The sequence below is a fragment of the Mytilus galloprovincialis genome, chromosome 6 (assembly GCF_965363235.1).
Source record: "Mytilus galloprovincialis chromosome 6, xbMytGall1.hap1.1, whole genome shotgun sequence".
Lineage (NCBI taxonomy): Eukaryota > Metazoa > Mollusca > Bivalvia > Mytilida > Mytilidae > Mytilus > Mytilus galloprovincialis.
The window spans coordinates 25,824,611-25,968,789 of NC_134843.1; the positions used below are offsets into that span (position 1 = coordinate 25,824,611).

General features: G+C 32.7%; 5 protein-coding genes and 1 long non-coding RNA gene across 9 annotated transcripts in view; 3 read left to right on the forward strand and 3 right to left on the reverse strand.

Moving 5' to 3' along the window:
* Positions 1 to 5,021, forward strand: part of LOC143079256 (uncharacterized) — a 16,121-nt gene extending 11,100 nt beyond the window's left edge. The window contains exons 2-3 of the mRNA XM_076254492.1: positions 1,470 to 1,654; positions 3,950 to 5,021. Coding sequence (XP_076110607.1) covers positions 1,470 to 1,654; positions 3,950 to 4,775 — 1,011 coding nt within the window. The 3' untranslated portion in view covers positions 4,776 to 5,021. The remainder of the gene's footprint in view (positions 1 to 1,469; positions 1,655 to 3,949) is intronic.
* Positions 1 to 16,098, reverse strand: part of LOC143079255 (dipeptidyl peptidase 9-like) — a 71,298-nt gene extending 55,200 nt beyond the window's left edge. Inside the window, exons 1-9 of the mRNA XM_076254491.1 lie at positions 16,017 to 16,098; positions 13,612 to 14,002; positions 12,568 to 12,726; positions 11,819 to 11,990; positions 11,124 to 11,348; positions 10,575 to 10,636; positions 9,244 to 9,347; positions 8,565 to 8,742; positions 6,968 to 7,066 (exon numbers count right to left, since the gene is read on the reverse strand). Coding sequence (XP_076110606.1) covers positions 6,968 to 7,066; positions 8,565 to 8,742; positions 9,244 to 9,347; positions 10,575 to 10,636; positions 11,124 to 11,348; positions 11,819 to 11,990; positions 12,568 to 12,726; positions 13,612 to 13,938 — 1,326 coding nt within the window. The 5' untranslated portion in view covers positions 13,939 to 14,002; positions 16,017 to 16,098. The remainder of the gene's footprint in view (positions 1 to 6,967; positions 7,067 to 8,564; positions 8,743 to 9,243; positions 9,348 to 10,574; positions 10,637 to 11,123; positions 11,349 to 11,818; positions 11,991 to 12,567; positions 12,727 to 13,611; positions 14,003 to 16,016) is intronic.
* A 3,831-nt stretch (positions 16,099 to 19,929) lies between these two features.
* LOC143079257 (beta-parvin-like) lies at positions 19,930 to 23,742 on the forward strand. The gene is made up of 2 exons (XM_076254493.1): positions 19,930 to 20,363; positions 22,956 to 23,742. The coding sequence occupies exons 1-2, from the start codon at positions 19,968 to 19,970 to the stop codon at positions 23,649 to 23,651; spliced, it is 1,092 nt and encodes a 363-aa protein (XP_076110608.1). The 5' UTR covers positions 19,930 to 19,967; the 3' UTR covers positions 23,652 to 23,742.
* Positions 23,743 to 31,465: 7,723 nt separating this feature from the next.
* Positions 31,466 to 45,803, reverse strand: LOC143079258 (tetraspanin-18B-like). 4 transcript variants are annotated; one of them, XM_076254495.1, is made up of 7 exons: positions 45,734 to 45,803; positions 38,109 to 38,193; positions 36,788 to 37,126; positions 35,807 to 35,914; positions 34,871 to 35,047; positions 33,904 to 33,987; positions 31,466 to 32,288 (listed from the first exon to the last, which is right to left on the reverse strand). In XM_076254495.1, the coding sequence occupies exons 2-7, from the start codon at positions 38,166 to 38,168 to the stop codon at positions 32,217 to 32,219; spliced, it is 840 nt and encodes a 279-aa protein (XP_076110610.1). In that variant the 5' UTR covers positions 38,169 to 38,193; positions 45,734 to 45,803; the 3' UTR covers positions 31,466 to 32,216. The 4 variants fall into 4 exon arrangements, with proteins under 4 accessions (XP_076110610.1, XP_076110611.1, XP_076110612.1 ...); XM_076254496.1 differs by lacking the exon at positions 45,734 to 45,803 and adding an exon at positions 44,855 to 44,906; XM_076254497.1 differs by lacking the exon at positions 45,734 to 45,803 and adding an exon at positions 44,466 to 44,484.
* Positions 45,804 to 48,770: 2,967 nt separating this feature from the next.
* Positions 48,771 to 53,897, reverse strand: LOC143079259 (tetraspanin-9-like). Its single transcript, XM_076254498.1, has 6 exons — positions 53,733 to 53,897; positions 52,321 to 52,656; positions 51,717 to 51,824; positions 51,022 to 51,204; positions 49,815 to 49,898; positions 48,771 to 49,041 (listed from the first exon to the last, which is right to left on the reverse strand). Exons 1-6 carry the CDS (start codon positions 53,790 to 53,792, stop codon positions 48,907 to 48,909), a joined length of 906 nt encoding a protein of 301 aa, XP_076110613.1. The 5' UTR covers positions 53,793 to 53,897; the 3' UTR covers positions 48,771 to 48,906.
* Positions 53,898 to 69,521: 15,624 nt separating this feature from the next.
* On the forward strand, positions 69,522 to 81,125 carry LOC143078060 (uncharacterized). Its single transcript, XR_012979026.1, has 3 exons — positions 69,522 to 69,948; positions 72,678 to 72,796; positions 81,021 to 81,125. It is a non-coding gene; the product is annotated as an uncharacterized LOC143078060 (long non-coding RNA).
* The last annotated feature ends 63,054 nt before the right edge of the window (positions 81,126 to 144,179 follow it).

A 144,179-nucleotide genomic window follows, 5' to 3' on the forward strand; every position in this document is an offset into this window, starting at 1 on the left:
TTTGTCCTGTAATGGTTATTCTTTTACAAATTGTGACTTGAATGGGGAGTAACTGACTTGTGTCATTGGTACCAATACCACATCTTGTTATATTTATATATATGTTAAAACAGGCGATCTTTAAAGGTTTTCATAGAAGGTTATTATTCTATAAATATGTCTTTGTGCATTCATAGCAGAGGTGGATTTAGGGGGGGGCCCAGGGGTCCCGGGGCCCTCCTTTTTGGGAACAAATTTGGTTGCTTATACAGGGAATGACTAAAGCGTGACTGGAGCGGGGCCCCCTCTTAGGTCAGTCAGTGGGCCCCCACTTATGAAAATTTCTGGATCCGCCACTGCATAGTTATTGATTCATAAATGATTCTTAGCAGCTGAGTTCTAATAGTATATGATATCATCTAATTAAAACAGTGCTAATGCTACATCATATCTAGTTGATTGATAGTTGTGAAATGCGACCTTAGCAGGCTTCATCACATTAAAATTTATGCTCTTGTTATAAATTATTGCAATAAGAAAAAGATGTGTATTTAAGTTTAAGAGGGATGCTTTCTATTAAAAATCAGTATTGTAAATACATGTACATTTTTATGTCCACCTTATGATAGTAGAGGTGCATTCTGTTTTTTGGTCTGTGGGTTCATTCGTTCACTCATCCCTTCGTTCGTCCTGCTTCAGGTTTAAGTTTTTAGTCAAAAGGTATTTTTTGATGAAGTTGAAGTCTAATCCACATGAAACTTTTTTGTTTTGTATTCTACATGTTCCCTATGGTAGGAACTTTCTAATTTTAATGCCAAATTAGATTTTTATGACCCACCTACGATAGAAGTCTAATCAACTCCAAACTTAGTACACATGTTCCTTATGATATGATCTTTCTAATTTTAAAGCCAAATAAGACTTTTGACCCCAAGTTCAAAGTCAACTGAACAAAGAAAATGAAAGTGGAAGTTTCAGGTTAACCCTTTTTGGTCAAGGTTGTTTTTGATTAAGTTGAAGTTCATTCAACTTTAAACTTAGTACACATGTTCCATATGGTATGATCTTTCTAATTTTAATGACAAATTAGATTTTTTACCCAATTTCACAGTCCATTAAAAATGGAAAATGATAGTGTGAGTGGGGCATCTGTGAACTATGGACTCATTCTTGTTTACCCCAATTTTACAGCCCACTGAACATAGAAAATGATTTTGAAAGTTTCAGGTTAGAATATTTGGTCAATAAAGTTTTTGATGAAGTTGAAGTTCAATCCACTTGACACTTAGTACACATGTTCCTTAATGCCAAATTAGAGTTTTTAACCTAATTTCACAGTCCACTGAACATAGAAAATGATAGTGCCAGTGGGGATTCCATGTACTTGGGACCCATTCTTATTTATTTTAATTAATACAAAATATGGATTGATTTTCATGAATTTAAATAATTTCCAAATTAAACAATCTTTTCTAAATTTCATTTCACAGGCAGAAATTAACAGAGTAGTTAAAGATAACAAGTTCAACAGCACATCAGATAAAGGGTTTGAATCTGCCGTTACCTGCATTGTTAGCTTTTTAAGTGGCCTCCAACATACTCCAACAACAAGAGATAAGGTGAAACAAAGAGTAAAGAAAAGAATTTATAACCAACAAAGTTACCAGAAAACCAAGTAAGTATTATATACATGTACTGAATTCAAATTAACCAAGCTGAAGGTAGATGGGGTGTCTAAATTTTAATCCATAGAATTTTTTAATACTTTGCCACAATCATGACAATGTAGTTTATATTATATAATGGTTTTTTTTTCAAAAATAAAAAAAAAATATGAAGCTGACAGATTTTGTATAGATTATGCATGGAAAACCCAATTTTCCGCAATGAAGCATAAACTACACCATAGAATTTTGAGATATATATCTTATGAAAAGATAGCTAAAATAAAATGCTTTCAGTTAAGAAAAGAAAAAGTGGGGCCACCGGACCCGTTTTCTTGCTACTTTATAAAATAGGTAAATTCCTAACACATTCTATTGTAAAGTTACCTTAATCTGAATTATCTACCCTTGAATTTGCGGTACCTCCCCTTAAGTGGAAAAGTTGGAAAAAATTTATTCAAACAAAAGTGTTCTTTTTTTTGTAAAATACAACCATAAGTATAATAAAACATGTCATTTTCTATATTGAAATGAAAGTTCTTACACCTGAATTATCTACTTCTCTAAAAATTTGCACATTTTATTAAAGATCTAGACTTTGTTTTCTTGAATTTCCATATCCAAGATGGAGGAAGACACCCTATCTACCTTAAAAGAGAAACTGATAAATCTTTCCATTTTTTGGACCACATAAAAATTTCTGTCATATTAAGAAAAGTTTTTAAGTAAATGGATCATTATGAAATTGTACCACAAGGTTCCATACTACAAAGGAAGGTTGCATTTGATTTGGGGGGTTATGATCCTAACTATTTAGAAAGAAGGGAATAAAAAAAACAAGCATTTTATAAAACTTTTAGATAAAATGTTTGTCTTGACCAATTTAATGTGATGAATCTGAATTGTGTACCTTAACTTTTTATATTTTTTTAACTTGTTTTCAAGTGGGTTCAAAATTGAACTGTGTTCGCTTAAATTAATAATCAAATTCTCCAGGTCTCTGTTATGTGCCTAATCTTAATTATTTATTAGTACTGTGAGTTGTAATGTCCTTGTACATGTATATCAATCTGATTTAAATGTGTTTATTAGCTATAGGTCTTGGTAGGCATTGGTCTGCACTGTTTTCACTTTTAATATTCATGAGTTATGGTCCTTGACTGTCAGAAAAATTAAAATAAATATAACTTTTCTTGCTTTTTTTTTTATAAATTACATAATTTCTATAAAGAAATATAAATATTGTTATTTCAAGGCAATTTTTCCTTTTGGGTATTCATGCTACCAATGTTAAATTCTACAGTACATAGAAAATACATGTTGTAAGTGTAACAATGTAATCATTTACTGCTCAAATATAAAAAAGGAGATGTGGTATGCTTGCCAATAATAAAATTTTTCACTAAGTTAATATAGACAACTGTATGGCGATCAACAATGTGAAAACAAACCTTTTAGTTGGCATTAAAAGGCCCAGACTTGAAATTATGAACCAATTCAATTCATGGTCTACTTTCTAAAATTATAATTCATGTAAAAGAACTATAACAGACATGATTCATTGACACCATTGTTTTACAGAAATTGTGTACTGGACTAATTTTAACCTGGGGAGGGGGGCATTCACTTTGGCTGTTCGGATATTTAAAAGTCCTTGATTGATTGAAAAAGTAGTACTTTTTTTTAGATTTTTTGTGAGATAATTTGAGAAACACCAATCAAACCCATTCTGAAATTTTAAAATGTTTTTACTGTTATTAGAGTTCAATCTTTTTCTGACAATTCTCACTTATGCTGTTGGTGACAGTCCATGATTAGTAGTTTTTGGCGCTTTTCTGTCTTCACTTGGAACTTTACAACAAAAAGATTTTAATTTGGAAATCTGTCCTCCAATTGGACGTTTATGTTTAAAAAAAAAATGTGGTATGACTGCCAATGAGACAACTCTCCACAAGAGACACAGAAATTGACAACTATAGGTCGACGTACAGTCCCATATTGCACATTAGTATACTTTTGAGAACATTTCAACTACAAATTCAAACATATTATTCTTTATATGAAAACAGATGTAAATATTAATTTTAAAGATTTTCTTGTGCTGTAATGGAATTATTGGCCCGAATAAGTACAAACAATGGATTGATGTCACCTGTAAAATCTTTTTCTGTATTTAAAAATAAGACTTACCAATGAGTTTTCAACTTGAGTTAAGAAAATTATACATGAATATTGAACTGAAATACAAAAATGATATTAATGAACTGAAATGCAAAACTTTACTTATGAACTTAACTTTTATTTAGACAGATTGCTGAAGCCAATGGTGTCAGTGTTAAAAAATGCCAATCTATAGCTGTAAAAAGAAACTTAACTTACCCAATTGAAACACCACCAACAAATACCAAGCAACCAAGAAAATCTTCTCCAGTCCATTCATCTCCAGTCCTTTCATCTCCAGACCGTTCTTCTCCAGTCCGCTCATCTCCAGTTCGTTCATCTCCAGACCGTTCTTCTCCAGTCCGTTCATCTCCAGTTCGTTCATCTCCAGACCGTGCATCTCCAGTCCGTTCATCTCCAGACCCTGCATCTCCAGTCAGTCCCTCTGCAGTCCGTTCATCACCAGTCCATTCATCTTCAGTCAATCTGTCTGCAGTCCGTTCGTCTCCAGTAAATTCATCTCCAGTGAATTCTTCTTCAAGTAGATCTTCTCCAGGTCAACCCGTCACGTTGAGCTCACCTGAAGCTGTTGGGTCACCAGAAACAACTAAGTCATTAAATCCACAAGATATCATATCATCACCAGCATCAACTTCATCTTCTGTCACAACAAGGGTTAAAGTCTTCAAGAATTCTTCTGGTGTAACATTTCATATTCAGGACACTGTTTGTATTGCCCGTGGTAAAAACAGTTGCGATTATGCAAAGGTAACAAGTGTTTGGAACACAAAGGTGGACATAACTTACTTAAAGAAGACAGCTAAGGGCTTGAAAACATGGATCGTTTCCCATGACAAGCCATATACAGACAGCGTTCACATCAACACAATCTTTTTTTCATTTGGGAAAGCAGAATGGTCGTCCGACATTCATTGTACAATTAAAGACAAGCTAGCCAAGTTGTTTGAATAGGTGAACCAAATATGAATCAAAATTGTTATATTGTGTGAAATGCTATCAAAAGGCACATGTAGCTTTGAATTGAACAATGCCATGCTCTTATTATATAAACTGCAAAATATTTCACAAGTGTACATGTTTGCTAACTTGTAATGGAGTTATGTTTATATATATATATATGTAGGATCATTTCTCAGTATTGTCAAAAATGTTTACATGAATCATGATAATGTTTTTAATAAATAATCAGTGCTTTTTATTCCTGTACTTTTTTTGTGGTCATTTTGAAGAGAATAATCTATGCATCCTGAAATGAATCTTAAAACCCTAGAAAAAAAACCAAGTGATGGTTTTGAGTACATATTTTTGAAAACACACTGTGTTGCTATTATACATTAAAATAGAACATAAGAAGACACATGATACATGTAAACAACACTTGCTATTTTTCATCAGAAAGTATAAAAAAGACACATTGAATCCTCCATACATTGTCTATGAGCTTCATACTTTTATCTCTATGAACACCACTGAACAGAATTAAATCAAACTATGCAAATATGTTTCTGTCTCTTAGGGCTGTAACTTTGTTGTTTAGTCTTGTTATATTTAGAAGGTCTTCTCAGACCTCAATTGGTCAATTTGGTCAAATTTCAAAGATGTATATTTAATTTTTTATACTTGTTTAAACTTTGGTGTCTGTTGTTATATCAAAATGTCTAATTGTGAATTTCGAAGCCTACATTCAAACCTCTGTAGAATTTGTTACTTCTTTCTTATTGCGCATATTTGATGTTGATTACAGAAAAACAATCTCAGAAGTATAGATCATGAAAAGGTGTCTACACATTTTTGGTTTTTGGACATGCAAGACCATTTGATAAGACCTAAAACAATTGTGTAGGTAATTTTTCTCGCTTTTTTTTATTGATAGATATATATGTGCAATAAAAGCAGATTGGGTGATTAATGCTCCTAGAAGCCTCAATATAATTTATTATAAAATACTTGTATTTAAATGATATTTTGAAAATATAAATTCACAACTTATTAAAATAATATAAATGGTCAGGGAATTCGACATTTAATGGAAAATAAGGAAATGAAAATCTAATTACACATGAAGTAATGATCACAACACAATAATTTTCATTTTAAATATATTCAATTTATTGTTATTTTTTTTATAAGAAAATTCATATAACAAATACAAAAATATAGCAGGGACAGTTAATATTTTTGTTATTTTAAATCAATCGATCATACGTTTTAAGGTGTAATGTTATTTTTGTAAATAGATTGAAGAAATAATGCAATGAAATAGAAAATCACAAATTTCGATCTAGGGAAGGGAAGCAACTCTTTTATATAAACAAATACAAAAATATAGTCATGATAGTAAGGAAAGTGATTATTTTAAATATTTTAAATCAATCATACTATTCAAGTTGTAGTTCTTTTTGTAAATAGATTGTTGAAATAATGCAATGGAATAGAAAATCTAATGTTGATGATTAAGGGAAGGGAAGCAACTCTCTTGTATAAACAAATACAAAAATATAGTAAGGAATGTTAATATCTTAAATATTTTAAATCAATCATACTATTAAGGTTGTAATGTTCTTTGTTGAAATATTCGCAAAAAGTAAACATATTTAATCTGATTAGAATATTTTGTGCATAGCTACTTTTTTGATTGTAATTATGTTCAAATGCAATGAAATAGAAAAATTAACTTTTAATCAAGGGAAGGGAAGCAACTCTATTATAAATTTTTCCCTGTATGGTCAAGACTAATTCAGACTATGTCGAGACTAATTCATACTATGTCGAGACTAATTCAGACCATGTCGAGACCAGTCGAGACTAAATTTAAAAGTCGAGACAGGTCGAGACTGAGTCGAGACTGATCAAGCCTGGTCGAGACCAGTCGAGACTGTTCAAGAATTGGTCGAGACTGGTCGAGCATTGGTCGAGACTGGTTGAGCATTGGTCAAGACTGGTCGAGCATTGGTCGAGACCAAATTTAGACTTTAAAATACTCAATCAGACTTAATAAGTAAAGTCGAGACCTTAGTCGAGTACAAATCAGTACAGTTCAGTACTGTCGAGACAAGGTCGAGCCAGGTCGAGTAAAATGTGTGCTCGATTTTACTGGTCGAGCACAAAAACTGGTCAATTCAGACTCTGAGGAGTTTGTAGTGTACTTTGTACAAATGTCTGTACCCTGATTTTTCAGTGGACCAAACAAAGACTACTTCTGAACTACTTTGGGTTGGTAAAAAGTGAAGATTATCATGGACCTGAAAGACAAAAAAGATTTTAGAATTAGGTCATCACAGTCATGGGAAATATTTGTGTAGAATCACATCCACCTTCAAACAAAATATGAGTTCCTGAAGAAAATTTGAAAATTTATAGAAAATAGTAATAAATGAAAATTATATTTAACGCATAAGTACAAATGTATGTGTCTTTTTGTCTATTTCTTGCATGAATAGATATTTCTCGTACCACGCTTAACTGAGTGTGATAAGAAAGAAGTGATACGAACATCAGCATTAATTTGATTGGTTATCCAATATCCGACATAAGACAATATTACGGCATTTTCATTAGCTATTTGTAAGGTCATTGATGACTTTCAAAGGTGAAGATGAAGTACATTATGTCCATTGCAACTGACATAAATGATTTTTTTCAATAATTTATATACAAAACAAGCATACTTTTCACCTGACAATTTTCTTTTTGTCAAATTTTATTACATTCTGAAGTGTACAAAAAGTCTTTTAAAAAATGTCTGATGTTAAAGTTTCACACAGGAAAAGAACATATGACATCATATTGGAATGTGCAAAAGAGTAGATCAACGATTCACAGAATGTTTGGTTTAACACAATGAGAGTGTTGACCATAACAGAAATAGGTTTGACAACTTGTGAGAATGGGATACTATCAGATTATATGTTATGATCCTTTTATCATATGCTTCAACAATGGAGAAAAATAACAGTTTAATAAATTGATCCTTTTTAGTCGTTCTCAAATAGAAGTTCAAAAAGTGAAAAGTTTAATTAAGTCGGAAGCCAAATGTAGTACATCCGATATGAAATCTTTTTAACATATGCCTCAACAAAGTGGAAAAACAACAGCACGATATATTTTTATATTGACGATAAAAAAAATCAACAAAACATAATGATTAGTTTGGAAAAATTTGGAAAATCCCTCGTAAAGTTTCTTTCTAAATTATGCTAGAAACTTTTAAAAATGCATTTTTTTTAACCTTTTTTTTTTTCTTCTTTACGTAATATATTATCCTGTATCATAACAATTGATTAGGACTCTACTTTAATTGTAATGTTTTTCACTGAAAACGTACCATAGAGGTGTATGTTCCGGAATTTACGGAGTATTGAAAGAATGCCATGCAATAATGTTACAGAAAGGCATGTGATAACAATCGAAGCATGTGTTAATTTTTCATATCAGCCCGTTAAACACAATTTTGGAAAAATATGAAATTCACGTAAATACAATGCTATTATCATTCTGTAAAAATTATATGTTATTTGCTATAAGTATATGATAAAGCTTGATATCAACTCTCATTATTAAGTTTAAATAGTAATAATCAACCGCTAAAGGCTGGTTTATTATTATATTGAAGTTAAATAACTCAAGTTGATATCAAGCGATATCCCATTTTCACTCATTATGAAACCTTTAATTATCAATCACCCATTATTAAGAAGTAGGTTAATATCATAAGTCATAAGTACTGTCATAAAAACTTACATTAACCCAAACATCTGAAAAATCTTCATATATCACTTGTAAAGGGGGATAATTCATGTTGTAGTCATAATCTGACATCTCAACATCTGTATCCATGGCAACAGGAATAAAACATTCCATAGGAATGAGAATTAAGGAAAGACGCATCTGCGGACGATTCATCAACTGTGCATACACACTGAAAAAAGATGAATATCTCAATAACTAAAATGATTATCAGGGAATGTTTTACAAAACTATAATTTCAAAACATATAACAAAGTGTCAAGTGCATTTCAAAATTTGGTGGAGACATTATCAAATTGCCAAGACTGCAGATATCATGAAAGTAGCTACTACTAATCAAGTGTCTTACCTCATAATCCAGTGTGCAGCCTTTGGAGTAGGATCTGCTTACCCTTCAAAGCACCTAAGATAGACCCCATATTACGGTGGGGTTCCTGTTGCTCAGTCTTTAATTTTCAATGTTCTGTTTTGTGTTCTGTTGTTTGTCTGTTTATTTTGTTCTTAGCCATAGCATTTTTAGTTTATTTTCAACAGGTTAGTTTGGATGTCCCTTTAGTATATTTGGCTCTCTTCCCTGTCTATGAACTGTTTATTAAGTTACCATCAAGTATCTAGTCTGGCCTAACTTTGTATTGACTAACAGTCAAGCCTGCCCAACTATGTACTAACTTACTATTTACAATCAGGTGTCCAGCCTGCCCTAACAATGTATTCCATCCATGGGAAGAATGTACATAACGGTTCGTATAACTGTTTTTCTATGATATTATCCTGTATCTGAATTTAAAAAAAAGTCATACAGAGGTATTGAAAGGTTTAATACATTGAAAACAAGGGAAACTGTGAGCTACTGCTCATTGATGATACCCCTGCCAAAATAATTCTGTAAAAAGGAAGTTGTAGAGTGATGAATCTGATAACACATCACACTGTATTGCTGACTCATATAAACCCTGAAACCAAATTTCAGAAATCCTTTGAATGTAGTTTCTGAGAATGATGCGACGAAAAATTTACCTTGGACGGACGGACAGACCAACAGATGGACGAATGGACAAACACTTGTTATAAGGAGGCTCGCGGGTACAAAATTTCGGCAAAAAATTAAACATTTGTTTTTTCATAACAAATTTTATTTATTACACTATTAGTCATTACTTTATGATATGGTACAAAAATCAACCACAAAAATCGATTCGGTTTGGCCCCAGATGACTTTTAAAATGTTTATATCATTGAAAAAGCTCCAAATTATCTCCCTTTGGTCCAAAAATGCCATTTTTTGGCATTAGAATTGAAACATCTTTTTTAATACATCGGTGACCTACGTATTTTATTATTGTTTTCAAATAAGCTGTACATATACTAGGTAATTGTTAAATTTAAGTGATTTCTGTAATTAGGTTATTTTTTTATTTCGATTTTACCTCAATTTCTCTTATTAGTTCAACAGAAAAAAAGGACATTAACAAAAATGTTTGCTTCTGTCGGAGGCAGATTGTGAGCTTAAACGGACGGTGACCCCATTTTTAAATTTCATTTTCTATTAAGTATCGGTTAAAGATCATTTATAAAAAAATATAGCGAAATCCTATATTAGAAAGAAAAAAATGATTTATACCCACGAGCCACCTTAAAGCAAGAGAATAAATATATTAGCATAAAATGTTCTGTTCACTAACACATACCAAAAACATGAAAAGAAAATGTGAAATTTTTTAAATGTTAATACACTGGATATATAATTAGTGCTATCCCATTTAAACTCATATACTACACATGGATTGCACCCAAGTAGAGAATGGTGGGGTCATCTACGTTATATCTTGATGACAATCATCACATCTCTTTGTTTCCACCAAAATTGCAATGCAAAAATGGGAGAATGCAAAAAAAACAATGAGAAAAAAAACTTCAATAGTTCATAGATACCTGTATTTTTACTTTTTCATCAAGATTTAATGATTAAAATATTGATTTTACAAAAGTGTCACATTAAATTACCTGATCATCTTCTCCAACTACAAACTCCACCAGTTTTAATGAACTTCTGGCATTAACAGTACCTATGAAAACATAACCAAACAAATTAAACACAGACACATACTAGTATCGATTCTTTAATTTTCTAAGAAAAAATGTATTCTCTAGATATTTGATTTGTGCTTTTGCCAAAGTCTACATACAAGTGTATAGTAAATGTGTACCTTTTTTAATCTTTCTTCAGTGTTATAAGAGTGTTGAATGCAAAATAAATAAGACATTGTTTAAATATTTTTCAGATTAATAACTAGGATTTTATATTGTATACCGCATATTTCCACTGAAAGAGTCCGAGAATGAAGCAACTAATAGTTATTGGTTCAAATTTTCGTTATCTACAACTCTGATACATTAATAAATAATACTAGAGCACACTCATGATATTAAAGGTCTATAAGTGAATTTAAGTACTTACACCTTATTTTTAGCCAGGATTTTTAGTATTCCTTATCATTTTGATGTTTTATATTTGTTTTATTATAAAAACAGTTTCTGCCTTAAAAAACATACCTGCCCTGGGATACCTGTATTCATCAACACCTTTGACATCAGATGGAGAGAAAATACTAAGAATTTCTACTTCTGATTCATCAACTTCCTCATATAAAATTCTATAATGGTTTGATTTTTTAGTATCTGGTTCCCACCAATAACCTGTATACCTGTCAAACTCTTCCTGCACAACAAAGGATGGAACTCCTGCTGTCATAGGGTCAGCAGCCAGACTACTTAACCCTAAATGTAATAAAAAAAATCTTGAACAGCTGAGTCTTTTTTGCTATGAAGGTTTTTGGTGTTTTTTTTTATTATCGTAAACTGCAAGTAGCCACTTTTTGTTTGATTGCAATAATAATGTATATGGATCCCAAGCATATAGTCTACTTTCATTCAACAATACAATAGTGTGCTAATAGTTGACAGATATCAAATCCATTGCTTGCTCTGTATTCCTAGTTAATCAATGTTCTAAAGACTAGAAATGAATGGATTTAAACATTATGTCCCTGGTGTACAAGCATATTTTATATACATTTGTACTATGTAAGTGATTAAAAGTCTATAAGAACAATCAACTCTTTATTGTTCATTTTCTATTTCAAATGTTTGCATTCTCTACAGGAATTTCAATAACATTGTATGATAGTACTTTTGTTTTTCTTTATATTCATTTATACATATAATGCAGAAGAAACAACAACATTTACCTTTGTGTGCAAATGTAAGTCTGCATTCCTGGTGTGTAACTGTGTTAGTCACCCAAATATCATTACAATGTACAAAAGCGACTAAGTCAGTATTCTTAGGACAAAGTTTAGGGTCTAGCCTGGCTCCTGTAGTACTGGTATTGATAAATAATGGTAATATGGTTTCTTCTGACTATAAAAAAATATATATATCAAATATGAATTATGGAAGATAGGTGTGACATCAATAAGAGAGGAACCAAAAACCACATTTTCATAAAGCCTTCAATAATTTGTGAGCAAATATCATATAGTCAGCTTAAAACTATTTTGAATCAGACAATATGTCAATGAATGAAACGCAGACATTGCAAAATAAATTTATACAAATTTTTTATTGTTTTTATACATCACAGGAAAAATATAATCTTGCACTCTAATACAATATTCGTGATATTACACAAATTTTTGTTAACTATTTTTTCTTTCACTTCTTTTTTACTGGAAATTTGTGAACCAAATTGAGACTTAATTGCTAAATATCACTACCAGCAGTTATAGATGAATTTCACCCAGAATTTGAATTCAAACTTTTTGGCACATACTTTTTTTTAACTTCTTGACAGAGAAAAAAATAATGGTAAAATTCTGTATTATTTGACTCTTTTTAATACAGGTCAAGGAAATGCTGATTTTTTAGATTTAAAAAAGTGACTCAGGTAAATATGGAATATATAAATTGCTCTTCAAAGGTTTGGAGTAAAACTCACCAATACATTTGAATCTATACATGAAAACAAACTATTGCATGCGGGGAAAACAAATTTTCCATCAGACATATCGTACGATGTGACACCATACGTTCCTAGTCTTTTTCTTTCACGTAACAACTGCTCTTCTCTGGAAAGCTGACCATTACTTAATGATGCCTATTTAAATAAACAACACATGAAACATTAAATAATTGTTTGAGCGTATGGTACTTATTTCAAAAGTTATCTTAAATACCATGTACAATGATGATTTTCATTTTGCATAATTAGTTAACAAATAATATATTTGCAGCTGCCAGGTTAATGTGTTCTTTTACAAAGTGAAAAACAAAAACAAGTGTTCTTTGAATAACTAAGTGTTTGAAAGCACATTCAATGAACCATGTGTTATTCTGATGTTTCAAACAGAACTTTGGATAAGTTAACTGCACCATATCAGGGTATTTCAATGTGCCTGTCCAAAGCAATAACCCAAATTGGATGGCAATTAGTGGCAATCTGTGTAAACATGTAGCTATTACCTAACGTGTTTAACTGATATGTGTCTTTTAAAAATAATTTATTTTAGTACAACTTGTAAATTTATGGTATACAAACTATTCTTGAACTGTATGCTGTCCTCAAGATGTCTTCAGGGTTTCATTATCTTTCATGTTGACTGGTACTTTCCACGTTTCTAGGTGGTACTTTTTAATTAATTCCATGAATATCTTATATAAAAATTCCTACATTTTGGCGGTACTTGTCAATAGCATAGGAGGGTAAAAGTATCGGGTACCGCCTCATAATGAATGGCCTGTGTCTTTGTCTGGTGTTTTTTTGTTTGTGTGTTTTAGAGTTGAGGTCTCAATTTTAAACACAATATATCTCTTTTTCTTCATAACTGATTCAATTTGATTGCAAGATAGTATTTCAGAAATTGGACTGTAAAAATGTGACTGGTGAAAGTTCTAAAAATCTGTTCATTTCTTTTAACAGACATGACAGATGTAAGTATAATAGAAAGGTGTATGGATTGATAAATTTTACATATTAGAATACCTGGAAAGAATCTAAAAGATTTTTCCACTGCAATCCTGGAACAATTTCTGTTGTTGCCTTTGGTATATCTACGTATAAAAGTGTGTTCTCTCTACAATTCTGTGGAATTCCCAGGAAATAAAGTCGTGTATGGGGTCCATGTTGAGTTTCTACAGTTCTAAAGGTGAAACTACTGGGAACTCTACTGGCTAGTGTCAATAAAAGTTTTCTTTTCTGTTTGATATCATGGCGTAGCATGTCCCAGGATCTAGGTGCTGATGGTTGTTTATGTTTTGGCGAATCAGAAGTGGCTAAATCACTAGAGTCCATCATCATTTCTGTTGCCATGGCAAGAAGTATGTGTAAGTATAAACTCTACTGGTGGATTTCTGGCATATTCAATTAAAACTCTCTACAAATAGATAAAAAGACATTAATTCTGACCTCTCCAAATAAGATTTATATGGTATTCACATACATCATGTACATTTGTTTGTTTGTTGTAATCAAATGTCTGAAATTGATGAATTGAGTTTACATACTTGTCTAATTTCCAAATTTTTATGTACAATGTTATATCTAAAGCAAGTCATTCAATCATAAAAATGTAGGTTACATTGTACATTGTTGTATATCTATAATACCTCAACTATAATATTCCAAAACTTGTAGTACTACAAGGTATATTCTGTTACATTGTATGTTATAAATATTTTTTTTCCAATTTGTGAAGGGACATAACTACATGTATCAGTCAGGGGTACTACTTATACAAGTAATTTTTATTTACTTCAAGAAGTAAAAATAAATATACACATACAAGTTAATTTGTAGAATACTTGTACAAGTCAATTTTATTGACTTGTATACATCATCATGATCATGTAGGTAAACAAAAAATTGGCTTAGTTATGTCCCTTAGACATTCAGATTTTTTTTACTTGTATGAATGTAAAAAAGTCATCCTATCTTCTTTTCATGAATACATAGGATTTCTTTGCTTTAATAGAATTTTAAATTGTCTGTCTAGTATAAATAATAGACATAAGATAACAGTAGCCTGGGTTCCTGGCTCACTGATTCCTAAACGCTTTACAGTACCTATGGACGAAGTATGATTGGGACAGGATGCCTATTGACCAAGTATGATACACCTTATCGCTAATCCCAGCTGACCTGGCTGCTTGAACTTTTGACGCATACAACACTCTTTTCCATTGTGGTGTCAAATATTTCGTTTTATGACGTCAAAATTTTACGTGAACCTGTGTGATATCCAGTAATGGCAGACAAATAGCTATACACCTTATTGCTATTTAGTCCAATCTGGGAAAAACAGTCGTTTATACAACTTCCTGTTTGGGTCAGGCTTCCGAAAATTAGAGGTCATCAGTAGTGAGATGAGGGAAGAAAAACTTTAGAAAGCGATCATTAGTAAACTTAAATAGATTAGATCTGTTTAGATTAGATAAATTTCTTTAAATTTTTTTTATTTTTTAACTTTTCATGTCATTTTGATTACCTGATTAACCAATTACATTCTATACATTGATTCTTTAATATTTTTAAAGCGCCACCTACAATATCTAAGTACAATGGAGAAACTACATTAGTGATAATAATTTTACAAGAGAGGATAATTTACAAGAGAGATTACCCTGTCATCACAACAAAGATTGAAGATAAGTCCACTTTTAAAAAAATTTAAATTGAAGTAAAAATTTATTTTCTTAGAAGTAAAAATAAATGTGCTAAAGTCGTTTGAATGCCTTGTTTGAGGTGTTAAGTGTATTGTTTTATGGAGGATTTCAAAAGACTGATATAAACATTTCTCATTAAAAAGTATCATGCATGATGCATTGTTCAAACAGGGTCCCAGATAGCTTCAACTGGATGAAAAAGTTGTGTAATTTTAGAACTTATCTGGAATGGAATAAATACATGTAGCGATAAGTGTATTGGGTCAGGATGCCCATCAACCAAGTATGATTGGGTCAGGATGTCATGCTGAAGATAACAGCTCTTATGAAAACATCAATTAGTGATGGTGCAGCAGTTACTGTTACACTAGCTGACATTTAACAGTGTTTAAGAAGCAAACTTTAAAATTTTAAAAGTAATTTTATCAACATTTTTTCATTTCAAGAAAGATGTTTAGGTTTAAAAGCTGCATGTCTATAGCACACAAAATTATAATTATATCATGGCATACCCTTCAAGTATGAATCATTTTTTATAAATACGTATATTTATATGCGTTCTTAGAATTTTTTCTCATGACTTGAAGTTGAACTGTTGAAAAATTATAACGATTAGACAGAGATAATTTTAACAGATTCATGTGTGATGTTGTTATTTGAATTAATCTTCCCGTTGACATTTGAGAATTAAAAAAATAAATGCATCATAGACGGTAAATTTCTAACTTTGTACGATTTTCAGGACAAACTGTTCTGTTGACAAAAGAGATAAAACTTTGGAGTGACCAACTACAATAAAATACAAAACATACACGGACTGAAAAATGTTTCCGGGTTTACATCCTTTTTTCACAACATGGCTATTTACACACATATGTAAAGACTATAACAACTATCTTCGATTTTAATAAGTTATCTTTCAGAAAATCTTTTTAAAAAAACCTTCCTGATGCATTTGTTTCTATATACTATATTTGGGCACACGTCTTGATGTATAAGGTGTGTTTGAATAAACATCTTTAGGTACTTGTCCATACCTGTCACCCTATGAAAATGCATCGAAAAATTAAACAGTTTCCAAAACATGTTCCAATGGTTAAGTATTAACTTAATTAGAATTACGAATTTGACGGTATTTCAAAGAAAAATCACGTATGAAATCAGTCTGAAGGCTTAGGAATCCTTGAAAAAAGGGGTCATTTTCGGAATTCCCGGATTATTTAACGACACAGCGGGTATCCCGGGTGACCTCTCAACCAGTTCTGGAAACTTATCAAATAACCCCGGGTGGTTTGATTAGTAGTTTGGTTTAAAAAAGTAAAATGGTGACCATGTAAGAGTATCTCATATATTTCTACAGCTATAAATTATGAAACTGGTCATCTACACAATGCTCTGGCAAGTATCCAGACTTCTGCAAAAGACATCCAACGTCTCCCCATCAAACTACGACTCCTTACTGGTACATATATTCTCCAATGTAATAGGGCAGCTTTTAACTAGATTGACATCAACTCAACATGTCTTTTGTGTGAGGAGGAGTCTGGAATCTGAAACATTATACCATTTCATTCATTCATGTCCTGTTTTAGCTTCTGCTAGAAATCATCACATGCTTGAACTTTTACACATTTTCAATAATAGCGAGCTCTGCGCGAAGTGTAGAAAATTAGAAAAGCTAGAAATTCATACACAACTAATATTGGATGCTTGTGCCTTGCTCTGTAATTGTCAATGTAAATGTGGATGTACTGACTTTCTTCATCTTGTAGAGTACATTAGTAGAAAACTTTGCTTTGCGTTGCATATTAGACGTAATACACTATTATTAACATTACCGGTGAATAAAAAGAAAGGGTTGCTTGCAACCACTCAGTCAAAGGCGTGAATATTTAAAATCTAAATTGTTTTTTGTTTTAGATTTTAAAGTGTGAGAAATATTTAATATGTGTTATATACACCAATATATTTATTCTACTCTGAAACCAGAGGTGTGCCTTTCAAAGGCAGGATATTCATACAAGACAAGATAATAGCGGAAAAAGGTTTAAAAAAAGGCAGTGTCTGCGCGTACCCGCATGTGGGTACGAATAGTCAAATTTACTTTCTAGGCTGCACGTACCCACATCCGGTTTTATAATAAAATGCCGTCGGATCGGGAATGAAACGTGAAATATATACAGAATTTGTTGCAATTAGTGAATAAATTGGTTAAAACTACTCAGAATTTTATAAATATACACATATATATATAGGCAAGTGAACAGTTTTTTCTCAGTTAGTAAATATTCTTAAAATGGAAGAGAGTGATATTATAACTGTGGGGAAGACATTTCAGACTTATAATGAATTAGAAAGATTTGTACAGAACTAACAGGCGTTAAATTTCATACAATTGTATAAAAGAAATTCGCAGTCTATAGCAGCCGCAGAGAAAAGAAGAACCGGGAGAACAAAAATTAAAGAAGATTTAAAGTATAACAGAATAAATTTTTCCTGCATTCATGGTGGGAAAAAATTCCAAACAAATTCGACAGGAAAAAGGCCGAATACAAGGTATTTGTTTTAAATTGTAGTTCAGTTTAATCGAATTTGCCGCGTTTCTTTTCAGTTTTTTTTTTTATGTCGATTATTTTTAGGTTTTGTATTGTAAATCGTTCTTGATATTAAGGATATGTCTAATTTCAGTACTTTCCAAATGGAATGTCCTTTCCACATTAAACTTGGTGTAACTAAAGATGGGCAAAACCTGATTGTGAGGGAATCACACTGTTCTCACAATCATGAGATCAATAATTGTCTATTTGAGCATCTGCCTAGACAAAGGAAACTAGATGACCATACACTAGAAGGTGTCAAAAACATGCTTAAAATGAAGGCAAATAAAAAACTCCTCCAATATGATCTATCGTCAACTGGGAAAGTAGTGACACTAAAAGACCTGCACAATATACACAAGCCTAAGACGCATCAATCAAATGTAGGCACATTAGCAACATTAAAAAATATTTTACCACTGAAGCTTGGAAACAACTAAAAGTTAAGATCACGGAAAGAAGGGAAACATGCGACTGGATATGTATAAAGTGTAAAAAAAACCTACACGATCAGGACTCGTTGCCTTGTGATTGCTGTTTAGACTGGCAACATTTGAAATGTGCAGGGTTGAAATCTGTGCCAAAACAATCATATTGGATATGTAAAATTTGTTCGAAATCTTAACTAGTCAGTTACATGAATCTTTTATAATTGGTTTAAATTGATTTATTACTTGCTTCTTTAATTTTTATAAACTCAAGCTTTAATTTTAGTAGTTTTATATATTTTAAAATTTCAGTTTCTGTTTTACATTTTACTAAAAGATTATTTTAAAATATCATATGGGTATATTTTTAAATTATTAAAATGTTATTCTTTAAATTTTCATTAAATTTTATAATAATATTAATTTCTATCATGTTTTTCTTTTACAGGGACTGTACAGTTTCATTTTACATCATTGTGCATTTAATTTTGCAATGTTTATTATGTATCATTATTTAATAAATACAATTTGAAAATATTATTTTTCATACTCTTCACTCTTTCTACACGAAATCCCCATATTATCGATAATTTCCGTATATATTTCGTTTCATTCCCGATCCGATGGCATTTTAATAGAAAACCTGATGTGGGTACGTGCAGCCTAGAACGGCAATTTGACTATTCGTACCCACATGCGGGTACGCGCAGACACTGCAAGCTTTATTTTTTTTTAATGTTTTGAGAGATCATGAATGAGGAGTTTAAAGAAGAACAGAAGGGGTTGCTGTCAGAAATCAAGGCACAACATTAGACAAAAATGGAGAAAGAAGACGAAAAATTCAGCTCATGTTACAGAAAATTGAACATGAAGAAAAAGATTGTACAATAGTTGGATAGTTTTTTTCTCTTTGACTTTGTTATGTTTTTCTGAGTCGCAGCAGTGTTAGAGTGACATATTACTGTTGTGTTTGACTTACTTTTATTGTTAAAAATACAAATTTCATTGTATGAGTTAAAAATAAAAATAAACATAAACTTTATATATAAATGTTTTCCATCCAAGGAACAAAAATTAGCAGGGGCCTAGAAATCCATAATCCCTAAAATTTGGCCTAAAAATGAACATTTCTGGGTTTTTGGTCGGTCCCATACCGTGCATGCATATTCAACTGAAGGTGCTACGATTGTTGAATATGCCAGTCTTTAATTCTTTCAGGACCATTGAATCAATTTATAGTTTATGTCTCTAAGTAGTTACTATTTCAGAGATATATGATACAATTATTCGTCTCTGGTTATAGCAAGGATATCAATCTTTTAGTTCAGGAACATATATCATTTATTGACATACTAGTATATATATATAGTCCCAGCTCATGCATTTGGTTATAGTAATCATTTGAGCATAGGTTTTTGAAATATAATTTTATTATTTGATTTTGTTTACGGTAACACTCTGATCAAAGTAATATTTCTTGTTTGTTTATGTTATTCTAGTAATATTTCGTATTTGTTTATGTTATTCTAGCGATCAGTTTTAATATTAATCAATGGCATAGACTTGCCCAAATGCTTAAACATTAAAGATGATTCTTTAAACGCACCTATCACAGGAATGCGAGTACTTCCGGTTGGATTTTTGTTGTGAAAATGGCAACCTCGCCCAATCCTGCGACCGTTGGAACGCCAAAGAAAAAGGATGAATCGTTCCTTGATAAAATTGGGACAATTGGTCGCAAGAAGAAAGCTAAAGAAGTAAACATTCTTGAAGAAGAAGGCAAAATGGCAATTGAATCTCCTACAAGTCCTACAATTCCAGACGTTGGTCCAGAGGGTTATTTACTAGATGAGTTAGAGGAAAGGTCTATGATTGAACCAACATCCAAAGAAGACCCTAAAGTACAAGAATTAATAAAGATATTGCTTGATTGGATAAATGACGTACTGGCAGATGACAGAATCATAGTGAAAGACATTCTGGAAGATTTATTTGATGGTCAAATTCTGCAAAAATTGATAGAAAAATTGGCTGATATAAGAGTTCAGGTACACCACTTCAAAATACAAATACAATATGTTTAGTGTTTCCAGTAGGATGATTTTTGGCATGATTTGACGCCTTACTGTGTTTTGTTGTCACCCTGTCCTGTTTAGAAAAAAAATGGCGGTTGATTTACATGATTTAGTGGAATAATAGAATTACATGTAGTAAATAGGCCAAATAATTATGCTGTCTAATCCTGATCCTGATACCCATATGGCATTAAGGTCTAATTTTACTATCTAGAAAGGCTTTTTTGATTTTTTCAAATAAGTCTTTCTAAGACGGAAGGTGTCTTTTTTTAATTATTTCATGTATTTTATCAAAAAGCTGTATTAAACATACGAATGTAAATGAGTGATCATGACATTATTTACCTGCCATTATTACGTGTATTAGATATCATAGACATTCTCATATATCATGTATATCATGTACATGTATACAATAATGTTAACGTCGCAAAGGAAAGGGGATGTGTATATTTACAATTTGTATGACGTCAAGAGTTAAAGTGTCTCTAATTCTCAGGTCGAGTGTCACAGATACCCATATGGCGTTAAGGTCTACATCATGTATTTAACTGTATTCATGGTATTGTCTGCAAATGACCCCTCCCTCCCTGTCTCAAAATACACTTCTAAGTGACCTAATGCAATTTGAAGTTATGACCTCAAAGGCTCAAACATTTGAACTTTAAAGATAAATTTGCATGTATACAAGTGTAAATATGTGTTTATTCTGAATCTCAATGATCATGACTCTTTTAACGCTACCCCTAACCTGTGAGAGTGGTAAAACAGCATAGCACAAGAAGATCCTGTAAATTATAGAAAATGATTTAAATGGCTTGAAACACTTTTGATTTAGTCTGGTTGCAACTTTCTACTTGTAATATAATTGTTGTTGCAGAAGGCAAGACATTAATATAATCTTTATTAATATTGTCATACATGTATAAACAATTGAAAACATGTTTATGAAAAACTGAAAAAAACCCAACATACAGTCAGGGGACTTACTTAAATAAGTGATTTTCTAAATCACTGATTCAAGTACATGTAACATTATTTCCATAAAGGTTGGAAATTAGAGTTGTCTTTCTTTAATAATCACCTATTTAAGTAGTACAAATTAATTAACAGTGAAATTTTTATCGCGAACAGTAGAATTTTATTACATAATCTGAAAGATAAAACCTTGAACTTCACAGGAAAAATACTCCCACTGCTGGGAAAAATCTTTTGAAAAAAGTATCAGTTCATTATGTAAAGCCATTATTATAGCATTTTTAATTTTTTTTTTTGTGACAAAAATGTCGGTTATTGATTTGGGGATGTACGGCGGGCGGGCGGTCGGTCGGGTGGGCGGGCGGGCGGCAATCAAATGTTGTCCGTTCATTAACTCATGAACCGTTCAACCAAAGCTTTTAAAATTGTAATATGTTGTTACTGACAACTAAATGAAGGTCAAGTTCAATAATGGCGATTTTGACTTTTACCGTTCAGGAGTTATGGTTCTTGAAAGATTGAAAAATGGAGTTTCCAGTCGTGTCCGTGCATTTACGCATGAACTGTTCTACCTAAGCTTCCCAAATTTTAATATGTTGTTACTGATGACAAAATGGAAGTCAAGTTCAATAATGGCGATTTTGACTTTTACCGTTCAGGAGTTATGGTTCTTGAAAGATTGAAAAATGGAGTTTCCAGTCGTGTCCGTGCATTTACGCATGAACTGTTCTACCTAAGCTTCCCAAATTTTAATATGTTGTTACTGATGACAAAATGGAGGTCAAGTTCAATAATGACGATTTTGACTTTTACCGTTCAGGAGTTATAATTCTTGAAAGATTGAAAAATGGTGTTTCCAGTCGTGTCCGTGCATTTACGCATGAACTGTTTTACCAAAGCTTCCCAAACTTTAATATGTGGTTACTGATGACAAAATAGAGGTCAAGTTCAATAATGACGATTTTGACTTTTACCGTTCAGGAGTTATGGTTCTTGAAAAATTGTGAAATGGCGTTTCCATTCACGTTGTTGCATTTACTCATGAACCATTCAATCTAAGCTTTTCAAATTTTAAGATGTTGATACTGATGACAAAATGGAGGACAAATTTGATATTGATGATTTTCACTTTCACCATTCATCAGTAATGGTTCTTGTGATATTGCCAGGACACAAATAAATGTTAATAAATCCGATTTGCTGTCGTTGTGACAGCCTCTTGTTTCAACTAAAATAGAATTTTCAGCTAAATGATAACATCAAAGGCATAAACCTTGCTACTTAAAAGAAGCAAAAAGTTCATTTTTTTTATAATTTTACTAATTAAAAGATATTATTTAAACCTATGTGTTTAAAATTCTGAAAAAACTACATAATCCCAATTTGTGACAAAACCTCGAATTTGCTACTCAAATAAGTGATTTAAAAATCACTTATTTCAGTAAGTCCCCTGACTGACATACACTCAATCATACAATTATACTAGTACAAACATACTTTACTGTTATGTCATTTATAGTACAAAAAATTAGCTGTATATCAATGTACATGTATATCTTCATAAGTATATTCTTGCTTTTATTTTAGGTACCAGAAGTAACCCAGTCAGAACAGGGACAAAAACAGAAGTTACAGATAATACTCTCAGTAATAAACAGGTTGTTACAGTTACAATGGAATCAAGTCAGATGGTCTGTTGATAAAGTTCATTCAAAGAATCTCGTTGCCATTCTTCATTTGTTAGTTACATTAGCAAGACATTATAGAGCACCAATCAGAATGCCTGATAATGTGTCCGTCAACTTAATCGTTGTAACAAAGAGGGACGGCATACTCCAGACCAAGAAAGTAGTAGAAGATATCACAACAATAAATGACGATATCGGAGCAAGATTTGAGCGTGATGCCTTTGATACATTATTCGATCATGCACCCGACAAACTTAATCTTGTAAAGAAAACATTGGTTACGTTTGTCAACAAACAGTTACTCAAGATAAACTTTGAAGTGGCTGATTTAGAAGCACAATTTCACGATGGAGTTTACCTGGTTTTATTGATGGGTTTATTAGAAGGATATTTTGTTCCTTTATATGACTATCACCAAACCGCCTCTACGTTCGATCAAAAGGTGCATAATGTACAGTTTGCGTTTGATTTAATGCAGGATGCAGGACTTCCGAGGCCAAAGGCCAGACCAGAAGATGTGGTCAATCAAGATCTGAAATCAACCCTCCGAGTATTGTACAATATATTCACAAAGTACAAAGGCCAAGGTGCATAAGCATACATTGAATGCTGGGAGAAGAATCAGTATATCCACCGTGCTAAAAGCTTAGTTATAATATGTGCAATAAAATCATCAAACTTGTTCATTTAAAGATGTAGATTTTTATAATGTATTTATAGATATATGGCAGGTCATAGTAAGCAGTATGATATATTACAAAGTTATATCCCTTTGCATGTTTTGTTTATCATTATTGATGTTTTTCTCTTTTTAATGTTTTTAGATACCACAAACATTATCATGATCATGATGATTATTTTGTTTTGAATTTGAAGCATTCTATCAAAATTAATATGGGAAGTAAAAACTATTGCAATTGGTATGATCAGTTATAATCATGTTTATAAAATTACTTATGGTGCTCATAACAATGAAAACACATTAAGACATAATATTGTATAGTAAACAAATGTGAAAATATACATATTCAGTGGCCGATCCAGAATTTTTCATAAGGGGTGGGGGGCCACTCCAGTCATGCTACAGTGATTCCCTATATAATCAACCAAATTTTCTCATGAAAAGGGGGGGGGCAGGGCCCCCTTTGATCTGCCTATGATATTGAGTTATCCAGGAATGAATTCTTTCATTGAAATTCTTCTGGCTTTTTGAACTTTATAAATTTAAATGAAAAAATATGTTTTTTTTCTTGTGTGTTAAAAATGTTTCATAACTTGGAAGTAGCAGAAGAGATCAAAATGTGGCAAATTAGTTTTAAGAGATACCATGAAGTATGAGAGAAAGTTAAATAAGATGGTAACTGGCCTAGATTGTATTGGACCATAGAAAGAATTGTGAAAAATATTTTTTGAAATATCTTTTTTAATGTCAATTTGTATTAGTTCTCAGATGACAATCATCCATGCATTGATATTTACTAGTGTGACATTGTGAATGTAAAACTTATGAGTTAGTTTATTTTAGGTTTTAATTCTGATACTGTACATGTATTGTATACAATGTACATATACATGTACTTACTTTGTTATACATTACTGTTTAGAATATGTTTATCATATAAAGGAATTTTAAATAAAATGTATTTAAAATAACATAAAATGGTGTTTCATGTACATGTACCAAGACAATAAACGACCATGTGCAAACTAATAGCACATCTAAATACAGATACATAAAAGGGTTTTGAATATAAACATATAAAATAAGAAAATTTGGTAGGATTGCCAATGAGACAACTCTCCACTTGTGTCAACAAGACAGTAGCGTAGTAAAATGTATTACTATTAAATAAACATCTAGCCATGTAAAATTTCATATTTGTAAGCAAGTACTAACTGTACTTTTAATTTGTAATTCTCTGCTTTCAGCTACCAATGCAAACTGGTCTATTGATAATGATAAAAATGTTCCAGGCAGAGGTAGAAATTGCTGTTAAGAACGTGATTTACCATGTTTACTAGTTTTTATCATATATGTAAATTAATTAGGAACATTATTGAAATATTGTTTTTGTATTGTTTCCTCTATAAAAATACATTCAGTATAGGTTTAGGAATATCAAATTAAGGTAAAACCATATTGTAGAAATGGCTGGCAGATGCTTATGGAAGATTTTTGTTATGTTCATACATGTATGTTTTATAGAGTCATTTGAAGTCATTTCATTGCCTTGTATTAAATGTCCATCTATCAGTTCTGTGGTTGTTTATACCTATAGCTAGCCTTGTATATATTCGTTTTCTGTGGTACAAACTTTTACATCTTTGAAGAATAACGCATAAAATATACAGTATGTGACTGTCATACAAGTGAGAGGTGTAGCAATATAAAACCAGGTTCAATCCACCATTTTCTATATTTGAAAATGCCAGGACCAAGTCAGGAATATGACAGTTGTTGTCCCTTCGTTTGATGTGTTTTATCATATGATTTTGCCATTTTATGAGGGACTTTCCATTTAAATTTTCCTCGGAGTTCAGTATTTTTGTGATTTTACTTTTCTCTTCATTGGGCTATGTCAAACTCATTGCTGCCATAGAAGGTTTGCCTCACATAGTGCCAGGTGAGCAAAAGCCTTCACTTTGAACTTGTCGCTGTCTTTCATCCTTTTAGGATATCCTCTTCCAAAGAAGGAAAAAAAAATCTTCTCCATGTGAAGTGAAGTGAATGATCCAAAAGATATCTTGTTTAAAAGTTATGTTTATTGTTCTTTTAAATCAACCAAAATCGCTGCTATGGCTTAAATAGAACATACTATTGAGGTTAAAATATGCATTACTGGACCATGATCTTGAAAACTATTGTAGATAGAGAAAATCTGAAAGTTTAAAAGATCTAAATACTCCCATGGTCTCTATCTATTATGGTAACAGCTACTTCCCAGATGACTACTTGTCCTTGAATGTTGAAGTTTTGTCTTCTTTTGTCTGTTATAATGAAATTTTTTAACAGAAAGCTAGAAGTTGTTCGCTGACAAAATGTATCAGCAATCAAGCTTTACAAAGATGCTAACATGACTAAAACTGTTGGATGTCTGTGATGGCAAATATAAACGATACAAGATTTACTTTTAAGGGTTAGCGTATTCCTTTGTTATGCCTTGTTAGATACCTTCAATGCTTCATACCAGTATCATACTGTCTGAATATGCTAGAAATACTTGCCACTGGGCATTCAGTTACCAACAATCAAGCATTCGTACTAGTGTATTATAGAGTCGCACTCGAAAGACAATATACCACAAATAAAAACAGAAATCACAAGTTGAAGAAATAGACAAACGGCCATGGTATAACAAAAAGACGGAAACACAACAATTCACTTAACAGAAAACGAACCACACATGTACAGAACACATACAGAAATGCCAAGATATGAACAGTTTCTGCCCGCACTGTCGGCACCCTTGCAGCATGGCCAAAAACAATTATATTGCAAAACACATTTTGGTTTACTGGAAAGGAAGACATGATTGTGGCTATGACAAATGGAATTCGAATGGCTGTATGGTGGTTATTACTCTCTATATCTCTCTTTGGCTGTATGGTGGTTATTACTCTCTATCTCTCTCTTTAGCTGTATGGTGGTTATTACTCTCTATCTCTCTCTTTGGCTGTGTGGTGGTTATTACTCTCTATCTCTCTCTTTGGCTGTATGGTGGTTATTACTCTCTATCTCTCTCTTTGGCTGTGTGGTGGTTATTACTCTCTATCTCTCTCTTTGGCTGTGTGGTGGTTATTACTCTCTATCTCTCTCTTCGGCTGTATGGTGGTTATTACTCTCTATCTCTCTCTTTGGCTGTGTGGTGGTTATTATTCTCTATCTCTCTCTTTGGCTGTGTGGTGGTTATTACTCTCTATCTCTCTCTTTGGCTGTATGGTGGTTATTACTCTCTATCTCTCTCTTCGGCTGTGTGGTGGTTATTACTCTCTATCTCTCTCTTTGGCTGTATGGTGGTTATTACTCTCTATCTCTCTCTTTGGCTGTGTGGTGGTTATCACTCTCTATCTCTCTCTTCGGCTGTATGGTGGTTATTACTCTCTATCTCTCTCTTTGGCTGTATGGTGGTTATTACTCTCTATCTCTCTTTGGCTGTGTGGTGGTTATTACTCTCTATCTCTCTCTTTGGCTGTATGGTGGTTATTACTCCCTATCTCTCTCTTCGGCTGTATGGTGGTTATTACTCTCTTTCTCTCTCTTTGGCTGTATGGTGGTTATTACTCTCTATCTATCTCTTTGGCTGTATGGTGGTTATTACTCTCTGTCTCTCTCTTTGGCTGTGTGGTGGTTATTACTCTCTATCTCTCTCTTTGGCTGTGTGGTGGTTATTACTCTTTATCTCTCTCTTCGGCTGTATGGTGGTTATTACTCTTTATCTCTCTCTTCGGCTGTGTGGTGGTTATTACTCTCTATCTCTCTCTTTGGCTGTGTGGTGGTTATTACTCTATCTCTCTCTTTGGCTGTGTGGTGGTTATTACTCTCTATCTCTCTCTTTGGCTGTATGGTGGTTATTACTCTCTATCTCTCTCTTTGGCTGTATGGTGGTTATTACTCTCTATCTCTCTCTTTGGCTGTGTGGTGGTTATTACTCTCTATCTCTCTCTTCGGCTGTATGGTGGTTATTACTCTCTATCTCTCTCTTTGGCTGTGTGGTGGTTATTACTCTCTATCTCTCTCTTTGGCTGTATGATGGTTATTACTCCCTATCTCTCTCTTCGGCTGTATGGTGGTTATTACTCTCTTTCTCTCTCTTTGGCTGTATGGTGGTTATTACTCTCTATCTCTCTCTTTGGCTGTGTGGTGGTTATTACTCTCTATCTCTCTTTGGCTGTGTGGTGGTTATTACTCTCTATCTCTCTCTTTGGCTGTATGGTTGTTATTACTCTCTATCTCTCTCTTTGGCTGTATGGTGGTTATTACTCTCTATCTCTCTCTGGCTGTGTTGTGGTTATTACTCTCTATCTCTCTTTGGCTGTATGGTGGTTATAACTCTCTATCTCTCTCTTCGGCTGTATGGTGGTTATTACTCTCTATCTCTCTCTTTGGCTGTATGGTGGTTATTACTCTCTATCTCTCTCTTTGGATGTGTGGTGGTTATTACTCTCTATCTCTCTTTGGCTGTGTGGTGGTTATTACTCTCTATCTCTCTCTTCGGCTGTATGGTGGTTATTACTCTCTATCTCTCTCTTTGGCTGTATGGTGGTTATTACTCTCTATCTCTCTCTTTGGCTGTGTGGTGGTTATTACTCTCTATCTCTCTCTTTGGCTGTATGGTGGTTATTACTCTCTATCTCTCTCTTTGGCTGTATGGTGGTTATTACTCTCTATCTCTCTCTTCGGCTGTATGGTGGTTATTACTCTCTATCTCTCTCTTCGGCTGTATGGTGGTTATTACTCTCTATCTCTCTCTTTGGCTGTATGGTGGTTATTACTCTCTATCTCTCTCTTTGGCTGTGTGGTGGTTATTACTCTCTATCTCTCTCTTTGGCTGTATGGTGGTTATTACTCTCTATCTCTCTCTTTGGCTGTATGGTGGTTATTACTTTATCTCTCTCTTCGGCTGTGTGGTGGTTATTACTCCCTATCTCTCTCTTTGGCTGTATGGTGGTTATTACTCTCTATCTCTCTCTTTGGCTGTATGGTGGTCATTACTCTCTATCTCTCTCTTTGGCTGTGTGGTGGTTATAACTCTCTATCTCTCTCTTTGGCTGTGTGGTGGTTATAACTCTCTATCTCTCTCTTTGGCTGTATGGTGGTTATTACTCTCTATCTCTCTCTTTGGCTGTATGGTGGTTATTACTCTCTATCTCTCTCTTTGGCTGTATGGTGGTTATTACTCTCTATCTCTCTCTTTGGCTGTGTGGTGGTTATTACTCTATCTCTCTCTTTGGCTGTATGGTGGTTATTACTCTCTATCTCTCTCTTTGGCTGTGTGGTGGTTATTACTCTCTATCTCTCTCTTTGGCTGTATGGTGGTTATTACTCTCTATCTCTCTCTTTGGTTGTATGGTGGTTATTACTCTCTATCTCTCTCTTTGGCTGTGTGGTGGTTATTACTCTCTATCTCTCTCTTCGGCTGTATGGTGGTTATTACTCTCTATCTCTCTCTTTGGCTGTATGGTGGTTATTACTCTCTATCTCTCTCTTTGGCTGTATGGTGGTTATTACTCTCTATCTCTCTCTTTGGCTGTAGGGTGGTTATTACTCTCTATCCCTCTCTTTGGCTGTATGGTGGTTATTACTCTCTATCTCTCTCTTTGGCTGTATGGTGGTTATTACTCTCTATCTCTCTCTTTGGCTGTATGGTGGTTATTACTTTATCTCTCTCTTTGGCTGTGTGGTGGTTATTACTCCCTATCTCTCTCTTTGGCTGTATGGTGGTTATTACTCTCTATCTCTCTCTTTGGCTGTTAGTGGTCATTACTCTCTATCTCTCTCTTTGGCTGTGTGGTGGTTATAACTCTCTATCTCTCTTTGGCTGTGTGGTGGTTATAACTCTCTATCTCTCTCTTTGGCTGTATGGTGGTTATTACTCTCTATCTCTCTCTTTGGCTGTATGGTGGTTATTACTCTCTATCTCTCTCTTTGGCTGTATGGTGGTTATTACTCTCTATCTCTCTCTTTGGCTGTGTGATGGTTATTACTCTATCTCTCTCTTTGGCTGTATGGTGGTTATTACTCTCTATCTCTCTCTTTGGCTGTGTGGTGGTTATTACTCTCTATCGCTCTCTTTAGTTTTATGGTGGTTATTACTCTCTATCTCTCTCTTTGGCTATGTGGTGGTTATTACTCTCTATCCCTCTCTGGCTGTATGGTGGTTATTACTCTCTCTTTGGCTGTATGGTGGTTATTACTCTATCTCTCTCTTCGGCTGTATGGTGGTTATTACTCTCTATCTCTCTCTTTGGCTGTGTGGTGGTTATTACTCTCTATCTCTCTCTTTGGCTGTATGGTGGTTATTACTCTCTATCTCTCTCTTCGGCTGTATGGTGGTTATTACTCTCTATCTCTCTCTTCGGCTGTATGGTGGTTATTACTCTCTATCTCTCTCTTCGGCTGTATGGTGGTTATTACTCTCTATCTCTCTCTTTGGCTGTGTGGTGGTTATTACTCTCTATCTCTCTCTTTGGCTGTATGGTGGTTATTACTCTCTATCTCTCTCTTTGGCTGTGTGGTGGTTATTACTCTCTATCTCTCTCTTCAGCTGTATGGTGGTTATTACTCTCTATCTCTCTCTTTGGCTGTGTGGTGGTTATTACTCTCTATCTCTCTCTTCAGCTGTATGGTGGTTATTACTCTCTTTCTCTCTCTTTGGCTGTATGGTGGTTATTACTCTCTATCTCTCTCTTCGGCTGTATGGTGGTTATTACTCTCTATCTCTCTCTTTGGCTGTATGGTGGTTATTACTCTCTATCTCTCTCTCTTTGGCTGTGTGGTGGTTATTACTATCTATCTCTCTCTTTGGCTGTATGGTGGTTATTACTATCTATCTCTCTCTTTGGCTGTGTGGTGGTTATTACTCTCTATCGCTCTCTTTAGTTTTATGGTGATTATTACTCTCTATCTCTCTCTTTGGCTATGTGGTGGTTATTACTCTCTATCCCTCTCTGGCTGTATGGTGGTTATTACTCTCTCTTTGGCTGTATGGTGGTTATTACTCTATCTCTCTCTTCGGCTGTATGGTGGTTATTACTCTCTATCTCTCTCTTTGGCTGTGTGGTGGTTATTACTCTCTATCTCTCTCTTTGGCTGTATGGTGGTTATTACTCTCTATCTCTCTCTTCGGCTGTATGGTGGTTATTACTCTCTATCTCTCTCTTCGGCTGTATGGTGGTTATTACTCTCTATCTCTCTCTTCGGCTGTATGGTGGTTATTACTCTCTATCTCTCTCTTTGGCTGTGTGGTGGTTATTACTCTCTATCTCTCTCTTTGGCTGTATGGTGGTTATTACTCTCTATCTCTCTCTTTGGCTGTGTGGTGGTTATTACTCTCCATCTCTCTCTTCAGCTGTATGGTGGTTATTACTCTCTATCTCTCTCTTTGGCTGTGTGGTGGTTATTACTCTCTATCTCTCTCTTCAGCTGTATGGTGGTTATTACTCTCTTTCTCTCTCTTTGGCTGTATGGTGGTTATTACTCTCTATCTCTCTCTTTGGCTGTATGGTGGTTATTACTATCTATCTCTCTCTTTGGCTGTGTGGTGGTTATTACTATCTATCTCTCTCTTTGGCTGTGTGGTGGTTATTACTCTCTATCTCTCTCTTTGGCTGTATGGTGGTTATTATTAGAGTTTACATAATCTAACCAAAAGTTCACATTGAGTAGTAGTATACAAAAATTAGCATGTATATATTAACAATTTTTATTATTCTCATATAAAGTAACAAACAGACACAAATTTTTACTCAATGTAAATACTTGTCTGCCAGCAGACAACATTACAGTTGGTTGAGGACTAAATACATAATTACATACAATTATAATTAACGACTTTGTAATTTAATCAAACAAAACGGACCACACATACTAACAGAATGTATTTTAAGCTTTTCATGAAAAATGAAGAAAACAGTTAAAAGATTAAATTTGACTGTATGAAATAAAAAAAAAAAACGTTGCAGTTATTCATTTGTGAAAAAAGTTTTTATAATAATTAGTCACAACATTTGCTTTCCAAACATATAATAAATACGACCATTTTTGACATGATACTATTAGAAAAGTTTCATAATCTTTAACAGAACAGTCAAAAAAGTGACCTCATTTTCGTTGATTCATTAAATTATACTTTGCACTCCGAAATGGTTTTTATATTTTTTCTTATTTAGTTGCAGTTTGCAGGGGCGGATCCATGAAGTATGTTGAGTGGATCAAGATGGATGATATTGCTGTTTTTTAAGCTTTTATTATTATTTTTTTTTCCGAATGCCTCTTCTTGAATCCATCTCTTTTTTTCCCGTCCTAAACGTACATTAATGAAATTCTACAAATAAAGTGCAGAACCCAGTTTTTATCCGCTGCATATAGTGCTTTGGCATAAGTCAATAATATATTATAATGAGCAAATCCATTGCTGCTATGTCAGTTCGAATCAAAGTATCATCCTTTCGGTTTGACTTTGTTTTGGCTGTTGTCTGAATACATACATAATGCAACAAGAAAAAATATAATCTGAAAAAGAAAAACACGTAGATATTAATAAAAAAGAGAGGAAAAATGAAATAAGCAGCTGTGAATAGATCTGAATACTATAAACACAATTGTGGAGTCAATTTTTAAGGCAAATATACAGGATTAATTTAAAGGTATAAAAGTCATTTTTTATTTTTACATTTTAGACTGAAACGTTTAGTACAAAAAACTATTTTTCCCGCATTTGCAAGGCTTCAACATCCGAAAGTAAACACAAACTAGTGGAATTGAATTTATAAAGCCTCGGTCACACCTTACCGGACAGCTCGAACGGACGCCTAACGGATAACTTTTTTCAATCCGTTCATGTCCGTTAGACGTCCGTTCTTATCCGTTAGACGTCCGTCCATATCCGTTGCATGTCTGTTAAGCGTACGTTTTATCCGTCGACGTCCGTTCTGTCTGGCAGAAAATTTTGAACATGTTCAAAACTTTCAACGGACGTCCAACGGATAAAATGTCCGTTGAACGCCCGTTAGGCGTCCGTTTTGTACGGTACTCGTCCGTTTCGTTTCCGTTTTGTATACGTTACGTGTCAGTTATACTTCCGTTGGAGGTCTGGAAGATAAATTCACCAACGGACCTCTACCGGACGTTTAACAAATATTTTTGGATGTTGAACGGATGAGAAACAGACTTCTACCGGACGTATAATGGATAAAATGGATGATGAACGGATCTGAAACGGATCATGAAATGCCCATAGAAAATTTCGCGTCAGAAATGCCAATTATTGGTATGTCAGATTTCTTAAGGTCTATGAATTCTTATTATTCATAATCGATCTTAGAGTATAGGCACGTCTTCACAATCAAGCAGTTCTTATTCAGACCAGACACTGACCTTTGGCGGAATTTTGAAGAACAAACCAAAACCAACAGAAACGTTTTGAATGTTTATGCGATTGACATGTATTATTATTGTCGCCTTTGATTTTTCCGTATATCTTGTTTATCTGTTTTATCTGGTACGCTTCCGTTAGGTGTCCGTTTTATGCGGTACTCGTCCGTTGGATGTACGTTCGACATCCGTTCTGTCCGGTACGTGTCCGTTTCTCGCACGTTGCATATCCGGTGTTTGTCCGTTATGCATCTGTTACACGTCCGTTTTATTCGGTCAGTACATCAACGGACTCCCAACGGATAACAATTTTGTCAACGGACAACTTTTATTTTCATCCGTTGGGGTTCCGTTCGTGCTATCGATCCGGTAAGGTGTGACCGAGGTTTAAGCGGCTATTTTTTTTCTTTTTTAAATGTAATTGTTTGAAAGATAAATATGAAATATTGCAAACTTTTGCAACAAAAGAAGACCAATTATATAAACAACAAATGTGTACCTAAATACAATTTACATATCATAATTATGATTGAAAATGTAAAGAACATTATTTTTTTTTAAACTATAAAAAACCCGGTAAAATCTATCAAAACTGCAATTTTAATCATCATTGAGCATCCATATTAAAAGTTTGGGTTACATGTTGTGGCATAAGACAAAATGCTGTTAAACACGAAACTGTAGTATTATACATTTTAGTATAGATTTAGAAATTAATCTTTATCTTAATGTACACTTTTCCTCTCATACATACCTGCATAACTAAACATACTGATATTATTGATGCTGTGATTGCGACATTACCAACAGCAAGATCCCATATTTCATCAAAACAACCCTGAAAAAAATGTGATAAATAAATCCAGCGAACATTGAAAAAATCGTTGTGTTGAATCGATGAATCTTGTTTCTTGTTCGGCTATTTTTTTTTTTTAATAAATATCTAATTTGGAGTCAGTAAAAGTTTTGTTATCTAGCGCTGACATCCTCAAGACGATTACTGTTTTAAAAAAATACTGTTGATTCACATGAATACATCTTTGACTATGTATGAGTCTCTTCAACGCCTTCAACATTCATATTCGATTTGTGATAGTCACATGTTTTGTCACTAAAGAGTCGAAATGTGCATCGGGTGCATTGAAATTGATACCTCTTATATTTTTACTACCACTGCCAGGGTTGATATCTCTTTTGGTGGACTGTTAGTCATCGACGATATCTCCAGCCAAATAGTTAGTATTTGGGTACTGACATGAAATTACGGATACTTTTTTTTTTTATTAATCTCCCTCATGCAAAGCACCAATTCCTTTTCCGGCTCTTCAACATTTGTTTCAGATTTTGGACGGTCAAATATTTTGGCCTCGAGCAACAGTGAAGATACATTGATTGTCGAAATGCGCTTTAATTCTGGTGCATTGCATTTAGTATCGTATATGTTATCGGATTATTGATGACACAAGGCCATGCCTTTTTTGGTCATACATATTATCTTTCAACTGAGTTTTTTTTTAAACATTGTCAATTGACATATAGAAATTATGATAGTTAACCAATGTTTCAGAATCTCTGTGTTTAGGTTTTATTCTTTTATTTAATTGTTCTCTCCAATACATTGTTTGATGTGAAGACAGCACAAAAATGTGTACTCTGCTATTGTAAAACTCTGTTATTCTAAATTACTACATTTGTATTGTAATAATTCTAATGATATATACCGTATTATAATTGTTGGTGCTTGCTGATAGAGCACTCTGAGCACATGAAAGGTCACCAGAAGAAGGTAACGTTTTACAGCAGCTGATAGGAGTCAACAGGGCTCCAGTTGACAAATTTTTCACCCAATTTGTCGCTTCTGAGAAATCATAATAGTTGTCTATCCCACAGCATTTAAACTAAAATTGATATAAAATTTGTTTATTACCACTTATTTTAGTTTAATAACAACAAGAACGCCACAGCCATCATGGCGTGTGTATAAAAATACATTCCACATATATGCTAAATATACTACCATACAAATATGTACGCTTTTGAATGCAAACAATTCATTGATCATACTTCTTGTCCTCCACAATAAATGATTCCTGTTCTTATTCCAATTAAAATCATAACACCTTCCGTTAATTATTATTGTAAGAAATGATGTCCTTTTGTGTAAATTTTCTCGAGATCTCCATCAGCCTAGTAGTCAGAACTTCTTTCCTGACATGATTTATAACAAACATTTCTTTAATTGTCCGTTTATATTCATAAGTTATTAAGAAACTAAGGTTTCAAATCCCGTAGGCAAAGTTGAAATAATATGGATTTGGTTCTTATTTATTCAGTGATCCTTTTCAGTCGTATGTATATAGCTACAACATCAAATGGAGATTTTTAACGACCTTGACTGGCTATACAGCCCTTGTACGGTCGGTTGTATATATAGCTCTTCAACAGTTTTGGTTCATATACATCCATGACTTTCAGAAATTCGGCTTCCTGCGTTCCTGATGAAGGTAAATCCGGAAAAGAGCTTTAGATGCACGACATTTTTTATGTGCTGTTGTCATTTTTTTCCATGGCTTAAGACCGAATTCAAAATGAAATAACCTCATTTTGCAAATACAAATAGTTTACAATCGTACTGTAAAGCAGAGAGCAATACACACCTTTTGGTTTACAAAGTTCCATCCTATTGATACCATATTAGTTCCATTTAACCCAGCAAAATCTGACTGTATTGTAGAGTTTAACGAATCTTTGACAGGTGCTGTTATCTTAAGTTTTAAACATAATAACATACTAGTATTTAGTTTTTGACATTAAATTAAAATATACCTGCTATGAATATTAAGGTCTTACACTGTTAACCAAAATGTCTCGGTATTGAGTAGTGGAGGGATGAGATCTAAAAACACTAGTTCTATACCAGCATGTGTTAGTGCTTATTCGGTAAGAGGCGTCATACTTGGCTCGTATTTGAACTTTAACTTAAATGTTGACATTGCACGAGGTCATGCGATACTCTCAGATCTGCACTTTGTGTCTGTTGTTTTAGTTAGCATAGGGACGACATCAAAAGTTCAATGTAGGATAAAAAAAAACACCTTAATTCACATAGTTTTTTCACTGACCCACCCCCTCTTAACTTAATTCAGAAAAAATGATTGACCTATGGATATATGTAAAATCGATATCAAATAAACAAAACTTGCAGCAATTTTACCCCCTCCCCAAACTATTTGGTGTCGTCCATTAGTTGCATTTGTGCTTCGTATCTTTCAATAAGTTCAACCCTGCTCAACTTTTAATAGTTTGGGTCTAACGTTGTGCTGTAATACTATTCTTTCATGTTGGGTGCCATCACACAAGTTTAACCCCGCCACATCCTGTCTTTAGTCGGGAGCCTGTAATTTAGCTGTTGCTTTATATCAAATATTTAAGTTTATTATTTTGTACCTTAATCAGGCCGTTAGTTTTCACGCTGAAATTGTTTTACTTTCTTCATTTTGGGGCATGTTATAGCTTGCTCTGTGGTGTGGGTTTACGCTCTTCTTGGAGGTCGTACGGTGATCAAAGTTGCTAGTCTCATTGTCAATCATACGCGACATCTTCTTATTTTATAAACTTATTTCATAATATAGACTTACCATTTCAGGTTTCCAATAAAACATTCCCATAGCAAGAACCTGTGCAGCAATAATCACAAACATCACAACGCTGTAGATCAACAGAAGACATTTAGCTTTCTTAACAGCTCCAATAACTGCTACAACTGTTATGATAACGAGTATAAGTCCAGTTACTATTAAAGCTATTGGGAGACTTCCAGCAAGTTCTGATAAGCTGAAGTCCAATGTTACATCACCGTATCCAGCTTTGGACAGGGAATCTTCTAAACTTGCTATAATGCTTTCATAATAACTCTTGAACAGACTTTCACCGAACTTTGCAATAAGTCCAACGACCAGCAGCACGAGGCCTATCACCTAAAGAAGAAAAATTTACATTTTAGGTGCAAAATTTTATTAGCCCTTCATAATTGATGTTATTTCATGGATATTCGTATCATTCACACAAAGTTAACACAAGTTAGCACCAAGCAAGGGTATGCTTGGTACATTTTTATAGAAATTCACAGTTACATATTTTTCGGTTTAACCTTTTTATGCTGAATTCACACGTCAATTCTAATTCGAATTACAATGCGCGTCAAATTCGCTTTACTGTCCGAACGACGTTAACTTTTAATTCATATTAACAAAAACGCGAATTGGATAATTCGAATTGAAAAAAAAAACTGTACCAACGCGATTAGCGAATTCGATTCGCATTCGATTTCAATTCGAATTAAACTTGTGAACGAGGCATCAATGATGATGTAATACTGTAGATGTGTTAATGAAGGTAAATTATATTTCTGTAGAATGTGTGAACAAAGACATAATATAATGTATCTGGTGTGAACAAACAAATACTAAACTGGGAAGTAAACATGTGTATTGAGTTTGAAAGTAAGAACAAATAATATGTAGTTTTGCCACTTTTTTTCATATTCTGATCTTTGTGTAACATTTTAATAAAATATCCTACACATCATTATATTTTTAAGTGTTTGAAATATGATATTGTATAGGTTGTGCATAAAGACACGTTGAGATTAACATAATTAAGCAATTATACTTAAATTTCATGCAGTTTATTTAACTGAATATGCATTTATATAATCCATTGAACGATTATACAAATACAAAAATGTTTAATGCTACATATTCTGATATTTTTTCTGAATACTTTATTTGTGCACTAAAACAGAATAAAAAAAATACACCAATAAAACATGACTATATAAAAGATGATGGAGAAGTTAATTTTAAATAAAATTATCACACTTTTTAATCTAAACAAACAAGACCAACCTGTGTGATTTAAATGAAATCTATCATAATTTACCTGGAATATTTTACTTACCAAAAATATGATGTTGGTAACGATAAGAAATATCCTACCGATAGTCATAAGACATCCCATAACTTATAAATGCACCTTTTTAAAACTGCAAGTAGATAAATAAATATCGCTTTAATATCACATTTTTAATTGTTTTGAACAATATTTATTCCATGTCAATACTATGTCATAAAATGACAGCAATGTTACATTTATTTATGTAATGACACTCTTTCACCTCCGTTTAAATTCCGTGTCTATGAACAGCTCTTTATGATCCTTTGTGTTTATGCACGAACCAGTCGATAAAAATCGAGACGTCACAAGGAGCACTTCACAAAGAACATTACAGGTAACCAAAGCAAACCAAGTCAGTCGAAATATTGACTATCATTTCAAATGATTTAATCAATATATTAATTCTCACATTTTCTCTTCATAGTGTCAATAGAATTTGAGATTTAACCGAGAATCATTCACTTACTTGTAAGAAATGGTTACTTACTAATTTACACTTTTCATTTTTAGTAGTGAAACATCCTTTTGAGAGGACATACGGGAGACTGAAATAGAAATTTGAAGCAAACAAAAAAGAAAAAGTAGATATGGTTAATAAGAAATTGTAACTTCTCTAAACTATCAGTGACAGAAATTGAATGTAAACAGTCAGAGCAATGGATAGACATGACCATTAAAAAAAAACTGCTACCAATTATCTTCTTTCAGTATACAGAACAGAACAGAACAGAACAGAACATATTTTATTTCCAATTAAGGGCCCACAAGGGGCATACAAGAAGTGTGTGAAAGAAAACCTCCTGTATATATCAGCCATGGACCTTGGAATTGTACTTCGGACCATAATTTTGTCTGATTATTGAATATTGACCTATTTGGAATCGTTTGTAAAATCGATATTCCAAATACAACTACATATGTACACAGATGAGACAATGCTTACAATTGTGCTTCAAAGCAATATTTCTATATTTTTAATTTGTTTGGTTGCTGAAAATACAACTTTAAGATAACTATTTTCAAATATGACAGTCTCATTTTTTACCAGGGTCTTGGAAGATCGTGTAGCTTTTCAATTACAGAAAATAAGTGCTTGAAAAAGACATTTTGTAGGCCATATTTGTTAAAAGAATGTTGAATGTCTTTCAAGGCTAGTTGAACGATTTTCGATTTCTTTAATATTTTAAGAATAGATTGATGTCTTGATGATTATTTTTTTTCATTTTTAAACGCTCTAAAACTTAAAATAAATATTTCTTTAGCATGATGTTTAGTTTTTTGAATGCTCAGTTCTGAAATGTCATTTGCTCGTAGCCTTCAAGAAAATGTTATAACACAATTTCAAATGAATATGGGATGTAGTTTAAATAGATATAGCACAGACATCTGTGAAATAAATTATAACAAGATATATATAAAAAAAAAAAAGATAAACAGAAAGATAGCTTGTGTTTTTGAAATTTAATGAAATAAAATTAAAAAAAAACCCAGACGCAAAGCATTAAAGTTCATAGTTCTTACAGACGTCATTTATATGTTTATTTTGAATTTGTAAGTCAATAAACAACACACTTGAAAGTAATAAATCCTGGCAAATGAAACTTCAGATGATCGTGTGTTGTTAACCTTAACCGGGAAGTACGGCTTCCGTGTACAAACTGAAAAATCATAAATATAACTGAAATATAGAAATGGGAGTACTTGTACATGCCATGGAGAAGGATGTACGTTTGGTATGATTTATGGCAACTGTTATTAACTCATCGAAAAGGCATACCTAGTAACTGTTCCAATTGGTAAACGTTGAAAAATACAGTATTATGCATTCGATTTTGTTTCTAAAGAAGAGTCATTTATTTCGAACTATAAGTATTAGCAACAACTGTATATCGCAAATTTAAAATCAGGGTATCTACAATAAGAGTAGTCTCAGAGTTTAAGGCTGGAACCCAGTTTTGAGTTGACTGTGTATAGAATATTAAAATTTCTTTTTGTTTGATATTTGATGATGGTGTTGTCGGTCTTTCGGCAGAATATATGTCCATATTATCCTCCCAAATTAACCAGTGCTCTTATCCCAAACCACCAGCTTCATATTTATTTCCGTTTAAATAATACGCGTTATTGAAATAACTTTTATAAGGTAGACTAGACTCCCTCATACTAGTAAACTTTGTAGGGAAATTGTAAACTTAAATATAGATGATATATCAACACTGGTCTTTATTTTCATTATTATTATTCTATAAGTCTGTTTATGATAAAATAAGAATGTATGAGTCTCGACTAAGTAAGATACAGTTTAACAAGTTATCCATAGAAGATGGTAAAACAAGGGAGAACGGTGACTAATTTATTTTTAGTGCACAAAATAATCAAGTATTCCGAATCAGAAGAAATCGGATTTCTGTTCGAAAATAGATTCAAGGGCAGAGATTCAAGGGTCCTTGGTACAGAATTAAACAAAAATCGTAAGATTTATTTCAATTATAACATGTATAACAAGGGTACACGTATCACAAAAAAACTTAAATCAACTTAAACCTTTGTGTTTAAATGCAAATATAGAAACGAAACTACATTTTCTATCATATTTGACGTTTAACATATTGAAAAGCGTACACACATGAAATACAAAGACGCCTCTTTAGTTGTGTTTAAAAAATGTTTACCCTTAATAAAAATATAAATTCCTTAACTATATATACATTACAATTGAATATTGTTCTTTGATTTTTGTTACGTTTTCCAACCTGAATTAGAAATTTAAAACATTTGATTATATCGGATCAATCTTATTTGGAGACAATTATCTTTAAGTGGGACTTTTACTTTTAGATTGTCAATATTTAGAGAGTTTATGACCAATTGAAAAAATGTTATTTCATCATTTTTATTTTATCATATGTATGCAGTTCTATTAAACATTATCATTATATATAACATGTATAAGTTTATGCCAAAGTATGTCATGTTAAAATTTGCGTTTTTGTTTTTGTAACCAAATTTTTGGTTAAAAAAACCTTTATACTTTTCTAGTATTATGAGAACATCAGAGAAGATTAGTTATATAACAAACTGTTTAATCCTTCTTAAAATAAGAAATCGTTGTTACGAAACATTAATACAAGCTTTTTAAATATATCAAACAAAAAAGGACATTTTATATATGTCACTCACATTACATGTATAACTATTTTCGTAATGCAATTTCATAATATTAAGAAAATCATTATTTAAGGAGAGTCATTTATGAAATACTCGAGTTACATTTATGACGTAATATTAATTGTATATATAACAGTTAACATTCTTTTCGTTAGAAGGAAACTCAAATACTTTGCAGCAAGTAATACAAGATCATACACATATGAAAAATACTTTGTAAAGCTGTTAAATTTACGTATCAGTTTCATGTGTCAGTTTTACTTGACTAGAGACTATTTATTTATGAATAAATTTATAGCTGTGAGAAAATGCACTGAGCCGGGTAGACTAAAATTTAATCTGATATTACATACTGCTCTACGCAGAGTATGCTACAAATTTATCAATATATCAAGTGCTGTCAGTTATATAATAATCGCCACCAGAGGCGGATTTAGGCCGGGGGGGGGGGGGGGGGGGCAGGTTGCTCGCCCCTCCCTTTTCTGGGAAAATTATTGTTGATTATATTGGGAATCACTGAAGCATGACCGGAGCGGGTCCCCTTTTAGGCAGTCAGTGGGAGGAGATCCGTTTGCGCCAAAAATGCGTCCTTTTGCGCCACAACTTTTTTCTCCAATGCTACATTTGCGCCAACTGTTTTAAAATTATATGGTATCATTTGCGCCAAAAATAAAACACACGGTTGCGCCAATTAGAAGAAAAATGACGTTCCTCCTCCTTTATTCGCGGACTTGTAACCCGCAGTTTAAAAGGTAAATGATTCCTTTTCTGAAACATATATTCTTCTGACTGCTGCTACATGGGTACTTCCCAAGTAGCTTATAACTTGACTTTATTGTCCAAAAACACAAACATTGAAGGATGAAATTTATAAAACAGTTCATTGTGATTCCTGTGGAATGCATCTACTCATTACTAGTACGTCTTGCGGTAGAGAGTTTCAGCCCATACGCATGGTGGAAACAACATATGTGGCTGAAACAAAATCAGCAAATGTTTCTGTTTTCTTTTCTCTTTTGGCATATCTTTATTAAATATTCCCCCACTTACGAAAAAATTCTGGATCCGCCACTGGCCACTGTGCCGCAATTATATGCGAAAAGAACTTCACATTCATAACATTATATTTTTCTAGTAGCTTACAATTAACATTACAGTTACGATTCCCAATTTATTCGGTTTTCAAAGAGCTCGCAGCCCCTAATCACACTCGGTAAAACGCTAACAATGTCTGAGTAGATAGTTGATGTTGATATGTCAAAGAACGTCTCGTCCTGTTTTAAAAAATATTCATCGGATAAATATTCTGGATCAACTTCACAAAAAATACACGACGACCTTGAAGTATAGATTCTAGGTACTGACGTTGTTTATCATACTAATAACGTGTTGTAGTATTCTTTTATTTGTCTTTATGAATATTACTTTTACTGTTTAGTCTGGGTTTTTTAGGATATCCATTTGGCGCGGCTCGGTACTTATAAATACATCCAGTCACCGAATTATTGTTCTATAATAATTTTAGTATACTTGTCTCTCATTATTGCTAATGCGCTTTGTATGCCTTTGTGTGTTTCTATGATACATATGACGTGGCTCTGTACTTTTACATCCGGTCATTGTGTAATTGTGCAAATTGTAAATTTTGTATTCTTGTTTTTCATTTTTCATATTATGTCTGTTTGTATTTTCACACATCGTTGTCAATATAATGGAATTTGATGCGACTGTCATACAAGTGAGAGGTTTAGCCAATTATAAAACAAGGTTTAATCCACCATTTTCTACATAAGAAAATGCCTGTACCAAGTCAGGAATATAACAGTTGTCATCCATTCGTTGTGTTTGAGCATTTGGTTTTGCCGTTTTATTAGGGACTTTCCGGTTTGAATTTTCGTCAGTATTTTTGTGATTTTACTTTTTACCGGTGATCGTTCAATAGAATCTTTTCCAAAAGATAGAATGTTTCTTTTTCATATCTTGGTAAAATTTTATGAAAAAGAAGTACTGAAATGAAGTATTTTTGATAAAAGAAACTGTTTAGTACTTACCTAATTCAAGTTGTGTGTTATAATCCAATTAATCATATGATATGATATATATATATATATATATATATATATATATATGTCATGATATGTGTATTTGTTTGGATCGTTTAAATCACGTGTTAAACAACCGTATGTTACGGTGTGTTTGATGACTTATATTAAATTGACCTGTATATATGTTTATTTCAGTTTTGTTCTGTTATTATACCACTTCTGTCAAGCTGTATATTATGTATATCTGCCTCTTGTAACAGTGTAAACTGTCAGAGTGTACAATAAAATCTTGAATCTTGAAACCAATGTATCCGAAATGAAAACCATCATATGATCATAGTTATATATAGTTTACTTATTACCGTATCTGTGATACCCACGGTCGGTAATCAATGCTTTGGTATTAGTATGATGTCAATAAAATATGATTTGTTTTATGGATTTCAAACAGGTAATGTATGTTTTAAAAACTAATTTCTGTGATTCCAAATAAGTATCCATATATGATTCATGACCATCCTCACTTTTGAAATATGTGCAATGAGTATAAACTTAGTAAATCTAAAACAGATGATATGACGACACTCGGAATGCATTAAAGTACATCTTGCGCTCAATTTTTGCCATCAACCTACCAATTTCACAGAAAATTACAGAATGAAAGGTATACAGTTTTTATCTTATCTTCTTATAACCTGGATTGAAATTTAACTCTTGTGTTTGTTTTCATAAATCTATTTATTAAATTTAATCTCCAAATATCTTAAGTTTCAATAAATCTTGTATATATATATAATTGTCAATATTTACACAAATACCATTTAATAAGATTTCTTTACTTGTATATAAATAATATTTCGTCATTCCACACAGTCGTATACTTCAATCTTGATTTAAACAATAAAAACACGATAGAAGCAAGCTGCTTATTGGCGATGAAAAATACAGAAATGGAAAATTTAAGTACCTATTTCAGCTCTTTAAATCATCGAATAAATGAAGAGACGAGGAACAAGTCAATGAGTCCAGGTCAAATATTTTTTTATCTAGAAGCCATTGTTTTTGTCTTGGTAGGACCACGAGTTGGGGGTTGTACGATTTGCCTTGGGTCAAAAGAATAATAAGAACATAGTTTACTTTTACCTACTCTTTGGAGCGCATAGTTCTATCTGTTTTATACTGTCCCGTGATTGATAATTTCAACAGCAGATTAAATCCTTTCTTATATAAATGATTAATAATATGAAACTTACAAACGCAGTTTAATTAAAATGTAGACCTCTGATTTCGTTATACTTCACATGACTCTTCAGAGACTCATACATGCATGTAGTATAACGGAATCAGAGACTCATGTGTAGTATAACATGTATAACGGAATCAGAGACTCATGTGTAGTATTACGAAATCAGAGACTCATATGTAGTATAGCATAATCAGAGACTCGTATGTAGTATAACAAAATCAGAAGTCTACATTTTAATTAGACTGCTTTCAAACGGTTCACATGAGGTACTAATAAACATGAAGACTTACTCAGAATTACAGAATTTATATTTCTCCTAATCTAAAAAAACAACTTCCTGTTACACCAATGAAATTTAATACAAGGGAAAGATATATACAATATGTAAATTATATATGACAAACCGCTTTCCCTTTAATTTTAATTAAACTGAATAATATGGAACATAGTTCCATTGTTCGGCCCGCACATTTGTTAAAAATGTTTATGAGGTCGGGTGTCAAGGGGAGATGATTACAAATGCACAGAAATGATATAAAACCTAAGTTTAGTGTATATTACCTAGGGTGTGGCATCTTTCTTTTAATTTATAACTATATTGACGTTACTTTTTTTTTTTAACTAGATCAAGTATCTTTCTAATAATGATAAATAGATATAGTAACCTAAATAAAAGTGCATCTTTATAAATAATTATGGGAGACTATAAAACGATTTAATCATAAGACAAATACAAATCAACTATAAAGAGTATAAAATACATTTGCTTTTAAAAAAAATTTCATTGCAATTTTTGGCAATATGAAATACTGTAATTAAACAATTATAAAACGATCTATCATTTTTTTCAAACATAATTCTCATCCAGAAAACCAGTACATATGTTTAAAAAAATCTTTACGGATATTTGCAGACAGTAAAAACCTGAACGACGTAAATAAGAAATGAGCATAGAAAAGAAATGGGTATAAACAATATAGAACCACAACTGTGCCATTATCTAATGAGATATGACAACACTATAAATTGACCATCACTGAATCAATGATATAATTTCTTCATTCGCATCATGTACGGACCAAAGTTTCCTAAATTTTTGTAGGTTCATTATCTGATATGAGATATTTGTATAACGTTCACACGAGGTTCTAATAATCATGAATACTTACTCTGAATTACAGAATTTATATTTCTCCTAAGCTAAAAAACAACTTCCTGTTACCCCACTGAAATTTAATACAAGGGAAAGATATACAATATGTAAATTATATATGACAAACCGCTTTCCCTTTAAACTGAATATGTACTGGTTTTCTGGATGAGTCTTTTTGTTACTTGTTTTTAACTTGTGCTTTTGTCGACCTGGTGAGTCAAGTCGTTTTACGAAGACTCATATGATAGACAGCAACCTAAACTTAAACACTGAACCTGCAACATTTCAAAAGCCGATGGGGGTTTTACGTGCAAGATGATTCTCATAGTCCACTCCTACAAAACCTTTTAAGAGGCATTCAACTTGGTTTGATCTTGTTTATTTGTTTCTTTATACTTTTACAATCCTATTCCCATAGCAAAAGTTGATTGTTTTGTTTTAAATTTTGAAGAAAATAACTCTTTAACATTTTTTCAATTGGTAGCCACCATGGGGGAAATCACCCGCAAATAGTGACAGTTGGCAGGTATGGCCTTGGTGGGGAGGGTCTTTCGTCTCTGTTCTCTGAATTTAGCATATTGTCTCTTTTTTATTTTTCATTTTTAAACCATTTCCCCGTAGTACCAGACTGTTTTAGTAGGATATGACAGGTGCATAACCAACACACAATGAACGAAATAACACATACAATGGTTTTGCACTGGTAACTCTTTGGGGCCCTTTATAGCTTGTTGTTCGGTGTGAGCCATCATGGCTCCATGTTGAAGACCGTCCTTTGACCTATAATGGTTTACTTTTTAAAATTGGGACTTGGATGGATAGTTGTCTCATTGACACTCACTCATACTACATGTTCTTATATCTATATACAAACGGCTCCACAAAGAAGCATGTAAGAAAACGGGGACACTATTAGGTCCCGTACAACCACGATTTCAATAGGTTAACTCATCATCATATGTTCTAGATATTTTAATCTGGGAAACCTGATCTCATTATTAGTTGAAATTGGTTTTAAACGTGCTTGCTCTTATCAACTGCGAGTACTCTTAGATCGGTTCTGTGCACATCTAAATTTAGTCTTTTTGTTACTTGTTTTTAACTTGTGCTTTTGTCGATCTGGTGAGTCAAGTCGTTTGACGAAGACTTATATGATAGACAGCAACCTAAACTTAAACACTGAACCATAGGCTGCTGACTTGGGACAGGCAAATGCATTATATATTGGGTGTCACATAGTTGCGAGCGCCTCCCCTTTCATGGGACAAAGGTGTAATACCAAACTGTAAAAAATAACATTGAAAAATAATTGAGGCCGTTGATTTTCTTCTTTGAATGTTGTACATTTTGTAATGTCGGGACCTTTTAAAGCCAACTGTGCTTTATGGTTTAGCTCATTCCTGAAGTCCGTAATGTAAGGAATAGAAAAAGGAAATGGGTTATAGCAAAAAACAACATCCCGACCAAAACGCAGCGAGAAAATCCCGCACCCGAAAGTGGGCCTCAGCTGGCCCCTAAATAAAAATATGTAGAGTGGGGCGCTCATATTCGCCGTGGACACAATTTTGCCGTTTTATGATTTTGAGGTGCAAAAACTTCAAAGGATGGTTGAAATGGAGGAAATATGCCGGTAAATTATATCTTTATAACAAATATGATTATTTTTGAAAATGAGACCAAATGTCAGCACTTACCGCAATGGACCGAAAAATGGACAACGATTTTCAGCCAATTTCCTGAATGAAGAAAAGATTTCAAAGAAGAATTTCTTAGTAATTCTTTGACTGATTGCCCTAAATGTCAGTTTTATACACCTTTCAAATGTCTGCTATTCATCTATACTGAAATTTATTTGATAAATATTGTTTAAAGCTACAGTTATTTGGTTTTAAATAGCTGTGAAAAAACGGCGAATATGTGTCCGCCGTTTTCAAAACATCAGGAAATTTCAAACACACTTTAATCCAAATTTTCAGATGATTTTTCTCAAAACGAACACGTTTTAAAGCTAAGAATATTTTGCATTGGAAGTTATCTTCATATAGAAATATCAATATACTTCAAAAACACAAAGACCTAAACATAAACTGAAGAAAACATGGAAAGATATGGCGAAAATGAGCACCCTACTCTACTAGTTCAGTGAAAATGGCCGTCATACTCAACTCCAAAACAAAGAAATGAACTAAAATTTAAAAAAAACCCATACAAGACTCCTGACTTGGGACAGGCGCAAACATACGGCGGAATTAGACATGTTTTGTGAGATCTCAACCCTCCCCTTATACCTCTTGCCAATGTAGAATAGAGAAAGACACAGCAATACGCACAGTATAACTAAGCTTAAAAGAAGTCCGAGTCCGATGTCAGAATAGGTAACAAAGAAACTAAATTATGAAAATTAAGACCGTACCAGAAATTAAAAAAATTAGACGACACTGCAATTCCGAGAAAGTTTAAACGCAGATCAATACAGGTACATAAGCAATATATAAAGCAGATAAATTATTGGCACCACTAAAAAACAAAAACGAAAACGGGACCTATATTACGCACAACGATACAACAATAACCATCAGTTTACACCACTGAAAGGGTAGAATTATGGTCACTGTATAGTCTTCCGTCGAACGGTAGTCAAAGCCATGCAAAAATGGGCACCAGTATATATGGATGTGCGGGGTGTACAAGTACACAGCACGTTGCGGTCAGAATAGGAGCGTTTAAACGGATTATCGTGTAAAGGGCCACGCCCTCTGTAAGTTTTCAGGAAAACGTACCCTGAAAACGTACCCTGAAAACGTACATTTAAAAAAATGTTTGTATTCAATTTAAGATTATTTCTATGCACAGGGAACATGAGCAATATGCGGACAAGTGATAAGAATGTGGACAAAATTGACATGTTTAAAACTAGGCCGGCATTCAAACTGACTAGGAAAGTATACGAGTATTTGACTTTTAATAAACACTATATATATATATATATATATATATCAAAACAGCAGACCACAAGTGTAACGCATACAGTCATGTATGTGTGAGCAGAGTAAACAATAGTGTTTTCCATGTAGAAATATCTAAGAAATTGTCATCCCGACTTGGCTTGAATTTCCTATTTTCTCAGAACAGCAGACCACATGTGTAACACATACATTCATGTAGTTCTGAGCAGAGTCAACATAGTTTTTACAACTTAGTTTTCCATGTAGAAATATCTAAGAAACTTTCATCACTACTTGGCTTGAATTTCTTATATTCATCTTTCATATCGCCATTTTTATTTGCGTACAGCATAGCTATAGTGATTATAATGAATATTATCTGAAAAAACAAAAGAAAAACATAATAATGATGAAATTCACCTCGTTGTGTCGAAGTCGAAGGGAGCGGACCAAAGTATTCGACTCATCCGAGGTTCGACTCATCCGAGATCGAGTGTGTCGTCATACATTTTGAATGCATGAAATACGGTATGAGATTTGGTTAAACTAGATACAATGAACAGTGTGCCTTTTTTTTCTCTCGATAAGACACTTTATGATTGTGTATTCAATCTCTATTATTGGTCCTTCGTAATAATTAAAAACACAAGTACAGATACAAATCATTCGCAAATAAAATCAATAGTCTACACAAATATAAAAGGTCAGTCGCTATAAATTATGAAATCACTCGCGGCACGAAATAAGTTCTGTATATAGTCGTTACAAAGGCGGCTAACGTGGCCAAAACTATCAAAAAAGATAGTAAGCTATTATATCATGTCTTCCTTTTAGCCTTCTTTTCGTGTTTTTTTTTTAAATAATTGTATGGAAATTGTATAATATACATGTATGTGTCGTAATTGAAGATGTTGAATAACGACAAAAGACGTGTAAAATTGAAAAGCATAAATAAAAATCCAGCAACATTTACCGACCGTCAACGTGAAGCGCAAAATACACTAGTTCTGTCGATGCATCGAACACCTATAACTTAAGGTACTATATATAAAGTCATCGTATCAGATGAAATATGAAATCTTCATTAGAAAAAATAATTAAAGTGACACATAAATAACATCTCTTACTCTTTTTTAAGTGTTCGATACATACCTGTATTAATAAACAAACAGACAAAATAGGCACTGTTACTGCAAGATTGCCTACAACCATATTCCACATCTCATTAAAACATCCCTGAAATTAAAAAAGGGAAAACATTATTTTTTGTAACTAGATGTCCCTGTGTATAATCAATAAACAGCTGCGCCATGAGCGCATGATATTTCCGTCGTCGTCTTGTGTGAAAGTTCTATGCAATTATCATAAATAGTTTCTGAGAAAGTTTTAACCAATAACCATATATTGTTTTTGAGATACTGCGGGACATGTGAAACCCCTCTCTCTCTCTTTTTTTCTTTTTTTTCACAAAAAACTAAATATCACTAAAATAAAACTTTGAATCAAAAGTATGTAGATCTTTAGATTAATATAACACAGAAGTAAAGCAATAATCATAAATTGTTTCTGCGATACGGCGTGACATGTAAAAAAGGTGCGACAGGTTTACGTAGGACAGACAGACAGACGGACAGACGGACGGACACCGGACATTTGTATACCGTAATACGTCCCGTCAAATATTTGACGGGCGTATAAAAAATGAAAATAAACTCCATCATTTTAACATTTTTTTTATAAAAGGAAGTGAGATATTATACGTGAATAACATGACATCAATCCAACGACACAAACAATACACGATGTACCAATTGACATATGACAGATGTCTATACAACTGACCCCAGTCTAAAAAGTTATAAATAAATTTAACATAAAAAAAGCAAAGACCTATCATCAGCGGGGTATATACGATTTTTTGACTGTTGGTATGTATTTAGTTTTCATTAATTAATTACGCTTTCAATATGTTGTGACGGGGTTGCTTCCCTTAGTAAATGTGTTAGATACTTAGTCAGTCGTAAGCGTTTGAGACAAGGATGCACTTCTTTAGCTCAGTCGGTATACGCGCATCCTTTTAAGACAGAAGTTCCGGGTTTGAGTCCCGGTGGGGACAAACAACTTTGAAAGGAAATTCGTCCTCTCTGATTATAATGTAAAACGCTTAGGTTTTTTTACTCAATTCATATGACATATAGTGTGATGTGGTATGGTTGCCAATGAGACAACTCTCCACAAGAGACCTAATGCCACAAAAATTAACGTAGGTCACCGTTTGACCTTCAACAATGAACCAAACCCATACAGAATCTTTAGCTATAAAAGGCCCCGAAATGTTGCCTATCTTAAGTAAAAATACCTTGTGGAAGTTGTTGGTTGTGCCCGACAATGGATGTCTGGCACAGGTAAAGTCTTTTGATGTTGGTAGGGTTCTGCAACAGCTGATTGGTGTTCCTAGGACGACGTTCATATCTGTATAAAAACGCACCCATTTCGTGGCTCCCATGAAATCATGATAGCTGTCGACGCCACAGCAAGAAAACTGAAAAAAAAAACGTCAAAATATTAATCATTTGGAACAATCGAACGCAAATAATTTAGTTGTTTATTCTTTAGTTTTCTATCATGTTGTATCTTGTCTACTATTGTTTGTCTGTTTGTTTTTTTTCAATTTTAGCCATGGCGTTGTCAGTTTATTTTAGATTTATGAGTTTGACTGTCCCTTTGGTATCTTTCGTCCCTCTCTTAGTTAAGACACACATAAGGTATTATAAGTTAACTCGATGATATACCAACTAATGATTGGCAATATAGGGCAAAGCCATACATCACATAAAAAATGAACAATCAGATTGCCATTTTGAACAGAAAACTGGAAGTATAAAAACATGTTCATAACAAACACAATAGATATTTATGACTGGATGTTTTTTTCTCTCTTTATTCGTTATCAGATCGTTGTTAAAAGACATTTCGAGAAATTGTTCAGTGTGTGTATAGTCTCCATGTACTACAGACACGTCAATCCTAAGTTTTTCTCTACAAATGTCTTACCTTTTGATGAGCGAAATTCCAACCAATAGATACAGAATTGGTTCCATTAAGTCCTTTATAATCTGATTTTATCTTTGACTTTAAGGAATCTTTAATTGGATCTGTGAACTGAAAGATAAATTGATTCAATAATATAATGCATGCATTTCATTGAATTAGGAAAAATATTCTATACAGAGTTAAAGTGTATTTGTTGGGTCAAATTGCATAACTTATACATTTTACATTTTTGTATTGATATAAATTTGTACTTTAAAATAGTAACCAATTTTCCCGAATAAATCATGTTGAGTCTTTTGTTAAACCAAAATAGCGTCTGGCGTACACAAATTTTAATCTTGGTATCTATGAAGAGTGAATGCCATGTTTGAATATTGTGTAGAAATTGTTTAACGTGTGTAATGCTGGGTGTTCTTATGGTTCAAATAAGCTTTTAAAAAAATACTTTCTATTTCTACATCTCCTGGTAAACATATGATAGTTTGTCTTAATTGTGACTTATTTTTTTTGTATGTTTATACCCAAGGTTTCACAAAGGTTAATATTTATGGTTTGTATCAAAAGAAGCAAGAGCTACGTGTGTGTATGTGTTCGTGATTCTTACCAGTTCTGGTTGAAAGTAGAAGATGGACAAGGTAATAATCTGTGTTATCATCAATACAATAAGTATCACACCGTAGGTCAGGAGAACCCACGTTATTTCTCTTGTAGCACCCAAAATTCCAAGGAACGATATAATGCATATCAACACTCCACTGACCATTAAAGCCACGGGCAAGTAGCCGGCAAACTCTGACAAACTGAAATCTAATGTACGAGTTGAAAATCCAGCGGCGGATAACGATGTCTCTAAACTAATTATAGTGTTCGAGTAATAACTGTTAAACGCCTCTACAAATTGAAGGAGAAATCCAAAAATTGTCAAAGCTGCTCCAAAAAACTGAAATACAAGTATTGAATCAGAATTAATAATGAATTAATCTTAAAATATAATTCAAAATATCAAATGAGTTTTTAGCAAAATGGGTACTTGATTAAATAAATGTATATTTATTAGTTGTAGTCTATTTTCATAATCAAACGTCTCCGCTCATAAACAGCCAGTAATACGTGATTTTGTTTAATCTTATTGTGTGTGTGTGTTATTTTATGCCCAACCTACGATAGTAGAGAGGCATTATGTTTTCTGGTCTGTACGTCCGTTCGTTTGTTCGTTCGTCCGTTCGTCCCACTTCAGGTTAAAGTTTTTGGTCAAGGTCGTTTTTGATGAAGTTGAAGTCCAATCAACTTTAAACTTAGTACACATGTTCCCCATGATATGATCTTTCTAATTTTTAATGCCAAATTAAAGTTTTGACCCCAATGTCACGGTCCACTGAACATAGAAAATGATAGTGCGAAGTTCAGGTCAAAGTTTTTGGTCAAGGTAGTTTTTGATGAAGTTGAAGTCCAATCAACTTTAAACTTAGTACACATGTTCCCCATGATATGGTCGTTCTAATTTTAATGCCAAATTAAAGTTTTGACCCCAATTTCACGGTCCACTGAACATAGAAAATGATAGTGCGAGTGGGGCATCTGTGTATACTATGGACACATTCTTGTTTAGTTTTTTTTTATATATAAATAGCAGTTTATGATTTGTTTTCAGATCATAATCTTGACAAGAACGGTTTGCTATGGAACACTTTTTAAATGTAAGAATGAAATCAAAATCTTCATACTAAAAAGAATAACTCTAGAACTTATTTCTTTTTGCATAAATTTGGACGTAGTTAAGAAAAAATGTTTTCTTCAAAAGTTGTTTGAATTCTTTTGGAAAATAAAATGACCCTGTTTATTATACAAAATACTGCATTTATTTCTGCCAGATCATATAATACAATACATTATATGTCTCTTTTTTCTACTGACCATTATATAATTTTAAAGTTTGAAAAATATAAATCTAATGTTAGTGCATCATTACTATAAACTTCAAATATCATATATATAAATAATTATAATTAGACTTACCAGAAAGACTGCATTAGTTAATCCAAGAAATAACCGTTCAGCAACCAGAAGCTTGCCCATGATAAATTATGTGTGTCCTTATGCTATTAAAACAAATTCACACTTTTTGAAAATCAATGTTTCCTTTTTATATAATGTTTTAATTCGAGGAAATATGTGACCGTTACTATGGAAAAGTGGCCCCAGGTAATTTAATCACAATTGAATTAGAAATACTTTAATCTTATTGAAAAATATTACATGTAATTATTGACACCCCTGTTTGAATAGCCTCTAATCCAAGTCGTGACATGTTTTCTAATTATATCCGCTTATTAGCCTTTAAAGACACCATTCACTCCTAATAAATCAGAAAATAATTGATTGCAAAAAGGTCAATTATAATAAAAACATAGTCGGTTAATATGCATGTGAAGAATTAGTATTATTGATACCAAAAAGTCAGACCGTGAGATACTTCACGTTTAATCACCCCCACGTATGGAAGAAGACTAAAAGTAGTACCAAAAGTACAAAAAATCGCGGAAAAGTTGCTTAAATTGCATACAATTTATTGTATAAGATGTCTTATTTTTGGTCGGGTTGTTGTCTCTTTGACACATTCCCCATTTCCATTCTCAATTTTATGTTAGATAAAAGGGAGATGAATTATAAATATACATGATAACTAACATCCACGTTTCTTTCCTTTACCAAGTTACGCAGTCATAAGATGTCTGAGCATTAATAATTAGTAGGGTGCCCAGTATCAAAAAAGACGTCTAGTTAACGAGTTTAAGTTAACGGAGAACATACGGCTAAATTTAGATGCAAACTGTTGAAAAATCATTATATTTTCCAATCATGAATGTCGTCGTATGCTGCCGTGGTCACGTTTTTCAAAATTTCGTTGTTTCTTATGGTACCAAAAGATACTGTACATATAACAGGTACTTGTTTTTGTCTTGCAATTGGATAGTCAGGATTTTGCCCGAACTCTGTCCTAATCGCAGAAATGTTGGATGTAACTGTGCCAGAGAGTGCAAGAAGCTCACTCTCTGAATAGTGTGGCTTTTTTTGTTTTGTTTACATAGGGAGATACCGCTGCGCATGCTTCGATGAAACGAAAGTAGGTTGCTAAGGTATTTACATCTTAAGAGTGGTCGTAAGATAAGACTTAAGATTTAATCGTAAGAGTGGTCCTAAGTGAAGGATTAAAACTTACGATATGCTTTGTGAAATTGTCTTAGGATTGCACTTAGGAAAGTCTTAAGTATAACACTTAAGACTTAAACTTACGATGTTTTGTGAAATTGGCTCCAGGTCATCTTCAACACAAAAAATAAAATTATTCCTCTTTGTTTTATTTGTTCAAATTGTACTTATCATTTAGCTTAAATATCAAATTATTCATATAAAGAAAGCTAAAAAATATTTATATAATTTAAGTATAAGTATTTCATGATTTTAGTAGGTCTATTTTTATAGCTGAAATTAACAACATTTTCAACGAAAGCAATTTTATTACGTGTTACTTTCACGGGATTTTTACTCTGATTACATCAATAAGACATGGTTCATATGTGTGCCAAATATATTTCGTGTAATGTTAATCGGTGAAAAGAAAATAGCAATTAAAAACACAAATTTAGTGATAATTTTGTCTTGATTCAAACACGCTTTTTCTCGTGCCGTTAATCGTTTTGTATCTTACACTATTAGGTCATTAACTAGGACAATTGTCAATAACTTCATTTCTTTTTTTTTGCTTGTTGTATGGCCAATTTGTTTGTTTTTGATAGTCCAGTTTGTTTGAAGATCGTTGTTTTGTAACTTGAAATATCATTTTGTTGGTTTTTGTAACTTTAATTGTTTTCTTTTAATTGATAGTTTTGTTATAATTGTAATATACAAAACAAATCCTTCGGTCACGTTTCAGACGAGGAATATGGCACACATTCACAGTCCTGTTAAACTATGCTAATCAAACCCTAAGCAAAGTAGGACTGAGATACAATGGGATAAGTGTGTTATAACTTATATGTCATGGTTCTTTTACTGAATTGCCTATTAATATGCGAGGAATTAACACTAAAGCTTTATCGAGGCTATGGGAGGACGAGGCTATGGGAGGACGGAAAGATCATGTATATTTTAGTATATTGCACGATGCTTCAGACCTAGACTATCTTCGTACTGATGATTAAAAAATGTTGTACCATCATTCTTGCTATAAATCTTACACTAGCAGACACAACTGCAGTTATTTTAAAGCTTAATCAAGTTCTTGTTCGTCTGTAAAGTGTTTCAGGGCATTTATAGAAGGTCGTCAAATTCCTGACTGTATAAAATTTCTTTGGGTCAGTGAGAACCAGTAGGCCTTAATCAGATTTCTTGGTGAATTGATTGTTCGTCATCATGGTATATCAACAGTTACTATAATACATGAAGAAGTCATATTCTATTTAACACGTCCAAGGACCCTAAATCAGCTCAGACGGAGTATTCAGGTTTGAAGAATTATTTTGTACGCCCGATGAAGTAGATACTCGCATGATTGTACATGCTATACATGTAGACAAAGAGTTCGGTGTGAAAGGAATCAAGAGTAGCTATATAGGCTATTAGTAAAAAAAGTCACAAGATACAGATGTTCTTATCTTATGGGTTCATAAGTACAAGTGAGAGGTTTAGCGCTATGAAACCAGGTTCAATCCACCATTTTCTACATTTGAAAATGTCTGTACCATGTCAGGAATATGACAGTTGTTATCCATTCGTATTTTGTGATTTGCATGAGCTATGGTTTCAAACTGGCAATATAGCTTACACACAAGATTTGCTCCGCTATTTACCTGTCCATGACATATGTAAAAGTATCGGGTTTGCCACCTGCAACATGGTACCAGCCGCACATGATGTTACATGATGCGATACAATGTAATCGGTCCTGTTTAGGATCGATAGGCGCACTGTTTATAAGTCTTAAAGGACAACCCAGATGATTTCACCGATTTGTCAAACCTTTCTTATTGTGACATCGATGAATCGATTAATGCAGCTCGAGATCTTGTTGTTAGGTTGGATGATCTCAAGTCAAAACTAAAAATAGATCATTGTTCTTAAACAAATTGAGCGTAAAATTGGCTACAATTTAAAATTTCTCCCTTGTCAAATTTCCTACTTGTGAATCTACTTTTAAACAATATGAAATAAGCGCTTCACTCCAGACGTAAAGATATCTTCCAAAATAGCAAAACTAACCTAGCATTCTCCTCTTCAGTTCGAATGGGAAAAGAAAAATGACTTGTCTATCTCGAAGGTCAGATGTCATCCGAATTTCTGCAAGATTAGTTTGTACTTGTGAGGGGGAATCTGTGTTTTCAAAGGGTTGCATTTGCTTCGACAAAATCTATCCTGTACAGATGTATGCCCATGTCAGGCAAATGACATATGTCAAAATGTAAATACTCATCTGGTTGCAGTAAGAAACATTGATGACGACGAAGATGACGATGCATAAGATTTCATATTTCTGAATGTACCTTATAAATCATTGTTAGTTATCGAATGAAAATTAAGAAGTCCATAATATTTTCTAAACAATAAATAAAACATATAATCAATTTTGATATCGTTGGAAATATAGTAATAATCTTTCTAATGGGGATTCCGAAAGATATGTAAATAAAAAAAAAAACAAAAAAAAAAACCCTGCCATATGTTCTCTGACCTTGGCATGGTTGATGGGCTAAAACTACAGGAGACCATAGAACGTAGTAGGTAATACTAGCCTCGATCATAATTTTCTATTTGCATTTGATCTTTTTTGTGTGTGTGTTTTAGCAATACTGTTGACTGCTTGTTTTCATTTTATAAGTTTTTAATGTTCCTTTGGTTTCTTACGCCTTTTTTGTTTGCATTTGTTTGTAAAAACATCGGTGCTGTACATAACCCTCTCCATTATTACATTTTTGAAATACTTATAAACATTATAGCCAATTGTTGCTCATTTAGTATATGTAAGAAAGGGTGTTTTACCTGTTCTAATAGACGTTTTGTTTTCATAACTTTTGCCCCCCCTCTTTTTCTCTGTTTGCAGTAATTTTTACTTCTTTAAAGCAAAGTTATACACAGAGCTTTAAATTCAATCAAGTTCGACGTTAATTACAGAACAAATCATTTATATATACTATTTCGCACCCAATAACAAAAATTTGATATTTACCTTGAAATTGACGAACACCTTACTATCAAAAGACGTGAAAAACACATTTTGTTTTCAACAAAAGATTAAAGTTAAGATCTAAAAAACGTCTTTAGATATTACTTGTAACGAATTGAATACAAAAATAACAAATTTAGAAATTGAAATAGGTCAAGGTCACTGTTATTTAACAGCTGTTTGAAAATTTCAAATTTGCACCCTACATGCAAAAAAGTCAATCTAAAGTCATTTTTGGGGGTAAAAATATAAAATAAGTTCTAAATGTAGACACAAAAGATATTTTTCTGTAAATAAATTGTTTTTATTTTGCTCCAAACGCATAGATCTAGGAGAATCAAGCTATCTAAATGTGACTGTGCATTTTCCTTGAATTTTTGCTCTGACCTTTGACCCTGATTTAAAAAAATCGTGACCACGGTAGACAGCGACGACAACGCTATTTCGATGAGGATTGTTCTCCTCTTTCCAATGATATAAAATATAGCCGTATGTTATTCCGTTAAGGCAAATCGATAATATTTGTTGATTGGGCACCCTACTAAATAGGGTAGTAAATTATAAATTCATGCTAAAATCCACATTTTATTCATTTACGAAGTGACTCAGGTAACAGGCTATGCTGTCCATCATTGGTTGTTGCATTACTCTGTTGATACGTAAATTAATTATTTATTTTTCTTTTAAAATGTCTGGACCTTGAGCATTGGAGCGAAATTTTGTCGCATTTCATTTTTTTCTGTTACTGTCTCTACATGTAGAACACGTCCTAATAAACTCTATAAAAATATGACAAAATAGACGATTAAATAGTATTTTTTTGTAACTTTTTCAAATTGTTTCTTTGGTCCCTTTTTACGGTGTTCATATTTCCAAACTATTTAACTTTGCCTGAGTCTGTTGTTGCGTTTTAAATTTTTAGATACTAAAATACATGTATAACAGGCAATGTGTTAAAGACCGTACATTGACCTATAATGGTTTACTTTTATAAATTGTTATTTGGATGGAGAGTTGTCTCATTGGCACTCACACCGCATCTTTCTATATATCTAAATTATTTAGTCAGGGATTTTGTTAACATATTTTATAAACTCTTTCTGACTTCATCATGTTCATACGGGAACATCTAAGAAATAAATAAAAAGAGGTGTCACAATCCTATTCACTTCCCTCTATAGGTTGCATTTCTGTAAATATTGACAATGCAATTTCCCATAGGAACTCCCTTTACGGCTCAAACTGTACCACTTTTACTATGAAGTTTTGAAAAAAAATCTTATCCTAGAATTGAAAGTTCATTTGCACCACAATTTTTTTCAAAGGTCAACATATAGGGCTGTGTGGCATAATTTTAACGTTTATATGCCCTGAACTTCTCAGAGTTTAAACTAACACTAATTTTCTTAACTACCCCTACCTCGAATGAAAGGTTACCACAGATCTAAATGTAAACAATATGCACATGTAACTGTAACTGTACTGGTAACATTCCAATTTATGTCTCTGTGAGATGGAACACAGAGAGCATAACTGGGAACCAGTATGTACTCAAAATTAATTTGCTATGAATATTCAAGATCTCCCCAAAAGAGGCGTGTTTTGAGAAACAGCTGTATTTACAAAGTGCAACCTATAGAAATGGTGTTCTCACACCAAATAATTCAGAATTTGTGTCTATGTTGAACGCATCTATCCTGTAGAGCTTGTGATAATGGATACACCTGCCTCATATCTGAACATACATCTAGATATTGGCACTAAGGGTTGATTGTAAACCAAACTTTACGACAAATGAGATGATATTAGCTTCGCAATTGTGAACATTTCTATGTAGCATTATTCCAGTATAACGCCTGTATACACTGTTATGGTGTTTTTAAAAATCCTTAACACAATTCTAAGCACCTCTTATGTAGATATAGGAAGATGTGGTGTGAGTGCCAATGAGACAACTCTCCATCCAAATAACAATTTAAAAAAAGTAAAACATTATAGGTCAATGTACGGCCTTCAACACGGAGCCTTTGCTCAAACCGAAAAACAAGCTATAAAGGGCCCCCAAACTACTAGTGTTAAACCATTCAAACGGGAAAACCGTTCACATTTTTACATGTGTTTGGTCTTAACGTGTTTCAGTACAATGTGTTTATGATTGTGCTTAGATTCGTGTTTAGCTTAGAAATACGACTTTTATTCCTTTACCCTTTCATTTTAAAACACATTCAAAAGTGTTTAAATTCAAGACGTCATATGTTTATATATTGTGTGCTTAATACTGAGAAATGTGGTTGGAAATTACACACAATCCTAAACTCGTATAGACCTGTGTAATTTCTATGCAAGACTTATACAGTGTACGAAATATACATCTCCAAGTTTATACGATATTCAAGGTCTTGTATTAAAATGTTCCTATCATGATTTCCTTGATAGAGTGTTGATGCTCACAAGGAAACTATAAAATCAAGAGTTTCATGTGGTGAAGTTGAATTCATCCCATCGTAAATTTAATTGACACTATCACGAGTTGGTTGGCCGTTATGGAATATTTGTTTCACAGCTGACAACAGGTATGTTCCAATTGTAGTAACTACGATACCATCCCCTTTTCGACGAATGTGACTTACCGTATAGACTAAATACCGGCTTTTAACTTGCATGCGCAACACGACGGGTGCCACATGTGGAGCAGGATCTGATTACCCTTCCGGAGCACCTAAAATCACCCTAGTTTTTGTATGAGGTTCGTGTTGCTTAGTTTATAGTTTTCTATCTTTTTTTTGTGTCCTGTTGTATGTTTCTGTTTACGGGACGTATTAAGGTATACCGTTGACCGACTGTTCGTCGATCCGTCCGTCCGTCAGTCGTCAGCATGTCGGATAATAACTCAAAAACGCTTAAACCAAATGGCATAAAATTTTGGTGAATTGTTTATATCTATTGTCGTTAGACCTCTTTCGTTTTATTTTAATTTTCTTTTAATAAATTTTCATATTTTAAATTCCTGAGTTTGTTTTTTTCATTAAAAAAGGTTGATGTTTTCTAACAATAGCTCAAAAATACTCTCAACAATTTGAAAAACCTTTGTTGAATTATTTATATCTATTGACATGAGTTCCCTTTCGATTTTTAAAATTTTTTTATTTTACATTTGCAAGTTATTGGGTTTTATTAATTTAAAAAAGGGTGATTTTCGAGTTTTCGGACAATAACTCAAAAATGCTTGCAGCATGAAATTTTGATGAATTGTTTATATCTATTGACATAATCTCCGGGTACTGCCTTTCGATTACAAAAAAATAAATAGATTTTAAGTTTCGGAGTAAAGGATTTAATTTAAAAGTAGGGAGGATTATCCAGTTTTCGGGCAATGCTTTGAGCAATTATCATGAAACTTTTTAACTGGGTTTTATCTACTAGTATTAAGATGACCACCTTTTTGTTTTTCATGAATTTCTGTTATGACATTGAGACGTCATTGAACTTTATTCTTTGAAAAAGCGTCGGGCGTATCATGCACTCGGTGCAGCTGTTTATATATTATGAGACACATTATTCTTTTACCTTAATAGACACACCTTTTGAGATCAACAATTTTAATTCTGTACTGAGGATTGGAACGAGGGTTATTCGTTTGATCAAACAATAATGTTCTTTTTCCTATTTTGTTCTAGCTACCTCTCAAGATGCAACAATTTTAATTTTGACAAATATTGATAGATATTTTGTCATTGATTCTCACATTTACATTGCCAATTCTGAAGTCAGTATTACAATAATCACCTCAGTGTTACTCTGTTTGTTTTAATAAAAAATCTTTGTAAATATAATGTAATTTTATGCAACTGTCATATAAATGAGAGATTTAGCTAGATATAAAACCATGTTAAATCCGCTATCTTCTACAAAAGAAAATGACTGTTCTAAGTTAGGAATATGACAGTTATTGTCCATTCGTTTGATGTGTTTGAGCTTTTGAGTTTGATATTTGATTTAGGACTTTCCGTTTTTAATTTTCCTCGAAGTTCGTAATTTTTGTTATTTCATTTTGTAATATCATCAAAAACATACAGAGCTTTTTGATGATATATACGTCCTATCATGAGGGCTGGCCATACAGACCAGTCAGATGTAGAGTTTTAATTATTTAATAAAATTGTTACGGACATGCTGATTTTGTATTGGTCCTGTAGTAATTCTCGGTCAGCTGTATTGGCCCTCGACAGTATGGCCCTCTAGCCCAATACAACATACCTTGAATCTATAAACCAGCACGTGAGTAACACTATATTGCTAGATTTTTTTTTATCATAGGGTGTTTAATTTTCCGTTATATCGCATGGCTTCAGTGGCTTGATATGGCATTTAACTTTTACTATGTTCTGTGTGTTAGGATGTTCACCACAACATTGGGTTTCATTAAAATACTCCAGTAATCCTCTGCTCCAGTCGGTACCAAAGCTCATGGACAATACATTGCAACATCTCGTTATGACGTGCGTTTACATGTATAGCTCAAAGTTATTACCTGGGCATAAAGGAAGATCAAATGTCGTGGTCATATGCACGTCTTGTTCGAGATTGCTATGACGTCTGATTGCCTTTTGGAATTTGCTCTGGACTAAAACAATTAATGGTGATAATGAAAATGTTGTTGTGGTACACTAATACAGCCATCGAAAAAAGCTTACAAATGTTAAAGGTAAAACAAGATCGCCCTCCTTTGTTGAGGTAGATTTAATTTTTACTAAAACTGCGTTCACACAATGATCAATTAACATAATCAATCAAATAATCATCTGAAAAATGTTACGATGATCTATATAATGACGAATGAATGTTTCTCCGCTCTAACTTATTGGATTGTACCTAGCTTTTAGTTACAGCTTCTGTTCGAACAATAATATGTGTCTTTTGACCTCTTTGGTTTTTGTCTCTCGGTTCAACCAATCTAATAGGTTAACCATTTCAGATGGATTTTTTGTTCTTTCTTAGGCTATGCTACAAAAAGTTAGGAGAGGGTTAAAACCTCAAAACCTTCGTTCTGTGGCGGTACGTAATGAGATGCCTATGATTCAGTGACGTAATGAGGTGCCTATGATGCAGTGACGTAATGAGGTGCCTATGATTCAGTGACGTAATGAGATGCCTATGATTCAGTGACGTAATGAGGTGCCTATGATTCAGTGACGTAATGAGGTGCCTATGATTCAGTGACGTAATCAGGTGCCTATGATTCAGTGACGTAATGAGGTGCCTATGATTCAGTGGTTGTAGTTTGTTGCTTTATGTTATTTTTGTATTTGGTTAAGTTATTTAAAACAGGTCGATTAACAGTCATACAAGATCTCCTTACTTTTATATCTGTCGTTTTTACTTGTACACATATATAATTGTAAAAGTATTTATTTGTACATTTTTTGTTTAGAAAGAGAAAATAATTTGCAAAACTCTATCTTTGAGTTATGTTTGTTTGTTCCTTCTGATTTAATTTCAATGTTTTTTTTTCAAATCTAATGAAACTGAGAATGGAAATCGGAAAATACTTTCTTTGGGTTTGTTTATTTGGTTTTGTCAATAATGTTGTTAGATAAGTTTTGTCTCTACTATTTTATCTTATTCTTTTGTTTCTTTTGGCTTTAGAAGACATCATTCAACGTATGCATTTTAAAAATGTGTGTTTGTTTTCCATTCTTTTTTCTGTCACTTAAATTTGGTTTTTGACCCTTTTTTATAGGAATTTCCTCGAAGTTTGGTATTTTTGTTATTATTAATCCACTATTGTATCTGTATACACGATGTCACACATCATTACTCTGATTGGACGTAATAACGGCATTTAACAAAAGCCGAACAAAATTTATACTATTATACCTACCAACTGTCACTATTTGTGGGGGTTTCCCCATGAAAGCTTCCAAATGAGTTTTTTTGAAAGAGCAATTTTGTCGAGAATTTTAATCAAAACAGTTAATTTTTATGAATTCCATAGGCTATTAAAAGTACGAAGAAGCCAAAAAAAACAACATGAAAATGCATTTTGGGACTACAAGAGTCTTCTTGCACACAAAACCCCAATGGGCATTTTGAAAAGTTGGCAGGTATGTGCTATACAAGAAGGAAAAGGAAAAAATTACGGACATACAGTCAAATGTATTCAATGCACGATAAAAGACTAAGAAGCACTAGTTAGGTTTCTAAAAATACCAGCGTGCTACCATTATCACCACTGTCAAACTGTTTGGATTTTGTAGGCTTAGCATGAGTTAATAAATATCACTGACATTTTCAAAATAATAGCATGTACACGACACATCCATGTACCTTTATTGACTTTTTTTTGCAGAAAATGTCTTCGAATCAGCTTTTATTGTCAATAAAAGTGAATATAGACGATTAGATTTATTGGCAGACTGCTGTGCATTCATATGGATTTCAAAAACAAACATTTGATATTTTGGCTTCAATGACATATGCGGATACAGTTTTCATACGGAAATACTAACGATTAATCTATAAAAGAAAAAACAAAGAACCATACTTTGATTATTATGTGTCCTTACTAAACCAGGAAAAAGTACAATTATCAATAATCTTAGTTAGTTAAATGAATGGTATGACACTTTTATTTTTAATGTAAATAAACTTAAGGCAATAGTAGTATACCGCTGTTCAGAAGTTATAAATCGATTTAGAGAAAACAAATCCGGGTAACAAACTAAAACCGAGGGAAATGCACCAACCATAAGAGGAAAATAAAGGAACAATAGAAACATTGAAGTGCAACAAAACCAAACCCAACAAACATAGAAACAAAATATTTGATAACAACTGCCATATTTCTGATTTGGTACAGGACATTTCAAGATTAGAAGATTGATTGAACCTGGTTAAATGGCTAGCCAAACCTCCCGCTTATACTACTATGTTAAAAAATATCACTATATGACTTGGCAGAAATAAAACACAAACACACAGTAGCACTCATCACAGAGTAAAGCACAAACAAATAACATAATAAATTTAGAATCGGGCTAATTCTTAAAGTACAGAAAACAAAAATATTGTAAACACAGCTATACTTAAGACAGACTAAACCTGGGCCTGTATGCAGAACACATCTTAACTTGAATGTTCCTCTAATAATTTCCGTAAATAATTGAAGTATTAATTCTGAACTTTTGAAACAAGCAAATAATTAATGTAAAGCATCAAAATATTTTGAACTTATACATAAACATCTTTTATCAAAATTTTCAGTAAATTCTGAACTTCCAAAACCAATTTCGTAGATCCTTAATTCTGTGTATTTCTTTATCAGATATGTCCCGTTTCTGAGACATCGACAATTCATTTTGGAATTTTGGGTCCTCAATGCTCTTCAACTTAATTCTTGTTTGGCTTTATAACTTTTTTGAATAGAGCGTCACTGATGAGTCTTATGTAGACGAAATGGACGTCTGGCGTATTAACTTATAATCCTGGTACATTTGATAACTATAAACTTTTAGCTACCGCTTTACAAGCAGAACCAAATACAATGAAAGTCCGAACTATGTCTTGGCTTCCGAAGCTACACAAAACACCTTACAAATATAGATTTATTGCGTCTTCAAGGCATCGTTCCACTACTAAATTGTCTATTCCTCTTACCAGTACACTTGGTACAATCAAAAACCTGACAATAAATTGTTCAAATAAGGCCTTCGAAAATAGTGGTATTAATTACTTTTGGAGTGTCAAGAACTCGTTCGAAGTACTTGATAAATTGCATGCTTATATTGGTGATTTTGAATCTGTTCAAAGTTTTGATTTTTCTACCCTATATACCACATTGCCTCACATTCTCATTAAGAAAAAATTCACACACCTAATTAAATGGTCATTTAAAAAGTCAGAATGCGAATATATATGTTCAAACTCTTTTAGGTCATTTTTAGTAGCAATAAAAAAAAACCCACGTCAGTTGGACATGCTTTGATACTATATATGCCCTTGAATTTTTACTAGATAACATTTTTGCTCGCTTTGGAGATTCCGTATATCGTCAGGTTATCGGAATTCCAATTTGGACTAACTGTGCACCACTTATTGCGGACCTGTTTTTGTATTGCTATGAGTTACAATTTATGACAAAAATCAGCAAAAACCCATCGAAACAACATCTGATAAACAAATTCAATAATACTTTTAAATATTTTGATGCTATTTTGGCTCTTAATAATGACGACTTCAGTATGTATAAAAAAGAAATTTATCCTGTTGAACTTACTTTAAATAAAGCTAATACTAACAATGACCACTGCCCTTTCCTCGATCCTCGATGCCAGTGCTGGTGGACGTTTCGTCCCCGAGGGTATCACCAGCCCAGTAGTCAGCACTTCGGTGTTAACATGAATATCAATTATATGGTCATTTTTATAAATTTTCTGTTTACGAAACTTTGAAATTTTCGAAAAACTAAGGATTTTCTTACCCCAGGAGTAGATTACCTTAGCCATATTTGGCACAACTTTTAGGAATTTTTGATCCTCAATGCTCTTCAACTTTGTATCTATTTGGCTTTTTAACTTTTTTGATCTGAGCGTCACTGATGAGTCTTATGTAGACGAAACTCGCGTCTGGCGTATAAAATTATAATCCTGGTACTTTTGATAACTATTTACACCACTGGGTCGATGCCACTGCTGGTGGACGTTTCGTCTCCGAGGGTATCATCAGCCCAGTAGTCAGCACTTCGGTGTTGACATGAATATCAATTATATGGTCATTTTTATAAATTTTCTGTTTACAAAACTTTGAATTTTTCGAAAAACTAAGGATTTTCTTACCCCAGGAGTAGATTACCTTAGCCATATTTGGCACAACTTTTTTTTGATCCTCAATGCTCTTCAACTTTGTATTTATTTGGCTTTTTAACTATTTTGATCTGAGCGTCACTGATGAGTCTTATGTAGACGAAACGCGCGTCTGGCGTATAAAATTATAATCCTGGTACTTTTGATAACTATTAAGGGCATCCCATACAGTTTTTAGATAAAATGTCACTTTTATAATTTTGTAATATGTTGTAGGCCTTGTCAAGTTACAAAATATAATACAAAATAAAACATAGGTCACCGTGCTTGTTTTCGAGGAAATTGAGGCTGAAAATTGGGGATTTGTGCAATTTTGTAAAACAATTAGCCATTGTGATAAAATTTTGGAGCAGATATTTTTAGTCGTAAATTATTAAATTCGGGTTCAATCTGAAGCTGTGATAAGTGACAAAAAGGAAAAAAATAAATCACTACACGAATAACTATACAATTATTTGAGCCTTGCTTGACATTGCGGACCAGATGCTCAAAGTGGTATTTTTTTAAACCTAAAAAAATGGAAATAAAATGTTTCTGAAAATGTCATTTTTATAATTTTTCTGCATAAACTGCATTTTGTCATGCTTTCTCCAAATCTCAAATAAAAAATAAAGGTCACCGTGATTGATTCCATGATAAACGCGATTTATCATAAAAATTGCGTCTCCCCTTTGTAACCTCAACGTTAGCGCTAAAGTGCACGACGTCGCTGGCAGACAATTTCGACGTCATCTCTGCAAATTACCGGCGACATTTTTCAGATGTATAGATATTAATTGTAAAGTACTATCTATAAATTGGTTATATTGTTTCCGGAAATAAAATCATGTGAATAACAAATACCTCTCTCTGTTTGTGGTCTAAGTGAGAAACATCTCAATGGCGTAGAAGTTAGCATGCGGGAGAAACAGAGATTGGAGCATCAAAATTCCACATTACGTTTCTTATTACGGAACATTACACGCATTACGTCCCGCAAAAAGTGACGTTTTGCGGGAATTTAAACGCTTAGCGTCGGACCAAGAGTTAACTCCCTTGAAACTGTATCGGATGCCCTTAATATCGATATCACTAACGGAAAGCTTAATACTAAAATTTATGATAAAAGAGATGATTTTTCATTTCCTATCGTTAATTATCCATTTTTATATGGTGACGTTTTCTTGTCACCATCTTACGGTGTTTATATATCTCAACTTGTACGATTCGCTCGTGTATGTAACAATGTTTTAGATTTTAACGAGAGAAATGTATGTATTACTGAAAAATTATTACACCAGGGTTTTCAATATCACAAACTAGTCAAAACATTTACTAAATTTTATCATCGGTATAAGGACATCATTCGTAAATATAGCTCAACATGCAGACTTCTTATACGTTCAGGTATTTCACATCCAATTTGTTATGGAAATATTCTTTATAAAGCACAAAAATGTCAGTATTCACCTCAGAAACTAACAAAATCTTTAAATAGAATTATTAAGAAAGAATATAGATACGATACTGTTGTCAGGTCATTAAAGATTGCATATTTTGGCGTTAATATTGATTCACTTATATGGTCTTTGCATCGGAACTAAACACATTTATTCCAAAACAAGTTGTTGGCATGACACGGGTTATGTTCTTCTCATATATGTTGTGATGGTATGAGACTAAACGCCTAACGGGAAGGATTGTGCCTGATATTCATATGATGAAATCATAATCTTTCAATCAGTTTAATTGAAGTCTGGAGCTGGCATGTCAGTTAACTGCTAGTAGTCTTATTTATGTATTATTGTCATTTTGTTTATTTTCTTTGGTTATATCTTCTGACATCAGACTCGGACTTCTCTTGAACTGAATTTTAATGTGCGTATTGTTTTGGGTTTACTTTTCTACATTGGCTAGATGTATAGGGGGAGGGTTGAGATCTCATAAACATGTTAACCCCGCCGCATTTTTGCGCCTGTCCCAAGTCAGGAGCCTCTGGCTTTTGTTAGTCTTGTATTAGTTTTAATTTCAGTTTCTTGTGTATAATTTAGAGTTTAGTATGGCGTTCATTATCACTGAACTATTATATATTTGTTTAAGGGCCAGCTGAAGGACGACTCCGGGAGCGGGAATCTCTCGCTACATTGAAGACCTGTTTGTGACCTTCTGCTGTTGTCTTTTCCATGGTCGGGTTGTTGTCTCTTTGACACATTCCCTATTTCCATTCTCAATTTTATTTTATAGCTTTCTATGCGTTATTTGTTTTGACAAAAATGAAGGTCATAAGATACGATGATCTGTATTTGTTACTTTATACGTCATTTGGTCTTTGTTGGATATTTGTGTCATTGGCAATCATATCTCATTTCTTTACATTTATATAACAGCGCTAATTTTTTAATACTTGTAGAATAAAATTTTGGTTGGATCTCCTGCTTTGTTTGTATTAACGTTTACTCAAGCTTGGTAAATAAGTTTGACATCTTCAAACAATATATACTGGCATAGTTGAACCTTTATATATTATATTTAAATTTGATTGGACGTTTTCCCAATTACAATTGTACAATATACAATCAATGCAAGTAAATTAACCAAAGTCTTGCTTTACATGCATTAAGAAATTAGCTCTTACAAATATTTTACGAATTATTGTGAAATATAAACAAATGGGAATATATACTAGAAATATTTACTAGTAAATGAAATCGATACTTTCTACCTTCCTTCTGAAAATATATTGGATACTATATATAGTGATTAAATCTTCACTCTATCTTTGCATCAATTCTGTCGACTGTGTCATCTTGCTATAAAAGAGCTAGTTTTATTAACGGACACATATTTCATCTATTTTAACTACTGATGAATAAGGACAGCATGGTTCTCATCCTAATTATTTATGGTGTCTTTGTAGTATACCCAATATGCCATGGAACATCAGATATTAAGAATAAAATGAAATTCATATTAGAAAAGGAAGAAATAATTGTTTCAAGTGGTTCAACAATTACAACTAAAGCAGATTCTGTAATAGAGTGTATCATGCTGTGTACGAGCGAACAGGGGTGCGAGACTGCAAGCTATGATCGTACCACAGAACAATGTAAATTGGATTCCAGCTGTAACCCAGAGACAGAAAAAATTATAACTGGAACTCTCGTCCTTAAAAGTAAGTAAGATTAACATATGTAAGATGCATGTAAATATTTCACTGAGCAATGTTTTCATCGATATTGGACTACCTCGAAATATTATTTTCGAAATTCACACATTCAAAATATGAAATGGGTTTGAAATTCCTTAACAAGGATTTGAAATCTTCATTTTGCCCTTGTTTAATATATGACCTGGGTATCGTGATCGCATTTATATATAGTTTATGAGCTGTACAGAATTAAATGGATCAACATCAACAGGATAGCTGGACCATACGTTGTTGGTCATATTTGGTCTTTGTTGGTAGATCTATTAAAAAAAGAATAATGTACTGTGTTAATCTAACAACAGTGTGGTGAAATGTAAATGTAATGTCTTTATTTAACAACAGACTGGTGTGTAGTTTTAATTTATTAGTCAACATGGAAGAGACACAATTGAAGTCTTCTTCAAAAAGCAATATGAATATACTTATAATAATTATAATTATAAGCACGCTTGTAAGAATTACGTTAAGGTAGGTTAGCTTTCTCAAGGAGATATATCGCGATTGAGTTAAAATAATATTCATTTTTTCTTGGACCGGAATATGACAGTTGTTGTCCATTCGTTTGATGTGCTTTTTATGGACACCACCACGAATTGGTGGATCCATACGATGTGTGTTTAACCAAACTAGCTAAGGACATTTTTACCACATGGTAGATTGTGGTTTGTCATTATGTCGTCTAATCTTTTAATTACCAAACGTGACTTATCCCCGATTGTGACTGTTTTGCTGAGTGTGAATTCGCATTACTATAAGACGTGTTACGGTACTTGTCTATCCAAAACTCATGTATTTAGTTTAAATGTTTAATGTTATATTTTGTCAAATGTGTTGACGTCGTTTCTATTATATTTATGTGTTATGGAAACAAAAATTAATCACCGCCGTCATGTATTAGATTTAATTTTGGTCAACATAATCTGTACGATAATTTACGTTTGAAGTTGGATTCATAACAAACTGCACATATATATATATTATAGTTAATTGCTATTAATAAGTATTGCAATATGCATTGTGTTTAAATGCAATATCAGTATTTAGTTCTATTTTAATCTTTAATCAATCCTAATTCTATCTTACTTTTGAGATATAGTTTTTCATATGTGACGTAATTTTTCTGCTGTTTCAGAAATTTCATATATTCAAATTTTTAATGCCTTTTCACCATCGTATGTGACGTAATTTTTAATGCCTTTTCACCGTCGTATGTGACGTCATTTTCATAATTTGAGGCCTGGACTGAGTCGGGTGTGTCTATTCTGTATTGGTCATTCATTATGTGTTCGTGTTTGTTTTATGTAATGAGTTAATACTTCAGTTTCATTATGTATATCTGTTATATTCATTTGATAAAATTTACTGTTTGCAATATCATTAATTGTTCTAAATAATTAGGATGTTCTTATCCCAAGCATACAAACTTAGCCGTATTTGACACAACCTTTTTCAACTTTTGATCTTCAGTGCTGTACAACTATGAATTTTTTTTTCGCTTTCGATCTTTTATATCTGGGCGTCACTGGTGAGTCTTGTGTGGACAAGGCGCGTCTTTGGCGTATTAAAATTTTAAACCTGATGCTTTTTGTTATTCATTAATCATGTGTTTCTTTGTCTAATACGTTTTCCTATTTATTTGTATTGTAGTCTTGTAATATTATGTTGTCATTTCTATGTTATATTTAACATTGCCATTAAAGTGCGAGGTTTGTCATGCCACAAAACCAGGTTCAACCCACAATTTTTTCCTTTAAAAATGTCCTGTACCAAGTCAGGAATATGGCCATTGTTATATTATAGTTCGTTTCTGTGTGTGTTACAATTTAACGTTGCTTCGTTTGTTTTCTCTTATTTTTGAGTGTAAATTGACATTGCGATAAGACGTGTCACGGTACTTGTCTATCCCAAATTCATGTATTTGGTTTTGATGTTATATTTGTTATTCTCGTGGGATTTTGTCTGATGCTTGGTCCGTTTCTGTGTGTGTTAGTTACATTGTAGTGTTGTGTCGTTGTTCTCCTCTTATATTTATGCGTTTCCCTCAGTTTTAGTTTGTTACCCCGATTTTGTTTATTGTCCATGGATTTATGAGTTTGAACAGCGGTATACTACTGTTGCCTTTATTTTTCATTTGATTTTGCCATTTGATAGGGACTTTCCGATTGAATTTTCCTCGGAGTTCAGTGTTTTTGTGATTTTACTTTGTACTACGTTGTTAATGTACATAGAAAATAACTTATTTTAAAATTCTTTCTGAAGAGAAAAGAGGCGAAAGATGTATCAAATACCAATCTGGTTTAATGTGACTGGTAAGAGTTTATTCAACACCAGTATGAGATAATCTTGTTGTATAACCGTCAATCAGTGGAATGTGATTTGAATCAATTAGTTTATCAAACACCAGTCTTCAGTGATATGACTATACATATCTTATCACTGATTCAAATGAGGTTTTATTTAGCAGAAGTTTAGCGTGATCTGATATAAAGTGGCTATCAAACATCAGTTTGGTGTGATGTAAATGGAAGATTTTATTAAAAATCTGTATGGTGTAGTATCAAATGCAATCAGTTTATGTAACCCCAGTGTTGTAATGTGAATGCTTTGAGTTTATTAAAGATGATGTGAATCAATGTTATGTACCATACTGGTGCTAGATACACTATACATGCAGGGATATTTTTGAATTATAGGTCATGAACCAACAGACTGTTCAAACATTTCACAGGGAAGTGACAACGGTGTGTACTGGATTTTTGCAAACAACAGATGTAGAACTGTGTATTGCGATTTGACAGCCGGTGGATGGATGGTATGTACAATTTAAGATTTAAGGGGGAATGAGGGTATCAATCCATTTTCTTTCTTAACATAGGATTTCGCTATGTTTTTCTGTAAATGAACTTTATCATATACTTAATAGAAAAATTAAATAAAAATGGATTCACTGTTCATTTAAGCTCACAATCTGCCTTCGAAAGAAGCATGCATTCGTGTTAATATACTTTTATGGTCATTATGTTTGCTGGTCTGTACGTCTTTACGTCCTTACGTTCGTTCGTTCGTCCATTTGTTTGTCCGTCCGTCTGTCCCGCTTCAGGTTAAGGTTTTTATTCGAGGTAGTTCAAACAACTTTAAACTAAGTACACATGTTCCTTATGCTATGATCTTTCTAATTTGAATGCCAATTTAGAGTTGTTATACTAATTTCACGTAATAACTAACTAACGTCATACTAAACTCCGAAATAAATAAAGAAACTTGGCCAGTTTGTATTGGTGGAGGAAGCTAGAATGCCCGGAGAAAACAACAGAACTTCGATAGGAAACTATGTTATTTAGTAATAATGCTATAATTCCTTGGTAGGAATTAAACTGTTTTAGCTTTGTTATATAGTGATGATATAATCGGACGAAAAAAAGATGGTAGGGACTGATACAATAATTCAAAGTCCTTAATTTGAACATTAATGAGTGTCGTCTTCAATTGAATATTAAATTTTCTTGTTTTAAGTGAATCTTTATTTCAAATACTTTAATCGATGATACATTTCAATTATTTACAACCGGAAGAAAAGTGACGTTAGGAACTTTTGCAATTACTCAAAAAGTGCTTTATAATCATGAACATTAATGAGTGTCGTTCTTAATTGAATATATCTTGTTTTTTAATGTATCTTTATTTCAAATACCCAAATCGACTTTAGATTTTTGCAATCTAATCCGATTCCAGTTCATATTCCAAAAACTAATGCGAACACGAAATGTATCTTAAACTAGTCTACAAAAGTGGGAATTATCGCTTTTTTACTAAGTTTAGTCATAGGACAATACTCCGATTATTATTGTAGAAAGGTAGATAATACAATGTAATAATAGATAGATTTTATCGGAAAACTTTGTAACATTTTAAAGATTATTAAATTAAAAAGTAAAATCACAAAAGTACTGAACCCCGAGGAAAACTCAAAATGGGAAGTCCTTAATCAATTGGCAAAATAAAAAGCTCGAACTCATCAAACAAATGGGTTACAACTGTCATATTCCTGACTTAGTACAGGCATTTTCCTATGTAGAAAATGGGGGATTCAACCTGGTTTTATAGTGTTTGTGTATCAAAATTTCTCGCCTGTATGACAGTTGCATCAAATTCAATCATATTGACAACGATGCGTGAATAAAACAAAAATACATAATAGGTAATAAAAAAAAATGGTTACAAATGTCATCATTGTTTACTTATTTTAATCACTAAAAAACTAAAAAAATATGTAACAAAGAAGCTCAAAGTGGAATATAGATCAAGCATATTAGCAAAAATTAAGACAAGAATACACTAATTTACTATAGAACATTAACTCAATGCAGAATGTATACATACAGAGACAAGTCATATATTTATCAAAGAAACTTGTTAACTTTTCATTTCTTTGTAGGAACATTTAGGCGAGTGACTTTAACCATAAAATTAAATTTTTAATGCACCTACCTAACACACGGCTAAATTATATATCATTTGAAAGCTACACATCTGTACTATCTGTTTTGCCCGGTCGTAAAAAAATCGTACGGTGCAATTTCCGTCAAATCAAGATCAAAGGCCAAGGACGAATAAGTGCATATTTTCTAAGATTTCAGCCTGATTACATAATATTACTTTTATATACTAAATTCACACATGCAAACAATTTAAACTTTTAGCAGAGAGATTAACAGTCATTATTCAAATGCATTTTTTAATATTTAAAGCGTGTTTTTGACAGAGAGCACATGTTTCCTGAAATTCGAGTAAAAGTTAACAAAATGTGTGAAAACCCAAATTTCTCTTTCTGGTGCAAATGCTAATCAATTAAAACTGAGTAAAACCCTGTAATGACTATCAAAGAAGTTTTTGACATCATAAAATTTCCTAAAATTATGCTTTCTTCTAATCAAACAGCAAATCATAACAACTCATACAGTTGCCCAAAATACCGCTATCTGCGAAAAAACAGCTTTCAACCATTTCTTCCTATTTAAACATTGTATATGGTCAATATAAGATTTAATAAACAAATTCTTAAGCATCTGAAAAATTTAGAGTAAAACAATATGTGCGCGAATCATCTTATTGCTTGAAATAAAGGGGGTGAAACTAAGAGATTGCAATCTGCATTGTAACTACCAGACTGAAATAAACATATTTCGACTTTTCTAATTGTTTGATTTGTTTACGTAGCTTCATTATAAATATTGATGTAGTGAAAAGACCTTTTATTTATTTAATGTGAATTGAAAATTTAGACCAAAATAAATAGAAAATAAATTGATGAAAATTGAAATTTCAAAGAATTTCAAAAACTAGTAAACACATTATAAAACTTGACTACTTGATTGCTTAAATTGCGTTGTTCATTGTTTACATGCATTAATTCATCACATAAGAATAATTTTGAAGAAAAAATAACCATTAATACGCAACGATTCTAGTTACAACTAGACTTCCTGAATAGCTTGAATGACTAGTTCATTTTTCATACGAGGATGACTTCATGCAAGAGTTTCTGATGACGACTGAAAAGATGCTATCATTATCTTGAAACTTCACTTTCCATTATATAGATGATGTCATCTCACTGAATAGTGCAAAATTTGTGACAATGTTGGACTCGTATTTTCAATTGAAATTGAAAATAAAAGACTCAACAGATATAGTTTACTCTATCACGTATCTTGAAATCGATGATGAGGGTTGGTTGAGAACAAGTTTTACGACAAAAGAGATGAGCATAAAACAACCCATAAAAACACCCCTTACTACCTTACTACTATAAACTTTTCATTTCTATGTAACAAGATTATAGCAACGCCTGCATATCTATACTACTAAAGGAGGAGACCGATTTCATTGAGCCTCAACTCCTCTGAAATAAAGGCAACTATAGTATATCGCTATTCAATAGTCATCAATCGATTTACTAGTAACTGAAATAAATCCGGGTCACAAAGCAAAAACTAGGAAAACGCATCAACTATAAGAGGAACACAACGATATAACAGAAACACAGAACTGCTACAATAACAAACGCCAACATACAAAGAAACAGATTATTCGATACCAACTGCCATATGCCTGACTTGGTAGAAGACATTTGAAGAAAAATGGTGGTTTAAACATGTTTTAAACCAGAGTTCAAAGTCAAAGTTGAAATCATCCCTTTGAAAATTTCATGGCGCCACTACGAGTTGGTTGACAATTATGAGATATCTGTTTCGCCAGATGACGACTGATAAGTTCCATCGACGTAACCAAATTGCCGTCATTTCTGCCGTGAATGTCACTAACCGAATAAGGCTTGGCATCGAGTTCGGAAATACATGAGCCACAAGACGGGTAAAAGAGAGCCGTGGTGTAGTGGTTAGTGCATCGGACTACTAACACAAAGGTTCCTGGTTCGATTCCCGTTCCGTGATGAAAATTTCAGGGACTGAATTTTCGACTCTTCCTTGACACCATTTGTGAGTATGGTCTTGAGGAAACGATGAAAGTCCGTCGGAAGGGGACGATAAATGGCTGACCCGTGTTAAGAGAGAGCCATATCTCTTGCACGTTCAACACACCTTTGTAGATTTCGAAAAAGAGCAGGGTAATGCCGCTACAAGGCAGCACTCGCACCCGCGAAGTGGAAAGCGATTAATTTAAGTTGAAAAGCTTGTTTCCCAATCCACTATAAATAAAAATGTTTAAACTAAGACGGGTGTCACATGTGGAACATAATCTGCCTACCCTTTGGGAGCCCTGAGTTCACTCAAAATATTTTTGGGGGGTTTGTGTTACTCAATCTGTAGTTTTATATGTTGTGTTTTGTATACTGTTGCTTGTCTTGTTCGTTTTTTGCCCGGCTTTGTCAGTTCGTTTTTATGCGTTTGATGTCCCTTTGATATATTTCGTCACTATTCAAGTAGTAAAAGGTTTTAAAAATTATAGATTAGTGTGGCTAAATGTATCATGATAACGATTTAGTTCTATATATATATATCACCGTGAGCAAATTAAGCTATTTTCGCGGATATTTGTCTTATTGCGTTAATCTTCTTCACTTTACTTTGAGGTGATTTTTTGGCCGATTTTCATTACTGCAAGTTAATGTCTTTAAAGTAAAATAATACCAAAGGGACAATCAACATCTCAAACCATGAATCAGATAAAGTTAATTAAAACCATGAACAAAATAAAATTAAAGTCCAAGAGGCGAACGACAGTCCAAAAAACACAGCATACCATGAAAACGAACACTCCTAAAACAGCGAATGATCTTATGAGGTCAGGAAGGGTATTTTACTTTTTCATTTTGTTATTTCACAACTGCTTATAGTGTTTTACATACACAATGACATGCATTTGTATTTTTAAATTTTATGTAGAAAATACTCAAAGCATTCAAATAATTAAAGCGATTAAACTTCTAAACACATTTAATATGACTTACTATAACACGATTTTAAACTAAATAAGAAGCAGCCGCATTTTATTTAGTTCGTTTACATCCCGCTTTAGACAACCAAGTGTTTCTAAACAAGGTTACTTATTTCAATGTTGCCTACGATTTAGTCGCAAAGTAATGTTTCCATTTAAACATGATTACAAAAAGTGAAAAAGTTTGACTTCGTAAAAAACATATTTTAACCTCAATTACCTCGCATATATTCTTTTCTTACTTTAAATACCCCTTCTTTTATTATGGAAAATCATTCTCCTCCCTGATATTCACAATTAGCGATGTGCTATTTTAACATAGATTAACAAAATGATCGCTATTTGCAGATGGCAGATTTTTGGGCAACTGAAAACACTTCAATAGAAGGCTGTTCCATGAACAATAATTAATAATTGCATCTTAAAATTACAAAACAAATATTCCTTGACCTAAAACATATACATTTACCTATTTTTTTAAGCATACAAATATCGATTCCCCAAGATATATTTTGCTTTTTGAATAATTTTTCATTTTTTTTAGGATTTGTGATAAATTTCAATTTTCGGGAAATTTTGCGCATCGAATCTCTTATTTTTTGTTTGATTTGGAAATTATGTATCATGTTCCATAAAGTTCATATGATCTTTTGGAAAACTTTATGGTACAAGAATTAGAAAATGGCGTTTTATTTAGTAATCGCAAAAATTGGAATGTTTTTTCATGACCTTTGACCTTGATTTAACAAAAATTGCACCGTACGATTTTTTTACGACCGGGCAAAACAGAAAGTACAGATTAACAGCTTTCGAATGATATATAATACAGCCGTGTGTTAGGTGGGTGCATTAAAGTCGTTAACTAAGCGTCTTTTTGAAATAAGTCACTCGCCTAATTCCATCATCGCCTGCATACGGAGTATATATATCCAAATTAAAACGAGTTTCCAGCGCTTGCATTTCCTATCATGATTTTCTTGATAAAGGGTTGCTGCTCACAAGGAAGCTATTAAACCAAGAGTTCCAAATCGTGAAGTTGAAGTCATCCCTTCGTAAATTTTACGAACGCCATCACGAGTTGGTAGACCGTTATGGAATAACCGTTTCACAGATGATATCGGAAATGTTTCTTACGTCATAACTTCAATCCCATCTCTTTTCATGAATGTGACCTTCCATGAGGAACACGACGGGTGCCACATATGGAGCAGAATCTGCGTACCCTTTCGGAGCACCTGCTGTCACCTCCAGTTTTTGGTGGGATTCGTGTGGCTCAATCTTTAGTTTTCAATGCTGTTTCCCGTATACTATTATCATGATTATTTGTCTGTTTGTCTTTTTTATACCGTTGTCCGTCCGTCCGTCCGTCCGTCTGTCCGTCCGTCGTCCACACTTCGGACAATTACTCAAAAACACTTTCACCAATTTCCATGAAACTTAAGTGAATTGTTTATATCTATTGACGTAAGCTCCCTTTCGTTTTTTTTTATTTCAGATTTTAAGTTTTGGATTTATGGGGCTTTATTCATAAAAAAAGGGGTGATTTTCAACACTTCGGACAATAACTCAAAAAGGCTTTCACCAATGTCCATGAAACTTTGGTGAATTGTTTATATCTATTGATGTAAGCTCCCTTTCAATTTTGATAAATTTCAGATTGTAAGTTTTGGATTAATGGGGCTTTATTCATAAAAAAAGGTGGATTTTTAACACTTCGGACAATAACTCAAAAAGGCTTTCACCAATGTCCATGAAACTTTGGTGAATTGTTTATATCTATTGATGTAAGCTCCCTTTCAATTTTTATAAATTTCGGATTTTAAGTTTTGGATTTATGGGGCTTTATTCATAGAAAAAGGGGATTTTTAACACTTCGGACAATAACTCAAAAAGGCTTTCACCAATGTCCATGAAACTTTGGTGAATTGTTTATATCTATTGATGTAACAAATAATACTTAATAAAATCTGATGAAAACATAAAATTTGTAAAATCTTTAGTTCAATTTAAAACATTAAATTTCTTGTAAAAAATAGGTTCCATGAATGTCATATGTTTGTACTATTATTGAATGGTTGCAAGGATGAAAGCACATTAGCAGTCCCTGAGATACTAACTGTTGCCTGAGGCATATATCATTTTATGATAACATTTTTACTATCTAAGCTATGGATAAAAATCAAATACTGTTTTTGCATATAGGATGTTTTACTTTTGTTAAAATTGGTTGCAATTGAAATCACAAATGATACCTTAGCATTGCAGCTTTTTTTTTATAGAGTTCGGTTTCGGCGGAAGGGTTGAGCGCAATAAAAAATGTTATAAAACATAACTAGTCTACAATAGCACATAATAAGTGAACAAGTGACAACATGAAAATCCTAACATGTGACTAAATATTCCTTAAATGTTAAAGGGTGTCATTTTATGAAAAAAATAAGGAAATCAAGTCTTCTAAACATTTATCAATATGATCATCTTGTGAATATTCTGAACAATAAAAAGGTAATAATCATTATCCACCATATTAAGCACCATTTGAACAACTTTTGCATACATCTTTGTATAATTTAGTATGGATTCCTTACTGTGTTCAACAGAATCTAACTATGAGCAATATACCCCAAGAAAATTACCTTCTTTCAAACTACTATAAAATTTGGAAATCAGCCATAGAATTACTAAAACCCATAATCATATATCACTTTCCTTATATTGCATTGAAGACTTCTATGTTATATGCCAATGTTAATGATATTTGTTTTTTATGCTAAATATTGAAAAGCTGAACTAGGTTTAATCATCAGTGTCTCCTTCACTGTAATCACTGTCCTCATCATCAGAAAAATCCTCATTTTCATTCTCAGAAGAGGCCTCCTCATCATCAATGAAACCTTTATCTTCATCATCAATGAAATCCTTACTTTCATCACCTACTTCCTCATTTAGATCATAACTTTCAGTAGAGTCACTTTCACAATCTTCACTTTCCCTGTTATCTTCTTGCTGCTCCTCATTGTCATTGTAGTCTTTTTTGCCATTTTTATACGCCCGTCGTCTTTCAAACAACGGGCGTATCATGCGCTAAAGCGCAGCCCTTTATTATTTTTAGCCATGGCGTTGTCATTTTTTTTTCGATTTATGAGTTTGACCGGTCCTCGGGTATCTTTAGCCCGTTTTTCATTTAATTAGTATTATATTCACTTGATGTTAATTACCCAAATAATGAAATGACGAAAAGACGGCATTGATGACTTTTTATATACTTTTTTCACTGTAAGTGAGACATACATTTGGTAAAAGTTAAGTAGAAAATACAGAGGGACGCATGGCACAACATGAGATGCTTACCCTTTTAACGCATCAGGTCCCATTCTTTTGACGGTTCATCCGATTACCCAAGTTTTTGTTTGCTACATCGGTAGACTAATGTCGCCTTAATTTATACAAGTAACTAAATCGATTAGCCTTCAATGGGACCAAAACTTCTTAGTTTGTTAAGATTGACGTGTGAGTTCTGAATATACCGTTCCTTTATTTAAACTGGATTACTATGATTAGATTCATTATCTATGTTATAGGTGATCCAAAGACGACTAGATGGGTCGGAAGATTTCTATAGAGACTGGGCAGACTATAAGAAAGGATTTGGAAACGTTTCGGGAGAATACTGGCTTGGTAAGTTTGAGTTTAACTAACATATTGTTATTTGTGTTTTCGTAGTTTCAAACCAGATTAAAAAATGACAGGTGAAATTTAGCACGTGAAAGAGCTAGAATCTAAACACAACTTTAGTTTCTCTGATAAATATTATTATAACTCAGGTAAAAATTTTCACTCCTGTGTTGACATGGATTTCCATTGATATGGTCAAAAACTAACTATTTCAGTGATAGAATACATTAAATTTACCTGTCAAAACTTTTAGGAATTTCTGGTGTTCAATACTCTCCAACTTCGTACTTTTTTTGGTCATTTCAAGATTATTTTATTCAAGCGTCATTGATGAAACTTTTATAGACGAAACGCGCGTCTGGCGCAAAAATCAAATTGTAATCCTAGTTACTATAATGAATTTATTTCTTTGTATTATGAAAATAGAAATAAAAAGATGTTGAAATCAAACAGAACATTAATCGAATCTTAAAAGACTTATGTTACAGAAGTCAGTCAGTCAACAGAGAAAAAAATAATAAATCCTTATTACGACATTGTATGTCGTTATTAAAAATGGAAAGATATTTCGTATTACGACAATATATGTTGCTAAAAAAGATCACTATAACTTTAACAGGCTTCCGTGCAATGACATCATTGTATTGTAAATAAAAAAAAAGTACTCATAATAAACCCTGAAAAGTCAATCTTGTTTTCTTTCTGAAGGTAACGACAATATCTTTAATATCTTGAATGGAAAGTCGTGTAGTTTGAGATTTGACATAGAAAACGTTGATGGAGAATCGCGCTACGCCCAATACGAGACTTTCAAAATAGCAGACGAGTCTGACGATTATAGATTAACATTATCTGGATACAACGGAACAGCTGGTAAGATTACAAGTAAGAGTACGCCATATACTTTGGACCACACGGTGATGTTTGAAATTTTTTTACGGAAGCGTATTAGCTCCACACAATTTATTTTTTATGTTTAAGGTCTTTCTTTTTCAAAAATAAAAAGGGAAAGACCTTACTGTATTTCTTCTGATTATTACTATTAGGGCCTTTCCTTTTCCAAAAGGAGAAGACCATACAAGTGAATGGGTTCTTTCTATATATGATCACTGATATATGACCTGGAAATATAGGTCAAATTCAAAGCTCAATTAGACATTCTAAATTTGACCTTTGCTAATACTAGTAATTATGACTGGTTCGTTATTAACAATTAAGTCCTCTGCATTTAATTTAATACACGAACCAGGAGTTACATTTTTCAGCACATTTTTAAAATTTCATGCTTTATTATCGAGGTGGAAAGGCCTTCAATTGTTCTCTAAACAATTGGTTTTTAATATTTATTTCTTTTCTTCTGCCGTCTGAGATGCTTTTATGTTTTCTCCCTTATGTATTTGAAATCATAATTACTCCTCAACAATACAAGTGAATGACCTAGGATCTTTCAATTTGAAATTATTCACCTATGACCTTGAAATTGAGATCAAGGTCAAGGATCGTGTCGTATTTTAAATTTTGACCTTTGCTAAATATTTATACTGGTTCATAAAAAAACAAAAACATTAGTTTTTTGCATTTGGTTTTGTTGACATTTGAATGGTTAAGCGGAAGTGACCTTATCTTAAGTGGAAGTATTCTATTTCGATGAAAAAATACCCAGAATCTTATTTTATAAAATCAGTTTGAAGTTACAAATTACATCAAAATTGATAGCTTAAACACCGTTTTTGAAATTGCATTCTATATTTTCGAAGTTTTTGGAAAGACCATCAATTGTTCTTTAACTATTATTCTTTTTGTTCCGCCAAACTTTGACAAAATGTACTGCCATAACCATAAGCCATGTTGCTTTCAGGTTCGCACTTTGTAATGAAGTCACACCTATCTGGAACTCACTCTTTTAGTCGTAAAATTTTGTCGGCCTGGAGTTATATGGCCACAACCTAAAGACCCATGTTATCATTCAAACACCGTAACCGTAATAGGAAGAAAAAAACCTATGAATGGAATTTGTTCGATACTAGAGCCTGAATCTTCGTTATATTTGGTTCAAGGATTCTATGACTCATTAGTAGGGTTATTCCCCTTTGAAAATTAACCGATGTCGGTTGGCCACTATAACAAAGAAACCGTAGGTCTTAACAAATGATCATCAACTTATGTGACTTTAAAAAGGCCTCAAGGTCACAATTGTATATTGACCTTGACCTTTGACCTTTGACCTTGTTTTGGGATATTCTCATACAACTATAATTCTTACAGAAGTCTTGAATAGTGGTAAATGAGTTGGTCATTAAGGCACAACTTATGTACATTTCGACCGAAGAGATTTGACCTTCCTATAAGAGGTATAATCCCTATTTTAGGTTTATAAAGACAACACCAGCTTTTACTATTAAATCAAAGGTCCTAGACTCATGGGGTCTTCAACAATGCTCGTTTTCAGGCTAAAAATCGGATTAGGAATACATCGTTTTTTCCTAAAAAATCGGACTAGGAATACAGTGTTTTTTAAAAGTTCTATAAAAATTCATAAATAAAAATCAACATGCAGACATCTTATACGTTCAGGTATTTCACATCAAATCTTTAATGTTAATATTACTTTAAAAATGTTGGTAGTCACCTCAAAAACTAACCAAACCTATTAAAATGGTATATGATTACAATTCTGTTGACGGGTCATTAAGGACGGCATACTTTGACATTAATGCTGATTCACTTATTGGGTCTTTGCATCGGAAATGTACATACTTTTCTAAAACAATTTGTTGTCATGCATGATACGGGTAATGTTCTCATATATTTTATGATGGTATGATACTTAACCCCTAACGGAAGAGTAAATTATAATAGTCCTTTGTTAATTTATGTATCATTGACATTTTGACTAGTTTCTTTTTTTACCGATTCTTATATCGGACTCGGACTTCATTTAAACTTTGTTTTACTGCGCGTATTGGTGGGGGTTTCTTTATTCTACATTTCCTAGAGATTTACTGGAGGGTTGAGATCTCACAAAACATGTTTAACCTCACGGGATTGTTGCGCTTTCCCAAATCAGGAGCTTCTGGCCTTTGTAAGTCTTGTAGCTTTTTTAGTTTTAGTTCAGTTGTATGTTTAAGGGTTTAATATGACGTCCATTTTCTCTGAACTATTGTCTCTTTGACATATTTAATTCTCAATTTTATTAGTTCTATACAATCTCATCATCGAAAACTCCATATTCCTTCAAATTACATTTACTCATTCTTAATTTTAGATTGATTTTGTTACGCTGAATCTTATGTCTACTAAACTTTGTTCCTGCTTTTATTCTTTTTACGTTAACTAAAACTTGTTTGTCTGTTTTTGTGTAATAGTTTTCCCACTGTAAGTGTTTACTATAGTTTTATAATTCTACCAGATACTCTGCAAAACAAGACTTTGTTCCGAGACAAATATTATTATTCTATTTATTAAAACTTAGGGGATGCCGTGATGGACACCTCCTCTCAATTATCCGGTCAACCATTTTCAACCAAAGATCGTGACAATGACAACTGGTCCGGATGGCATTGCACTGACTATGTGAAAGCTGGATGGTGGTATGCCAAAGAATCGTCTTATGGCCGGTGCACCTTTGTCAATCCAAATGGCAAGTACTATAATGATTATGGAGATTCAATGTACGCTAGTGTCTACTGGTATCCATGGACAAATACATACGTAGGTATGAAATCTGTCACAATGAAGATTAAACATTTTTGATTGCACAACTATGTAAACTGTCAACAGCTGACTCCAGATACCTTATCAAAAGCACCATGGACTGCCAAACGTTCACTTTCTATTGACTTCAACTGCGGGTATCTCGAAATTCTCTTGTGACTCACTTCGAGATAACAAGAGTCGATTTTATATTTCTTGATTTAATTTGAGAGCTTAGACGCATGTTTTATTTTGTATTTGGATTGTTTAAAGTCTATCATATTTTTGTAGTTTATTGTTTTCTTCATAAATAGGGCTGTTTATTTTCTTGTTGGAATTTATTTTTCACATGAATTTATGTCAGGTTCTTATACAGTTAACTGTATGGGTTTTACTCGTTGTTCGAGGACATCGATGACATTTGGTCTTTTATTGGTAATTGTCTCATTGGTAATATGCACCATATTCTTATGTTAATATTAACAGTCTGTACATTTTTTTTGTGTATTAAAAGCTAACTTGAAGATTCCAAGCTCATAGTATGTAATTAGTTATCAAAGGTACCAGGATTATAATTTAGTACACCAGACGCGCGTTTCGTCTACATAAGACTCATCAGTGACGCTCATAGTGAAATAGTTATAATGTCAAACAAGTACAAAGTTGAAGAGCATTGAGGATCCAAAATTCCAAAAAGTTGTGCCATATACAGCTAAGGTAATCTATGCCTGGGATAAGAAAATTCTTAGTTTTTCGAAATAATCAAAAGCTTTGTAAACAGAAAATTTATAAAAATGATCACATTATTGATATTCATGTCAACACGGAAGTGCTGACTACTGGGCTGGTGGTAAGCCAGACGAGCGTGTAATTGAGAAGCACCAGTGGAACTAGAATTAAAAAAGCTGAATAGAAAAATCAAAACAAAGTTGAAGAGCACTGATAACCGAACATTTAAATTTAGAAAAGTTGTGCTCAGGCATTTTATAACTTGGGTTTAAAAGCCATCGTCTTTTGAATATTTCAACACTTTATTAACACTGAACTACAAGAAAACTAACAAATCAATGATATTTCATGTCTGCACGGAGGCAGATTTCATTATGTACATATTTACAAACGGTACTTTCTCTTATCTTCGTTAGCCGAGGGTAATATTCCTGTCCTTTTCTCTCCATCCTTTGCAGATTTAACGAACACTTGTGATTATAATGCTGCGCCATCTACTGGAATATTAAAGTAACGCCCATTCCGACATCATCCTCATTGATCAATGACATGACTCGAACTCTCTTAAGTGAAGACGTCTAAACATAGTTGTGTCTTATTTTTATAAATATTCTGAAGCATACGCGTATGGTCCAAATAATCATATGGTCCGGACCATATATAAATTGCAAGGACAGTTTTCACGGAACACTTTTATGTTAGATTGACTGATTTAATGCTCTAAAACTCAAGTTGAAGAACATCAACATGCAGACCAATCAATCAAATATAAAATTTTAAAGATAGTAATGTAAAAGACTCCTTTACATCAGCACAAGGTGACTTAAATAATGCTAAAACTTGAACAATTGATTAAGTACTTCATGATCAGAGCAGAAAAACCACGCAAGAATGGTAAACGCTTAATGACAATGTCACGTTACAACAGAAAAAAAAGGTAAATGCACTGCTATGTGCTCAATCCCGTCTAATAAGTTCATGATTATTTGTAATACTCATAATTCATGGACTCATTACATTAGAACAGAATTGTCAATATATTAGCTTTACACGCTCACAACTACAAGCAGATAGTACACATGTTCCAAATGTACAGTAATCCTATATGACTTCAGAGAACAGTTAGAGCTAAAACCAAATCCTTCCTAAGGTTAACCAATACCAGAAAATATTAAAATAGGCGACGGATAAGTAACCATAAAATTACTGCGGTAATAAGTAATTTACAGAAGGCAAGCCACGATAAAGATATAATACGATTTAAACCTGAGTTGCATGAAGAGAAATTTAAATCGGAAAAACTAAGTAATACCAATGTAAATACAGGCAACAGTAGTATACCGCTAAAACCAAATCCGGGTTACAAACTAAAACTGAAGGAACCGCCACAAATATATGAGGAGAACTGTGACACTACAGAAACACAACATTAACATGTGACGCTCAGATTAAAAAAATCGAAAGCCAACTAAAGAATTGAAGATCATTGAGGACCAAAAGTTCCAAAACGTTGTGCCTTATACAGTCAGGGTTAACTGCCTGGAATAAGAACATTTTTATTATTTAGAATAATTCATACTTTTGCAAACATTAAACACAACGTTAAAATGTAAAATAGTTATCAAAGGTACCAGGATTATAATTCAATACGGCAGACGCGCGTTTCGTCTACAAAAAACTCATCAGTGACACTCATATCAAAACAGTTAAACAGCCAAACAAGTACTGTGGATTCATTATTATTCTACTCCTGGGATAAAAAAAAATCAAAGTTTGGTAAACAGGAAATTTATAAAATTACCATTTAATTGATATTCATGTCAACACCAAAGTGCACCAAAGTGCTGACTACTGAGCTGGTGATACCCTCGGGGACGAAACATCCATCAGCAGTGGCTAGTTATCAAAGGTACCAGGATTATAATTTGATACGCCAGACGCGCGTAACACACACAGAAACGAACTATAATATAACAATGGCCATTTTCCTAACTTGTTTTAGGACATTTTAGAAAAGAAAAGATGGATTTAACCTGGTTGTGTGACATGCCAAACCTTCCGATTTTATGGCATTGTTAAATATAACATTAAAATGACAGCAATAAATGACAGGACTACAATACAAATAAATGGGAGAACATATAGGACAGAGAAACACACGAATAATAGCTAACAAAAGGTAGCAGGTTTAAAATTTAATACCCCAGACGTGCGTTTCGTTAACACAAGACTAACCAGTGACGCTCAGATAAAAAAAGTTCGAAAGCCAAAACAGTTGAAACTGTTGTGCAGAATAAGGCTAGGGTTTCTGCCTGGGATAAGAACATCCTTATTATTTAGAATAATTCATTCTTTAGCAAAAAGTAAATTTATAAAATGACTATATAAAAGATATATACATGATAAAACCGAAGTGGTGACTTACTATAGAATAAAAGTGGATACATTACGTAAAACAACCTAAACCAGCCCATAAAAATACACAGTCGAGTTAGTCAAAGCCATTAACGCACAAACTAATTTAAATTTCTAAAAAGATTTCATAAAAAAAAGATAGAATTAAGATAGAATTCAAAATTAGATATGTAAGACTGATATAACATTTATTAATAACAATGAAAGTCACAATACTTATTAATATCAAATTGTGGAAGTACATAGAGAAATTTCACTGAGAAAAAAAATTAACTCCGTGAACACTAGGTTTTTGATCTATCGCACCTCCTTAAACTATTAAGTTGATGTTATAAGTTAAACAGAGGCAAACATGAGAGAAGAAAGCTGTATGTCTCATTGGTTAACAAAGCATTTTACTAGCTGACGAAGTAATGAATCAACAAACATCTTTGTGACCATTGTGGGAAAATGAAAGAAAATCATCAAACAACATGTAAATCCTACAGAATGTAGACTCGTTACAAAACATTTAACATTCAATCATCACAATTGAACAAGACATACACAACTATTTCTAGATTCAATTGAGGACTACGCTTGAGCACGGGCTTAACGAAAATAATTTGAACTGGACACTTTGTCAGAATGGATTCAAACAATCAGGTATCTGATAGAACGTCACTTTCAAGAGTTGAAAAACTGTGTGAATGATCGACCAAAGACCGTTTTGAGAGACAAAAAGGCTGTGAAATTCTGACAACTGGATTTAATTTTTAGCTCACCTGGCCCAAAGGGCCAAGTGAGCTTTTCTCATCACTTTGCGTCCGTCGTCTGTCGTCGTCGTCGTCGTCGTCTGTTAACTTTTACAAAGATCTTCTCCTCTGAAACTACTGGGTCAAATTAAACCAAACTTGTCCACAATCATCATTGGGGTATCTAATTTAAATAAAAGTGTTCGGTGACCCGGCCAATCAACCAAGATGGCCGCCATGGCTAAAAATAGAACATAGGGGTAAAATGTAGATTTTGGCTTATAACTCTGAAACCAAAGCATTTATCTGACTGGATAAAATTGTTAATCAGGTCAAGATCTATCTGCCCTGAAATTTTCAGATGAATCGGACAACCGGTTGTTGGGTTGCTGCCCCTGAATTGGAAATTGTAAGGAAATTTGGCATTTTTTGGTTGTTATCTTGAATATTATTATAGATTGAGATAAACTGTAAACAGCAATAATGTTCAGCAAAGTTAGATCTACAAATAGTTTAACAGGACCAAAATGGTCAGTTGACCCCTTTAGGAGTTATTGCCCTTTATAGTAATTTTTTACCAATTTTTCGTAAATTTTTGTAATCTTTTACAAAAATCTTCTCCTCTGAAACTATTTGTTCAAATTTAACCAAACTTAACCACAATCATTATTAGGGTATCTAGTTTAAAAAATGTGTGCAGTGACCCAGCAAAACAATCAAGATGGCCGCAATGATTAAAATAGAACTTAGTGGCAAAATGTAGATTTTGGCTTATAACTCTGAAACCAAAGCATTTAGAGCAAACCTGACAAGGGTTTATATTGTTTATCAAGTCAATATCTATTTGCCATGACATTTTCAGATGAAGTGGAAAACTGGTTGTTGGGTTGCTGCTCCCCAATTGGTAATTTTTAAAGAATTGTTTTTGTTTTTATCTTGAATACTTTAATAGATAGAGATAAACTGTAAACAGCAATCATGTTCAGCAAAGTAAGATCTAAAAATAAGTCAACATGACTAAAATGGTCAGTTGACCCCTTAAGGAGTTATTGCCCTTTAGAGTAAATTTTTAACAATTTTCCTTAATTTGGTAAATATTTGTAAATTTTTACAATATGTTTCCTTCTGTATCTAAAGAGCCAAGTTTATTATAGATAGAGAAAATTGTAAGTAGCAAATATGTTCAGTACAGTAAGATCTACAAACACATCAACATCACAAAAACCCAATTTTGTCATGAATCCATCTGTGTCCTTTGTTTAATATGCACATAGACCAAGGTGAGCGACACAGGCTCTTTAGAGCCTCTAGTTATTTGAACCTAACATTCTTTTGAATGGAAATTGAAAATGCGTCAAAGAGATAACAACCAGACCAAAGAGCAGAAAACAGCCGAAGGCCACCAATGGGTCTTCAACACAGCAACAAAATCCCGCACCTGGAAGCGGGCTTCAGCTGGTCCCCAATGAGTACTAGTTAAATGCAAATGGACGTCACACCAAATTAAAAAAAATATAAAAGAACTAAGTCCTTACTTGGGACAGGCGCAAACATGCGACAGGGTTAAACGTGTTTTGTGAGTTCGTAATCCCCATCTATACATCTAGCCAATGTAGAAGAAACAAACACAATGCAATATGCACAGTAAAACCCTGTTTAATAGAATTCCAGGTCCGATGTCAGAATAGGTAACAAAAGAAACTAATCAAAATGACATCGATAATAAATAAAAAAAGGACCCAAACTACAAGCAGTTACTTACATGCCAGCTCTAGACCTCAATAAAACTGATTGAAAGATCATGTCTTCATCATATGAAAATCAAACACAACCCCTCCCATTAAAGTTTTAGTATCATACCGACATAAAATATGTGACAATAACATAACCCGTCTTTGTCACGCAAACAGCCAAATAAAGCAATGCATAATTAAATACACACAGAATATAAAAAAGACGATGTTGTATAATTGTCAATGAAAAAACTCTCCACAAGAGACCAAATGACAAAGAATTTAACAACTAATAAGTCACCGCACGGCCTTCAACAATGAACAAAGCCCATACCGCAAAGTCAGTTATAAAAGTCCCCAAAATGACAAATCCGAAAAATTCAAACTAGAAAACTAACGGCCTAATGCATATAAAACAAATGAACGAAAAACAAACATATAACACATCAACCACTGAATCACAGGCTCCAAACTTTGGACAGACACATACATACAGAATGTGGCGGGGTTAAACATGTTAGCGTGATCCCAACACCAATAATCTCGGACAATGGTGTAACATTTCAACATAAGGACAAACTATAAAAATCTGTTAGAAAAGGTTGAACTCATCACATGAATACAAATAAAAATACCACACAGAGTGGACTTGGCCGGGAACTTATATATTCAAGCAACAAAAAGAAATTACGTATATAACTGAGAGTACTCGCAGTGGTTGATAGCCCACTAATAACTAATAAAACAAATCATGCATCTTAGACTAAATTATAAATCAGTACTCATCCAACATCCGATGGATTACGTGTAAAGGCGTTAAACAGTTAGAGAAAAACATGACCATGCCCAATGCCAATATACAGGTATTGACAGATTGTAGATTCATGAATGTAAATATGTATATAACAATAATATTTAGTTCGCTTTTAATTTACTAATAACAAAGTCAATATCAATACAAAAAAAAAACCCACAATACTCAATGATATAAAAACAGTGTTGAATTGGCAACCTTTAAGAATAAGTTTTTTTTAAAGGATCGATAAGGTTACCAGGATCATTTCTATACATTTGCGTAAAACCAAACTTTAAAATCAAATTTTTATATTTATGGAAGAATTTAGTAAAAGTTTTAAGTAATTTATGGTAACAAAATCCCTGGCTTAATAATTTACCTGTTATACATAGATTATTGCGTTCGTTAAATCAAACACGTCACAACAGACACTGGCATAGCGAACTAGTTGTGGAATATAAACATCGTAAGATGGTGCCCAGTAACATCACCATCTTAAAATGGAAGATTAACAATAAGGAACGAATTATCGCACCTTTTGTCCTAAATATTAGTGTAGAGTTTCTTGTATAAAACCGTATTAAATATCTAAATCTTGAAATGGACAGTTATTATCATTTAAATTTGATTGATCTAAAACAAGTTCCTTTCGGTAATTTTCGGCAGTATATGTAGAAAATTATTAATTATTTAACGAACAAATAAGAATGCTTATTGCAATACACGTATATATGATGTCAGGTATTTTTATAACCACTTATACTACCTTCTTTAGAGTACCGAGTACACATTGACATTCATTTATGGATAATATTTATGTAAAAGGACGAAACTCACAAGGCCTTACTGATTTCTAGAATTGAACTGCGTTATTTACTCATGTTCGTCTAATACAACCCTGCTCTATTCTTATTCGCTGATTTAAAAACTATGTGCTCCATTTTACTTCTGCACTTTCCTTCACCGAGATTAATCATTCATAACTTTACTCACAAAACATATGTTTAAACATAATTGATTATGTAACAAATACAGTAACTCAGGGTGTTAAATATATGCTTCATATTTCCTGTATTCTCCCTCGTAGAAATCTATGATCATTGAACAATCAATGGAATTTACCAATTCATTAAAAGTAAAAATAATTTGAAAAAATCTATATACTTTCAATCAAACCATGGGACTTATATGAATACTTTCTAGAAACACAACACAATTTAAGTTTATGCACCTATAATGCATGTATAAGTTCACCTTGCCCTTAAAATAGCCTAATATAAATTTTGAGTGTTTAGACAATACAAATGCAAGATGGCCAACACACGAGACACAGTTTAAAACAAAACTATGAAAAATGCACAAACAAAGCCTTTCCTCATAAGATATCTCGCATATTTAAAACGCAATGTAACTGGGATGATCCTACATGAGTATTTCGATTTTGAATGCCACACTGAAATAAAACATGACTAAAACAGTAGAACATAAAAAAGCCATACTAGAAACATATAGCTTCTCTAAAACTATATCGCACAATACATCCCAAATTATGCACCTAGAGTGTTCTTTTATAAATTGTATGTTCTGGTGTGTTCTGGTGTGTGTCCGAAAAGAAACATTGTCACTATAGAATAAGAGCAGTTCATCTTTGCTGTATTTGACAAACCTTTAAGAATTATGCGTCCGCAATGCTCTTCAGCTGGATAATTTTTTTGGTATATAATCATTTTGAATTGTGTAATTTCCAGATGAAAGGCGCACATGACGGCAAAATTGTAAAAATGATGCCGCATGAGTTTTTTGTTTGTTTTCAACAATGCAGTCATTTTTGAATTTCATACAAATACACAAAAAAAATGTAAGGGTTCCTCGTAATCCAGTGTCTCGCCTTACTGTTAATCGCAGACTAAAACAAATGAAGAAAAAAATCAATAAAATATTCCTCTCGATACTATCTTTTGATTGTAGGAAGCTTCTGTCCAAGTTTGGTAAAAATCCAGGATAGTTTATGAATCTAATAAATGTTTTAAAAACTTTAACTGCAGACTGTATGTAATGTTAACTGGAAGAAAAACTACGTCCATTTATAAGTAGAATACAGATAAACAGGTACAAAATGTTAACAAAATTGTCTTCTAGATACTAGCTTTTGATCATAAACAAATGTTTGTTCAAGTTTGGTAACAATCAAGGATAGTGTAGCGGGCAGGGGCTTGAAATGCTTCGACCCAAGAGTTTTTACTCAAATTATATGAGTAGTTTGTAAATAACAAAGTCAGTATGACAAGATATGAGCTGGTCAGTATAATATAGGCATTTGCTAAAAGTCACGTAAATAAGTTTCTATCTTTTATTCATTTCAAGAATCATATCTTTTCAGTTATATTCAAGATAAACAACAATTTTAACTAGTAATATACTTAAACTATATACTTAAATGATATGACAAGAATCTATTCAGTATAATACATGTAGTAAGTTATCTCTACACTCAAGAGATATTTACTAACTTATCTCTAAACTCAAGAGATATTTATTAACTTATCTCTACACTCAAGAGATAATATGTTGGTGTGTCAGAAAAATACATAAAAAGGCTGAGTTCTGCTATCTTACTAAGAAAATAAATTACCTAAGAGAAAATCCTAACTTCAAGTGGATTAATCAGAATACCTCTTTCTGACATTTTTGTATATAGTTGTAACTGATACCTCACCAGTTACATAAAAACATGTTTATTATTATTAGTTATATTCAGAACCTTTCCTGAATAACTAACAATGAAATACAGTTTATACCATACATAAACTATATTGTTTATTATAATTTCCAGACCTTTAGGAAATTATCCCTTACTTGTCAAATGTTTTCCTATTTAATCCTATTTATTACAAAATGACAAACGTTAACAGTAAACATGAACTTCAATGAACAATTTCAATAATCCTAACTTTAAAAGATAAACTAGAAATAAAGCTTTAAAAGAGTCCGCTAAAATGAAATATATTCCTTTTAAACTTTGAAAACGCTAACTTTACTATTTTCCTTTACAATTAAAACCTTTAAAAAAAAATGAGTTTCTAAGAAAAATTAACCATTTTGACTAAAATAAAGAACGAGCAAATAAAAAAAACCAACTGTAAGAACCAAAAGTTTAAGCAGAACTGACGAACAGGCGTCGAAATTACGTCAATGTTGGATTGTTGAAAAGTTGGATTGTTCTTAAATAAATTACAAAAATCACAATAATATACAATTTAAGTAACCTTTATATAATAAACAAAGTTTGCATGGTACTAAACAAGTTTCTATGGTAACTAAAAATACAAGAATATATACAGCGCCACCGGAAGTCACAATACGTAAACAACATGGCAAAAAGTTATGTGTGTCACCGGCGGACCAAAATGATAAATATCAAGGATAGTGAGCATTAACATCTACAAAACATTGAAGACGTTGACTACAAATACTAAAAGGAATTACAAGAAACGTGTGAAAACAGTTGCCAACACGTAAAAATAGTGTTTTTATTGAACAATCGTCCAAAGTGACACATGGGTTTTACTGCGCATGTCAATACATTTCATTCATAAAATTCAAGCACAGGTGCGTGGAATTTACTACGATTTACTACAGTTTCTACAATTGGATCTTCACAAAAATACAAGACATACAGTTGGATTATTCAGTGGATTATTACTATGAACTGGTAAATTATTACATGAACTTCAACTGGTTTATCAAATATATGCAAATGACAGCTGTAAATCAATATTTCTACAAGAATCATAATATTGTAATTGTTCTAACTTTACTTTATTAAATGTTAATTAAAACTCATTTGCTTCAATTATCATATGTTCCAGACTACAAGTATTACAAGTAGTATAATACAAGCTATTTCACACAGTTACTGTTTCTTACATGATAACTTTCATTAAAAATACAGAATATTAAACAGTATGCTTTATCAATACCAATTTAAAACATACATCAAAAATATCTTACATGTCTATAACACGTCACAATAAAATACATGTACCCTAGTCGTCGTACTCTACAATAGTATGAAAAAATTATTAGAATGTTAAAAACTTTAACCTCAGAGTGAATGTATTGTTTCCTGGCAAAAACACGAAGTCCATTTATAAGTAAAATACGGGGGAAAATGTTGATTTTTTTTAACCAAATTTACTTCTGGATACTATCTTATGATCAGAAACAAACTACTGTCTTAGTTTGGTAAAAATCCAGGATAGTTAAAGAAAGTCATTAAAGTTTTAAAAACTTTAACCACAGAGTAATGTAATGTTTCCTGTCAGAAAATCTACGTCCATTTATAAGTAAAATACGGAAAAAAATGGAATTTTATTTTTTATTAAATTTACCTCTTGATACTATCTAATCATATATTCAAATTGGACCTGGTTATATAAGGGAAAATATCTGATAAACAATAATATAAGTTGGAGATCAACTTTAAATTGTTGATTTTCGTAAATCTTGAACAAAAATGGAATCAATGAAAATAAAAAAATATTTATGAGTTGAAAAAGATTTTAACCTTGCTAATTATTATGAGCTTTTATCATAGTTTAGCACTAATTTGTTTACAAAAACAGCAGATGTATACTTAATTCACCAAAGCTATAAGATTAACATTATATAAGGTCCATAAAGCAATGGAAATCAACATTGTATATTTTCATAAACGATAATACTTGTAACAAGGAAGTAAATTATAAATTCCTGCCAAAATCTACATTTCGTTCCTTGACGAAGTGACAAAAGAAACTTACTATCCATCCATCATTGGTTGTTGTATTTCTCTGTTAGTACGTAAATTAATTATGGGATTTTCTTTCGAATGTTCCTAATTCTATCTTATTCATTCTTATGTGACGTCATTTTTCATTTTTTGATGATCTGTTTTACAAATTCAAATGACGTCATTTTTTCGTCATTTTTCAGTTTCAAATAGGACGTCACTTGGCGTAGAGGTTTAAACTTATTCGGATGTGTCTACTTTTGTGTTTCAAATGTCTGGTTATGTAAATGTATTTCAGTTGTTTCCTGTAATTAGTTAATACTTCAGTTTTATCATGTACATCTTTTGTATATTCATTTTATAAAATTTACTGTTTGCAAAAGTATAAATTATTCTAAAGTATAGGGATTTTCTGGTAACTAACAGAAAACCCTTGCCGTTTTTGGCACAACCTTTTTGATCTTTTGGTCCTCGATGCTGTTCAACTTTGTACTCGTTTCGGCTTTCAAACTTTTGTATCTGGGCGTCACACGTAGGTCTTGTGTGGACAAAATACACTTCTGGCGTATTAAAATTTTGAACTTGTTGCCTTTTGTTGGCTGTTGTTCGTGTGATTCATTGTGTTCTCCAATTTATTTATATTGTAGTCCTGTGTTGTCATTTTGATGTTATATTTCACATGGCCATAAAAGTGCGAGGTTTGGCATGCAACAAAACCAGGTTCAACCCACCATTTTTTCCATTAAAAACGCCCTGTACCAAGTCAGGAATATGGCCATTGTTATATTATAGTTCGTTTCTGTGTGTATTACATTATAACGTTGTTTCGTTTGTTTTCTCTTATTTTTGAGTGTAAATTCACATTGCGATAAGACGTGTCACGGTACTTGTCTATCCCAAATTCATGTATTTGGTTTTGATGTTATATATATATATATGTTATATTTGTTATTCTCGTGGGATTTTGTCTATGTGTGTTACATTTTATTGTTATGTCGTTGTTCTCCTCATATATTTAATGCGTTTTCCTCGGTTTTAGTTTGTTACCCCGATTTGTTTTTTGAGTTTTGAACAGCGGTATACTACTGTTGCCTTTATTTAGACCAAGGAGTATTGTCTGGATATTTTTTACTGCCACATTTAAAATTTTCTGTCATTGCCTCTACATTAAATACACTCTTTTTAAATTCGATATACAGATATGACAAAAGAGACGATTTTTGGTTCCTTTTATTTTACTTTTAGACGGCAATGTTCATACCGTCCCTTCTGATGGGGGCCTATATTTATAAAATAGTTCACTTTTTCCGAGACTGTTATTGCGGTTTACAAAATTTCTAGATTTATCTTTTGTACAGGCAAGAATCGTACCAATCTTTAAGTTTGCTCAAAATTGAAATTCCAATAAGAAATGCGGAACATTAAACATACCTTGAAATTTCTACTTATTCAGAAATTGGTAATTATACACTGGGTTTTTATAGCTAAGGCCAGAACAAAATATATGTGTTTCCTATATCCCTACGTACTATTTAGTTGGGTTGACATCTAAATTTAAAGTTTGCCCTTTGGGAGCTGGTTAATAAATGTCTGAACTATACAAATAACCATTTGGCTCATAGCTTGGTGTCCGTCGTCTATCGTCCATCGTCGTCGTCTGTTAACTTTTATAAATATATTCTCCTCTTAAACAAAACAAGGCAAAATTTAACCAAACTTTGCTGCAATCATTATTGCGATGTCTAACTATCAGTCTCCGAGGGTATCATCAGCTCAGTAGTCAGTACTACGGTACTGTCATGACTTAATATTTTTTTACTAAAATTGTCCGTTTATAAATTTTGAAACTATCAAGAAACTAAGGTTTCAACTCCCTCAGGCAAACTTGGCTTTACATGAATTTGGCTGTTTATTTTAGGTATTTTTGACATATAGCTCATCAACGGTTTCGGTATACATCTTCGGATTTCAAATGTTTTGCTTTGAGCGTTCCTGATGAAGGAAAATCCAGAAAAGCGCTTCGAACGCAAGAAAAATTATTGTTTTCATTTTTTTTAAAAGATGTGTCCGATAAACTGTACGGCCAACCAGGATGGCCGTCATGGCTAAAATAGAACATAGGGGTAAAATGTAGATTTTGGCTTAAATCTCTAAAATCAAAGCATTAAGAACAAATCTGACAACGTTGAATTGTTCACCGGGTCAAGATATATCTGTTCTGAAATATTCATACAACCTGCTGTTGTCATGCTACTTTGAATTATTTATTTTTTAAAGGAAAGTTTGCAGTTTTTGGTTAATATCTTGAATATCAATATACATAAAGATAAACTGTAACAGCAATTATGTTAAGCAAAGTAAGATCTACAAATTAGTTAAAATGACCAAAATGGCAATTGACTTGTATGGTCAATTGACCTCTTAAGGAGTTGTTGCCCTTTAAAGTCAATCTTTGATATTTTTATGTAAATATTGTAACCTTTTTAAAAAATCGTAAAGTATCAGATTTAATTCAGCTTGGCTTCAATAATCATAATTGCATCTTGTTGTGTCCGATGACCCTGCCTACCAACAAACATGGCCGACGTGGCTGAACAAAGGGGTGAAATGCAGATTTTGGCTTATATATCTGAAACTTAAGTATTTAAAAGAGCAAATCTTCCAATGTGTAAACATGTTCACTTAATTGAAATATATCTGCCCTGCAATTTTCAGACAAATCAGCCAACCCATTGCTTGGTTGCTGCCCCTGAATTAGTAGTTTTAAGGAAATTGTGCAGTTTTTTTTATTATTATTATATTGAATACTATTAAAGATAAAGATATACTGTAAACAGCAATAATACTCGCCAAAGTAAGATATACAAATCAGAAAGCATGACAAAATTGTAAATTGACCCCTTTAGGAGTTATTGCCCTTTAAAGTCACAATGTTCACAATTTTTTTTATTATTTGTTCTTATTCATTTACTAATTTATTTTTGCACAGTCGATATCATTCAGCATATTCATTTTTGAACTTAATATTGCTATGTGTTTGTTTCCTTTCCTTTTTTCCGATTCAGTCTGTATAATTTCTGTCTGTGCCTAATTTAGAAAGGACGTTTCATTATTGAAACAGCATTCACGATGTCACAAATCTTTACTCTGATTGGACGAAATACCGACATTGAACTAAAACCGAAAACAAATATTCTATGCAAAAGGGAAAGGAAAACATTACGGATATGAAATCAATGTATACACTGCATGATAAAAGACTTTCTAAAATACCAGCGTGCTACTATTATCACCACTGTCAAGCTGTTTGGATTTTGTAGGCTTAGCATGCGTTTGTAAAAATCACTGACAGTTTCATGATAATAGCATGTACGCGACACATCCATGTACCTTTATTGATTTTTTTTTAGGAAAATGTCTTCAAAGCAGCTTTTTTTGTCATTTAAAAGTGAATATAGACGATTAGATTTTATTGGCAGACAAATGTGCATTGATATGGATTACAAAAACAACCATTTGATATTTTTGCTTGAATGGCATATGCAGATACTGTTTTCATAAGGAAATACTAACGATTAATCTAAAAAAGAAAAAAACACCATACTTTGATTATTATGTGTTCTTACTAAACCAGGAAGAAGTACTCTTTTCTTCAATTATCAACAAGCTTAGTTAGTTATATGAATGGTATGACACTTTTGTTTTCAATGTAAATAAACTTAAGGCAATAGAAGTATACCGGTGTTCATCAATCGATTTAGAGAAAACACATCCGGCGGGTTACAAACTAAAACCAAGGGAAATGCACCAACTATAAGAGGGAAATAAAGGAATAAAAGAAACATTGGAGTGCAACAAAACCAAACCCAACAAACATAGAAAAAAAAATTTGATAACAAGTGCCATATTTCTGACTTGGTACAGGACATGTCAAGAACAAGTGGTTGATTGAACTTGGGTAAATTGATAGCCAAACATCCCGCTTTGTTAAAAAATATCAATAAAATGACGTGACAGAAATACAACAAAAACACACACAATAACACTCACCACAGAGAAAAACACAAGTAACAGAATATTAAACTCAGAATCTGGCTAATTCTAAAAGTGTAGAAAAATAAAATATTGAAAACACAGTTATACTGTACACATATTATACCTAAGCCTGTATGCAGAATACATCTTAATTTAATTGTTTCTTTTATAATTTCTTTAGTTATTTGAACTATTTAAGTCTGCATTTGTTAAGCATTAAAATGTTTCAAAATGACCCATACACATCTTTTATCAAAGTTTTCAGTAAATTCTGAAATTCTAAAACCAATTCCAAAGATCTCAAATTCAGTGTATATATTAATCAGATGTATCCCGTTTCTAAGGCATCGACCTTTCATTTTCCATGGGGATTGGGATTAAGGAGGGACAAACAAAGTTGTTCAACTCTGACAGAAACAAGACCAATACTATGTCTGGGTCTGCGTTGCTGCAGACAATTGATTGTGGTAACAGATTAACTTGAGCAGAACCGAGCATTTCTTATAACCAATTATCGAACGAAGCCAACAAATCTCTTCTATGAAAACTTTTTAATATGCAATAAGTGTTGTAAAATTCGATAATGTCGACAAATATGAAGTGGCTACATGGCGGATATAAAATTTGGCTACACTCTTAAACTCAACATGGTGGTGGGGGTCTGTTGCTACACATGGTTATTTTCTTTCTGCCACTTTGCTTTTTCTTTTGTACAAATTTGTACCCTGGACTGTCCTGCATTCTATGTTACAGAGTATTCTTGCAACTTGATGAGACTGTCATCAACGTGAAAGGTTTAGCGCTATAAAACCATGTTTGATCCACCATTTTCTACATTTGAAAATGTCTGTACCAAGTCAGGAATATGAGATTCTTGTCCATTCGTTTTTGATGTGTTTTGTTATTAGATTTTTCCATGTGATTATGGACTTTCCGATTAGATTTTCCTCTAAGTTTTGTATTTTTGTGATTTACTTTTCAATTGTAATTGTTTCTGTTTCGAGAGGGTTGGCGTCATCATAAATGTTTGAACACGCCACATTCAGAAGGCTGTGATTCAATGTTTGGAGTTTGTTGTTGTGTGTCATACATTTGCGTAATTATTTTCGTTTATTGTTTGGAAATATATTAGGTCGTTAGTTCCGTCATATGAATTAACCATTTTTGGGTCTTTTATAGTTTTTTATGCAGTATTTTTTTATTCGAAAATGAAGGTCATACGGTGATCTGTAGTTGTTACTTTATACGTCATTTTGGTGTTTGTTGGATAGTAATCTTATTGGCCATCATATCTCCTTACATTTATATTACAGCGCTTTTTTAATACTTGTAGAATAAAACGTCGTTTGTCTCTCCTGCTTTGATTGTATACACGTTTACTCAAGCTTGGTAATTAAGTTTGACTTCTTTATATATATACATGCATAGTTAAATCTTAATATATTATATTTTAATTTGATTGGACGTTATCCCAAATACAATTGTACAATATACAAACAAAGCTGGTAAATTTACCAAAGTCTTGCTTTACATGCATTGAGAAATTAGCTCGTACACATATTTTACGAATTATTGTGAAACATAAACAAATTAGAATATTTAACACCTTAAAACATCTATCAGAAAGGCGTATTACACTACTAAAACATGTACTGTTAAATGAAATCGATACTTTCTACCTTCCTTCTGAAAATATATTGGATACTATATATAGTGATTAAATCTTCACTGTATCTTTTCATCAATTCTGTTGACTGTGTCATCCTGCTATAAAAGAGCTAGTTTTATTAACGAACACATATTTCATCTATTTTAACTACTAACGAATAAGGACAGCATGGTTCCCATCATAATTATGTATGGTGTCTTTGTAATATACCCAATATGCCATGGAACGTCAGATATTAATAATAAAATGAAATTCATTTTAGAAAAGGAAGAGATAATTGTTTCAAGTGGTTCAACAATTACAACTAAAGCAGATTCTGTAATAGAGTGTATCATGCTGTGTACGAGCGAACAGGGGTGCGAAACTGCAAGCTATGATCGTACCACAGGACAATGCAAATTGGATTCCAGCTGTAACCCAGATACAGAAAAAATTCAAAATGGAACTCTCGTCCTTAAAAGTAAGTAAGCTTAACATATGTAAGATGCATGCAAATATTTTACTGAGCAATGTTTTCACCGATATTTAAAACAAAATATTGTTTCAGAAATTCACACATTCGAAATATGAAATGGGTTTGAAATTACTTTACAAGGATTTGAAATCTTCATTTTCCTCCTGTTTAATATATTACCTTGGTATCGTGATTCCATTTTGTACAGCCTATATAGTTTCTGAGCTGTACAGAATTAAATGGATCAACATCAACAGGATAGCTGGACCATACGTTGTTGGTCATATTTGGTCTTTGTTGGTAGATCTTTTAAAAAAGAATAATGTACTGTGTGAATCTCACAACAGTGTGGTGTATTGTAAATGTAATGTCTTTATTTAACAACAGACTGGTGTGTAGTTTTAATTTATTAGTCAACATGGAAGAGACACAATTGGATTATACAGATGAAGTCTTCTTCAAAATGCAATATGAATATACTTATAATAATTATAATTGTGAGCACGCTTGTAAGAATTACGTTAAGTAGGTTAGCTTTAAAAAAGGCAATAATTTCTCAAGGAGATATATCGCGATTGAGCTAAAATAATATTCATTTTTTCTTGGACCGGAATATGACAGTTGCTGTCCATTCGTTTGATGTGCTTTTTCATTTGATTTTGCCATTTGATAGGGACTTTCCGATTGAATTTTGCTAGGAGTTAAGTATTTTTGTGATTTTACTTTATACTACGTTGTTAATGTACACAGCAAACAACTTATTTTAAAATTCTTTCCGAAGTGAAAAGAGGCGAAAGATGTATTAAATACCAATCTGCTTTGATGTGACTGGTAAGAGTTTATTCAACACCAGTATGAATGAATCTTGTGGTATAATCGTCAATCAGTGGGGTGTTGTGTGAATCAATTAGTTTAACAATCACCAGTTGTCAGTGATATGACTATGAATATCGTATCACCGATTCAAATGAGTTTTGTTAGCAGACGTTTAGCGTGATCTGATATAAAGTGGCTATCAAACACCAGTTTGGTTTGATGTAAATGGAAGATTTTATTAAAAATCTGTATGGTGTAGTATTAATTGTAATCAGTTTATGTAACCCCAGTGTTGTAATGTGAATGCATTGAGTTTATCTGTATGGTGTAGTATTAATTGTAATCAGTTTATGTAACCCCAGTGTTGTAATGTGAATGCATTGAGTTTATCTGTGTGGGGTAGTATTAATTGTAATCAGTTGATATTACCCCAGTGTTGTAATGTGAATGCATTGAGTTTATCTGTATGGTGTAGTATAAGTTGTAATCAGTTGATGTAACCCCAGTGTTGTAACGTGAATGCATTGAGTTTATCTGTATGGTGTAGTATTAATTGTAATCAGTTTATGTAACCCCAGTGTTGTAATGTGAATGCATTGAGTTTATCTGTATGGTGTAGTATTAATTGTAATCAGTTTCTGTAACCCCAGTGTTGTAACGTGAATGCATTGAGTTTATCTGTATGTTGTAGTATTAATTGTTATCAGTTTATGTTACCCCAGTGTTGTAATGTGAATGTATTGAGTTTATCTGTATGGTGTAGTATTAATTGTTATCAGTTTATGTTACCCCAGTGTTGTAATGTGAATGTATTGAGTTTATCTGTATGTTGTAGTATTAATTGTAATCAGTTTATGTAACCCCAGTGTTGTAATGTGAATGCATTGAGTTTATATGTATGGTATAGTATTAATTGTAATCAGTTTATGAAACCCCAGTGTTGTAATGTGAATGTATTGAGTTTATCTGTATGGTGTAGTATTAATTGTAATCAGTTTATGTAACCCCAGTGTTGTAATGTGAATGCATTGAGTTTATCTGTATGGGGTAGTATTAATTGTAATCAGTTGATATTACCCCAGTGTTGTAATGTGAATGCATTGAGTTTATCTGTATGGTGTAGTATAAGTTGTAATCAGTTGATGTAACCCCAGTGTTGTAACGTGAATGCATTGAGTTTATCTGTATGGTGTAGTATTAATTGTAATCAGTTTATGTAACCCCAGTGTTGTAATGTGAATGCATTGAGTTTATCTGTATGGTGTAGTATTAATTGTAATCAGTTTCTGTAACCCCAGTGTTGTAACGTGAATGCATTGAGTTTATCTGTATGTTGTAGTATTAATTGTTATCAGTTTATGTTACCCCAGTGTTGTAATGTGAATGTATTGAGTTTATCTGTATGGTGTAGTATTAATTGTTATCAGTTTATGTTACCCCAGTGTTGTAATGTGAATGTATTGAGTTTATCTGTATGTTGTAGTATTAATTGTAATCATTTTATGTAACCCCAGTGTTGTAATGTGAATGCATTGAGTTTATATGTATGGTGTAGTATTAATTGTAATCAGTTTATGAAACCCCAGTGTTGTAATGTGAATGTATTGAGTTTATCTGTATGGTGTAGTATTAATTGTAATCAGTTTATGAAACCCCAGTGTTGTAATGTTAATGTATTGAGTTTATCTGTATGGTGTGGTATTTTAGTATTGTAATCAGTGTATGTAACCCAAGTTTATTAAAGATGGTATGGTGTAGTATTTTAGTATTGTAATCAGTGTATGTAACCCAAGTTTATTAAAGATGATGTTAATCAATGTAATGCACCACACTGGTGCTAGATACACTATATATATGCAGGGATATTTTATCAATGTAATGTACCACACTGGTGCTAGAAACACTATAAATATGTAGGGGTATTTTATCAATGTTATGTACCACACTGGTGCTAGATACACTATATTTATGCAGGGGTATTTTTAAATTATAGGTCATGAACCAACAGACTGTTCAAACATTCCACAGGAAAGTGACAACGGTGTGTACTGGATTTTTGCAAACAACAGATGTAGAACTGTGTATTGCAATATGACAGCCGGTGGATGGATGGTATGTACAATTTAAGATTTAAGGGGGAATGAGGGAACCAATCCATTTTCTTTCTTAACATAGGATTTCGCTATGTTTTTCTGTAAACAAACTTTATCATATACTTAATAGAAAAATTAAATAAAAAATGGAGTCAGTGTTCATTTAAGCTCACAATCTGCCTTCGAAAAAAGCATGCATTCGTGTTAATGTACTTTTATGGGCAGTGTGTTTGCTGGTCTGTGCGTCTGTACGTTCGTAGGTTCGTTCCTTCGTCCATTCGTTTGTCCGTCCGTCTGTCCCGCTTCAGGTTAAAGTTTTTGGTCGAGGTAGTCCAAACAACTCTAAACCAAGTACACGTCTTATTCCCTTTGCTATGATCTTTCTAATTTGAATCCCAATTTAGAGTTTTTATCCTAATTTCATGTGATAACTTACTAACGTCATACTCAATCCGAAATATGTAAAAGAAACTTGGCCAGTTTTTTTTGTGGAGGAAGCTAGAATGCCCGGAGAAAACAACAGAACTTCGATAGGAAACTATGTTATTTATTAATAATGCTAGGTAGGAATTAAACAGCTTTAGCTTTAAAATTTGTTATATAGTGAAGATATAATCGGACGAAAAAAGTATCCTTTTTGTGAATATTGATGAGTATCGTCTTCAATTGAATACTAAATTTTCTTGTTTTAAATAAAAAAGAATTCAAACACATTAATCGATAATTAATTTCAGTTATTTACAACCGGAAGAAAAGTGACGTTTTGAACTTACTCAAAAAGTGCTTTATAACTATGAACATTAATGAGTGTCGTCTTAAATTGAATATTTCTTGTTTTTAACTATCTTTATTTCAAATACCAAAATTGATTTTAGTTTTTTGCAATCTAATCCGATTCCAGTTCATATTAAAAAAAACTAATGCGAACACGAAATGTATTTTAAACTAGACTACAAAAGTGGGAATTATCGCTTTTTTACTAAGTTTAGTCATAGGACAATACTCCGATTATTATTGTAGAAAGGTAGATCTATAATACATTGTAATAAAAGATAGATTTCATCGGAAAACTTTGTAACATTTTAAAGATTATTAAAAAGTAAAATCACAAGAATATTGAACCCCGAGGAAAATTCTAAACGGGAAGTCCCTAATCAATTGGCAAAATAAAGAGCTCGAACACATGTAGAAAATGGTGGATTCAACCTGGTTTATAGCTGGCTAAACTTCTCATATGTATGACAGTCAGAACACATTCAATCATATTGACAACGATTCGTGTATAAAACAAACATACATTAAAGGTAAAAATTGGTTACATTAGTCACCATTGTTTAATTATTTTAATCACTAAAAAACCAAACAAATATGTAATAAAGAAGCTCAAAGTGGCATACAGATCAAGCATATTAGCAAACATTAAAGACAAGAATACACTAATTTACTATATGCCATTAACTCAATGCAGGATGTATACATACAGAGCCAAGTCATATATGTATCAAAGAAACTTGTGAACTTTTCATTTCTTTGTAGCAACATTCAATCAGCGCCTGCATACGGATTATATATCTCCAAATTAAAACGATATTTTAGCGCTTGTATTTCCAAATCATGATTTTGTTGATAAAGATTTGCTGCTCACAAGGAAGCTATTAAACTAAGAGTTCCAAATCGTGAAGTTGAAATCATCCCTTCGTAAATTTTACGAACACCATCACGAGTTGGTAGACCGTTAAGGAAAAACCGTTTCACAGATGATATCGAAAATGTTTTTAACGTCGTAACTACAATCCCCCTCTTTTTTCATGGATGTGAACTTCCTAATAAGACTATTTACTGGGTTTGTAATAAAATGAGGAACACGGCGGGTGCCACATATGGAGCAGAATATGCGTACCCTTCTGGAGCACCTGATATCACCTCCAGTTTTTGGTGGGGTTCGTGTGGCTCAATCTTTAGTTGTTCTATGTTGTTTCCCGTGTACTATTATTTGTCTGTTTGTCTTTTTTATTTTTAATTATGGCGTTGTCAGTTTATTTTCTTTCTATTTATGAGTTTGACCGGTCCTCGGGTATCTTTCGCCCGTCTTTCATTTAATTAGTATTGTATTCACTTGATGTTGATTACCCAAATATTAGAAATGATGAAAAAACGGCATAGATGACTTTTATATACTTTTTTCACTGTAAGTGAGACATATATTAAGTAAAAGTTAAGTAGATAATACAGAGGTACGCATGGCATAACATGAGATGCTTACCCTTTCAACGCACCAGGTCCCATTTTTTTTAAGGTTCATCCGATGACCCAATTTTTTGTTTGCTACATCGGTAGACTTATGTCTCATTAATTTATACAAGTAACTAAATCGATTAGTCTTGAATGGGACCATAACCTCTTAGTTTGTTAAGATTGACGTATGAGTTCTGAATATACCGTTCCTTTTTTAAACTGGAGTATTATGATTAAATTCATTATCTATGTTATAGGTTATCCAAAGACGACTAGATGGGTCGGAAGATTTTTATAGAGACTGGGCAGACTATAAGAAAGGATTTGGAAACGTTTCGAGAGAATACTGGCTTGGTAAGTTTGAGTATAACTAACATATTGTTATTTGTGTTTTCGTAGCTTCAAACCAAAAAAAAAAATAAGACAGGTGAAATTTAGCACGTAAAAGAGCTAGAATCTAAACACAACCTTAGTTTCTCTGATAAATCTGATTATAACTCAGGTAAAAATTTACCAAACAAGATTAAGATTAAGTATCTTCCATAGTTGAATTCAGTGTTGACATGGATTTTCATTGATATGGTCAAACTTATATACTAACTATATCAGTGATAGGTTATATTAATTGTACCTGTCAAAACTTGTAGGAATTTCCGGTCCTCAATATTCTTCAACTTCGTACTTTATTGGCCATTTTAAGATTATTTTATTCAAGCGTCATTGATGAAACTTTTATGGACTAAAATTGCGTCTGGCGCAAATATCAAATTGTAATCCTGATAACTATAATGAATTTATTTCTTTGTATTTTGAAAATAGGAATAAAAAGATGATGAAGTCAAACAGAACATTAATTGAATCTTAAAATACTTATGTTACAGAAGTCAGTCAGTCAACAGAAAAAAAAATATTAAATCGTTATTACGACATTGTATGTCGTTATTAAAAATCGAAAGATATTTCGTATTACCTCAATCTATGTTGCTAAAACAGATCACTATAACTTTAACAGGCTTCCGTGCAATGACATCATTATATTGTCAGTAAAAAAAACAACTCAAAATAAACTTTGAAAAGACAATCTTGTTTTATTTCTGAAGGTAACGACAACATCTTTAATATCTTGAATGGAAAGTCGTATCGTTTGAGATTTGACATAGAAAACCCTTTTGGAGAATGGCTCTATGCTCAATACGAGACTTTCAAAATAGCAGACGAGACTGACAATTATAGATTAACATTAGCTGGGTACAACGGAACAGCTGGTAAGCTTTTTAGTAAGAATATGACATATACTTTAAACCCCACGGTGATGTTTTGATTTTTTTTTACGGAAGCGTATTAGCGCCACACAATTTCTTTTTTTATGTTTAAGGTCTTTCCTTTTCAAACAGGGAAAGACCGTTCGTAATTGTTCTCATAATTATTATTAAGGGTTTTCCTTTTTCAAAAAGGAAAGACTTTACTGTATTTGTTCTCATAATTTTTACTAATAGGGCCTTTCTTTTTCCAAAGGAGAAGACATATAAGTGAATGGGTACTTTCGATATATGATCACTGATTGATGACCACGAAATTGAGGTCCGATTCAAAGCTCAATTAGACATTATAAATTTGGCCTTTGCTAATAATTATAACTGGCTCGTTATAAACAATTAAGTCTTCTACATTAAGTTGTAGATTTTTTACCGTTCATCAGGTCAACCGGAAATTACCGTATCAAAACCAGTAGTAGCCTTCTTCAGACTATTTCAATGAAAAACATACCTATGATTTTTTTTTTAATATCGGTTTTAAGTAACAAATTGCATGAACCAGGAGATACATTTTCCAACACACTTTTAAATCTTCATATTTTATTATCGAGGTGGAAAGACCTTCAATTTTTCTCTGAACAATTAGTTTTAATATTTATTTCGTTTCTTCTGCGATCAGAGATGTTTTTATGTTTTACGACAAATTTGTTAGAATTTGTTGCAAATGATGTCGGAAAGTTATTGGGATTTCAAACTTCTGCGAAATACTAGTTTAAGGTAGGGCGCAACTTCAGCATATTTAGATTGAAGTGTTTTGTTCATTCTTTATAGGTGTTTTCTCCCCTTATGTAATTGAAATAATAATTGCTCCTCAACAATACAAGTTAATGACCTAGGATGTTTCAATTTAAAATAATTGACCTATGACCCTGGATTTGAGTTCAAAGTGAAGGTCGATTCCATATTCTAAATTTTGACCTTTGTTAAAAAATTATACTGGTTCATAAAAAAACCAAAAAAACAATAGTTTTTTTTGCATTTGGTTTAGTTGACATTTGAATGGTTAAGCGGAAGTGACATTATCTTACGTGGAAGTATCATATTTCGATGAAAAAAATACCAAGAATCTTATTTTATAAAATCTGTTTGAAGTTACAAATTACACCAAAAGTTATACCCTAAACACTGTTTTTGAAATTTCATTCTATATTTTCGAAGTTCAGTTGGAAATACCTTCAATTGTTCAGAGAACATTTGGTCTTTAACTATAATTCTTTTTGTGCCGCCAAACGTTGACAAAATATACTGCCGTAACCATAATTCATGTTGCTTTCAGGTTCACACTTTGATATAAAGTCACACCTATCTGGAACTCACTCGTTGAATCGTGAAATTTTGTCGGTCTGGAGTTATGTGCCCAAAGCCTAAAGACCCATGTTATCATTCAAACACCGTAACCGTAATAGGAAGAAAAAACTAGAGGATTTTGTTTCTGCTATTATTCTTTTTACTTTTACCAAAATTTGTTTGTATTTTTTTTTATTTTAATTTTTATTATAGCATTACCATTCTACTAGACTTCTGAGACTGATATTTTTATTCTATTTATTAACACTTAGGGGATGCCGTGGAAGACACCTCCTCTCAATTATCCGGTCAACCATTTTCAACCAAAGATCGTGACAATGACAACTGGTCCGGAGGTCGATGCACTGACTATTGCAAAGCTGGATGGTGGTATGCTAAAGAATCATCGCGTTTTGGGCGATGCACCTTTGTCAATCCAAATGGCAAGTACGTTCTTTTATATGAAGATTCATTCTACGGTGGTGTCTACTGGCATCCATGGAGAGGATTATTCGAAGGTATGAAATCTATCACAATGAAGATTAAACATTTTTGATTGCACAATTATGTAAACTGTCAGCAGATGACTCCAGATACCTTGTCAAAAGCCTCATGGACTGCCAAATGTTCACTCTCCATTGACTTGAACTGCGGGTATCTCGAAATTCTTTTATGGCCAGATTTGCAGTCATAAAACTTTCGAGTAAGTTTTTCGTACTAGCATTCGAAAATCAACCAAGCAAAACGTCGGGTTTAATTTTTTGAGCATTATTTTTGTGATTAAAGCACCGAGCAAAGTCTTATGACTTCAATCCCAACCTATGTCGAGATAACAAGAGTCGATTTTATATTTCTGGATTTAATTTGAGAGCGTAGACGCATGTTTCATTTTGTATTTGGATTGTTTAAAGTCTATCATATTTTTGTAGTTTATTGTTTTATTCATAAAGAAGGCTGTTATTATTTTATTGTTGGAATTTATGTTTCACATTATTTTATGTCCGATTCTTTTACAGCTCACTGTATGGGTTTTGCTTATTGTTTGAGGCCATCGATGACATTTGGGCTTTTATTGATAATTGTCTGATTGGCATTTATGCACCATATTCTTATGTTTATATGAACAGTTTGTACATTTTGTTTTTGTGTATTAAAAGCTAACTCATTAAAGATTTCAGGCTTATAGTTGGTAAGCCAGACGAGCGTGTAATTAAGACGAACTAGTGGAACTAGAATTAAAAAAAGCTGAATAGAAAAATCAAAACAAAGTTGATCCAGAAAAGTTGTGCTCAGGCATTTTATAACTTGGTTTTAAAAGCCATCGTCTTTTGAATATTTCAACACATTGTTAACACTGAACTACAAGAAAACTAACAAATCAATGATATTTCATATCTGCACGGAGGCAGATAACATTACGTACATATTAACAAAGTGTATCTTCTCTCATCTTCGCTAGTCAAAGATAACAATCCCGTCCTTTTCTCTCTCCACCCTTTGCAGATTAAACCAACACTTGTGATTATAATGCTGCGCCATCTACTGGAATATAAAAGACACGCCTATTCCGAAATCATCCCCTTGATCAATGACATGACTCGAATTCTTTTAAATGAAGACGTGTAAACATAGTTGTGTCTTGTTTTTTACAAATTTCCTCAAGCATACGCGTATGTTCCAAATACTCATATGGTCTGGAACATATATAAATGGCAAGGAATGTTTTCACGGAACACTTTTGTGTTAGATTGACAGATTTATTGCTCTAAAACTGAATTTGAAGAACATCAACATGCAGACCAAACAATATACAAAATGTAGTAATGTAAAAGACTCCATTACATCAGCACAAGTAGCCCAAATAATATTAAAACTCAAACAGCTGATCAAGAACTTCATGATGAGACCAAAAACAACACGCAAGAATGGTAAAAGCTTAATGACAATGTCACGTTACAACATAAAATAAGGTAAATACACTGCTATGTGCTCTATACCGTCTAATAAGTTCATGATTATTTGTAATATTTACAATTCTTGGACTCATTACGTTAAAACAGAACTGTCAATATATAAACTTTGCACGCTCACAACTACAAGCAGATAGTACACATGTTCCAAATGTACAGTAATCCTACAAAATTCCAGAGAACAGTTAGAGCTAACACTAATACCCTCTTTAGGTTAACCATAACCCGAAAATATTAAAATAGGCGATGGAAACTTATCATAAATTACTGCGGCAATCAGTAATTTACAGAAGGCAAGCCACTATACAGATATTATACGATTAAAACCTGAGTTGCATGAAAAGAAATTTAAATCTGAAAAACTAAGTAAAACCAATGTTAATAAAGGCAGCAGTAGTATACCGCTAAAAAAAATCCGGGTTACAAACTAAAACTGAAGAAAACGCCACAGATATAGGAGGAGAACTACGACACAACAGAATCACAACATTAAAATGTGACGGTCAGATGAAAAAGTTCGAAAGCCAAAACAAGTAAAGAAGTGAAGATCATTGAGGATCAAAAGTTTTAAAAAATTGTGCCTAATACAGCTAGGGATTTCTGCCTGGAATAAGAACATTTTTATTTTTAAGAATAATTCATACTTTTGCAAACTGTTTACACAACATTAAAATGTAAAATAGTTATTAAAGGTACCAGGATTATAATTTAATACGCCAGACGCGAGTTCCGTTTACATAAAACCCACCAGTGACACTCATATCAAAACAGTTAAACAGCCAAACAAGTGAAGATTAAAGAGCATTCAGGACCAAAAAATTCGAGAAATACGGCTAAGATTATCTATTCCTGGGATAAGGAAATCTTAAGTATTTCGACAAATTCAAAGTTTTGTAAACAGGAAAATAAAAATGACCATATAATTGATATTCATTTCAACACCGAAGTGCTGACTACTGTGCTGATTATACCCTCGGGGACGAAACATCCACCAGCAGTGACATCGACCCAGTGGTGTAAACTAGTTATCAAAGGTACCAGGATTATAATTTAATACGCCAGACGCGCGTTACACACACAGAAACGAACTACAATATAACAATGACTATTTTTCTAACTTGGTTTAGGACATTTTAGAAAAAAGATGTATTGAACCTGTGTGTGCGGTATGCGATCCCTCCCGATTTTTATGGCGTATTAAATATAACATTAAAATGACAACATTACATGACAGGAGTACAATACAAATACATGGGAGAACATATAGGACAGAGAAACACACGAATAGTAGCTAACAAAAGGTACCAGATTTAAAATTTAATACCTCAGACGTGCGTTTCGTTCACACAAGACTAACCAGTCACGCTCAGATAAAAAAGTTCGAAAGCCAAAACAGTTGTGCAGAATAAGGCTAAGGTTTCTGCCTGGGAGAAGAACATCCTTATTATTTAGAATAATTCATACTTTAGCAAACAGTACATTTTATAAAATGACTACTTATATAAAAGATATATACATGATACAACCGAATGACTTACTATAGAATAAAGCGGATAAATTACGTAAAACAAACTAAACCAGCATATAGGAATACACAGTCGAGTTAACCAAAGCCATCAACGCACAAATTGATGTCATATTTGAATTTTTAGAAAGATTTCATAAAAATAAGATAGAATAAGTATATAATTCAAAATAAGATATGTAAGACTGATATACCATTTATTAATGACAATGAAAGTTAAAATACTAATAAATATCAAATTGTGGAATTTATTATAGAAATTTCACTGAGAAAAAAAAAATGAATTGCGTGAACAATAGATTTTTTTTATCTATCTCTCCTCCTTAAACTATTAAGTTGATGTTATAAGTTAAGCAGAAGAGAAGAAAGCTGTATGTATCATTGGTGAACGTATATTACTAGCTAAAGTAGTAAAGGAACAATGCAGGAAATCATCAAACAACATGTACACCCCACAAAATGTAGACTCGTTACAAAACATTTAACATTAAATTATCACAATTGAAGAAGACATACACAAATATTTATAGATTCAATTGAGGAATGCGCTAGAGCACATGCAAAACGAAAATGATTTGAACTGGACACTCTCAGAATCGATTCAAACAATCAGGTATATGATATAACGTCACAAGACGGTTTTAAGACACAAAGAGGCTGTAATATTCTGACAACTGGATTTAATCTTTATTTGAACCTAACATTCTTTTGAATGGAAATTGAAAAAAGAGATAACTACAACTGTGGATTCATTTATTTTCGTGGGTACCAATTTTCGTGGATTAAGGAAACTTGCATATTAGTGGATATTTAATTTCGTGGTTTTGCTGAAGTTTGGATATAAGCCTATAGAAAATTTATCATTCGTTGAACATTTAAGTTCGTGCCCAACGAATAATAGTGAATACACAGTAGACCAAAGAGCAGAAAAAAGCCGACGGCCACCAATCGGTCTTCAACACAGCAACAAAATCCGGCACCCGGAAGCGGGCTTCAGCTGGTATCTAATGAGTACTAGTTTAATGAAAAAAGACGTCACACCGAATTAAAAAAAAATATAAAAATGAACTAAGAATTAAAAACATACAAGACTAACAAAGGCGAGAGGCGCAGTTCTGACTTGGGTCAGACGCAAACATGCGAGAGGGTAAACCGTTTTTTGTAAGATCATAATCCCATCTATACATCAAGCAAATGAAAATAAAACACCACATAACAATATGCACAGTGAACCCCTGTTTAAAAAAATTCCAGGTCCGATGACAGAATATGTAACAAAAGAAACTTAACAAAATGACATTGATAAATAAATAAAAAAAGGACTCGGACTTCAAGCTGTTACTTACATGCCAGCTCTAGACCTCAATAAAAATGATTGAAAGATTATGTCTTCATCATATCAAAATCAAACACAATCCCTCCTATTAAAGATTTTGGAGCATACCGACATAAAATATATGTCAATAACATAACCGCTCTTTGTCTGGCAAACAGCCACACAAAGAAATGCATGTTTAAAAATACAAACAGAATATAAAAAAGAAGATGTTGTATATTAAAAAAAATAATTGCCAATGAGACAACTCTCCACAAGAGACCAAATGACAGAGAATGTAACAACTAATAAGTCACCGTACGGCCTTCAACAACGAGCAGAGCCCATACCGAAAAGTCTATAAAAGGCCCCGAAATGACAAATGTTAAACTAGAAAACTAACGGCCTAATTCATATAAAAAGAATGAACGAAAAACAAACATGTAACACTTCAACCACTGAAACACAGGCTCCATACTTTGGACAGACACATACATACATCATGTGGCGGGTTTAAACATGTTAGCTTGATCCCAACACTAATAACCTGGGGCAGTGGTGTAACATTACAACATGAGAACTAACTATAAAAATCAGTTGGAAAAGGCTGAACTCATCACATGAATACAAATAAAAATACAACACAGAGTGGACGTGGTCGGGAACTTATATATTCCATCAACAAAAAGACATTACGTATATATCTGAGAGTACTCGCAGTGGCTGAGAGCCCATTAATAACTAATAAAGACAAATTATACATGTAAGACTAAATTATCAATCAGTACTCATCCAACATCCAGTGGATTACGTGTAAAGATGTCATAAACAGTCAGAGGAGAAAAACATGACCATGCGCAATGCCAAGATACAGGTAGTGACACATCGTAGATTCATGGATGTCAATATGTATGTAACAATACTATTTAGTTTGCTTTTAATTTACTAATTATAAAAATCAATATCAATACAAAAAAACCCACAATATTCAATGATATAATTATAGTGTTGAATTGGCAACCTTTAAAAATGAGTTTATTTAGTTAAAGGATCGATAAGTTCACCAGGATCGTTTCTAAACATTTGTGTAAAAATAAAGATATGTTATCCCGTTTGAAATAAATTTTCAACAGGAATAAACATAAAACAAACTTTAAAATCAAATTTATATATTTATTGAAGAATTCAGTAAAAGTTTTAAGTAATTTATGGTAACGAAATCCCTGGCTTCATAATATACCAGTTATATATGGATTGCTTTCGTTAAATCAAACACGTCACAAAAGAAACTGGCATAGCAAACTAGTTGTGAAATATAAACACCGTAAGATGGTGTCAAAGGATCATCACTATCCATTAATGGAAGATTAACAATAAAGACGAAAAAAATGGAGTTTCTTCTGTAAAGCCGAAATTTCTAAAACTAAAAAAGGACAGTTATTACTGTTTAAATTTGATTGATTTAAAGTAAGTTCCTTTCGGTAATTTTCGGCAGTATATGTAGAAAATCATTAATTATTTAACGAAAGAAAAAGAATGATTATTGCAATACACGTATGATGTCAGTTTTTTCATTACCACTTGTACTGCCTACTTAAGAGTACCAAGTACACATTGACATTCAATTTTGGATAATATTCGTGTAAAAGGACGAAACTCACAAGGCGTTATTGATTTTTAGAACTGAATTGTGTTATTTACTCATTTACGTCCATATAAGAGGTAATGACAACCCTGCTCTATTCTTAATCCCTGATTTACAAACTATATGCCCCTTTTTTACTTCTGCACTTTCCCTCACCGAGATTAATCATTTATAACTTTCCTCTCAAAACATATGTTTAAAAATAGTTGATTATGCAACAAATACTAACTCAGGGTGTTAAATTTATATGCTTCATATTTCCTTTATTCTCCCTCGTAGAAATCTATAATTATTAAACAATCAATGGAATTTACCAGTTCATTAAAAGTAAAATTATATTTGAAAAAAACTTTTATATTTTTTCAACCAAACCATGGGACTTATGTGAGTACTTTCTAGAAACACAACAGATGTTAAGCTAATGCTCCTACAGTGCATGTATAAGTTCACCGTGCCCTTAAAATAGCCTAATACAAATTTTGAGTGTTAAGCCAATCCAAATGCAAGATGGCCAACACTCAGACACAGTTAAAAACAAAACTATGAAAAATGCACAATCAAAGCCTTTCCTCATAAGATATCTCGCATATTTAAAACACAATGTAACTTGTATGATCCTACATGAGTATTTTTGATTTTGAATGCCACCCTGAAATAAGACATGACAACCTTGGAACATTATAAATTTAAGCCATACTAGAAAAATTTAGCCTCTCTAAAACTATATCGCACACTATAAAGACAGAGTATGTTTTTCGTTAACTCACTTTTTAATTAAAAAAAACCACAAAATTATTTATTCTAGACAATACCGAGAAGCTTTTGATATTTTCTTTTTAAATATAATCATAGTAAAATGATAGTCTATATAAGAGTAAAAATCTGTTAATGGCGCTTTATTTGTGAACCAATCAGATCGGACCTGGTTATTTAAGGGAGACTATCTGATAAACAATTATATAAGTTTGAGATCAACTTAAGGTGGTACCTAACACTTTCACTAAAATTAATTTGGCTCGTTTAATTTTAATTAAATTTTGACAAAGTATTTACTTTGACCCTTTAACAAAAATATAAAAATTTCAAAAATTTTGACCCAACCGTTTTGTCAGAAAAAATACACTGGTTATATAGCAGTTTGACAAACACCAATTTTGATCATTAAGAAGCTTAATATTCCCTATACAACACAGCGTAATTAAAACGTTTAGCCGACTTTATAGAGTTATCTCCCTGTAGTGTTAGGTACCACCTTAAATTATTGACTTACATGTACAATGTAAGTAAATCTTGAACGAAATTGAAATGAATAAGAATAAAAACAAAAATATGCATTCTCAAATCCATATTTCGTTCCTCTACGAAGTCATGCAGTCATAAGATGTCTAACTTTAATGACAGGGTAGTAAATCATAAATTAATGCTAAAATCCACATTTCATTTCTTTACGAAGTGACGCAGGTAACTCGTAATCCGATCTATCATTCACTTTTTTTTGGTGTTCAATTTCTCTGTTAGTACGTAAATTAATTGTGCTATTTTTTTATTAATTAAAAAATATATAATTGGCTACTGAGATAAAAGAAATAGACTTTATACCGTTCGAATTATTTCGGTTCTTTACCATGTTTACATACAGCTAATGATACAACTTATTATGAATTGTATAACATAACAATGCATTTTGATTGGATCCTTTAGATACTTGTGATTTAAAGAATTTTAAGTTTTTCATTCTGCCGTTGATAGCCGAAAACTAACCCTCCCATTATTTATCCCACCCAATATTTATAATCAGTTGTTCCAGTCGCATTTCCTTTGGAAGTTTTATTTTTCAGCGTATGTTCCATGCTGATGTTACTGTGGATATACAAATTTACAATATAATTGACTGATTAAAGGACGTTGGAGCAACAGAGTTTATAATCGATCATTTGGATTCGGATTAATTCACAATGGTGTAGATGTCATTACCCGCTGGATATAGCCGGACGTGCGATCAAAGTGTTGTTGATGAATGGTGATGAACATTGATTGAATTAACTTTAACGTCTATTATTGTTTTTTTCATATGAGATTGTAATAATTTGCCAAAATAAAATGTTTTATTTTAATTCGTTTGAATTCTTACTGAGCATTTATTTAATATTGCTTTGCATCCAGTCGTCTACTATCTTATATATCTGCGTCTATTTACTTCGCATGCAAGAGCGAATTATGTATTTTTCGCTACAATGATTAGACCTTGAATTTTAGCGGGAAATTTTGACTGTGACCTTCAATATTTTCTGTTACTGCAATTACATATAAAAAACGCCTTTTAAAACTCTATGTAAAGATATGGCAATAGAGACGATTTTTATTTTACTGATTTATTTTTGGACGGTAATGTTTCTATTGTCCCTTCTGATGGGGGTCTATATTTTCAAAATAGTTCGCTTTTCCGAGACTGTTATTGCGTTTTACAAAGTTTCTGGACATGTCTAGTAAATCCTGTAGCCAATCAAGTATTTCGTTCACGAAACTTTCTATATGTTCTTTTATTTATACAAATATTAGATACATACATGAGAAGGCGGTATGGTATGATAGCTTATGATTAATATATTGTTGATTGCTTAAAGTCCAGTGGCAAATATTTCATGAAACGAATGCCAATCGCTTGATCAATTTCTGATAGATATTTTGTCGTTAGTTCTCATCAAGTTTTATGACTGAATATTCAGGACGGCAGTATGTAAGGAAAGGTATGATTCTAAGCTGACTTGCTAAACTACAAATACGCTTCAGCAAATTCTGTCAGTCTTGAACAATATTATATATTTGTTTAGGGGCCAGCTGAAGGACGCCTCCGGGTGCGGGAATTTCTCGCTACATTGAAGACCTGTTGGTGACCCTCTGCTGTTGTTTTTTATTTGGTCGGGTTGTTGTCTCTTTGACACATTCCCCATTTCCATTCTCAATTTTATTAGAATATTTAATTGTCAATTTTGAAATCACCATAGAAATGATTTCTTCAGCGATCTTTTAGTTTACCACAAACGGCTTCAATCTCCGGCGCAGAGCTCACATCCGTTCCGTACTTACTTCGTATCACTACACTAAATATGACATTATATATATATCATTGTATTGTAGTGTACTAAGTATACGGAAAGGAAACGAGCGCTGTACGGAGATTGAAACGGCTTATAGAACACATCAATTGAGGTCGGATCTTCTTCCGACAACTTAAGCTTGTCTGCTTAGTTTACTTTCGAACAAACAAGAATCGCAAAAAAGTTTGCTCAAAATTGAAATTCCAATAAGTAATGCGGAACATTAAACAAACCTCGAAATTTCTACTGATACATATATTGGTAATGTTACAATTAACACCGACCAAGGGTGATTCACATATGGATGACCAGTAATATACATGCACGTAGGAACCCGTCTGAATAGCAAATAAAAATGCATTCTGGAAAAATTTACCGTATATTTGTTTTTTCAAATTCACCATTCATTTCTTTTATTATTTGAATACTTTTTTCATGTCCGGGGCTTTTTATAGCTAAGGCCAAAGGAATTTCGCGACCAGGTGAAATTTTTTTGAAATTCGTTAAATACCTTGTGTTATATTAAGGCATATAGGAATATTTTTCTGAAACAAGTGTCTGTGCATAGGAGTTTGAAATCCTATCAATAACTGGGTAAAAATATAGTTATATACCAAAGTCGACTATCACAGTAGAATTGTAAAATAAAAAAAGTATCCCTATCTATCTTTTGTTCAAAGATGTAATTTGAAACACATTACTCTTTTTACTATTATTTTATCTAGCTTTACAATGTTGGTGGTTTTTTTTTCTCGTTGTTAAAGGTCATATGATGACATTTAAATTCAATTCTTGCCCTTTAGGCTTTGGTTAATGAATTTGTGATTTTCAATTATACAAACCTCCTAATGTTTAGGTCGCCTTACCCATAGGGCTCATAGCTCGGTGTCCGTCGTCTATCGTTTATTATCATCGTCCATTAATGTTTTCAAATATATTCTCCTCTGAAACAACATGGCAAAATTTAACAAAACTTGGCTAAAATCATCATTGTGATGTCCAATTTAAAAAAAATGTGTCCGATAAACTGTCCGGCCATACGAGATGGCCATCATGGCTAAAAATAGAACAAAGGGGTAAAATGTAGAATTTGGCTTATATCTCTTGAATCAAAGTATTTAGATGAAACCTGACATCGTTGAGTTGTCCACCAGGTCAAAATCTTTCTGTTATTAAATATTTAGACAACCCGCTGTTGTGTTGCTTCCCTTGAATTATTATTTTATTAAAGGAAAGTTTCCAGTTTTTGGCCAATCTCTTGAATATCATTATATATAAAGATAAACTTTAACAGCTATCATGTTCAGCAAAATAAGATCTACAAATTAGTCAAAATGACCAAAATGGTCAATTGGCCCCTTTAGGAGTTATTGCCCTTTAAAGTCATTTTTTAACATTTTTATGTATTTTTTGTAATCTTTTACATAAATCTTTTCCTTAAAAACTACCGTATCAAATTTGAGTCAGCTAGGCTACAATAATTATCATCGTATCTTGTTGAATACAATGACCCTGCATACCAACCAACATGTCAGACGTGGCTAAAAATTGAACACAGGGGTAGAATAGAGATTTTGGCTTAATACATCTCTGAATCTTAGGCATTTTCCTTGGAGGAAAGACAAGAAGTTAGCAATATCCTTTAACTCTACTTTTCGCTATATAGATGCTGTTCTAAATAATTCAAAATTTGGTGACTATGTGGAACGCATCCATCCCATCGAACTAAGGATAAAGGATACTACAGATTTCAGTTAAGTCGACCTCATATCTTGACTTACATCTAGAAATTGACAATGAGGGTCGGTTGAAAACAAAACTTTACGACAAAAGAGATGATTTCAGCTTTTCAATTGTGAACATGCCATTTCTAACATGTCTAAGTAGCAACATTCCAGCAGCACCTGCATACGGGGTATGTATCTCCCAATTGATACGATATTCCCGTGCTTGCATTTCCTATCATGATTTTCTTGAAATCTTCCCTTCGTAAATTTTACGGACGCCATCAGAAGTTGGTTGAGCGCTATGGAATAATCATTTAAAATGATATCGGATATGTTCCTTACGTCGTAGCTCCAATCCCCTCCCCTTTAATGAATGTGACCTACTGAATAAAAATTTAGATAGGAAATGGGGAATGTGTCAAAGCGACAACAACTCGACCACAGAGCAGGCAACAGTCGAGGGCCACCAATGGGTCTTCATTGCAGCGAGAATCCCCACATCCTTAGGTGTAATTCAGCTGGTTCCTAAAAATATGTATACTAGTACAGTGATAATGGACGTCATACTTAACTCCGAATTTTACACAAGAAACTAAAATTAAAAGGTAAATACCACTGACAAGTTTATTAGATCTACCAGGTCAATATACTGATTTGTGTAGGTTGAGCATGAGAAGGTAAATACCACTGACAAGTTTATAAGATCTATCAGGTCAATATACTGATTTGTGTAGGCTTAGTATGAGAAGGTTAATACCACTGACAAAATTATTAGATCTATCAGGTCAATATACTGATTTGTGTAGGCTAAGCATGAGAAAGTAAATACCATAGACATGTTTATAAGATCTGCCAGGTCAATATACTGATTTGTGAAGACTTAGTATGAGAAGGTAAACACCACTGACAGGATGTTTTTAAAATATACCAGGTCAATATACTGATTTGTACAGACTATGCAGGAAAAGGTTAATAACACTGACTAGTTTGTTAGATCTACCAGGTCAATATACTGATTTGTGTAGGCTTAGCATGAGAAGGCAAATACCACTGACAAGTCTATAAGATTTGCCAGGTCAATATACTGATGTGTGAAGGATAAGCATGAGAAGGTAAATACAACTGACATGTTCATTAGATCTACGAGGTCAGTATACTAATTTGTACAGGCTTAGTATGAGAAAGTGCCTATCACTGACAAGTTTATTAGATCAACAAGGTCAATATACTGATATGTGAAGGCTTAGCATGAGAAGGTAAAAAATATCACTGACAACTTTATTAGATCTACCAGGTCAATATACTGATTTGTGTAGGCTAAGCTTGAGAAAGTAAATACCATTGACAAGTATACAAGATCTGCCAGGTCAATATTCTGATTTGTGAAGGCTTAGTATGAGACGGTAAACATAACTGACAGGATGTTTTTTAAATCTACCAGGTCAATATACTGATTTGTACAGACTTAGCAGCAAAAGGTTAATAACACTGACTAGTTTGTTAGATCTACCAGGTCAATATGCTGATTTGTTTAGGCTTAGCATGAGAAGGTTAATACCACTGACAAGTTTATAAGATCTGCCAGGTCAATATACTGATTTGTGAAGGATAAGCATGAGAAGGTAAATACCACTGACAAGTTCATTAGATCTACCAGGTCAATAGACTAATTTGTACAGGCTTAGTATGAGAAAGTACATATCACTGACAAGTTTATTAGATCAACAAGGTCAATATACTGATTTGTGCAGTCTGAGCATGAGAATGTTTATACCACTGACAAGTTTATTAGATCTACCAGATTAATATACTGATTTGTGTAGGCCTAGTATGAGAAGGTTATTACCACTGACAAGTTTCTTAGATCTACCAGGTCAATATACTGATTTGTGTAGGCTAAGTACGAGAAGGTAAATACCACTGACAAGTTTTTTAAATCTACCAGGTAAATGCACTAATTTGTTATGAACATCACATAGCCAATTGGTAAAATAATGACAAAGTAATAGCATGTGCATGACATATCTATCTTAATTGAGTTCTCTGATAAAATGTCATCGAATCAGTTTTTATCGTAATTCAAAAGTGAACATAGGTTATATTGACACGACTACTGTGCATTCATGTGGATTACATGTACAAAATAAAACATTTGATACTTTGATTTCCCTGACATATGCAGAAACAGTTTTCATACGGAAAGACTGGTGATTAATTTAAAAAGACAAAATAAACGTACTCATATTTATCATCATATGTTCTTACTTAACCAGGAAGAAGGACTCGTTTTTTTCAATTACCAACAACCATAGTTAGTTAAATGAATGGTATGACACTAGTATGTCTAATGTAAATAAACTTAAGGCAACAGTAGTACACCGCTGTTCATAAGATAAATCGATTGAGATAAAGCAAATCCTGGTAACAAACTAAAACCGAGGAAAATACACAAACTATAAGAGGAAAACAAAAGAACAAGAGAAACACTGAACTGCAATAAAAACAAACCCTAACATATATAGAAACGAAATTGTGAATTGAACCTGGTAAAATGGCAAGCCAAACTTTCCGCTTATATGGCAATGTTAAAAATATTGTTGAAAGGACGTGACAGAAATACAGCACAAACACACGCAATAACAATCATTACAGAAAAACTGAAAAGTAAATGATATAATAAATTCTGAATCAAGCTAATTATGAAAGTACAGAAAACACAGTAGACAAATGTTACCTGGACCTGTATGCAGGATATATCTTAACTGAAATTTTCCTCAAATAATTTCCTTAATCAAGTAAAATATTTAAGTATGCACATTTAAAAAAAAGGAAACGATTAATGTAAGGCATCAAATTATTTCGAAATGATCCATAAACACCTTTTTTGACATTCTCAGTAAAATTTGAACTTCCAAAAGCAATTCCAAAGATCCTCAATTCATTGTATTTACATATCAGATTTATCCTGTTTCTAAGGCATTGTTCATTGTACGTGGGGGTTTGGATTTAGGAGACGTATTTTCTGGGTACAAGCAAGGTTTTTCAACTCTTATAGAACAATACCAATACCTTGCTGAATCTGCGTTGATGCATTCAATTGGTTGGTAATAGGTATACAGGAGCACAAATGATTATTTTCTACAACCAAATTGATGACGGTAACATGTTTACTGGATCATAACTGATCATTCTATACAAACAGTTGATTGTGGTAACAGGTATACTCGAGCATAATTGATAATTTTGTAAAACCAATGATTGAATGAAGTCAAGAAAACAGCATACTGGAGCATAACTGATCAGCCCTACAACCATGATTGAATGAAGCCAATATAACTCTTTGATGATTTTTTTCTTTTACAACAGGAAGTCGATGCATGACTAATATAAAAATTGCCTACACTCTAAAACTCAAAATGAGGGGACGACCATTTGATATATTTGGAGTGGAGGGTAGGTTTTTTTTGTTGGAAAATTTTCTCGATGGATCGTTTATTTTCATCTGTTGCTACAAATGCGTATTTTCTTTCTGCGGCTTGGCAGCACGAACATTCTATGTTGCAAATTATTCAATAGTCTTGTGCAAAGTCATTTATTTTCATTTTCGATTTACGCATTGCAGTGTTATTGAATTTTTCATACCTAAGTTTTCATTACAGATTATTGCGAAAAAAGGAAAAATTGTACGGGACCTTTACTAAACTGACTCATTGATGCTTTAGTCTTGGACACTTGATTATTTTATTCGAAGTTATTTGCTTCGAACCAGCTTTCAGTAACCGCGACTACTCAAAGATCTGTACTTTGTGTATTTCGTGATTTGTATCGATCTGATGAGTATAGACCGTTTTGATTAATCTTTATAATTTGTTTTTATGTTTTGCTGTGACACCACTGTCCCATGAGAGTGAGAGAGTTGGGCACAAGCAAATATGTTTGAACCTGCTATATTCTGTATGCACCTGTCCCAAGTCAGGAGCATGTAATTCAATGTCTGTCGTTTGTTGTTGTATATCATATATTTGAATATTTGATTTTTTGCACCATTTACGCTTTTTGGTTTGTGACTGTCCGTTAGTTCGTTCGTCCATTTGTCCGTTCGTCCGTCCGTTCGTTCACCCCGCTTCAGGTTAAAGTTTTTAGTCAAGGTAGTTTTGTATGAAGTTCTTGTATTTCTTCCATTATTTCCTTGATAGAGAGTGTCTGCTTACAAGGGAGCGTTGAAAGCATAGTTAAAACTGGTCAAGTTGAGATCATACCTTAGTTAATTGTTCGGACACCATCACGAGTAAGTTGACCGTTATGAAAGAATATCGAATATGTTTTATGTCGTTACTTCAATCCCCTTCCCTATTCACTATTGTGACATACCGAATTAGGAATATTTACAGGGTTTGTGAGCAACACGACGGGTGCCACATGTGGCGCAGGATCTGCATACTTATCCGGAGTACCTGAGACCCCCCCCCCCCGTTTTTGGTGGGATTTGTGTAGCGTAGTCTTTAGTTTTCTATTTTGTGTCTTGTGAACTATTATTTATCTGTTTTTCTTTTGGATTTATCCCAGGCATAGATTACCTTAGCCGTATTTGGCACAACTTTTGGGAATTTTGTATCCTCAATGCTCTTCAACTTTGTACTTGTTTGGTTTTATAGATATTTTGATATAATCGCAACTGACGAGTCTTATGTACGTAGACGAAACGCGTGTCTGGCGTACTTAATTATAATCCTGGTACCTTTGATAACTATTGATCAATGAGTTTTACTGTTCTTCTGGTATCTTACTCTCCTCTTTGAATATCAAACTGAAATTTAGTTCATATATCCCTTATCAGATGATCTTTCTCATTTCAAATTAGAGTGTTGACCCGAATTTCAAGGAACATAAAAAAAAATAATAGTGCGTGTTGGAATCATTGTACTATGGACACATTCTTGTTCGTTTATTGTTCTTTTCATATATGTCAGGTCGTCAATTTTCTCCTTTTAATTTATCATTTCGGGGTCTTATGGGTTTGTGTTTCGCGACAAAGAAGGCCATACGGTGATATGTATTCGTTATATTATACATCATTTGGTATTTGTTGGATCGTTGTCTCAATTATTGGCAATCCTATCAGATCTTCATATCTTGTATTTATATTAACACATAATTTAAGAAGTTTTATGAATAGAAATAAATTACAATATTTAGCACCTTAAAAACATGTGTCAGCAGAGTTTATTACAATATTTGAAATGATTTTTAAAAAATCGATATTTTCTTCATTCCTACTGCAAATATATTGGATACTATATATAGGAATTAAATCTTTACTGTATCTTTGCATCAATTCTATCGACTGTGTCATCCTGCTATAAAAGAGCTAGTTTTATTAACGGACACATATTTCATCTATTTTAACTACTGATGAATAGGGACAGCATGGTTATCATCATAATTATTTATGGTGTCGTTGTAATAAACCCAATATGCCATGGAACATCAGATATTAAGAAGAAAATGAAATTTACATTAGAAAAAGAAGAGATAATTGTTTCAAGTGATTCAACAACTACAACTAAAGCAGATTCTGTTATACAATGCACCACTTTGTGTACTAGCGAACAGGAGTGTGAGACCGCAAGCTATGATCGTACTACAGGACAATGTAGATTGGACTCCAACAGTAACCCACAGACAAAAACAATTAAAACTGGAATTGTTGTCTTTAAAAGTAAGTAAGACTTATCATATGTAAAATACATGTAAATAATTCACCGAGACATTATTTCTCCGATATTGAAAGTTTCAGTAATTAAAATGTGAAATGGGTTAGAAATTCCTTAACAAGGATATAAAATCTTCATTTCTCCCAGTTTAATATATGACCGGAGTATCGTAGTTGTATTCTGTACAGCATATATAGTTTCTGAGCTGTACAAGACTAATTGGGTCAACATCTAGTATAGCTAGGGAATACGTTTTGGGTAGGTCAACATATATGATAGCTGGGCAATACGTTGTTGGTTAAAGTTGTCTTTGTTCGTTGGTATATTAAAAAGATTTATGTACTCTTATGTAATGTTAATATAATGTCTTTATCTAACGCCAGTCTTGTGTAATGTAAAGTTAATGTATTTACCTAACAGTAGTCTGGTGTGATATAAAGTTAATGTGTTTATCTAACAACGCACAGTCTAGTGTTTTTAAGGTTAATATGTATTTGTAACAACAGTCTAGTGTGATGTAAAGTTAATGTGTTTATTTTACAACAGTCTGGGGTGATGTAAATTTAATGTCTTTGTCTAACGCCAGTCTGGTGTGATGTAAAGTTAATGTATTTATCTAACAACTGTCTGGTGTGATGTAAAGTTAATGTGTTTATCTAACAACAGTCTGGTATGATGTAAAGTTAATGTGTTTGTCTAACAACAGTCTGGTGTGATGTAAAGTTAATGTGTTTATCTAACAACAGTCTGGTGTGATGTAAAATTAATGTGATTATCTAACAACAGTCTGGTGTGATGTAAAGTTAATGTGTTTATCTAACAACAGTCTAGTGTGTTTATAAGTTAATATGTATATGTAACAACAGTCTGGTGTGATGTTAAGTTAATGTGTTTATCTAACAACAGATTGGTGTGATGTAATTATAATGTCTTTATTTAACGCCAGTCTGGTGTGATCTTTATCTTACAACAGTCTGGTGTGATGTAAAGTTTATGTCTTTATCTTAGAACAGTCTGGTGTGATGTAAAGTTAATGTGTTTATCTAACAACAGTCTAGTGTGATGTAAATATAATGTCTTTTTCTAACGACAGTCTGATGTGATGTAAAGGTAATGTGTTTGTCTAACGACAGTCTGGTGTGATGTAAAGTTAGTGTGTCTGTCTAACAACAGTCTGGTGCGATGTAAAGTTAAAATCTTTATATAAAAACAGTCTGGTGTGATGTAAAGTTAATGTCTTTATCTTACAACAGTCTGGGTGGATGTAAAGTTAATATCTTTTTCTAACAACAGTCTAGTGTGATGTAAAGTTAGTGTCTTTATCAAACAGCAGTCAGGTGTGATGTAAAGTTAATGTCTTTATCGAACAACAGTCTGATGTGATGTACAGTTAATGTGTTTATCTAATAACAGTTTGGTGTGATGTAAAGTTAATGTCTTAATCTTACAACAGTCAGGTGTGATGTAAAGTTAATGTGATTATCTTCAACTTTGTGGTGTGATGTAAAGTTAATGTGTTTTATTTAACAACATTTTGGTGCAATGTAAAGTTAATGTGTTTATCTAACAACAGACTGGTGTTTAATTTCAACATATTTTATTTGCTAAAGTTAGGCAAAATGATTGAGACACAATTAGATTATACATTTGATGTTAAATGCATATTCTTATAATAACAATGATATAAGCATGCTTGTAAGAATCAAGTAAAGAAGGTTCGCTTAGAAAAAGGCAATAGTTTTAGAATGACACATATCGCAGTTGAGTTAAAATAAAAAAAAAGTGTTTTAGACCGCACAGATACTACGTTGTTAATGTACATAGAAGACAACATGTAATAAAATTCTTTCTAAAAAAAGAAGAGTCGAAGGATATAACTAATACCAGTCTGGTGTCATAAGACTGGTAAAAAATCTCATCATAAATGCCATAATTGGAATTTTGTATTTGCGCCAAACACGTTTCGTCTATAAAAAACTCACAAGTGACGCTTGAATAAAAAAAGGTAAAAAAAGTACGAAGTTGAAGAGCATTGAGGACCAAAAATACAGCCAAATACAGCTAAAGTAATCTATTTCTGAGGTAGAAAAGCCTTAGTATTTCAAAAATGCAAAGTTTGTTAATTTATAATTATGAACATGTCAATCTAACTCAAGTCAACACAGTAGTGCTGACTACTGGGCTGGTAATACCCTTGCATATTCGTTCAGGGTATTCCATCAGCAGCGGCATCGACCTAGACGCGCTTTTCGTCTCCAAAAGACTCATCAGTGACGCTCGAATCAACAAATAACAGTTTATTCAAAACCAGAAGTTAAGCTTGATCTGACCGGGATAAGCGATCTAACACCAGTTTAGTCTGATGAAATTTGAAGATTTAATTAAACATAAGTACTGTATATATAAATTGTAATCAGTTAATGCAGCTCCAGTGGTGTAATGTGAATGTATTGCGTTTATTGAATATCAAGTGAAACAATGCAATGTATCAGACTGGTGCTAGATACAATTTATTTATCTCTATATGCATAAATATTTTAAAATTATAGATCACGAACTAACGGACTGCTCCAAAATGCCCAATGGAAGTATCAACGGCGTCTACAAGATTTTTGTAAACAATGTTAACAGATATATTGATGTATATTGTGATATGACAGCCGGTGGATGGACGGTATGTTCAATTTAAGAATCAGAGCTTCAAAGATTCTGAAAATGTTTGAATGATAGTCGGTTCAGATAAATTTGTCATCTTGATATTCTTTTCCCATAAATATGTTAAATTAAGGCAACAGTAGTAAACCGCTGTTCCAAAGTCATTAAAGATGTCCGGGTTACAAACAGAAAAAAAACGAGAGAAACACATCCACTCTCTAAGGCTGAAACAACTTGACACCAGATACACTGCAGTGCAACAAAAACAATCGCCAATGCAACATACTTAGAGTCAGAACAAAAATATGTTAATGCATATACAATTGGATTTTATTATAACTGAGGTATGTTGACATGGTAAATATGTGTTCCAACTGACTACATTTTCAGAACACGATATCTGTAACAAACATAAGCTTTTAGCTACTCCTTTACAAGCAGAACCAAAAACAATGAAAGTTCCAACTATGTACTCGCTCCCGAAGCTTCACAAAACACCTTACACATACAGATTTATTTCGGCTTCAAGTCATTGTTCCACTACTACATTTTCTTTTCTTCTTACTAGTACACTTGGTACAATCAAAAACCTGATAATAAATTGTTCAAATAGGAGAAAATAGTGGAATTAATTACTTTTGGAGTGTCAAAAACTCTTTTTTTACCACTTTGCCTAATATTCTCATTAAGAAAAAAATCACACACCTAATAAAATGGGAATTTAAAAAGTCAGAATGTGAATACATATGTTCAAACTCTTTAAGGTCTTTTTTAGTCCAATGTAGCAATAAACAAAATAACTATTTCAACTGGACATGCTTTGATACTATATTTGCCTTTGAATTTTTACTAGATTACATTTTTGTTTGCACTGGAGATTTCGTATATCGTCAAGTTATCGGAACTAAAACTGTGCATCGCTTATTGCGGACCTGTTGTTGTATTGCTATGAGTTAAGGGGCCAGCTTCTGAGTGCGGGAGTTTCTCGTTGCATTGAAGACCTATTGGTGACCTTTTGCTGCTGTCTGTTCTATGGTCGGGTTGTTGTCTCTTTGACATATTTCCCATTTTCATTCTCAATTTTATTCTTGTTTGTCGTTTTTATAGATTAGACCGTTGGTTTGACTATTTGAATAGTTTTGCACTATTCATTTTTGGTCCTTTATAGCTTGCCGTACTTTGACCTATAATATTTTACTAAAATTATAAATTGTGACTTTGATGGATAGATGTCTCATTGACCCTCATATCACATCTTCTACATACATATATAAAATTGTGATAGTGTTAAATGTAGTGAAGATTGAACAATCTTTTTAATCAATTCAACATGTGCTCAAGTTAAAACAATTTGGAGGAAAAGGAGGAGGCCATACCGAAAGGTATTGTTTTTGTAAAACGAGTTGTAACAAAGAATATTTTAGTGCATGAATTTATATATTTTGTTGTTGTTGGACAATATGTATTGAACACCCTACTATATACCTCAGATTTTCAAGTAGTCATAGCTATTCAAGTTATATCATTTAGTAATAATGTATCAATGTATCAAAACGTTTAAACATTTTATGGGGAACATATTATAGTATACCATTGCTTGTCCCTCAGTTTGTCCGTACATCGTCAATATGTCGGGCAATGACTCAAAAACGCGTTAACTAATTTTCATGAAACTTTGATGAATTGATTATATCGATTGCCGAGAGTTTCTTTTGTTTTGTTTTCATGAAACTCACGTCTCGAAGTTTCTTGATTTTTTTATGAAAGTTTTATGAAAAAGGGGAAATTGTCCTGTTTTCGGACAATCAATCAATATCTAAAAAGTAAAATCACAAAAATACTTAACTCCAAGGAAAATTCAAAACGAAAAGTCCCTAATCAAATGGCAAAATCAAATGATATTGGGGTTGTCTCATTGTCACTCATACCACATCTTCATATATCATGTATATCTATGATATGTAAATAGACAGCAGTCATCACTGTGTCACAATCACAAAACAAACAAATAATCAATAAGCACAAAAAGCATCTATCAAATTAAAAAAAACCACATGCATTGCTTCGCGTGTTTGATGGTCATAAAATGTGAACGTCACATATATAAAATAAAACTTTAGTAGATTGTTTATATATATTCGCGTAAGATCCCTTCCGATTTTTAACGTGTTTAGATTTTAGATTTCTAAGTTATTAGTTTTTGTTGATAAAAAAGAGGTTATTTTCCAGTTTCAGACAACATCTTAAAAAAAATCTATAAGCAGTTTTCATGAAACTTTGGTGGCATGTTTATACGATTTTTTAGTTTTATTTTTTATCATGGTTTGATATGACATTGCTCATATCACATCTCTTCATTTATTTCGTTTTACGGAATTATTTTGCAGTTACATATTACTGTACAAGCTTTGTAAAAGTCAATCGCCGTTTGTAATTTGACACATTTTTAAGAAAATTTTGTAAACAAAGTTGCCCATTTTAATACTTTTCACGGAAAACTGTAAATTTCATTTCTGAAAGTAACATCTTCAAAGTGTAAGCAATGTAGTTTCGCTTCATTAACATATTGTGAACATGTACAATTATGCGAAAAGGATTTATAACCAGCTTGCAATAACAATTTATACAATTTGCATTGTTTTGATCAAGTAATAAAAACTAGTTACAGTGTTAACAAAAAACGTCAGTTTCCACACAAATTTACAAATATACTGACTGCTTAAATCTCATTTCTGATTATCACCTAGCAAATGTAAATGACAGGTGTTCTTTTTCCGTTCTTAGACACAACCAGAAATATTGTCACTGAGAACAAATATTAATATGAAAGCCGGATTCCAAAAGGTGGCCGATGTATGGTAATGGCCAATGTTACGGTATAATAAATAAATTTGGTGTATTTACTGTCTTCTGATTGGTTAAAAGTATTAGCTTTATTTTCAATGCTGTCAATTTTTATGGTGTCACGCCAACTCTGATGTTATGTATTCATACGCCAACATGTGTGTACGTTGTTATCGTTAATATAAATAATATAAAAAGTTCTTTGAGCCTAATTTTTTATAGAAATTTATTTATAATGAATGGCAATAATTTATTTTGAATTTATTGAACCATAAAATTAATTTTTGACTTTTCACATTTAACATAATCGTCTTTGCGTATTATTTAATGTGAATAGTCAAAAATTTATTTTATGGTTCAATAAATTCAAAATAAATAATAGCCATTCTTTAAATGTATAAAACTAGCCTGAACAACGGTCTTGAATTGAATGTAACTGTGCTAATAGAATCATGCCGGCTGGACGAATCTCTCATTGTAATGAACACTTTTCTTCAATTTTATAGTAATACCTGTTTAAATGTAACCAATCAACATTTGTTATTCATTTGTTCGATGTGTTTGAACTTTTGATTTTGCCGTTTGATTTCTGTCTTTCTGTTTTGAGTTTTGAGTTTTGAGTTTTCGGTATTTTTATTTTATTTTACTTTTTATATACCTATTTAACTGGTAAAACATATATTTAATACACGTTTAGTAGAAAATACAGAGGAATGCACGACACATCAGGAGATGCTTACCCTTTCAATACACCAGGTCCCGCTCTTTTAAGGGTTCATCCGATTGCCCATATTTTTGTTTGCTACATCGGTAAACTACTGTTGCCTTAATTTATACAAGTAACTAAATCTATAAGTCTTCACTTGGACCATAATTTCTATGTATATAAATATTGACTTGTGAGTTCTGAATACACCGTTCCTTTATTTCAACTAGATTACTACGAAACAGTTTATTATCTATGTTATAGGTGATCCAAAGACGACAAGATGGGTCAGTAGATTTTTATAGAGACTGGTTAGACTACAAGAAAGGATTTGGCAACGTTTCTGGAGAATACTGGCTTGGTAAGTTTGAGTATAACTAACATATTGACATTTGTGTTTTCGCAGTTTCAAGCCAGATTAAAGAATGGCGGGTTAAATTTAGGACGTGAAAGAGCTAGAATCTAAAATCTACGTAGGTTTCTCTGATAAACCTTTTTTTCTGTGAAACTTTGAGATTGTGGGTAATATAATTATTTGTGCCATAAAAAAGCAAAGTCACGTGATCTTTTGGGAAAAGTCTGGAAAATTGCTAATTGATTACAATTACAATGTAAATGATGTCAATATATTTTAATTCAAAATGGATTTATTTCTAAGACGGTGAACTAAATAAATACACAATGACTTATGATTATAACACAGGTAAATATTTACATAAAAAAGTTTAGATTAAGTATCTACCATCGTTGCACTTCTGTGTTGACACAAACTGTCATTGATATGGTCATAATAGTAAATTTTCTGCCTCAGGAATATATTACATTAGCTGTATTTGGCAAAACTTTTAGGAATTTCTGGTCCTCAATGCTCTTCAACTTCGTACTTTATTTGATTTGAGCGTAACTGATGAGTCTTTTATAGACGAAACGCGCGTATGGCGCAAACATATAAATTTCAATCCTAGTTCCTATAATAAATTTATTTCTTTGTATTATGTTAATAGAAATAAGAAGAGGTTGACACCAAACAGATAATCAATTCAATCTTAAAAAACTTATGATACAGAAGTCGGTTAGGACAATAGAGAAAAAATAATTACATTAAATGTTGTTAAAAAAAATGGAAAGATATTTCGTATAAGCATCAATTTATGTTGTCAAAAAATCACTATAACTTTAACAGACTTCTGTGCAATGACATCATTATATTGTCAGTAAACAAAAAGTACAAAACATCAACCTTGAAAAGACAATCTTGTTTTATTTCTAAAGGCAACGACAACATCTTTAATATCTTGAATGGAAAGTCGTATAGTTTGAGATTTGACTTAGAGAGGAGTTCTGGACAGAGAAGCTATGCTCAGTACGAGATATTCAAAATAGCAGACGAGTCTGAAGATTATAATTTAACATTAGCTGGGTACTCCGGAACTGCTGGTAAGCTTTTAAGTAAGAGCATGCCATATACTTCGGATCACACGGTGATGTTTTGACAAAATATTACGGAAGCGTATTAGCGCCACACAATTTATTTTTCATGTTTAAGGTCTTTCCTTTGCCAAAAGAGAAAGACCGTACTGTATTTCTTCATAATATTATTATTAAGATCTTTCCTTTTCCAAAAAGGAAAGACCTTACTTTACTTCTTCTGATTATTATCATTATTAAGGCCTTTCCTTTTCCAAAAGGAGAAGACCTTACTGTATTTCTTCACTTTATTATTATTAGGTCTTTCCACTTTTCGAGGATACCTATAGTATTTATTGTCCCTGAAATGTTTTATTTTAAGGTAAATAACTTATTTCTTCAGATTGGTACATGATACAGCCATAAGATCTTTTGCAAAATATTGAGTGACAAATGAGACCTAACTGTATTTCTTCTGTCTATTATTATTATAATTTTTATTATTCTTTTAGTTCCTCCAAACTTTGACAAAATTTCCCTCCGTTACAGATAGCTATGTCGCTTTGAGGTTCACACTTTGTATCGGTGTCATAATTACCTATCCGGAACTTACCCTGTGAATCGTAAAATTTTGTCGGTCTGGAATAATCTGCCCAAAAACTAAAACCTTGTTATCATTCGAACTACGTAACCCTAATAGGTAATTGATAGTGTTTTGCCCCTGTGACAATTGACCATTAAAACTCAGAAAAAATAAGTCGTAGCCACCTAGGGTATTCACCAATGATCATCCATTGATGTGACTTTGAAAAATACCTTCAGGTCAAATTTGTATCTTGACATTGACCTTAGACCTAACACATTCCTATGAGATAATCTCAGAAACCCTTATACTTACAGAAGTTATGAATGCCGGGAAATGTTCGGGTCATTAAGGCGCAACTGTGTTACATTTTGATAAAAGAGATTTAATCTTTCTTTAAGGGGCATAATCTCTTTTTTAGGTTTCTGAAAAGACTAAACCAGCTTTTACTATTAAGCCAAAGGTCTTATACCCACAGGGCTTTCAGCAATGCATTGGGTATGGTCGAGTTTTGGTCCCAGATAGCAAAAAAAGTTTTTTTTTAATCTTATTTAAAGGATTAAAGTGTGTTTTAGGGGATTTTAACGGTGACCATGACTTTTGACCCAACAACTTTTTATTGGATATCTCAAAAACGATTATAAATTCAATCATTGTACACAATGATCGAAGAGATTTGACCTTTCCCTTATTACAGGCAAAATTATATAGAGAATATTTATTTTTGGAATCAGTGTGAATAAAGCTATCATATGATGCCGAAAGTAACATTGTTTAAACCGAAGTTGACACTTGAATCCTTCATTTCAGGCAAAAATGTAAAGAAACCATATATTTATTGAATCAGAATGAGAAACCCATACTTGGACGCCAATAGTAACTTTGAGAAAATCGGAAGTAGCTTCTTATCAATTATTAAGCAAATTGGTGTGGAACAATCGGTTTTTAATTATTTGTTCTAATCATAGTTAGGTCTTTCCACTTTTCATATTGAAATGAATTTGTTGCCAATGATGTGGAATAGTAATGGGGATTTGGGGATTTCAAAACCCTCCCTGTATAACCAACCACTTATTCTTAAAGGTGCTATCTCCCCGTGTCTTGTGTCTCCTATTGCTTGTTATCTTTGTTTCATTAAAACCCTAAGAGATATCAACACATTTTTTTGTAAAAAAATGATCATTTACTCTTAGAAATGTTTTGGTTAATCTAACCATAGTGATCTGATTACATCTTTTTGGAGTTATTTCCCTTTTAAAATTAAAAATAAGTGATATGTTAAGAAAATGCATACATCATAAGTCATAGAGGCCTCAGGTCTTTTCATATGAAGTCTCTGTTCCTTTTGGAGAAATTGAGGTCAAGATCATAGGTCAAGGTTAAAGGTCAAGGTCACCTTTCAATTTTTAACTTTGCTGATTATCTTTGTTCAAAAGAACGTACAAATGAATGATATGATGTGCTTGCCAAAAAAATGTTTACGGTTTGGCGCAACTTCAAGCTATTTAAGTCGACGAGTTTTGGTTATCCTTAAGCTCTATAGAAGTTTTCTCCCCTTATGTATTTGAAATCAGGATTACTCATTACCCCTACAAGTGAATGACCTAGGTTATTTTTTTTTAAATTACTGACTTATGACCTTAAAATTGAGGTCAAGGGCAAAGGTCGATTTCACGTTCTAGATTTTGACCTTTGCTAAAAGTTCATACTGTTCATTATAAAACCATTAGTTTTTTTAGCATTTAGTTTTATTGACTTTGACTTTTTATAAGTTTAAGCGCAAGTGACCATATCGTAACTTGAAGTTTCCTATTTCGATGAAAAAGTACATAATCTTATTTTATCAAATCATATTTGAAGTTACAAATTACACCAAAAGTGGTACCTTACATGCCGTCTTTTAAATTTCATTCTATATTTTCGAAGTTCAGATGGAATGACGTGCAATTGTTCTCTGAACAATTGCTTTTTAATAATTATTCTTTTTGTTCCGCTAAACTTTGACAAAATTTTCCTACGTAACAATAAGCCATGTCACTTTCAGGTCAACACTTTCTATCGGTGTCAGAAAAACCTATTCGGAACTCACCCTGTGAGTCGTTTAAGTTTGTCGGTCTCGACTTATCTGACTAAAACCTAAAGACCTGTTATCATTGAAACGCCGTAACCGTAATAGGTAGGGAAAAAAGAATGATGGAATTTGTTCAAGATCAGAATCTAGTTCTTCACTACGTTTGGTTCGAAAAGATTCAACGACTCATTAGTAGGGTTATTCCCCTTTGAAAATTAACCAATGTCGGTTGGTCACTAAAACACAGAAACCGTAAGTCGTAGCCACCTAGGAACTTCAGCAATGATCATCAGCTTACGTGACTTTGAAAATGCCTCAAGGTCAAATTTGTTTGTTGACCTAGACCTGTGACTTTACACCTAGTTTTGGGATAATCTCAGAAATAGTTTACAGAAGTCTTGAAAAGTGGTAAATAATTGAGTCATTAAGGCACAAATTCTGCAGATTGTAACCGAAGAGATTTGACATTCCTGTAGGGGGCATAACCCCTATAAAAAGACAAAATCAGCTTTTACTATTACACCAAAGGTCCTCGACTCGTGGGGTCTTCAGCAATACTTGTTTTCAAGCTACTGACTATAAATCGGATTGATAATACATCTTTTCCTGAAGTTACATTTTGATTTACCAAAAAATCAAGGTATTGCGAGATTGTTTATAATCGTTCAGGCTAAACTAGGTCGTGTTTTAGATGAAACGCAACGTTAAAGTTATTCCATGGAAAATAGGACACGCGTAAACAGCTGCTTAGATCGACTGCCTGAGGGAACCAACATTTTTGGGAAGTCTGTATCAAATTGTATCTCAATGCTGTTTAGAAGTTCTATAAAAATTCCATATGTTGTGGATCATTTGTAAATATAAATCAACATGCAGATATGTTCAGGTATTTCACATCCAATCTTTATGGTAATATTATTTCCAAAGCACAAAAATATCGGTACTAGTATTCACCTCAAAATCTTACAAAACCACTAGTAACCCGAATTTAACTTGATCGGACAAAAACGTGTTAACGCTATTTAAATGAGATTGATCGTTATTTGATAAAGATTGACAAAAATTAAAAATTATATTTAATTCATTTCAATTCATATCAATTCATTTTAACGCCAGTCAAATAGATTTCTCTGCAGTCGATCAATTGAAATCAATTTAGTGGTTAGTTGCGTCAAACTAATAGGCCACGCCCCTGTTAAGCTATTTCAAACATGCATTAATTCGTTTTAAACATGGATGAGACCCGGGCTTTTTACAGGTAAATCACTCAAGCAAAACGACCTCGATGTATCTATCGTAAGTAACGTGTGATCCTTTGCAACTATATAGTAACGAAACTTTATGTATTCCTGTATATTAACCGTTTCTCTTTTTTTCTGTTTACTATATTGTACTCGTAAATCAAATTTAGACACGGAAAACTACACAGAAATTATTTATTGTGTACATAATTTAAATTGATGTGTCTTATATTTCCGGGAAGCAACATATAGTCATTCTCTTGCTGTATATTGATATTTAGAAAAGCTTGTAATGAAAAACAAGATATTGTTGAATAATAAAATTGACGAAGATAATGTTGACGTTGAATATGATAAACAGAAAGGCATGCTCAAAATTCTAAATGAAGTAGCAGCCCACTGAACTTTTAAAACTGTGTTAAATTGTAATACCGGTCACTTGCCAAATCGGGCGTTAATTGTGGAAGAGAAACAAATATCAAACAAAAATATTGTTCTTACGATTCTGTAAAAAGATTATTGTGCTATCATGCACCCTGACGTACTTGTAATAAATGAACATGTATTCTGTATATATGAGATAAATTTTAGTCTGCGATAAAGATGGGTACGTTGATTTAAGTTTAACGACCTTGACAGGCTATTTGTCGGCATACTCTTACGTTTTTTAATGTTTTAAAAGAAAACATACCTTTACGTTTTGGGCATTTAATATAAGTCTACTTACCAAATTGAAATGAACATAAACATTGTTAAAAAAAACAAAAAATGGAAAAGAAACATTCTGCATTGTTGCTTTCATATAATTTTATTTCCTATATATTTGAGCGAAAATTTCTAAGTTAAAACTGATTGTAGTATAGATAAAATATTCCATCTAGGTGCTCTCGTTACATATTAAAATGAATTTCATTGGTCGGAACGTTTGCAAACTTTCAATCCAGGTGTTCTCATCGAGGTCCGCGTTCATGTTGCAAATCAATACACAATATGAAGTCCAGTTCGGCAAAAAGAAATCAAAGTAAAACTCTACGATGTCCGATTAAACAAACAGAATTTAGAAAAATAACACTTTTACGATTCTTCCAATCACGACAAAAATATCTATCTTTTTCTCCGATGAAAATCATTACTATTTATATTTATACAAGTCAAAAGTTGCCGGAGCTTGATTTATGATGCATACGAAACTTTAATAAATAATTATCCGGTTTGTATTTTTATATCCGATAAAAATCGAAAAATAAATTATCGGTAAAAAATACCGATTTTTCTATGAGACAAAAATTATCCTTATTGGAGTCAAATTTGTAATAAAGGACAAACCATATCCTCATGTTTTTTTTATGCAGCACTAGTAAGCATAGTTCGTCTGTTCTCGCCTCAAACCAAGCCATCATAAATACACCAGAGATTACTAAAATGAAAGTCTTCTCGCTCATTGAGATTTTTTTGTAGGTATTAAGCTTCAATTCGACCATTGAATTTTTCAGAATTACGAAAAATATGTTATAATCCTTGACCTTCCCGAAGCTTATACTTCGTTCAGTCGATTGTATGAAAGATTTTTTTTAAAGAAACCGGTCTTTTACTGCAAAAAAAGAAGATAAAAGCGATCTTTGTTTGAAGTAACGAATGTCATTCTTAAAAAAAAGAAAGTTTTCGTGTTTTAGGTCGTCCTGATGCAAACGTAAAAGTTGAAATAAAAATTACACTCCGAGATTACACTAAAGACATTTCGCTAGCACACATGGGAATAGATTTATTAATCGTTCATTTGCAAGTCAAAAATAATAATTATGCAAAACTAATGTTAAAACTTTCCAATTTAAAATTGAGAAAAATCCGACTGGAAACCAAAGTACAAAGGTACGGCATTTATTTAAAAACAATCTCCATCCAACTTCAAAATGTGAGGTAAATCGATTAGCTTACGCTAGCCAAGCAACCAACAGACAAAATAAATCTTGCCTCCCCGATGAAGACTATCTATAGACACGGAATAAAAAATAAGGAAATAATAGCATGTTAGATTGGTTAAAAACACATTTATGCAAACATGAGTCAGCTGTTTCTTTACTGAACTGGTCAGTGGTAATACAAAACCAGGGTTTCAAAAAGATGAAGAAAAAGAAAAAGACATTTAAACATGTAAAAATTTATTTAAAAGCAAATCAGATATAGCGTTTAACTGAAATTGAAAAAAAAGAATCATAATAGTCTGTAATATGTAAAAATTTATATCAAAAAGCTAACAGCAAAATGAAAGGAAAATATGTGTTGCTTAAGAACATTGACCTGGGCCGTAACAGCCTCATGTTTGAAATTTTAAAACAAAGTTGAAACAAAGGCTTGTCTTCATATCAAATTGTTTTCACGGCGAATGTCTTGCAAGAAGCAAACTCCCATTACTCCGGTGTCGCCCTTGCATAATTTTGCGTGATCCATGCATGTTTCTGATTTACTTGTCTTTTGTGCATTTACTTTCCTACTAAATGGCTATAGTATAAGTATTAATTTTCATTTGTAAATGTCTGGTTTCGCAATGATGCATGTCCACCAATATCCAGACATTGTGCGAAAAAATATAGTTTAGAAGATACGATTCTATGCTGAATACAGAAAACATATAGTCGTTTCTTCATGAAGAATTGAACTCTAACCTTACAGAATACCAAACTGGCTCTCCTTTTTGAGTATTTTCATCTGGTGTCTTACATTTAAGGGTTTAACTTGTATTAAGTCGTGTCAACTTACTGTCAAGACAGACGCATTTATAGAAAATAAAGGAATTATGGAGTAAAAGTCCACGGGACCTTATCGAACACAAAGTCAGAGCTTAACAAAAATACAAATTATCAATGGTCAGTGTTTTATTCCTGTTCATCTTTATAGTCGCTAGAGAGTCTTCAACAATGAAAGAATCACTTGTTTACCAGAAGAACAAAACGACAATAGCAAGAAAGGATCTGAGAGTACTTAAGTTTCTGACAGCTAGTTCACACTGTTACGTTTGAAGTCTTCCTGTCCGTCATCCCGCAATCGTTATTTTTGAAGACCATAAGTGAATGAGTAATTGGATTTTTTGTCTCAGGACCTGCGCATATATAAAATACTTGCCACTGAACATTGAACCAAGTAAAATCAATACACATCGTTTCATATATAAAAATCAATCTACAGATGATAAAGCATTTCTTTGCTGGTTAGACTCCCTTTTTTGGGAGTTAAACACTGTGCGGGACAAATTTCTTCTCATGGGAAGATATATTTTCCCATGGGAATATTATATTTTTATTTTATTTTTTTCAGAATTTGTAAAAGTGCTATGAAATATCGATATGGATTGACAATCACTAGTAACCAATGACTGGAAAAATTTAACAGGCATTTCAATAAAAATAAATTAAAAGTATTTCTATCATACTTTTACACTCAATAGTCTTTTTTTTTTTTTTTTTATCGTTGAATGATTGATAGAAATTCTACCGTTCAGCGGCTGATTTTACAATTTGAATCTTTCACCTTTGTTTTCGGTCAATATCATCGTGCATTTCATGTAATAGTGTTCGCTGAACTGTCAAGTATCAGAAACATTCCTTTTGAATTTCAGAATTTAATTTAAGAATTAAAATTATAATTCTGTTTTAATCTATAAACATGGGGAATGACGAATCGTGTTTTAGATTGTTTTCTAATTATAACCTTATAATTTCGTGAATTTACATCATAATCATTATGAATGTACTTATTCTTTTTCGTCTACGTAACTCGATATGCGTGTTTTTCGACACTAGAAAGATGTGCACTTACATTTTTTGTTCAAATTTTCTAATCATGCTTATGCAATGTTGTAACTCGTCTACACAAAAATCTTTTATTTCAATTCATTTTTGGCAAACACCTTTTGAAGTCTTTTCTAGATCTTTTATAACCTCTCGGGTAATTATCATAGAAAATCCAGAGTTTTGCATTTACAGGGACGCGTACGGATGATCTTTGTGATATATTCACTTGTACTTTACCCGTAGGCTGTCTTCGTGTACTGTAATTTATGGTTTAAAGGAATACGAATACTTTATTTCTCATAAAACTTCAATTGCTAGTTATCAATAACATACATAAACATAACTATAAGGTAAAATTATTACATGCATGTGTAAACGATACAATTAAATAAACTTGGAGGACTGACTTTCACATTTATAACTTTTACATAGTTTTTCTAATATTACAATATTTAATGAGTTTAACTGTTGAACAGCTTTAAAGATATAAGGATTTGACTAACAGTAGTTCCTTAAACATTTCCTTCTTTTTCTATAGTTTAAATGTTTTACAATTCATAATGTAATGGTACTCGTCATCAATGTTGTTTGAGTCACAGAGACGGCATATTCTCTCTTCTCTGTGTAAATCCTGACACCTTCTAGACTCTATCGGCAACTACCACATCTATATCTGCGTAATCATGGTAATATATGAATTTAGAAAGGTAAAAAGGAAAAGTAGTTTTCAAATTGATGATTCTTTTTGAAAATACGACAACATTATGTTTTATGCGATTCTGCAATAAAAGCAAAGAATTCTTCTTGAAACTGGTTTTTAGGTTTTTGTTTAATACATTTTGACACCCATTTATCACAAACAGTGCAGACGGACGGATAACTAATATACGTCCTTGCTGTGCATTATAATTTAAAATAGTTGTAATTTGCAATTGTTTTAAATTTGTATTTTTTCCTCACTAGATAGGTGAAAGTATGTTTAAAATTTAATATTAATTGCGAAAATGCATTACGAGCATTAATCTATACTTTTAAGTTAGAATTTAGAGTCTCAACTTTTTTCAAAATCTCTGTAATATTACCCATGCATTATTTATGTTTATGTCAAAGGCGTTTGATTGGATAATAGTTAAAGGTAGGCGTGGTTTTTGGTAACTTTCCTCCAATCAACTGGCCTATTCGACAAACCTGTGTGCGCTGATGCGTGTAAACTGGGTATTGTAACGGTACGTGTCTTACATCAGAATCTATCGTGCGTGACCAATGTTTATGTATAATTTCTTGTCATGTGGTCAAATTATCTGAAAAAGTTACAAAGGTTACAACTTTTTGAAAGATTTTTTTCGGCAGAAACCAACAGCACTATTTGACGAAGACGAAGACGAAATAAAGGATTAAATTTTAACGTCCAGTGACATATATTATAATGATGTCGAAACAGAACTTGAAATTGACAATAGGTTTTCATAGAACCGTCGCTTTTCCAAAGAATTCACGCTTAGTTGCTATTTCACAACTTCGGGTTTGCATTATAGTTATAATGTACAAATAACTAACAATAAACAAATTCTGATGATTTCTGCAACTGTTCTAGGACCTTTTAGTTGTAATATAAATCTGTGATTTTTCTATATTCGTACTTTCGACGAAGCAAAGCAAGTTCGATCTAGATATGGACATTTATGCATTAAACATTTACAATATTCAATAGTTGTACAAATTTTTTGTAGAACATGTAGAAAAATCCGTCTTTTCGGATAAAATCTGAATTTACGTATCATTGTAATATAGAGAATGGACATGGGGAATGTGTCAAAGAGATAACAACCCGACCAAAGAAAAAAACCAACATTGAGCAGAAGGTCACCAACAGGTCTTCAATGTAGCGAGAAATTCCCGCACCCGGAGGCGTCCTTCAGCTGGCCCCTAAACAAATATATACTATATATATATATATATATATATAAGTACGTCTGAGTCAGTGACAACCCTACAACAGA

Excerpts from the sequence above, each read along its gene's own strand:
- LOC143079259 (XM_076254498.1), bottom strand. The coding sequence starts at position 53,792 with ATGGGCAAGCTTCTGGTTGCTGAACGGTTATTTCTTGGATTAACTAAT. Across the intron at positions 52,657-53,732 it reads TAACTAATGCAGTCTTTCTG|TTTTTTGGAGCAGCTTTGAC; the intron begins GTAAGTCTAATT and ends CTTGTATTTCAG. Across the intron at positions 51,825-52,320 it reads TCTACTTTCAACCAGAACTG|TTCACAGATCCAATTAAAGA; the intron begins GTAAGAATCACG and ends TTTATCTTTCAG.
- LOC143079257 (XM_076254493.1), top strand. The coding sequence starts at position 19,968 with ATGGCAACCTCGCCCAATCCTGCGACCGTTGGAACGCCAAAGAAAAAG. Across the intron at positions 20,364-22,955 it reads TGGCTGATATAAGAGTTCAG|GTACCAGAAGTAACCCAGTC; the intron begins GTACACCACTTC and ends CTTTTATTTTAG.
- LOC143079258 (XM_076254495.1), bottom strand. The coding sequence starts at position 38,168 with ATGGGATGTCTTATGACTATCGGTAGGATATTTCTTATCGTTACCAAC. Across the intron at positions 37,127-38,108 it reads TTACCAACATCATATTTTTG|GTGATAGGCCTCGTGCTGCT; the intron begins GTAAGTAAAATA and ends TTTCTTCTTTAG. Across the intron at positions 35,915-36,787 it reads TTTATTGGAAACCTGAAATG|ATAACAGCACCTGTCAAAGA; the intron begins GTAAGTCTATAT and ends TTAAAACTTAAG.